Raw genomic sequence first — 102,771 nt, 5'->3', positions numbered from 1 at the left:
AAATTCTGAGTGACTTGTACAGCTGTGGGGTAGTGGAGACAGAGTGGGCCTAACCTTTGGCACTCTTTTCTGGGTTGAAGTACTACTTTGGTTCAAGAGTCTTTGATCCACCAGTCTCTTCCCATCTGTTCCACTTCTTCTGTTCCTATTTAATCCCTCCCATAATATCTGACAATTTGCAGTTCTGCCTTCAGCACTGGAGAATGCTTTTTGCATTTGGAATGCTCCCATGATGCTGCTTGAAGCTTTGCAGGAGCATGTGAAATCATTAAATATTATAGACATTGAGATATTAGTGATTCTGTATCGCATTTGGTGAAAGGTCAGGAGCTACAAGTGCAGTCAGAAAACTGCTCAATCCAGTGGGGTGGAACGCTTGTTCCAGGAATGGGCAAATTTAAACCTTAGCAATTATTGTGAAACCAAGATGACAAAGAGGGTGTAATAAAGCATGTATTATTTTATTGTAGATGACTGCCTTTGCCTCATTTATTTTCTGCATACTAAAATATGGTAATTCTAAAAATGAAATTGCAGCATATAAACAGAGGAAATATAGTAGTTCTCCATCTGTTGAGATGACAGAATTTGCTGGTCCGGTGTTCTGGTTTGTGTTTTCTCTAGTGAACGAGTTCTTTTTGATCTTAAGTAAGGCATCATGCTGCAGTTGTGCTTTGGCAATGGGTACACAGTAGAGCTGGTCAGGAATTTTTCAGCTAAATGGCAAAAAATACTCATTCATCAAAATTAAAACTTTTCACAGGAAAGGTTGATTTCTACAAACTTCCCATTTTGAAAAAATTGTGGAAAAAAAAGGTTCAACACTGTCAAAACGTCCCATTTGAACATTTTCTAAACATTTTGCTTCAAAAAAGTTTTTCATTTTGAAATTTAATTTAAATTTTAAAATCAGAAGTTTGAAATCAAAAGGAAATATTTAAATTGACCCAAACCTAATTCATTAACTGATTTATTGATTTGTTAAAATTTTTGAGATTGTGACTTTTGAGATTTATCCTGATTTGGTATAGGAATTTTTTTTTAAATAACTACATTTTCTCAGGACAGGATCCATTTCTTGCCTAGCTTTAGTATATAGTCTGACAAGGTTCACTTATTTCCATGCTCACACTGGCCTCTTCTGCCATATGAACTCTTCAGCCTTCTCATTTTCAGAGCACTCCATAACTCTGCTTTGCCCGCACCTCTGCCCCTATCTTCTCCCACACATCCAGCCACACCCTGAACTCCACCTAAGCTTCTCTCCCTTTGTCTCCTTCGCCTACTCATGGCTCTGTGCCTTCTTTCACAACACTGACTGCATGGAACAGCCTCCCATTAAAACCAAGTCCCTACCCTCTCTTTCTTCCAAAAAATTCAGTAACTTACCTCTTTCATAAAGGATCCCAGCTATAATTGCCACACAACACAGTGTCTGTAGTGCTGCCAACTAGACTGTATCTCATGTTTCCAGATTCTTTAAGGCAAAGTCCTATTATTTCTTCATCACTGTTTACTCCTTGTTGTACACTCCCAGCATTATATAAAGAATAATAATCTAGTGAGTTTTGCTCTCTAAAGTTTGGAAGCAGGAGTGTTGCCATGACCATGAGTTTCCCCTCATCTGGGCATATCTTTTCCTTTCCATTTCAGGTGGACTGCTGCAGTTAGTAATAAGTGGAGCATCCAACAAGCTATGTTGGGGTTGTTGTGCTGGCAACCATCTTTGGATAAAATTCATACATATGATGTGAATTGGTTTTGTCAACGATTTTCTTGTTGCAGAATGTATTTTACACCATCTCCTCTGCAGGGATTATTTATCCTGGAAAGGTAAAGAATTAGGGATAACTTGATTGCAGAATTCAAAGTTTTGAGGGATCAAGCTACCTCTTTACCCTGCTCCAGAACACAAGACCAAAGAGTGTCTTGGCTAAATAGGTTGAAAATGTAGAACCAATAAAAGGAACTTCGACTTCAAACAGCACACAATCAATCTGTTGATCATATAGCACATAATCAATCTGTTGATAATTAATCATAATCAATTCACTGCCACAGGAGTCAAATCCTGTTACTAGACTTATGAACGGGTTGGACAATTTAAAATAATAGTGTTAATTACTAGTTAATGTTTGGACATGGTTTGAAAATGTAAAGAGCTATTGTTATTATTATTAACATCAGAAGCCATACAAGGCAAGATGATGTAAGGGTGATAATTTATCTTGCTTCGGGGCACCAGTGATATCTTAGACAGGTCAGGAAGAAACACATACACCCTTATTGCGTTGCACAATTGACTAATTGTACTAATACTTGCTTATCCCAGGATGAAGTAAGGAATAAAATTTGGAAAGTGTTTGGAACTTGAAAAGGGTTAATAATTAGGAAGTATTATACTCCCTCTCTATTCTCTGCAAAGCTTTCACAGTCCTATCTCCGACTCCTCATCTTCTGCATCCACTTCTCCAACTCTTGTTCTCTTTTTCATTTTCAAACTAAAAAAATATGTGTCATGTATATTCATTATTGTCAGCTCTACAAGGAACTGGACATTGGTAATTCACTGAGATATTATAATTTGTTCTGTTGTACAGATGCTATCCTCCAGTAAAATGTTTACTAAATGAACAGTCAAAATGGTTGTGTGACAAATTGTGCCTTAATAGCTAGAATGTAGCCATTGTGCCTATGCTTCCTGGGAAAGGTATTCCTTTTTTCTATTTTCCTTTGCTTACAAAGCACAGAAGTCAGGATACAAACATGAGGCCTGATCCTCTACTCCAATACCCACATTTTATGCCAGTGTATGAATCTACACTGGCATAAAACTGGCATAATAGAGTGAAGAGTCAGGCCCATGTTCTCCAACAGCACCATCTATGAACTTATTTAGTTTCAAAGGCCAGTTTCTAGTGAATAATCAAAGTAATTTTGTAAAGTAGATCTGAATGCATGCTGTTATGTTAAATCCTTGGAAAGTACTTGTATTCAGAGAGAAATCAGCATGGAACACAGAGAGATGCAAACCCATGGAAAGTCTTTATTGAACTAACACTAAAACCAGCCAGGACTGGCTGAGCTATTCCCTAATAGTCTAACTCTATTGCTATGGCAACAAGCTAAGCTCTGTTGCTATGGCAACCTAGGCAATTAGGCAAGATTCACAAAATACACAACACATTCCTCCCCCTTAATGAAAATGTCCATTTAACAAGAACAATCACTAAACTAGGTAATGAGGTAAACTGCCTCCTTACCCAGCTAAAACCCGGGGATTATTCTGCCCCATAACATGGGTTTGCCCTAGCTAAAGATCCAGCCGTTGAGGAGGCCTTCTCTCTCTAGGTGGATTATGGCAGACTTCTGGTGTTCTTGCACCGGAAGGTGTTAATGGTGTGGTCTAACAATGGGCTCAGGACTCGTAGCTCAAACAGGTGAAGATGTTGTATCTGCTCAAACAAGGGAGGGGGCTGTATCTGCTGCAGAGGTGGATCGAGAAGGGGAGTCAGGAATGGGTGACTCTTGACTCGATGTTATTTCATCTGTAATGGTGAGGTCAGACAGTTCAACTGGAGATGTGTTCTTGGGACATGTATGACCTGGCAACAACTGAGCTACATGCCACCTCCAGGTGAGATCATCTGCTGTCTGGACAGTGTAGGAAACAGGTCCTGTTTGGGCAATGACTGTAGCAAGGACCCATTTAGCTCCAGAAGCATAGTTCTGAGCTAGGACAGGCTGTCCAGGACTAAAGGTTCGATCTTTTGCTCTGTGTGCACATCTAATGACTTGGTTTTGCTGTTGACGTTGCACAACTTCTCATGCTTTGAAGGATTTCAGTAGATCAAAGCAAGTGTGCAGCTGTCCTCCCATCATTAGAAAGGCCGGGGATGCTTTGATCGTAGTATGAAGTGTGTTTCTGTAGGATAGTAAGAAGGTGTGCAGATGTTTTTGAATGGATGAATGTCCCTTGCAGGTTTTAAAGCTTGTTTCATGGTCTGCACAAACCTTTCAGCTAATCCACTGGTGAATGGATGATACAGTACTGAAGAGATGTGATGTATCCCATTTGCTTTCATAAAATTTTCAAACTCCTGAGAGACGAACTGAGGTCCGTTGTCGCTCACAAGTTGTTCTGGTAGACTGAAACAACTAAAGATTTCACACAGTTTCTGTATAGTACTTTCAGCAGTAGTGGATGGCATTACAGAGACTTCTGGCTATTTAGAGTGGGCATCTACAACAACCAGGAACATGCTTCCTTCAAATGGGCCAGCAAAATCTACGTGAATACGCTGCTACGGGTTTTCAGGCCAGTCCCATGGGTGTAGGGGTACCAACTGAGGCACATTCCTCACATCTGACATGAAGTACAAGCTTTTGCCTTCTCTTCAATGGCACTGGCCAGGTCAGGCCACCAAAAGTAGCTTCATCCAATTTCTTTCATGTGCACTATTAAATAATGACCTGAATGTAGCTGTTCTAAACGTCTGTGATCTCAGTAGTGGTGGAATAATGACGCGCATCCTCCACAACAAACAACCAGAATTGATTGATAACTCCATCCTCCTGGACATATAGGGAAGAAGGTCGGGTGAGACCTGAGAGTCCCATAGAGATGTTCCACGCATCACTGGGTCCATAACTTGGGACAGTACTGGGTCAACACGAGTGGCATTTCACACCCACTTTGCATTTATTTTGCACAAATATTGACTTCACAAACTGCAATATGGTTCTCCTAACATGAGTTATACCATACTGATCCTTAGGTCTGAAACTCAGTTGTGAGATTAGGAAATGGTCTACAAAAAATAAAAGACATTTGGAGAGTAAAATCATATGATGCAAAGTTTATCTAATCTATCTAGTCCTTGAGTGTTCCTTTTCTTTTGCAAGAATATAAGGAGATGGCTAACTAGCTCTTCCTTTGGATATGTATGGTAACAGAAATTAAGAACGAAAGAATTTTTTTTTAAATTATCCTACACCTCCCTAAATTATAGTTTTTATTCTGATAGGTTTTACATGCACTTTTCCACAAGAGGGTGTTGTTTTGTAATACAAATTTGCATTTTAAATGGTCAATGCATAGATTAAACACCTGTACATATATATTTTATTTATAACAAAGAAATATTAGTTGTACCCAGTTTACAGTTTGGGTGATTTTTATGTGTTTTAGGTTTAGGATTAAAAGATGTGAATAGACATGGTTCCAAACAGCATCAGCTGTTTTATCTTGCCCTTACCACACAGAACAAAGAGCTTGCATTCCTTATGGTAATTTAGGCCACTGAAAGAATGTTTTGACCCTCTCTCTGTACACAAACACAGAATGTGACAAAAATTAAAAGAACAGTTCAAAGAACAGTTATATTAACTGTGGCCAAATAATCATGGCATTGAAGTCATAGGTCGAATCTGAAGCCTTGTCCATTTTGGGAAAACTGTCTTTCCAATGACCAAGTATTGAACAGTCTTCAATATCTATAATCTAGGAGGGGAAAGTTGAATATATGTACATTAGAGTGCATTTCTAATCTGAAAAGTGACTGCAGTGTGTGGTTCTATATTTTTCACATCTCGGTTATTTTCAAATCAGATTTGATTGTTTATAGAAAAAACTATTTTTTCAAACTGCCATCCCTGCAAACTAAGCCTGGGATCTGAGATTCAGTTTTGTTCTTTTTGACTCAGGAAACCTCAGCAGAATTATTCACTACGTTCCAACTGCTGATCCACACTTTTCCCTCATCTGTGTCAACCCATTGTCTTCAATTTATGTGGCGTTACATCCATACAACCTCATTCTCTTCAGTATGGATTCATGGGAATAACTTGGGGCAAAATTTGGCCTTGCAACGAGAACTTAGTTAACAATTATTCTGATGATGCATGAGACAGAATAGAACCCAGTTTTATATCTCAAAATATTAACTGCATTGCTAAAAGGAACAGAAATGGTTCAACTTTATTCTGTTGAAGCAAGCAGATATGACTTCGCCAGTGTAAATCAAGAGCTGATTCTTAAACAGAGTCAAGAGTTGGGCAAGGTATCTATTTATACAAAGACTGCGCTAAAATGGGAACATTTAGAGCAGAAATCAGAATTTGTTCTTCAGTTGGTTCTGTTCCCCACCTCTTCTGTCAAATATGGCTCAAATCTCTTATAATTAGTCACCAAAGTCCAAAGGTATTTCTAAAATCCTGACATGGTCCCCAAACCAGCTGGTTTTCTTGTCGCTAATGCTCAGAAAGGAAGCAAAAATTTTGAAGCTGTCGTGGAAAAGAATCACACTGCTATATTTTAGAGTTGGATCGGGTGCAGCTTTAATTGTGACACACACAATCACATAACCATAGCTATGGGGAATACTATAGCCATAGGGAAAACCCAGGTGGCTATAGGGAAGTCAAGCAGCATGTCTGGATGCTGGGCAAATGTACTTCACCTGGCTACCAGATACAAAAGACTTATATAGGGGTTGCTTAGGTTCGTTTACATGTTTATCGTATAGTGGAATTTGATTAACAATTTATACTTAACAGAAAAGACAATCACAATGCACAGTGGGGCACACCAGACACCCTCACAGGAATGCCCAATGAGTCACTTGAGTATACAATGTCGTTTTCAGGGACCCTGGTTAACTCCCGAAGATGGGTGTGACACAATACTTGTTCAAATGCTAATTTGTATGGAGTAAGTTTCTATGGGGCCAGTAAGACAAAGGGGGGGCAGGTACTGGTACTTATCAAAACGGGTGAAGTCTGTTCAGACTCCAATAAGGCTTAAGGCTCATAACAGAGACTTGCCTCTTGGGTGTGGTTCAGAGACCTCTTGTGTGACTTTAACATCTTTATCCTAATTTCAGTTTCAGGCTACAACTTCAGGCCAGGCCTTCTATGACCAGTTTCAGACCAGGCATTCTATTAATCATTTTTATGATTAATTCTTTGATTCCACAAAGCTAACAAGGTAATAAATAATTTTTTGAAGGCTAGATGAAAAAAATATACCACACAGTTAAATTTAATTTCTGTTACTGTGTCTAGAAGCAGTGGGACTCCTCCCTTTTGTTTTCAAGCAGAGGACCAGCTGCTGAATTAGTTCATACTCACTTTCTCAACAGGGCAAAAATGTTTTGCCTAAACTGCATACATAAATCACATATTTGCCAATGCAAAAGCATTTCTATCACCCACCTCTTCTTTTGAGGAGTCATTGGCTAGTGTCAGAACAAAAAAGTAGTCAGATCTAATTTTGCTGTATCTGAGCTTTCAACGATAGAGAATAACAATATAAACAGAAAAATATGAATAAAGTATATTTTTTTGCTTTCTACCCAAAGAAATTTAGAGGAAAGGGAAAATATATCTTATTTTTAATTCTTCACTATCGATTCACTATGAAAATATATTAAAATAATACATTCAAATTATAAATTGCAGAGAAAAGGTGGCTCACATACTTTGCAAAAATGGAGAAATTAATGATCAAATTATTTACCAATAGAAACATATTTTCAAGCCATCTTTACTGATCACAGATATGGAAAATATGTCTACAGTGGAGAAACAAACACTGAATTTTAAAACATGTACATTAAACTCTACACAATACCGGTGACATTTCTGCTATTTGAGTATAAAAGAAATTATACCTATACCAATCATGTTTTTAGAACCTGGAAGACTTATACAATTTTTAAAATAGTTAAGCACCACAATCTTGCAATCAATTTTCTTGCACTAGTGATATTTTTCCGGGTGTACCAATACTTGCTTTTTAATGTACCTTATTGAAAAAATGTTTTTTCAGCATTAATTTACTGGATTAACTTACTATGCTGAATTCCTTGGCTAAGTAAGTTTATGTAGATGCAAAATATGAATAACAACAGTGTCAGTGCTCTATGTGTGGATATAACACGTATCCAAAATCTAACTTCATCCAGTGAGACCTTAGGATCAAATTTTTCATTGGGTGTTTTGATATTATTGGCAGTTCCTATGGTTTTGTTTGTCCTTATTATAGTTCTTAGAAATGCTTGGTTATCTGGACCTTTGTGGAGGATAAAAATCTTGGACAAAGGAGTAATTATTTCTTTCTTAATTTGGCTATTTTGGATTTTGAAGTGGGTAATTTATATTATCATAATAAGCAATATATTATTTATAATATCAATGTTAAAGAGATCTTTGAGGCAAATAAAAAGGTTTATGTCACTAAGTTGCTTCTCAGTTTAACAAAGTTTACCAAGCATACAGTATACTTAGCAGACTAATGTGCAGGAAATTTTATACTGTACATGAGAGGGATATAAATTCTTAGGTGTGTGTCATTAATGATCTTTTTTATTAGAAAACAGCATGCAATATTTTTGTTGTAAAAAAAATTCAACAATTGTACGTATATATAGATATTAAAATCATCTCAGTTTAGAAGTTGTTCTGTGAAGCTAGTTTTGCTCATGAATTGAATCACACAGCTTTAAAATTAGGAATTTCATTTTTCACTGTGGATTGTCACACAGTAGAGATTAAATGGTAGACCTTGCAAATACTGCAGAGCACTTACCTCTGTTTTGGATTACACTAATTTTTAATCAAACCAGAGAATGACTATCTAATTTCAATACCTTAGTACATTATTAATAAACCCTATTTTAATTCTGACATTTCAAAATTGTGTTAAAAATGTCAATTTCTATAGCTCAGTTGTTTGTCTTAAACAGTGATATAAGTCTGGAAAGTACTACCAAGGAGTAGTGACAGTTATTTGATAGAAAATTAATAAAAATAAAAATATTTCAGATCTAGGGTGAATTTCTGTCTCCACTGAAATCAGTGGCAAAACTCCCACTGACTTCAACAAAGCAAGGAATTCACCCCTAGTATGTAGGAGCCCACTCACTGATTTCATGAGAACACAAGAACTTCTGTATAAATTCCAGTCTGAAATTTGTATTGATTGTATTTTTAATTGTTCTGTTCCCTGTTAGCACCATATGCAACCTGGACTATAATTGGATTCTGTATTTGATTTCTTTCCATAGAAGCATTCTGTATTCCTGTGTAGCTCTCTTATGCCCTCACAGACAAGTGGATATGTGGAAGAGGCCTCTACAAGCTTTGGCAAGTTGTAGCCCATCTTACGTGCACAGCTTCAGCATTTCACATTGTCCTCAACAGGTTTCTGTCAGTTACTAAAGCGATAAATATAATGTATATGCAGTGAGCTATTTATTCCTACTAATATAGGGAGAAATGATATTTCAGATTAAACTGAAGACAATACCATCCTAATTTTTCATGAGTTGGTTTTAAAATATAAACACTAAAAATAAAATAAAAATAGTGTGATGCATGGTACCTCAAAATAGCACCCTGTAAACCCCATATTCATCACTGGTATATAGTTATGATATTTCATACAAGGCATGCCTTGTAAGGTACCATATGAAAGGCCATGATCTGCTGACTCATTGTTCTGTCAAATTATGTAAATCGTTATTGTATGTGAAGTGATGAGATTTTGCTATATGGTTGAACTATGTTGTGAGTTCAGGAGACGCCCACTACAAGAACGCTGGGAAGATAAAGACTTTGAAATGAGGAGATTGGTCCCAAGCTAAGAAGGGAATTCAGCCTGTGTACTGTAACCTGCCTTCAACATCCAGTGGGATGAGAAAAACTGCTTGATTCAAATATTGCTTAGTCTAATAAGGTTTAGAATTTAGACTGCAATTTTACCTTTTATTTCTCATCCAACCAACTTTGACCTCTATGCCTAACACCTATAACTTAAAATCTATCTTTCTATAGCTAATTTACTTATTTGAATGATTTATCCATACGAGTGAATTTTTCTAAAGTGCTTGGGGAATCTGCTCAGATGACAAAGGCTGGTGCATGTCCACTATCCTTTGATGAAGTAGCAAACTAATGAATGAGCTTGCATTGTTCAAGAGATGGTACACTTCTGGGGCGCAAGGCTGGGGTCTGGAGGGATTTGCTGGTGTTCTCATGTGCAGTTCAGAAGTGGCTTAGAGAGCATTCATGCAATTTAGTTGGGTGTGTCTCTGTATGTTGGTGGCTGACTGATCGCAGCACCTGGAGGGGTTGGCTGCTTGTCACTAGCACAGCATTGTGAGAGACAACCCAGACTGGAGAATTTAAAAGGGCACAGCGGTCCCACAGTTCGAGATTGAACCCTGGGGGCCTTTAACAAAAAGACAGCCAAATTTTACCTTTACACCATGATTCAGCAAAGATTTAAACTTGTGCTGAATTTAGAGAACGTGAGTAGTCCTATTAACTAAAAAAGCTTTAACAGTATTTTTATATTCTGTTTATTTAATAATTAATTTTTGTTTTCATTTTGGTGATGGAAGCCAGATAGATAGCTAAATAATTATGGCTTGAATCTGCATCACTGAAATTAACCCTGGCACAGGCTAGTTCAGAAGATTTGAAGGAGTCTGTGTTTCTGTTGAGATGTTTGATTAACTTTCTGGACTTAGCCCAGGGCTAAGTTACCTCTGCAACCTAATGGTGCTGAGAGCCAAAAAACCAGCTGATGAGAAACTAAAGTGTGACATTGAGAGAAACCGAGGCAGCACATTGGCTGAAAGCCAGATCAGGTAAGTCCCTGCTACGAGTCCCCTGGATAGTCATATTGATTTTAAACGAGTAATCCTACTGAAGTCACTGAAACTGCTAATGTGCTTAAAGTTAAACAAGTGTTTCAGTACTTTACTGGATCAGGGCCTAATTCAGGATTGTGTTCTACAGCACTCTCTCTCCTTTTAATCACTTTTCACCATGCACTAATATGCACAATAGTCTGCACCAGCCCTATCAAGTTTTCATTGTGACTTATGCTCTTTTAATATTGTTTTTACATGGGTTATTGAATTCAATAGGCAAAGATTTCAAACACTATAGCTCTGATGGTAGCAATTTGGGTTTTTGCATTTATAATCCATGACACAACAATTATCATTTTGGAACACGTGGTTGGCTGCAGCACTGTACCAGATGGCAAATGCTACACTGAATGTTATCTCACCCCATCTTTTAATCTGTATACTTCAGTCCTTAGCACTTTTACACCAGAAATATCTGTGGCCTATTCCAACAGACCCATTGACCACAACATAAAAAAACTCAAAAGACGTCAACTGATTAGGACACCTGGTATTAGCAGACTTTCTGGCCATTAAGACTTTTTTTCTTCCTGGAAAAATGTACAACTGCACATAAGGAGCAAATACCTAATTCTTAAATAGAAATGGAGAATAGTCTCTATACTTCTTCAAGGGCACAGACATAGATGATGGATAACAACAGTTCATATATTTTCAGAGTCTATTCTATAATTCCTGAAAATAACTAAGTAGCCTTTGGAGTGAAGACCTAATCAAAATTGTCCAGGGACCAAAATATTGCAGTTGCTTGCCATAATTTTGTTTTTGCCATGTGTTGGGCACCATATTCACTACTTAAGATTATTTGTGCAACCTGCAATGGAACCTTTGCTATGGAATCTTGTTTAAAGTGTCATTTTGGCTTTTGGGGCTCCATTCCTCTGTACTCTGTGCCACATTAAGTTTGGAAAGGCATTCTTGACAATACAATGTCCCAAACCGTTTGCTGTAGTGCTATCCGGCTGATCAATCTTGTTTTAGAATCTAATGGAAAGACTTCTAACAGGAACATCCCATTTCCCTTTGATTAACTTTTGTTCACTTCTCACTTTTAATTAAATAGCAGTTTTATAGGTAGCGCTAGAAAAGTTGCAATAAACATGTGAATGTACAATTCACCACTAGTTTATGGATAATTTTCAGATATCTATTCCCATTTACTGGAGAGCAAAGTGTAACATTCTGTAGCTGTGTTTGCATTGTTTACTATTCTACTGATTTATGAAATTGCTTAACAAGTACAGAGCATGACTGTTTTCTTCTTTATATTGGTATTTATTTATAACTAGGACAACGCAAGGAACAACATACAATATTTTTAAAAAGTCTCTAAAACTGCACATGGGAGAGAGGCATCAGTCTACATTACACATACACAATGTAGTTGCAGAAGACTTGAAGAGAATAGGCGTATGAAATACTGAGGTAGGATCGTTCCAGAGGGGTAGCCGTGTTAGTCTGTATACGGCAAAGACAACGAGAGTTCTCTGGCACTTTAAAGACTAACAAATTTAATATTTGTAGGATCGCTATTTGACTTTCACTAAAGTCAAAGGGAGTTTTTTCCTCTACATCTTTTTGGATTTGGATCAAGTCCTCAGTGTGTATAATCATGTCTTTCTCTAGTGCATGACACCAGCAACAGCTTACTACTTGCAGCTGAAGAAGTTCTCCTTTAGCTCAAATAGGAATGGTCTTAAAGTTTAGAGCTGCAGATCTTTGGTTTGATCCCTGATGATCTGTATATAGCTGCAGGCATTATACATGCAGGCCCCAATTCAAGGGAACTTAAGCATGTGCCTTACCTCTAAGCATTTGAGGAGTCCCACTGAAATCAAAGCCAAAGTATGTGCTTTGAATGATTCCTGAATCATGACCACACACATTAATTAAACAGAAGTTTTACAGAAACATTTAGAAAAAGTTCTTCCTTCAAGGAACATTTTATTTGCAAAATGGCTATAGAAAACTGGATAAGGATTTTTTGCTAAGATTGAAGTACTAGTTTAATATTTGTAAAGTCTTCTACTGGAGGAATCTGTCCTGCCTTTTCAGGGAAATTGACTCAATTATCTGAGTCTTTTCTGTAGATAACTATAATATTCTCCGTTTAGGTCAAGTATATTTCTTACAAACACAGAACTCCCACTGAACTCAATGCAAATTCAGCAGTATATCTCCTACCTACACAGCCCCCAGACTTCAATACACATCCTGCCCATTCCTGGCCTCTAAGCATTTTCACCAAGGAGTCACCCTAATAATTCTTATCATTTTATGCTCCCCATTAAACGAAAAGGAACCTCAAGTCATATATTAGGCCTGTATAGTTAGCTGAGGAGCAAATCCTGAATGGTGACAGACACTCATAAGAAATTGTTCCACTCTTCCAAATGAAAAAAGAATTTATTTAGTTGTAAGGTATAAAAATTTTGCTTATTTTTTTAACTAAATATTACATTTTATTGACAACATCTCTGTTATTTTAAATATATCCTACCCAGGAATAGTTTTTAAAACACATATCCTCAAAAGGTATAATCTGTCCACGTCCTATTTTAGACCCAGCAAAAGGAACATGTTACTGAGTGATAGCTCTGTTTATGTTTGTATCCCACAATTACTGTCCCACTACATATTCTGAATGATACTCAGCCCAACTGCATCACCATAATGTTTGTCTGGATGAGAAAGCTGCCAAAAATTTCAAGGAAAAAGTCTGCACACACTGGAGATCACAATGATTATAATAGTTTAAAAAGGACTCTCTCAAGAGGTGGGTAGCTGTTCAGAGGAACCAGACTAACAGGTACCACCTAGAGCGTCTAAAGAAGCTAGGTCTGCCTAGGGCACTGTCAGAGGATGGTAAAATAGAAATGTGTGTAGACTGTTGCTTTGAAGTCCTTTTTCTCTCTCTAGGTCCCCATACCCAGGCTATGTCTAAATCTTGCCAATTCTTTCTGCATAACATCTCTAAAACAGCCTTTCTTATCCACGCTCAAAGTTAAAATTCTCATCCAAGTTCTCATCATCTTACATCTCAATTACTGCAACATCATTCTCTCTGGCCATGACAAATGCAATCTTGCCTTTCTCATATCCATTCAGAATATTCTGGCAAAGATCATTTTCTTAGCCCGTAACTTTAGCATGTCACTCCTCTCTTTGCATTCTTCCACTGGCTCCCTCTTCTCTATTGCATTAAACATGATCTGCTTGTCTTCATTTTCAAGGCCCTTCATGGTCAATCCTCACCTTACCTATCATCTCTCATTCACTATTGAAAAGTTGATGCTCACCTCCAATCAGCCCATGCCAGCCTCCAGTGCCCACTTGTTCAAATAAGCATGCTGCACCTCATCTTTGGGAGGTGTTCCCCATAAATATCCTCAAAGCTGTCTAATTATCCTCCTTCAAATCCCTTCTCAAAACTCTCCTCTCTGGTGCCAACAAGAAATTCGACATGTTAGGCTGCTGATGGACTGAGACCATTGCCTATCAGGCTCACTCCTTGTATTCCCTCATCGCTTTGTATCTATGTTATCTCTTGTGTTATATTTAGTTCGTAAGCTCTTTCGGGCAAAGATTGTCTTTTGTTTGTGCACAGTCAGGCATGAGGTCCTAGTCAATGACTGTGTCTCCTAAGTGCTACAGCAATATAATAATAAATGCTTTATTCCTACTGTTAAAATAAACAATAATTTTGTTTAAAAAGGCTGCCTGATCACTGCACACTGGTCATAGACTCCTGAAGGAAGAACATGTCCCAAAATCAGTGGGACTTGCTGCGTAAACATGGTTGATACATATGGTACTAGCGTGACCAACCATCCCACCAATCGTGGGACAGTTCCACAGTTGGATCCTTTGTCCCACATCCCACAAGGACTACACAGTGTCCTGCAAAATATGGAGTGTGCGTGTGACGGGGGTGCCTGGCCAGGCTGCTGTGCTTTGCGCGGCACTAGGAGTTGGGGGACCGGGGGCTCCATGTCAGATTTGGGGGTTTTGGTGGGGTTTGGCACTGACTAGTGGGCAAGCATGGGGTGGGGGCAAAGGGGCAGGGTAGGTGGGAAGGGGCCTCAGGTGGAAAGGGCGGGGGCTGGCCCCGGGCACAAGGTTTCTTGCGTTGCTAGCAAGCTAGCTATATCGATAGCTAGCAGCTAACCATATCGATAGCTAGCAGCTAACCACTGAATGCAGAATTTAGTAAAACGTGTTGTTTTAGCTGTCTACAACTTCCCGAAACAGGTTATTTTGCTATGGCGTGAAATTAGTGCTCTTGGTTACATGAAAGGGATTGATTTATTTTAACTTCACTGTGTCCCACAAAGTCCCGCAAATGAGATCATGCTGTCCTAAAAATGGACTCATGTTCGCTGGTCACACTAGATAGTACTGCGGCCCTACTAGTCTAGGAGTGGGAAAATTGCAGCATTCACCCCCAGAAGAGGTAATGGCACAAGGCCAGACACCGGAGGGAGTGCGCTCAGGGAGACCAGGAAGAGGACAGAGCTGCAGCTGGCTCTGTACTGGTGACACAAGTTCCCTGCATTCTGCTATGGCAGCCTCAGAGTTACGTGGCAGCTTGAATGAAACGCAAACCCTGGGAGTTTCGCCATCCTGTGTGACAGCCGCAGCAGGAGGCCAACACCAGGACTAGCCCCACGCGGGTGTCAGGTGCGCTACAAACACACCGCAAGGACGCACGCCTTGAAGGGCGAACACCTGACTGGAGAGAAGCAGTTGTAAGGCAGGGAGGGGAGCGGAGCAACGCAGCGCAGCGCAGGCTAGCCACGTAGTGGAGTGTGAGCTGGGTGCATTCAAAGCGAACAGCAGGAGACATACAGCAGATGAACAGCCACCTCCTCCTCCTCCTCCTCCACTGCCGCCTCCCCCAGCCCCCGCTATTCAAGGACCGCTGCGCTGGCTGCAGCGCGGAGCAGCTCCCCTAGGACAGACCAAGACAAGGAAGACCGCGCGCACATGTCCTAGCTCTGCCCACGCGCGCATGCGCCTTATCACCGCGCCTCTGTGTGCGTGTGCGCGTGTGTGTGTGTGGGGGGGGCGGAACGTCGCCCGTTGGCTGGGGCTGAAAGCCCGGTCATGGGATGTCGTCACGTGCCCCGCCCTCGGGGTCCAATGGCGGGTGCGGCGGGTGACCCGGAAACGGCCCAGAGACAAGTGAGTGTGACGAGGGAAGCGGCGGTTGCACGCACGCACACAAGGAGGGGGGGGCTTCCGAACTGTCCCCGCGGACTCCGTAGCCTGGCCGGGCTGTGCGCGGCGACCCCACGTGGGCGACCCAGCGCGGCGCCGCCTGGGGCTCAGCCCCCTCGCCAAACCAAACCAAACCGCCCCCACGCCCCTCCTCCCGCGGGCCCCGCCCCCACAGCCACCCTCCCTCCATCCCTCCTGTAGCCGCCACCTGCGAGCCCTGCTGCCCATCCATCGCCGCCCTCTTCCCCCTGCGCCCCACAGTGAGAGCAGGGACCTGGCCTGGGCAACCCCCAGCCCATTCACGTCGTTATGCGCATTGTTGTAATGCCTGACAGCTCTCTCCATGGGTGCAGGGGCCAAGCCCTTGGCTAGACTAATCAGGGTTGCACCCTTGCACTTTAGTTTTTACTGACCTGAAGCTGATTTTTTTGGTTTTGTTTTGGTTCTGACATGGTAAACTTTTTACTGCCATCACTAAAAATACCATAAACAATACAGTCCTGTCACAAAAGTGTGTACTCGCTTGCCATATTCTGTACACAGGGACTGGGAATCGTTTTAGCTGCAGTTAAATTGATCAGCCGGGTTCTTGGGGCATGTGCAATAATAGAAAACAGGAAATTGATAAAGTCACGGGCAGTGTAGTTTTAGGATACAAGAAGTGATTCTGAATGACGACAATCAATGTCAAAATACAATATTTTAATTCTACCCAATTTCACGGACATTTTCATTTATTTACGGGTTTACGGACAGTGTTAAAATTGTACCTTTTTTACTGACTGTCTGTACATTTACAGAGGGTTGTAAACCCGTTCTTAACCTTTCCAATGGCAGCTACCCTGATGCAGTTGCACCTTTCCAGGTCTGTGTGGTTAATGCTATGCTACTTAGAACTGCTGTATATTAAAACGCCAATGGTTGCAGAATCCTCATCTGTGCTGGGAATGATACATTTTGTTACCACGGTTGGGAAACTTACCAAACTCATCTAGTGTAGAGGGCACCACCTTTGGTTTTGTCTGTTTAAAAATATGTACAACCAGAGAAATTAAGTGCATAAAAAACTACATTAAAGCGAATTCCCTGTTGAGAGTTTAAAAGCAGAAAAGTCATTACATTAAAGCTGTTGAACTGTTACTATTTTCCAGATACCAACATCTAAATATTATGTCTGCTGTGTCATTTTCTGAGAGAATCATTTGTCCTGTCAATGTAACTGGTAAATTCAGAGGCGTGTGTTCACATAGGCCCCAATCTTTGCAATGAACTCTTTGCAGACAGATTCCAATGACTGCATAGAGCCAGCTCCATTGACTTCAGTTGGGCTCCAAGCAGGTGGGAAACCTGTAGTATGACATTTTCAGATGTGTTTTTTTAAGTTGATGGTGTCCGTTTAAAACATTTGATGTGTAACACTGGAAAGATGCAAAAATCATATCAGTACAGTAAGTTGTGTGTTTGATAACTTTCATTACATTTATAGATGGGGCACAATTCTGGTGAGTGGGAATTGAGGGTGCTTAGCACCTTAGAAGTTTGGGTTCTTTGTCTTTTAACATACTTTTCTTGTAGATTGATGAAATTGATGCTCTCTCATCTATATATGGGGATGACTGGTGTGTTGTTGATGAAGATGAAAGGATATTTTGCATTAAAATTAGTGACTGTTTGGAGCAGCCAAAATGGACTCTCTGTTTGCAGGTAAGGCATTGGTACGGAGTTGGCCCAGATTCTGCTATTGGAACCATGCAGGTGGATCTTTATATCTTGTTTAATGGGGCTCCATATTGACTCAAGGGTCTGCTTGTATGGCTCCAGTAGTAGGATTGAGGCTTTTCACAGTCTGTTCAGTTATTGTCTCCTGAAAATGTCACCATCTGATAATTTTTTCAGTAATTATTTTTGCTTATTCCACACCCTTAAATATTTGAATTCAAAGTGTCTTTCCGAGGCAGTCCTTTCACTATTTATCTATTTATATACTAATTTTGCGTAGAACAACTGGCTGAACTGGAAACCATTTTAGACTGCATTATAGTTCAGCCTGACCCGATTGAAAGATTTTCTATTAGGTGTTGCAATCTGTGTTTGTAATATGTTTGAGATACCTGTCCTATATCGCTTTGTAAAATATTATAAGCCCAAAGAACTCCAAGTAATAGTTTGTTGCAGCACTTTTTCATTTAGTATAGACAGGGCTGAATTGTCTATGTATACGTCTTAATAAATCAGATAGCCACCTAAACAGTTACACTTGAATTTCTTCTAACCTTTTTTCTTTATATTAAATTTATTTATTCATAGAGAATAGACCATACGACACATTATTTGTGGATATCACAGATGGGCAAAAGCCTGAATTATATCCTCAGGATAGAAATAAAGCCTTTGTACCATCACATAATAATGGAGCAACCTATTTCATCCCTTTTATAACACTGCTTACCACCCAGATACTCTGGTTGGTTCTATCATGGCCCATTTTTGACACACAGCCTGATGATTTTTACATTATAATTCTTTTTAGGTTATTCTGCCTCCTGAATATCCAGCTGCAGCCCCACCTATTTATCAACTGAAGTAAGTGTTGTCTTTTTGTCTACAGATTTTTCTTTGAAACATTTACTGCATTTTTTTTTTCAAATTCTTATTATTGCAGCTGCTTGTAGAAGTTTAAGGTAGATCTCTGGTTGAATTAAATATACATCTTGGGAATTAGAGATGTTAAACTTTTGTAAAGTTTACAATTTAATTTGGTATTGAAATGTTAGCACTACAGGAATAAAGGATCACTGTCAAGTGTATTAGGCCAGGATAGAGGAAGCTGCTTTGCCAAAAGGAACAGAGAGAACAATAAAGGCAGCATGCACAGCTTTGGGGGGAAGCAGTGCGGAGAGTCTGGGTTGTGCTCAAGACAACTGTGGACCCATGTTAATGGAAAGTGTGTCCAGCCCTCTTGCAATAGAGTGTTCCCAATGTAGGGCATTAGAGGGGAGCAGCAGAAGTTCTTGGAAGACTGCTTACCCTGAGGTGTTAAAAAACAAAATCTTTATCAGTAGGAACAATTGACAATATTTTGTCTTAAAGTTCTTACATTTGAGTATAATTTTTTAAAGCAATCATTTCTCGAGCAAAGCAGAGACACTGTAAGTCTGTTGGCACCAACTTCATTATATTTTTGTCATTCTAGTGCCCCTTGGCTTCGAGGACAGGATTATATGGAACTAGCAAACAGCCTGGAAGAAATCTATGTGTAAGTGACAGAAAATGGAATAGTCTAAAAATTACTTAATGTATTTTCAGTTGCACATCTCTCTAAACCTAGCATATTAACTAGATGCATGAATCAGAAGGATTGAGGTAATAGCTGCAACAGCTGAAATGAAGTAAGACTTCTGCATAAATAAAACAATCTAATCTAGTAGATACTTACTGTATGTTTTGTACATATCTTAAATTATGTTGAGAACAGGCATTATATAAAATTACAAGCATTAATCTTGATGGATAATTTCTATTATATATTCTTTAAACCCTTTGTACTATTGATAGAGAATTCTTTATTTTGACTTCTGCTATATGTTCGATTACATTTAGAGTTTGGTCCCAGGTAGTCAAATTCCTGACATCCAATCTATATCCATATATTAAACTTCAGGATCTGAAAATATGTACTCGTGCCTTTGAACACAAGAGGAAAACTAGTTTTTGTTAAAAGTAAATGTTTCAGCTAAAGAAAAAGTGGATTTTAAATAAAACTAGCTTTAGAAAATATTAGCAGCTAACAGAACTTCCCATAAATAGATAATTGAGAATAAATAGATAATATTTAGAAATGCTCAGACTGTGTGTTTTTGTGGGTTTTATTGGCGCTAGCATAGGATAACAGAAACAATAATTTTTTCCTCCTTCTTTTCCTTTATGCCACTTTTCCTGGTGAGGGTTGCAGCGGCAACATGGAGAGTAGGGAGGACTAGACTTCCATTTCTTCTGAAACATGTTTCAGCTCCTCCTGGGGGATTTCCCAGGTGTTCCCAGGCTAGCCTGGAGATATAATCCCTCCAGCGTGTCCTGGATCAGCCTTGGGGCCTCCTACCAGTGGGATGTGCCCAATATAGTTCAAAAGGAAGCCTACTGAGGGCATCCTTATCAGGTGCCCAAACCACCTCACCTGACTACTATTGATCCAGAGGAGTAGCGGCTCTACTCCAAGGCTCTCCTGAATATCAGAGACCTGCACCCTATCTTGGAGAGTCAGCCCAGCCACTCTGTGGAGAAATCTTATTTCTGCCGCTTGTAGTCACGATCTCGTCCATTTGGTCATTACCCAAAGTTCATGACTATAAGTAAGGATAAGATTTTGTCACGGTTATTTTTAATAAAAGTCAGAAAGAGATCACAAAAATTCATGGAAGCCATGACCTCTCCCTGACTTTTACTGAAAAGAACTAACTATGACAAAATGGGGCTGGGTGGGGGGAGTGAGATTAGAGGAGCAGTTCAGGGTGCTCCCCCTCTCTGCCTGCAGAGGCAGGGAGCTGGGGGCCAGGGCTGGGAGCTCTGAGTCTGTGGGGCCCTTCGTGGCTCAGAGCTGTTGGGGGCTCCTACAGCCCGTGGCAATGGATTGGAGCTCTGGCATCTGGGAGCTCTGAAGTCATATCCCCCGCAACTCCCCACACCCCTAGGGGCAGCCAACAGTAGCTGGGAGTCTCAGCTGCTCACAGTGGCAGGTAGCCTTGTCCCCTCCCCCCCTCCCACGGCTCACTGCAGTTCAGAGCTCCGGGTCCCTCCTCCCCCCACCCACCGGAGCAGGGAACTGCCGGGCCCCCTGCTGGCTGACAGCTCTTGCCCCACCCTTCCCCCCCAGCAGAAGCAGAAAATGTCGAAGGTAACAGGAAGTCACGGATTCTGTGACCTCCGTGACATAATCATATCCTTAATCATAGGTGAAGATGGGGATGTAGATTGACCTGTAAACCGAGAGCTTTGTCCAAAAACTTAGCTCCTGCCTCACCACCATGGATCAGTACAGTGACGGCATCACTACCGCTGCACTAATCCGCTGGTTAATCTGACGCTCCTGCTTACCATCAGTCGTGAACAAGACCCTTAGATACTTAAACTTTTCCACTAAGGGCAGCTGCTCCGACCTCACCTGGAGAGAACATTCCATTTTCTTCCAGGAAAGAACCTTGACCTCTGATTTGGAGGTGCTGATTCTAATCCTAATTGCTTCACACTCAGCAGCAAAGCATTTGAGTGCACATCGGAGATCACAGTCTGAAGAAACAAGAAGGACAACATCATCTGCGAACAGCGGAGATGCCATCTCCAATACCCGTACCAGATACACTCGCCAACTCACCTGCACTTTGATACCCAGTCCATGAAGATCACCAACAGGAGTGGGACAGGATGCACCCTTGGTGGAGTCCAATGCCCACCTTGAACGAACTTGACTTAATACCAAGAATGCAGACACAACTCTCACTTTGGGAATAGAGGGACCAGATAGCACGCAGCAGCGGCACCGGCACCTCATGCTCCCACAGGACATCTTGGGGAACATGGTCATAAGCCTTCTCCAGGTCTACAAAACAAAGGTAGATCAGGTTAGCAAACGTCCACAACCTCTCAAGTATCTGTTAGAGAGCAAAAAGCTGGTCTTTTGTTCCATGTCTGGGATGGAAACCGCATTGTTGCTCCTGTATCCAAGGTTCAACTACCGGGTATAGCCTCTTCTCCAATACCCTGGCCTAAGCTTTGCTGGGGAGGCTAAGAAATGTGATCCCCCTGTAGTTGGAATACACCTTCCGGTCTCCTTTCTTCAAGATCGGGACCACCACCTCGCTTTGCCAATCCTGAGGTACTGCACCCACCTTCCATGCAACTTTGAAGAGGCATGTTAACCACGACACCCTGACTTTGTCCAGTGATTTCAACATCTCCGGGCGAATCTCATCCACCCCGCTGCCTTACCACTGCGAAGGCACTTTACCGTCGCAGTGACTTCATCAACAGAAATAGATCTGATCCTACCGGGAGTTTCCGGCACTGCCTCCTGAAAGGAGAGCATGTCTACTGGGTTGAGGAGTTCCTCAAAGTGCTCCTTCCACCTCTCAATTTTCTGAGTTGTGGGCAGCGTTTCATCACCCTTGCGGAGAACAGCCTTGGCAACATCCTGCTGTCCCCTCCTAAAGTTACGAATGGTTTTCCAGAACACCTTTGAGGCCGTCCAGTAGTCATTGTCCATGGTCTTTTCAAACTCCTCCCAGGCTTTGGCATTCACTTCAACAACCCCCACAGCCGCAGCTCTTTTAGCCTGCCAGTACCTCTCAACTGTATCAGGAGTCCAATTCACGAGCATTTCTCGAAAGGCCGCCTCTTTTGCCTTGACAGCTTCCCACACCACTGGTGTCCACCAGCGGGTCCTAGGGTTGCCACCATGACAGGCACCAACCACTTTCAGGCCACAGCTTTTCGTGGCTGCCTCCAATGATTGAAGCCCTGAACATGGTCCACTCAGACTCAATGTCCACGATCTCACCCAGAATGCAGGAGAAGTTCTTCCAGAAGTGGGAATTGAAATCTTTCCTCACAGGGTCCTCCACCAGATGTTCCCAGGCAACCTGCACTGATTGTTTGGGCCTCCCATGTCTATCCGACTGGCATCCCATGCATTGGATCCAACTCACCATCAAACAGTAATCAGTTGATAGCTCTGCTCCTCTTTTCACCTGCGTGTCCAGAACATACAGTCTTAGGTCCGATGAAACAACTGTAAAGTTGATCATCGATCTTTGGCACAAGATGCTCTGGTACCGGGTACATTTATGAGCAACCTTGTGTTCGAACATGGTGTTCGTTACGGACAATCCATGACCAGCATAGAAGTCCATTAACAGCTCACCTTTTGGGTCCAGATCAGGGGGGCCGTTCCTCCCAATCATTCCCCTCCAGGATCTCCATTGTCCCCCATGTAGGTATTGAAGTCCCCCATTAGAACAACAGAGTTGGTAGGTGGCATTCCACTGAGCACCAATTCCACTGTCTCCAAAAAGGCTGAGTACTCTGAACTGCTGTTAGGTGCAAAAACACACAGCAGTAAAGGTTTTCCTCTCTGAGACCCTGGTGGGGACTATGGTAACTTTTAAATGGCATGAAACAATACAGTAGTTTGTTTGGACCAGGAAGCAAATACCTTATCTAACTAAGCCATGGAGAATCTAGGTAGGCAGAATGTAATCACCAAAGTTAAAGCTTGGACAGAGCATATAGGCTAACAGCTCTACTCATATAAAGAGTGCTACTGGGACCTTTAATGATCATAAATTCTCCAGCAGTGCAGATGGAACAGATTCCTCAGCCAGGGTGATGATTGGCATGGGAGAGTCTCCAGCATGTGTAGATACACGGTAGTTGGCTTCTGCACCTCTTGACCCATAGCATTTGGAACAGGAACCATATAAGAGTTTGGGGTGTAGTGGCCAGGGTGTGACATACTCTGACTATTCCTAGCTGGTGCATAGACCCTTGTGGGCTATAGTTAGCTGGTGAAAGTTAGAGCTGCCCGTGGGCTGGAAATGTGGGAAATATAACGGGATATTTGATGTCTCCGTCCCCCCTTTGTTTTGCTTATGAGAAACTGATTGCTGAATGAAATAGGAGGACAGATTTGTTGCTGCAGTCTGTATTAAAAACAGTGGTCTTCTAACATGCTGGGCCTGCCCTGGTTCAGTTTAAGTTGGTGGCAGGAATGCCCCCTACAGGATCGACCATCATAGTTCGTTCTGGCATTTATTTGTTTTTGGAGGTCTCTGACTTCTGACCTATCCAAACCTTGGATAATTTTCCATTAAACTAAATAATTAACATTATTATCAAATCTTTCACCAATTATTTTAAGTGATATATCTGACTTTTGGTCACTGCCAACCTGTGTCTGATTTAATCAGCAATCTAGAGGTGAAAGGCTCTGTATTTGGCTATGTCTACAGGTATGGCAGCATGTATAGTACAGGCACCACACAGGTAGCTACACGCTGAAGTGGAAGGCAAGCTGCATCCACACTTGTCATGGAGGTGTGTAGCTATGTGCAGCAATGAAAAGCTTCAGCATCTGGGAGGCAGCGTCAGGGAAAGGCTCTGGTGGGGAGGGGCAGTAGGAGACTACAGTGCTAAAAATATCTATGTAGAGGTAGGAGGCATTGCTTGGGCGTGTAAGAGCCTTCCTGGGGTGTCAGGCATGTGGAGCACTCTACTCACCTGAGCCATGCCTCGCTGTCTACACTGCTGTTTATTCCTGTGCAAGCTGGGGAGTAGTGTCTACTCTACACGCTGCCATAAGTGTACACGTACTTTTTCTTAAACTTGCCCCTGAGCTATCCTGCCCCCGAACATTGCAGCTTAGGTGCTTTATCCCATCTCATTAAGAAGTTTTAGTCATTGACAATACAGATATAACTTGAATAACGTTTGTTTTAGATTGCAGAATTACAAACCACAAACAGAACTCTGGGTCCCTTAAAATATTAAAATTTACACATTCAACAATTGTAGATAATTATTCCTTTCCCAGAGACTCTCAGGATCTTGGCTTCTGTTAAAGGAACAATTAAATTTAACATCTTTGGTATAAATGCTAAGAAAAACATAGCAGCCTTGGAACAGGAATAATCAGAGTGGGAGTAGCATAGATATAGGCAGGGTTTAAGGTGTGGGTAAAATTCCAGAAGAACTCAGGGAGTTGCCTGGATCCATCAGTTTCACTGCATGACAATTGTCTGACCTCACCTATTCCAAAACATTTCCTAATAAGTGTTCAGTAATATGAAATCTACTATGAACTGGGAAACATTAAATATAATTAATAGAACTGCTAAACAATATTATTTATAACTAATTAAAATTCTTGTTCTTCATTATACAGAATTTAATAAATTGCATGTATTAAAAAATGGTACTGGTATCAATACTTGTTAGAAAGGAGCATGAAATAGGGTACTTAATCCATTCTAGATGTATTCGAATTCTGAGGTCCCAGCTACAAGTCTGATTCTTTGTTTGAGTCTTTTCTTAATTATATTAGTGCCTAAATATCTGATTATGTTCAGTAGTAATATACAGATTTACTGAATGTTTATATTTTAAACCTGTTTTTCTGTCACAATATTGTATTTATGTATTATTCCAGAAGGCGGAATAACTTGAAACAAATTTATTGAAAGTGAAGCCTGAGCTTGTTACCGGCACTCTAGGGCACCCCACCTTTACCTGAAACTGTAGGGCTCAAGGCATAACCTGGTTAAGGCACCCTCACCCTTTCCCAATCCGTAGGGTTCTGGGGGAAAGTCACCTACCCTTACCCAGTTCACACTCTAGGGCTCAGGGTCACCCATTCCCAGGTCGTAGGGCTCTGGGTGTAACTTGATTAATTGAAGTATCCACCCTTTCCCAATTTGTAGGGTTTTTAGCATAATTCGCTGCAGGTTTACAGGATCTTTTACCAGTGAAGGAGCCTTACACAGTAATATCCTTATTCTCTATTTATTAACAAACAGAATACACACACTTAAGCATACAATACTCACCACTCCCAGTAACGCAGACAAACTTCTCCTGGTGGCCAATCAGGATTAGATCATCTGGGGATTCCAGCTTCTGCACAGTATGGTAGGCAGGGTGTTCAGGTTTGGCAACTCTGATTGGGCTGTGTGTCCTAGAGTTAGGTTCCAAAGAACTTCCTTTCGGAGCTCAGTTTATATAGTTAAAACTCGGGTCTTATACCTTAACCAATCATTTTAAACTAAATCACTACAAAACACCAATCCTAGCCCATTACGAAACAGTTCTTTAACCAATCATATCCTATCACCTTAATTGATTTAAATACTACACACTTAGTTATACAACAGACAGAAACAATCAAAGAACCAGACAGAAATCATTCAGACAAACAGTAGAGAAGTAGGTATCATAAAACAATAAGAAGTATAGATTTTACAATTACAACTGTTGATAAGTGATTCCTTTCCAGACAGAATGCTATCAAAGCAAGTTTTCTTTAAGCATCTTAAGATCTGTTTCTTTGTCTGGTGGTGGTAGGTATTATTAGGACGGAATCACCTTCTTAACAGCCTGATATTCCATTGTCTTGATGTAATTTCAGGAATGTGAAGATGTGACTACATGCTACTTAGCTTATGGCTGCTGTCTCTCTTAATTTGGCTGCCCAAGAACAAGGTCTAACCCTTGCCAAAAAAAATAAGGCCTCAAACTTTAAAAGTTTGCACCTTCGATGCATTTTGGTTTGGTGACTCTGGCAAGCATTTGAATCTTAAGCATCTTTTTAAAAAATCATAATTGGAAAAATTTTGGGCAATGTTCTAAATTTTCATTTTCCAGTACATGCAGTTTCTGCTTAAGATAGATTATGAATTCTATGCAAAGTATAAAAGTCTTCCTAATAAGTATTTTCCATTTGTGTACAAATTACAAGTATAATTTTGCATGTGATTAGTTTAACTACTTGGAGAAAAAATATGATTATGCGAAGGAGAAGCAAGAATATGTACAGGTAAAGGTAAACATGCAGTACCATGTCTGCAACACCCAGAGGCACTGAGGTACATTCATACATTTTTTCTAATTAATTATTTAACCTTAATTATTGGAAGTAAGTTTCACACTTATCAGTATGCTTTCTTGATCCATGTGTCTGTCTTTGTATAATTTTAATAAATTAGGACATCTTCATACATAATAAAAAGTATTTGAAGTGTAAATCCTTGAAATAACTCCACATTTAATCAAAACAATTATAAAAATAAATGTACACTATAGAATTATCGTTCACAAGAAAAACTGAGAGAAATTGAGAGCTTATTTCCCGTGTTAGATCTCCTGAATTGTTTGTGAGACAGATGGATCAACTATTACAAAATAATGAAAAACAAATAATTGATTTTACTTTTTATAATAATATCTATATTTGCCATAACACTCAATCGGCTTTATTTATACATCTGTCAAGCTCTCCTTTATTGCTTATGTAAGAAAAACTGTACTGTCAGCAAGTCTGTTCACCTGTAATTAAACTTTAGCAACATATGATTCATAACCAATAATTGGAATATTTCAAATGTATTGCCTCTGCAGATCTACATCATAGAAGTCTTGTGCCATATTTTGCGAGTAATGGAACCATTGATAGTTATAAAGTTCTTAGTAACTGTTTGTGTCTGTCTAAGATCTGAAAGTGCAAGGACCAGTAAATAATAAAAGCAGTCCTCGTAGCAGTTCTCAGTTCCTCTCTGCCTTCAACTATTCACCGAAGGCCTCCAAAAAAAGAGGACAGGAAGAATAGTCAGTGTGGATCTGCAGAAGCAAAGCTGGAATTCCTTTTACTAGTGAGTAACCTTTCTTTCTTCATCCTGAATTGCATCTGAAGATCCACACTATAGGAGATTATAGAAGTATCACAGTCCAGGAGCGGGGTTGAGGAGTGTTTAATTAAAAAAAAACCAGTCTTTCAATATCTATCTTCTGAAAGCAAGAATCTGATCTAGTTCTGGACTTGAGAGTAGTATTTCATTAAGGTAGGAATTGAACTCCAAGTCTCAAGTCTCGGACAGCCTTATTTCAAGACTGTAGAGATTTTTCATAGAAGTAGTAGCTGATTATTATAATAAATCTCCTAGAATGTAGTTTCAATCCATCTGGTAAAAGGTACATCGGCAATGATCCATTTTAGTAAAAGTTTAAGTTGGAAGGGCTTTTCCCTGGGATTTCTCCCCTTAATCTATAAAAAGTTGTGAAAGGTTTTTTCTTTCCATATAGTACTATTAAGTGCCGAATCTTGAAGACACTTATGCACAGACATAACTTTAAACACATGAATAATTCCATTTGAGTCAACTGGAACTACTCACTTGTTTAAAGTTAAGCATGTGCAAAGTGTTTTCAGGATTAGGGTCTGACTGTTCATTTAAACTGCTGTCAGTGGAACATTGCTTTACCTTGAAGATCATGAGGCTTAGGAAAAAGCACAGGAGTCAAAAATAGGACCATCACCTTTTAAGTAGGAGACAATAGAAGGAAGTAGGAAGTAGAAGTGGGTGGCAACCTAGGCAGCAGTGACCATGAGATGGTCGAGTTCAGGATCCTGACAAAAGGAAGAAAGGAGAACAGCAGGATACGGACCATGGACTTCAGAAAAGTGGACTTTGACTCCCTCAGGGAACTGATGGGCAGGATTTCCTGGGAGGCTAATATGAGGGGGAAAGGAATCCAAGAGAGCTGGCTGTATTTTAAAGAGACCTTATTGAGGGCACAGGAGCAAACCTGTGCAAAACAGGAGCAGAAAGAATAGCAAATATGGTAGGCGTCCAGCTTGGCTTAACAAAGAAGTCTTTGGCGAACTTAAACACAAAAAAGAAGCTTACAAGAAGTGGAAGCTTGGTCAGATGACTAGGAAGGATTATAAAAACACTGCTCGAACATACAGGAATGAAATCAGGAAGGCCAAAGCACAATTGGAGTTGCAGCTAGCAAAGGACGTGAAGGGGAACAAGAAGGGTTTCTACAGGTATGTTGCCAACAAGAGGAAGATTAGGGAAAGTGTGGGCCCCTTAGAGAATGAGGGAGGCAACCTAGTGACAGAGGATGTGGAGAAAGCTGAGGTACTCAATGCCTTTTTTGCCTCTGTCTTCACAAACAAGATCAGCTCCCAGACTACTGTACTGGGTGGCACAGAATGGGAAGGAGGCGAACATCCCACAGTGCTGAAGGAACAGATCAAAGACTATTTAGAAGGATTGGACATACACAAGTCCATGGGGCCGGATGCAATGTACCCGAGGGTGCTGAGGGAATTGGCTGAGGTGATTTCAGAGCCATTGGCTATTATCTTTGAAAGCTCGTGGCAACAGGGGGAGGTCCCTGAGAACTGGAAAAAAGCAAATATAGTGCCCATCTTCAAAAAAGGGAGGAAAGAGGATCCAGAAAACTACAGACTGGTCAGCCTCACTTCAATCCCTGGAAAAATCATGGAGCAGGTCCTTAAGAAATTCATTTTAAGGCACTTGGAAGAGAGGAAGGTGATCAGGAACAGTCAACACGGATTCACCAAGGGAAAGTCATGCCTGACCAACCTGATTGCTTTCTATGATGAGGTGACTGGCTCTGTGGATGTAGGGAAGGCTGTGGATTTGATATACCTTGACTTTAGCAAAGCTTTTGATACTGTCTCTCACAGTATTCTTATCAGCAAGTTAAAGAAGTAGGGGTTGGATGAATGGACTATAAAATGGATAGAGAACTGGCTAGAGCATAGGGCTCAACGAGTAGTGATCAATGGCTCCATGTCTAGCTGGCAACCGGTCACAAGCAGAGTGCCCCAGGGGTCAGTCCTGGGGCTGGTTTTGTTCAACATCTTCATTAATGATCTGGAGGATGGGGTAGATTGCACCCTCAGCAAGTTTGCAGATGACACTAAGCTGGGGGGAGTGGTAGATACCCTGGAAGGTAGGGATAGGATACAGAAGGACCTAAACAAACTGGAGGATTGGGCCAAAAGAAATCTAATGAGGTTCAACAAAGAAAAGTGCAGAGTCCTCCACGTAGGAAGGAAGAATCCCATGCACTGCTATAGACTGGGGACCGACGAGCTAGGCAGCAGTTCTGCAGAAAAGGACCTGGGGGTAACAGTGGATAAAAAGCTGGATATGAGTCAGCAGTGTGCCCTGGTTGTCAAGAAGGCTAATAGCATATTGGGCTTCATTAGGAGGGGCATTGCCAGCAGGACACGGGAAGTGATTATTCCCCTCCATTCGGCATTGGTGAGGCCACATTTAGAGTATTGTGTCCAGTTTTGGGCCCCCCACTACAAAAAGGATGTAGACAAGTTGGAGAGAGTACAGCGGAGGGCAACAAAAATGATTAGGGGGCTGGAGCACAGGACTTATGAGGAGAGGCTAAGGGAACTGGGCTTGTTTAATCTGCAAAAGAGAAGAATGAGGGAGGATTTGATAGCAGCCTTTAACTACCTGAAAGGGGGTTCCAGGGAGGATGGGGCTAGGCTGTTCTCGGTGGTGGCAGATGACAGAACAAGGAGCAACGGTCTCAAGTTGCAGTGGGGGCGGTCTAGGTTGGACATTAGGAAAAAGTTTTTCACTAGGAGGGTGGTGAAGCACTGGAATGGGTTACCTAGGGAGGTGGTGGAATCTCCATCTTTAGAGGTTTTTAAGCTGCGGCTTGACAAAGCCCTGGCTGGGATGATATAGCTGAGGTTAGTCCTGCTTTGAGCAGGGGGTTGGACTAGATGACCTCCTGAGGTCCCTTCCAACTCTAATATTCTATGATTCTATGATTCTAATATTCTAATGAGGTTTTGTACCATCGAATTGTATGATATTTTGAGTAGTTGAAAGAGGCTTCATGTAATATATGGCAATAGGAGTCATGAACATATATTAATCCCTAGGATGTTAAGGGAAATCTGAGTAGTACCCTTGGAGCTGAAGAAAGCCTAAATTGCAGCACCTTGTAAGGGAAGTGATCAAAAATTGCAAATTGTAAATCACCACTGAGAAAAGAATTCTACTCCCATATCCATGTCTAAGCCCTTCAGCATTTCAGTCTATAGTGTTTCTATAATGTACTTATAAAATGTGTTCATATTTATTGAATGTAAATAATTTCCCAAATGAAGCCTATGAAAAGGCCCTTTTACTTATTGTGAATTTTATACAATTTCCAGGAAGAATCTTGGTGAAAGCATCCTTTACCTCTGGGTGGAGAAGATACGAGAAGTTCTGATAGAAAAATCTCAGTCATCTGATCCAGGTAGTGTAGAAAATATGTGGTCTTTTCTGTGTGGTCTTTCTTTAATTCCAAAGTAAGATTTTACTGCGAATTAAGGTTTTGGACATAATTTTATTTTCAATTTAGATAAAATAAATTGACAGTCTTTTGTTCCAGTGTAATCTCAACATTTAAAATATTCTTAACATTTAAGCCCCTTTCAAAGAGGGGTCAATCTTTTAACTCAAATTTTGCCCTTTTTAAAGAGCAACAGAAAAAAAGATATGCAACAGAGCAATTACTGCATCCAGTGAATGTTGGAGGAACTCACTTGATGGCAAAGTTCAAACAGAAATGCACAAATACATCATGTATGCATCTTTCATACTGCATAGTGATCTTACAAGTACTAATTAATTTCTTACGCTGTGCGTGGTCTTGGAGAATTAGGAGAAGTCTGAACAAGAGATAAGAGCAGCCTGATTAAAATATGCAGATATTTGATCTGCTGATCCAGGCATCCATCCCAATGACAGTATATCATGTTGGTATAATAAAATAATACGGACTGTCTTATCATAATTGCAACAGTTCCCCGCACTATCTCACCTGTAGTTACTCTTGAGAGCATGCTGCCTCTCAGAAGTGACTGAGGTTTGTGCAAGTTCACATTCATAATCTTAAAAAGATGTACTAACAAATGTGTGAGTGGCATGCATGCACTTATGAAAACAGGGAACATAGAAGTAATTCTATATGTGATAGATGTTGAGCAAAAGGGATATATTTTGTTCCTTGGGGGATAAAAACCTAAAGGAAAAATCTAATAATTTCACACTTTCCTTCATTATAAAAGTTAATGTTAGTTTTCAATAACACAGTAAACTGAAAAGTGAATTTTTTTTTAATATTTGGGTGAAAGAACTAAAAAGACAACTGGATGTCTATGAGAATAAATAATGAGATATGAAGGCTTTAATGTCTAGATCACTGATTTGACTCCAAGAGTGTTGGCAACAACCTCTGGTCATTACTTACGCATGTGACAAATTTTTCTTGGCCTTTTTAAAAATGTCAGTTGGCTCAGTTGATTTTCTACTTAAAAGGTTATCATGTTATAAAACACACCATCATAAATGGCACTTATCTGCACAGAGACTGAACTAACTTACTCCTGGGAGTGATTCCATCCAGCTCTGTGTGGATAGACCTTGGAAGGGAAACTCCTGGGCATAGAAAGGTCCCAGAAGGCCTGGTGCAAGAATTGGTTGGGGCGCCCTTTCTGATCCTGATATCTAAGATTTTGCTTACCTTTACCATCTTGGAAAATCAGAACATATCCATTTTATCCATAAATGCACAAACACAATATATAGGCTATGTCCATACATTTTTGCAAGCTATTTACACACAGAAAAGTTCTGTTTACACATTTATGCAAAATGTTTACAAGCAGTGACGTAATGTTTATAGTGCAGGAATGAACTCAAGTTGATAATTCTGTCATGCATAAGACAGCCTCCAAAATCTGTTTTGTGTGTGATGTCATCATAAGATAATGTACCCACATTCAAAACCTAACTAATATTTTTCTGGTAAATTTTATCTAACTGAAAATCTGTTGCATCAGCAGTTATGAGACTTCACACATTAGTAATACATACACATATCGTATGAACATAAAACACACACAACTCAGATTTTATATGCCAAATGTTAAACTAAGATGCAAGGCACATTGAAAACACATATGTAGTTAGTCAGAAAGCCCAAGGGCTTGAATCACTATTGTACTAACACTGTTTCAAGTTGGTGCATCTGTATTAGAATTAAATGGATGGAGATACACTGCTATAAATGGGGAGTAATGCAGTGGGAATCTTTATATATGAATCCACAGTTTTGCCCGTGGAAAAACTTGCAGTTTGACTATGAACAGCATTTGCCTTGCATTCACCAATTCATGTGGCTGGGCACCAAATGCAAACAAATGTCACAAACGTACAGACCATCCTTGAAGTGCAGCCTCTGAATAACAGAAACCAAACAAGGATCCATACTGCCAGGCAATAAAACAAACAAACAAAAATAGCTATTAAACCAACCATATTCACAGCACTTTTCAAAGATCATGATACCTAGTCCATTTTCTATTACTGTCTAAGTCAGTCACTTACGGCATGTCTGCTTCTATATCATAGAAATGTTACTTGACCTAGATAAAACGTCAGCCCTCATCAACATCAGTAACACCTTCTAAGTACCTCCAAGGTACACACTCTATTCAGATAGGGTTTATTCCCTCCCCGTATGTGGCAAGGTTCAGTGGTATGTTCCAGCTACTCACTAAGCCCAATTTAGCTCTCTTATCAGATGAGGTTGACAATGGTTTTCTGTTGTCAAAATGTTGCATATGGAGCTAGAGTGCACCATTGGAAATAGCCTAGTTAGGAGAAACACATTCTAACAGAGTAAAGAGATTAATTTTGATCAGAGGCTGCTTCCCATCCGTGCCCCTGTAGTCACTTAGCTCAACCACAATGGGGCCTGGACACCCCCACCTGGCTCCCATCTCACATCCCCTTTTTGACTCCTGCCCACCCCTCTCCCCCAGCCTGGCCCCCTGCACTCTACATCTCCTCCCTCTGTACCAGAAGCCCATCCCAGCCAACACCCTCTGCCTGGCTCTCTGTACTTGCAGCATGCACCCCCACTTGGCTCCCCACTCTCTACTCCTACAGGTCATCCCAGCCTGAATCTTTCGCTGGTCCCCTGCACTTCTCACCACCAGCCCACATCCCCAGACCCTTCCAGCCTACACTCCCTACCTTACCCCAGCACCACCAGTCCTCCCTACACAACTTTCCAGATGAGCTTCTGGTGGAGCGGTGGCCATGGTACGAATCCAAGGCAGTAGCCAGGGCAGAGGCTGGGGACTACCAAGCAGCAGGGCCCATGGGATCTGGATGTGGTGGGGCATCATGTATGGTGGGCACCAATATGTAGCCCCGGCAGCACTCATGGTGTATCCAGTGGCAGCTTCGAACTGCTCAGTGCCTGAACCACAGCCATGATCTTACCTGTGCTAGGAGCAGGGAGTGGCTGTGGAGGGAGCAGGCATGCTTCCCTGGCAGTCTGCCTGGGTACTTCCTGGTTCTCAGAACTGCTGGAAAGTGGATGTGAGCATTTTTCTCTGAAGCCTGGCTAAGGGCTGCTTCATGCTCTTTGGAGCCCCAACTAATAGGCAGTTGCTTAGTTTGCATATAGGTAGACTGTGGTGAAAGTACAACGGTCCCTACGGTAGAGTGGCCTTCCTGGTTGGGCCCCCATGACCTCATGGGCCCTGATTTGACAGCACCATTCCCACCGTTGTAGCTATACCACTGAGGAAACTTGCACTGCCACCAATCACACTGTGACCCTTCCGTGCCTAGGGTAGCCACCTGAAAATGCCAAGGTCAGAGCAGGCTGCAAAAGGAGAGCAGATTCTCCCAGCACTGGTGGGTGGCACTGAAGCCAGACTTCCCAACCAGCCACAAACTGTGCTTTTGTTTTCCCACACTGGTTATCAAGAAGCCAGTATACAAATACACACAGCCCTCTTAATTGCATTCCAATCTCTGGCTCCCAATCAGCCACTAGGTCCAGTAAAGAGACCAGTTATTTAAACTCTATGCTCTTTACTAAAAAGATTCCTCCTGACCCCAAAGGGTCAGCCACAGTACCAGATCAATATAAGTTTGGGTCTTACCCAAAATACCACCCTACCAGCCAATCCTTTAGTAACTAAAACTAAAGGTTTATTATAAAAAGACAGGAACAAACAATAAGAGAAATGTTAAAGGATTAAAACAATCAGATACATACAAATGATTTGAAAGTCCATATACATCAGGTTTCTAGAAGAATTGTGGAATTTGCAGGCTTGTATAGTCCCTCTGGTATACATCCAGTACTTGGATGGGTTTCAGTCCTTTGTTTCACAGCTTCAGTTCAGTTGCAGATGAGCTGATCCAGAGGTGGGTTGGTAACTGAAGCTGAATCCTGACTGAAGAACAAAATGGATTCCCAAGCCTCTGCGCTATATATCCTCTGGCCTCTGCCATGCTGTTTGTGGAATTTTACAGGAACCAAAATGGAGTTTAGAGTCACATGAGCAAGTCCTGGTGAGTCATCAGGTATACCTCTGGCTTTTCCCCCTTGGCCCCTTGCATCTGTGGATGTCTCAATGGGCCATTAAGCAGGCTATTGTTCTGCCCCCACTCTGTCTAGGGTGTGTCTCAGACAGCACAATTTGAAATACAGATATATCAAATATATCCCTAACTTCCATTACATATATAACACATGAACATAAACATTATCATCTTACTTAGCACATTGTAGCCTTTCTAACAGTACCTGACATGGCATATCTCACATGAATTATTATGATTCTGAGATACTGATGTCAAACAATATACTAAATGCCCCCCCTGTCACCCCCCCCCCCATCCAGCCAGCGTGACACACTCTTCTCTACCTTTTCAATGAATAAAACACTTCAGTGTCCAACACTGTCAGTGAAGTGTGTTTCACCAACATTGAACTTAAACGTGACCAGAGAGGAATTGTGAATAGTAAAAACTTGAAAGATTTTTATTGCGTCCTACTAGTTAGAGTTGGGCATTAGGTTCAGATCTTTCCTACAATGCTCAACAAATGATCTGAACCCGAGCTGGAAAGAACAGTCATTAACTCGAAGGCTAAAAAGCTTAGTCCTTATACTTAAAAAATACTAAAAGTGTACTGTAGGGAATAATCCTATTTTGGGAGGGGATAGATTTGATAAACTAGCAAGTCATTTGCATCTCATTTTTTATTCTGAATGGTAGACAATGATTTTCTTCTGTTTTTTCAAACTGGTATTAAACAGAGAACATGCTTTGTAGTCTATTGCAAATGGCTACCATGCTGCCAGTATTGGAATAAAACTTTTTAGCAAGATTCAATCACAAATATTGGACTAAAAATGCCGATTGTAATTAATATTATTTTCAAATAGATTTAATAGTTTAATCATAGTCATAAAACTTATTCCTATTGGCAACTTTAGAGACTTTTGAGCAAAGTGATTGGCGATTTTACTTTGTGCCAGACATCCCTGATAAAATTTGTTACAAATTCTATTTCTCTACACCAGCAGGACCAGATGTTAAGAAAATTACTGAAGAGACTGATGAAGATTACGAATATGATTATTCCCTGGATTGTCAATCAATCCAAGAAGATACAGCTGAAAAACTGAATTTTGTTATATTTGAAAGCCAAGAAGGTAAAAGAATCACTGCTAATTTTGATTTAATAATTTAGAAGAGCAAACTTTTATATTTCTACTTTTTATCACCATCTTTTGTATTTTACCAAATAATAATGTGATATTTGGCTTTTAAAAAAAAGTATTTTGTTTCCCTAGCCTACAGTACTCTACAGTAACTATAAAACATCCTTTTTTCTAGTGGTGTGAGATATTGTCAGTCCAGCTTTTGTTGAGTTTTTCTTTAAAATTTAGAGTATATCTTATTTCCAAGCTAGCTAAATAAATTGTTAAGAATTTGTAGTCATGTTTTCCCCCAAAATAAATATATGAATAAAGAGGTTTTAATTTTAAATCTGTAGATGAAGAACTGCCACCAATTAATCATGGGAACCCAATCTCAGACAGAAGGAGCACTTTTCAGGCACATCTGGCTCCTGTAGTGAGCCCCAAACAGGTTAGTAAAGCTTGAAGGACAAATTTGTAGCCTACGATTTTGTGCCTGCTTAAATACCATTGAAGTACTTGGAACTATCTGAGTGCATCTCTATTTTGTGAAATGTATGCTAATACTGTTCTGATAAGAACCAGTCATTATCATTCACTATTAGCTGAATCAGTTCCCTGTGATACTTACCATTAAAGCAATTGTCCCACCTCACTGTTGAAGAAAGTAAGTAGTATTTTCTAGTGTGATTTGGTGGTCTGTAGCAGACACTAACTAGTACCCCATCTTGTGATTTATCTATTAAGACATTGATCCAAGTGCATTCAAGATAATTTTCTTCTGAGTTATCAGTGACTAGGAAACAGGTAATGCCATTTTTGACAAAGTGCCACTCTCCCTCCCCTTTTGCCCACTCAATCCCTCCTAAATAGGTTTCAACCATTAATTTTAACATTCCAGTTGTGCAGATCATCCCACCAGGTTTCAATAATATCAGCTAGATCAAATTTATGCTAATAAAACAGCAATTCCAATTCCTCTGATTTATTACCCAGACGCCTAGCATTAATGTGTAAGCAATTAAAGAATTTCTTCTTTTTATGTCCTTTGGTTCTTTGATTAATTTTATTTTCGACATCTTTACTTTGTGATAACTCAGAGTGCATATTTTCCTTCTTTTTACCTTCACCTTTTTGTTTACTATTTATCAAGTTATCTAAAACTCTACTAGGTGCCTGATGGAGATATAAAGAGTCATGTTCTCTGCTTTTAGTGATTCCAATTTTAAATATACAAAAAGATGCAACGAGTAGGATCAATGGGGAAAGGAAATAGAGAGAGGACATGGGTTTTAAAAAAAAACCCATGACTGCTTAGTTTTATGTGCATGTCTTGAAGATTCTTTAGAATGAACCTTTATTAAATGATTTTGGGAACCTAATAGACAATAAATAATAATGCACTATTATAGGTAAGTGGTCTCAAAACTGGTGATGCTTCTGTGCGTTATATAATTTAATTACATCCATTCAAACAGATCTCTGAAAGTGATATTAAGTGATATAAATAGTCCTTCAATATATTTTTTTAAAAAAAAGAATAAAATAATTAAGGGAAAATAGATTTTTGAAGCAGCGTTGTTTTCAGAGATGGAATAAATTGTTTCTTGAAGTGTTTTTTATCTATTTTTGCAGTGCACTAACTGATTTTACTGTGAAAAAATGGGAATAGCTCTGTACTGCAAAGATGAATATTGAAGATGGGTATTGATTACTCCAGAGAAACATTATTTTTCTTTTGAATTAAAAACAATTTGCTTGCCAGGCATGCTTTCCCAAGCTCTCACAACTTTAATAATGTTTTGCCTAAAGTAGTATTAATTATGCATTGTTTATTAAAAGCTCTTTTCTTTACTAGACCCAGTTGATAAGGGCAGAACGATTGCAAGTTTGTTTAATTAGATACAGAAGAGGAACTACTATTGATTTACTAAATGATGTTTTTAAAAGTGCTATTTGCTAAAAGCAGAGACTGCAGAAAAATAATCTATTAACAATTACTTAGTAAAACAAGAATGTTATAAAGTCATCAATACTATATATTAAAATAGCTCTATCCTTTTCAGCCCATCAATTTCTTACTATGCCAGCAGTGGAACAATAGTCAATAAGAGATGGCCTGGCTCCACTGTTCACATACTGTAGTATAGGTGTTAAATTAGAGAAATCTGTTTCCTCCACCTTTATAAAAGCAATTTTAAAATGCTTTCTACTCACAGAGTGATGCTCTACTGAATGCTCTATGAAGCTGTCCTGAATGAACTGGACATCACCTTTTAAAAAAACATTAGCATTGTTCCTCAGAGTGTCCCCAGAATACATCATAGAATTCTAATAATCTGCTGAGTTTGCAAAATTTATGCATGTGAAACTTGTGTAATGTGCAACTCTAGAGACCATCCCATATGTTATGTGAGTGTTTTGCACAAATAGCGTGAACAACAAATGCATTGCATACTGATGTAGGAGACAGATGCCAGCAAATTCATGCTTCCTTCCAGAAGTAAACACCTTTGATGTTATAGAAATTATTGTATCTTTTTTACGTCATGATCACCACAGCTGCTTTAGGTAGTTACACATGCATGTCAAGGGAGTATGCTGTAGACTATATAGCACTTAAGTTCTAGGATGATGGGGGCTCTAGAAGTGCTTATAGGCCCTGATTTTGCAAGTTACATAAACATCTGAATAGTCCCATTGAGTTCAATGGAGCTATTCTTATGCTTAATGTTAAGTATATACTGAAACACCTTCCTGAATCAGAGCGAACAAGAGGATGTAGAGATAGAAACGTCTGTTCTTCTATGTTGGATACTTTACTTATTTTTTATAAACACCAATTTCTTTTGATACATTAAAATCTGTATACAGCTCCCTAACAAATGATGCCTACACACCATGTTAAAAGAGAAATTTTTTTGTTGTATTTCAAGGTGAAAATGGTTCTTGCCAAATTGTATGAAAATAAGAAAATAGCGAGTGCTACCCACAACATATATGCATACAGGTGAGTGAAGAGTAGATAATTTTCAGCACACTTTTTTGCAAGCTGATGAAAGGTATAAGATTAAAGTAAAATACTCTTCAGAAGGAATCTCTCATACAAACTCTTTGCTAATGAAATCTACACTTTTGTATTTTTTCTCCTTTGAACCTAAGTAACTGTGACCCTAACTATACATTAAAAGTATTAAGTTTTGTTATGGACACATGTACACACAGAAACCATTAGATCACAGATGTAAAATAAAAATCAGTGTTATAGGGTTGTATAATCTTCTTACACTGCATTTGGATTTAAACAAAGCCTAAGAGTGGCCTACAACTGAAAGTCAAAAGTGTATACATTGGTTGCATATGGTCTGAAAGTTATTGATTGTTCTGAATCTACTCATACACCTTTGGAATGCTGTTGGGTGAAAACAGTTCTTTCAGCAGAGTCCACTAATTCATTCTGAAAATACAAAGAAATAAATTGTAAATATTTTGGGACAGGAACCTCTTTTTTGTTGTATGTATCTATATGGGACCCCATCCCTGACTTAAGCACCACGGCACTATTGCAATACAAATAATAAATAAGCATGGCACCAGGGGGAAAGAAGTAGAAAGAGAAATAAATATGCACACACATATGCATGCTCACACACACAATATACATGTGCACAAAGCATGGCGAAGAGGCACATAGCATACAATATATTTAAAAACTACTTAGGAAATTTCTAAAATGAGTTTGTGCGTAGATGATCCTCGGACAACAATGTTTCATCTCATCCATGTTTTCGTGGTCAAAATCCATTTGAGATGCATGTTTTAAAGATAATCTACAATTACTTTATTGTACATATAAATAAAATAAAAAATAACACTTCCATAAACTGTTTTCCTGGCATACATTTAAATGTCCTCACTTCCATTTATTTTATTTTGATGATAAAATATTGTGGGCTGAATATTTGCCTGCAAGGTTTTGACTGTGGAAGATTATTTTATTATTTCCAGTTTTCCAAAAACACACTTGAATGGATTTGTGTTTGTTTGTTAAACTGTGTATTTTGTGTGTGTTTGTGTGAGAAACATACGCACAAGCATACATTTTACATATTCCTTACTTACACAAAAATGACATTAAAAGAACCATATTTAAGGTTTCAGGTACTGAAAAGTTAGGAAATACCAGAATTAAGGTTGCCTGTCTTCATAGTAGGGTCTGAATAGTGTGCAATAAATAAAGCCCTAGGATCACATACTGAACAATGATGATGAAACAAAATATTGAATAGCTGGTTACTAAGTGAGTACCATCCATCCTGTCTACTGAATAAAATGGATCCTGTGGAAATGATAGTATGTGATCATTTAATTAAAATCTCATAATTCACATGCACCAGAGGGATGAATTAAGGTTGCACATTAAATTTCTGCTCATCCCTGGGCTGGAACATACTCAGTGAGAATGGAATCTTCAGAGATTTTAGGTATGCAGCTCTAAGACTGAACATATGCAAACTGTGATTTTTCAAAGGCTTGTATCTTGACCAAATTTGAGGATATTTTAATAAGGATAATAAAAAAAATCCCATCCTTGACGTAAAAATAAGTCCTCTGCCAAATTTCAAGGTCATTCACCAAAGCCTGTGGACACTAGAGCTTCTCAAAGAAAAGGTCACCATACTTTTTGAATATGGACAAAGTGTATTATTCCTTAGCTTCATTTTTGGAAGCAGATGAACTATTTTGGCTGAAATTTTCCAAAAAAAAATTCAGCCTGAGGCAGATGCCTGACATGGAAAACTTCAATCCAAATGGTAAAAATTTGGTGAAGTTATAAGTAACTGAAAATAGGGTCTTATAATGGGAAGTTTTGGGCAACCTTAATAATAGGTAGAGCTACCAGCAGCCCTACCTATAATAAACTCATTTCACATAGGCTTCATATACAGTAGAACTTCAGAGTTACAAACACCAGAGTTACAAACTGACCGGTCAACCACACACCAGTCCAGATCCACATCACAAAAGCCACCATCACTACAACTGACACTAACAGGAACCCTTGTTAGCAGTTTTAGCAGAGAAGCCAATGATCCAAAACAGCATGCATGGAAACTGATTTAGACAGTTATATCTAGTGGTGGTACTACCAAGGGCAAAATGGTAACAAGAGGAGACTTGAACCACTACAAATACCACCCATGCTATCTCTATCTGTGAACAGCGGATTTCAGTTTTTACTATTGCTAATATGATACCTCTCTCCATCACTAGCTACATGCACTTTAAACAAAACAAAAATATCTTATTCTTGCTTCATATTCTTCACCTGGTGTCATAATTCTCTTCTTGTATAATAACTGAGTTTGATGTTACAAACAAAGGTTATGAAATCAGTTAGGGTAACAAATGGCATGATACCAATTGTGTGGATAATTTTATGGAACAAGACTGAGGTCACAGTCCTTTCAATATAAATCACTTGTTCCAGGGTATACAGCTCCTTGTACTGCCTGATGTGCAAACCTCTCACTCTGATACAACCTGCCACAGCGCTGTTCCTGGCTCCACAGAGCCAAAAAGTGGCATAAGGAATCTGAGTTAAATCTCAATAGTACTTTCAGACTGGCAGTGAAATCATGACTCCACTGATGTAAGAATAGTTTTGCTAGTGTTCGGGAGGCTGTGTTCACTTAAAACGCTGCTGCAGCATCTGCACCATTGTAGTGCTTCCGTGTAGACACTCACTACAGCAACAGGAGAGGTTCTCCGATCACTGTAGTTAATCCACCTCTCTGAGAGCCAGTAGCTAGGTTGATGGAAGAAGTCTTCTGTCACCCTAACGCATTTTACACCAGGTACTAAGTTTGCCTACATGCATCTCTATGTGGATTTTTCACCCCCCCTAGGAGACGTAGCTGTGCCAATGTATGTTTCCAGTGTAGATCAGTCCTGAGACTCTTTCTGATCTATAACTTCTATCTGCACTCTGATGTAACTCAGTTCTGCTAAGCCCCGTTAGGCTTGGAACCTAAGGACTTGTTGACACTAGAGTTTTTAATCCCAGGTTAATAGGTTTCATGTTAACTCGAGGTGGTTAATGCTTTTGTAAAAACAAGTATAGGCACTCCCCAAATGTTTGTTCCATGGTACAAATAAATGTTTGTGATTTACTTTAAGGCTTAGACTAGGGTAAATGACAAATGTTTGTATTCTCAAAATAAAACTCTAGTGTAGACTATTCTGCAGGGGATCCCATGTTAGGGAAAAAGGTGAGGTAAACTCTCAGCATGGACAAGGTAGATGTAGTTCTCACATGTATTTGCAGGTTGAGATAAACACTATGGAGGAATGTAGGATTTATCTGCACCAGCTAATATGTGACAATTACAACTGCTTTGTGCACACTAGAATTTTACCACGTTATTTGCTATGTGTTAGCTAACACATGGTAAAAACCTCACCTTTTTCATAGTGAAGGCAAGATGTAAGTCTTAGGCACCTTCCACATGCTGCAAGTGGACATCTGAGAGCCAGGACAAGGAACACAGGAGAGATGAGAGCTACTTTGTATTATTTGATTTAGTGTTTAAAGTCTGTTGAGCTGCATAAAGAGACTGTGGCCACACATTCTATTAGTTTGTTTTATTTTAGTCACACTAAAAAACCTGTAAATAAATTGGGAACTCCGGTGAGCGTTTTCTTTGCTTAGCTTGGGACTTCTGATGAGTTTCTGTCCAGGGGTGAGAGTTCTAGTCCTGTCAGACAGAACAGTTATCAACTGCTAATAACTCCTTAGTGACCTGGATGATATGTGAGCCAGTGTCCAAGATGTGAAAAACTATGATTTCCGTTTCCAACCTCCTGAGACATTCAGTACTACAGGTGGGCTCTTAAGAAACAGGGATCCTGTTTTCATGCAGATGTCCTTGGTAAAGAAAGTTGTTGATTACACAGTGTTTATGAAAGTTTTTGGAAACATCAGTAAATCTGTACAAATATTAAGTGACTGATATTTGATTGATATTTTTGGATTAGGTTTTAATACTGTTACTTGTTTTCAGAATATACTGTGACGACAAACAGACATTCTTACAGGATTGTGAAGATGATGGGGAGACAGCAGCAGGTGGACGCCTCCTCCATCTTATGCAGGTTAAAGGAAACAAACTTTGTCTTTTAGAGAGTTTTAAATGTGTTTTTAAAATCAGAGATCATAAATAAGGCTCACAGCTTTAAGCACTCAAGCTGATTTTAATTCTTGCTCTGTATATAGCCCTGTATATAGATTTAGTATTCTGTATATTACCTGGTTTTAAAAAAAATAGTTCTATTAGGTAGTGATAGACACACACCAACTCCCAAATTCTTCGAGTGCTTGCTCATGTCCATTCCATGCTAGGTGCGTGCCTGCCATGTGTACAATTGCGAGATTTTTCCCTTAGTGGTATCTGTAAGACCGGCTCTAGCACCCTCTGGACCCCGTGCGTCAGAACCAGTATAAAGGGGAATGTCAGCTCTGAATCCTCTCAGTTCTTTCTTACTGCCAGTGATGGTTGCCTGGAATGATCCTTCTTACTTTTGCAAGGCTTCTTTCCCAGTAATTTGGACTGTTGTCATATATTGAATGGTTATTGTAGTTAGTATATATAGTTCTTAGTGTTAGGGTATATAGATGTGTAAATAGTTGTCCCTCTCGCCAAGGGACTTTCGCCCCAGGGACTGGGCATGCCCTGGTTCCTGGGCTTCAAGCCATATGCCTCCTGAGGCAAGCCGATGCCTGTAAGTGACCCGCACTCTAGCTCTCTAAAGTGCTTTCAAGGAAACTCACATTAACGGGAAGTGCCAGAGCTGCAGGGGCTTCAGTCTGCATACTCAGAAAGAGTGTGATATAGCGAGGGCAGTAGGAGCATGGTAGAAGGGAGGTATGTAAGTCCCAGAATGCTCAGGGCTCTGTTCTCTGCAGACTAGCCAGAGTTACTAGAGGGCAATTAGGAGCATCTGAGGCCAATTAAGGCCCAGCCAGATGCCTGATAAAACTCCGCTGCTCCAGACAGACGGGGCATGAGCTGGAGGTGGAAGAATGCAGTGTTGTGTGGAGGAGCAGAGAGGAGTTTGGAGAAAGGTACAGGGCCCAGGAGGGGGAAAGCTTCCTCAAGCAGGACTGAGTTACTCCCCAGGCACAGGGGCCTGAGTAAGGAAGCCTGGCTTAGGCAGCGAGGAGGCAGGGCACGAGGAGCTGAAAGAACAGAGGGGGGAAATGAGCCCAGGGTAAAATATTACAGCTGTGAATACGGCACCAGCAGCACATAGCTGCTATACATAGGGCCCCTGGGCTGGGACCTGGAAGAGCGGGTGGGACCGGGTCCGTACCCCCCACCCCTTCCCACGGGACCACGCCGTAGGAACTATCCCCCCAGGGAGACAGGGTAACCGGTGATGCCCTGGCCCACTATGAGAGGCAAAAGCACGAGGCTCACTAGTGCGAAGCTGGCCGTTTGCTGCAACAGACATTCGTCTGAAGGCTTTACACATGGAGCCAGCCGTCAGACCAGTCTCGGAGCTGAGCTGCTCTGAAATGATGCTGAACACTTCAGGTTCTGTGAAGTGCTCCATTGGCACCATGCTCTTCCCGGCACTGTTCTCCATCACTGGTGCTGAGGAAGAAGCATAAGAAACAATGCACTGACAGAGGGCGCTCTCCAGTGCCAAAGAGGGACAAGTGGGGAGTGGCCAGCATAGTGAGACCCATGCAGGGCCATTCATCCTCCCCAGAGCCACTGTCAGCTCTGGTGACTCCACCTAGAGTGCAGAGTCTGATCCGGGACCTGCCTCCTGGGAGCAGTCATGGGACCTTGTGTCTGCAGGCCCCTTCGACTCTGGAGGCTTTCCAGGTGGCAAAGGACCTGTTGTCCCTCCTGAGCCCACTGATTCCTCAAGGCTCCCTGCCAACTAAGGTGACTGGGGATAGATGGGATAAAGGGGTGGTGAGCCCCATCATGGTACCATCCAGGGAAAAACCCTCCATGGTCCCGATGCAGTGATCTCCAGACTATTGTCAGTCACTGGTTCCCTAGTATTGTCCAAAGATGGAAGCGGATATTGCACCACCATGGTATTGGAGGGAAAAATCCTCATCAGAGTCCAAAGGAGACTTCTTTGCTCCTTCGCAGACATACCAGTACCCAGACTATGCACTGGACTTTGGTTACCATTTCCCTGGCTGGCGCATGGCCACCAGGCCACTGGCCAATGCAGTGGCAGTATTGGAATCCGTGGAGGTTTCCTCCAGTACTGGGCCCCCCTTCCCACCGCTCATGCTCCGTGGTGTCCAAAAAGCGAGCCACCATTTCTTTCCGTTTGGCACCAGATCCTGACTCCGGTACCGACCCCGGTACTGGTGTCCCAGAAATGGCCCCAATGGATGTGGTGCAGGTAGAGGAAGAGGAGGCAGCTCTTCCTCGTCGTCCCTGGACAAGGCGGTTGCAGACCCTAGGAACCTGCTCCCATTGGACAGCTTCAGGGCCCATCAAGAACTCCTGAAAAGAGTCGCTGCAAACTTGGGGCTGGAAATTGAGGAGCGAAAGTAATCTGCACACAGCCTAGTTCACATCCTGGCTGCAGCAGCTCCCTCCAGAGTGGCCCTGCCCATTAATGAAGCAGTGTTGGGGCCTGTCAGTGCACTATAGCAGACTCCTTTTTCCTCTGCCCCCTACCTCAAAAAGGGGAAAAAAGTACTATGTTCCAGCCAATGGGTTTGAATACCTGTCCTTGCATTTCACCCCCCACACACACCTCCAGGGGTCCCTGGTAGTGTTGGCAGCAACTAAGCGGGACAGATAGGGGCAGTGAAGTGCTACTCTCAAAAATTAAGAGGCTAAAAGACTGGATTTGTTTGGACACAAGGTTTATTTGACAGTTTTGTATCTCTAACCAGGAGGCCCTACTGGGGAGTTACGATTTTAACCTGTGGGACTCATTAGCCAAATTTAAGGACTCTCTGCCATTGGAGTTGAGGCAGGAGTTCATGGCCATCCTGGAGGAGGGCAAGACGAGGGCCAGGATCTCCCTCCATGCGGCTCTGGATACGGCTGACTCAGCAGCCAGGATTATGGTGTCAGCGGTCACCATGAGGCGCTGTTCGTGGCTCCAATCATAGGGCCTCCCTCATGAAGTGCAGCAGTCCCTCCAGGACCTCTCCTTTGAGGTACCTCCCTAATCTCCAAACAGATGGGATTCCATGCTTCACAGCCTTAAAGTCTTGAAGGGCACACTTTGCTCCCTGGGCTAGACAGACCTTTTGAAAATACACCTGAGGCATGCCAGCCTCGACTCCAAATCCATCCCCCCTTTTGTTTTGGGACTGCCTGTCGCCCTTCAGCCCAGCGTAGTGATATGTAGCATCGGACCGTTTGGTACTCAACACTATAACAGTCGGTTGCACCCTCCAATTTTCATCCACCTCTCCCTCCCATCCACCACCCCTGTCCCTCTTCAGGGACCTTTCTCACGATCAGCTTCTTGTTCAGGAGATGCAAGCTCTCCTATGTGTGGGAGCCATAGAGGAGGTTCTTCGAGACTTGGAAGGTTGCCTTCCTGATGGCAAAAGCCTCATCCAGAAGGGTCTCTGAGATCAAAATCCTGATGTTAGAACCTCCTTATACGGTGTTCTTCAAGGGCAAGGTCCAGCTGCGCCCACATTGGCTTTCCTAGCAAATATGATATCGCAGTTCCACAACAACCAGGACATTCTTCCTGTCTTCTTTCCAAAACCTCACAAGGCCACTGAGGAATGTCAACTCCATACATTGGATGTTAGACAGACCCTTGCCTTCTATATTGAGAGGACTAACCCCTTCTGCAAGCCTACACATCTCTTTGTACCAGTAGTGGAAAGGGTGAGAGGGCTATCATTGTCATCCCAAAGAATTTTATCCTGGATAACTGCCTGTATCGGGGCTTGCTATGAGCAGGCGAAGGTTCTGCCTCCAGCCTTTGTGACCACTCATTTCATGAGAACCCAGTCTTCGTCAGCAGCGTTCTTTGCACAAGTACCAGTCCAGGATATCTACAGAGCTGCAACATGGTCGTCGGTTCATACCTTCGCATCCCACTACGTCATCACCCAGTAGGCCCGTGATGATGATGCCAGTTTTGGGAGAGCAGTGCTGCAGTCAGCATGTCCATGAACTCCAAGCCCACCTCTGGGTATACTGCTTGTGAGCCAACTAGCATGGACTGGACATGAGCAAGCAAACGAAGAAGAAAAAACGGTTACTAACCTTTCGTCCATTCCTTGACCTATCCTTCTACTCCTGTCAGAATTACTGGCAAGAAGGATCTGAGAGGGTGTGGAGCCGGTAGCGCCTTTTATTCCAGTGCATACGCATGTGTCTCCAGAGGGCAGTACAACAGGTCCTATGGATACCACTAAGGGGAAAAGTCTCTAGCAACTGTGCATGTGGCTTGCACACATCTAGCATGGAATGGGCATGAGTAACACATCTTGAAAAACAAGTTACGAAAGGTTAGTAACCGTCTTTTCTCAGAGCATTCCTTGCAGCGTCCAGCCCCTTATCCACTGAACAGTCATTGAATTGCCAGGTCTACTGTTCCCAAAGGAACAGTATACACCAGGTTGTAAGATTTTACTTAGGACCATCACTTTGCTTAACACCACAGGAAAGCACAGTTCCCACAGGAAAGAAAAGTGTATGCGCACTTGAGTAGTAGCAATTCATAAGCTTATCTGTAGCTCTTCAGTGAGATCTCTTGACTTCCTGCTTAAACACATTTATGGCTGATAATGTAAACTGGGACATTAACTGGGTTAACCAACTTCTGCTGTTGCTGTAGTTATAATCTTCATTTGACGGTTGCAGTTTTTGCAGATTAGTATATCATTTGTAATCTAACCAGTTTCTTTTTTACGGAAACTTGATGAGGCAGGAAGTTAAACCATAAACTGTATCTATCTTTTTTTAACTTTTCTATTTTCTTATATCCTGCTCTATAGGATACTCTACCCAAAGTTACAAGGTAGACTAAATTAACCTCTACCCCTAATAGAACTGAACAAAAGTATTACTGCATGGATCACTGTGGCTGGGAGGAGGACTGGACACTATGCAGTAACTATACACCTTCAATGAGTGGCTCTTTATGGAGAAGTTTACAGACTCATTGCCTCTCGACTCCTGGTGGAGTTTTCTGGACATGTTAAAGAGGGGAAGGCAGTTTCAAAAAATTCTGCTACAGGCAGCACTGGATAGTGCTGATGTGGCTGCTAGGACAGTGTTGTCTGGGGTGGTGATGAGATGGAATTCTTGGCTTCAGGCTTCTAGACTCCCTCAGGAGGTGCAAACCACCATACAGGACCTCCCATTCAAGGGTCCAAACCTGTTCTCCTCTTAGACTGAAGATTTGCTACATAGTCTGAAGGATTCTCAAGTTGCCCTGAAGTCCTTAGGGCTCCACATGCCAGCGCTGCAAAGGAGACCGTTTAGGCCACAACCCTTGCCCTGCTTCCATTAGGGCTTGTCCAGACAGGACTCAAACCGCTGTAGGGGCAGAAACAATAGCAGACAAAGGCCCCAGAACCCTTCGTCCAGCAGGAGCTTGGACCATATAAAACAGTTCTCTGGCAACAAGCAGACCTTTCGAGGATGTGCCTGAGGACAGCGTACCATTCAGTTCCCCGGATCCACCCCTGTTATTTTCACACCATTTATTCATTTTCACAGTGCATGGTCCCAAATTACCTCGGACCTTCTTTACACTGTGAAACTGGGATATTTTCTCCAATTTTTGTCATGTCCACCCTTCCACTCTCCCTCCCCTTCCCTGTCTCTCTTCAGGGACTCATCTCATGAGCAACTCCTTCACAGGGAGGTGCAGGCGCTCCTAGAGGTTGGGGCGGTGGAAGAGGTCCCTCGGGATCTCAGAGGGAAGGGATTTTACTCCCGGTATTTCCTAATCTCGAAAGCCAAGGGATGGCTCCGCTCTATCCTCGATCTCCGAAACCTCAACATGTACATGAAGAGGTTGAGATTTCATATGGTTACCCTGGCTTCGATCATCCCATCCCTGGATCCAGGTGATTGGTACACCACCCTTGACTTGAAGGACGTGTATTTCCATGTGGCCATCTTCCCGGGCCACAGGAAATTCTTTCGGTTTATAGTTGCTCAAGTGCACTACCAGTTCACAGTCCTACCCTTCGGCCTCTCAGCGGTTCCCCATGTTTTCACCAAGTGCATGGCGGTGGTAGCAGCTTTCTAGAGGAGGAGAGGAATACAGGTGTTTCCCTACTTCGATGACTGGTTAATCAAAGGGCGAACCAGGGCTCAGGTAAAGGAGGACATAAGGTTCATCAGGACCACGTTCAACAGATTGGGACTTATCCTCATATTCTAAAATTGACTTTCATCCCCACCCGGAGGATAGAGTTTATTGGAGCGGTGCTGGATGCAGATCTAGCCAGAGCCTCCCTCCCAGAGTTCCGTTTTCACATGCTGTGGATCCTCATAGAGGACCTGAGACTTTATCTGCACAGGACGGCCTGGAGCTGTTTGAGACTGTTAGGGCACATGGCAACAGTGGTGCGATATGCAAGACTACATCTTGGGCCCTTGCAAAGCTGGTTAGCGACAGTGTACCGACCAGCTTCTCACAGCTTGGAGAGTATAGTTTCCCCCCCGCCATCAGTGCTGGAATCTCTGACCTGGTGGTGCGACCCGAATAATGTATGCGCAGGAATTCCCTTTTCGGTACCTCAGTCATCAGTATGCCTTGTAACAGATGCCTCAGTGATGGGTTGGGGAGCACTTTGGAGGAGTTAAGAACGCAAGGTCTTTGGTCCCAGTCAGACCTCCTACTTCATATCAATGTCAGAGAGTTAAGGGCTGTTGGTCTGGCCTGCCAGGCCTTTCGAGATCATCTGGAAGACAAGGTGGTATCGGTCCTTACAGACAAAACGACAGTGATATTTTATATAAACATGGTGGAGTTCACTCCTCTCACCTGTGTCAGGAAGCCCTCAGACTTTGGGACTTCTGCATCACTCGATTGATACACCTGGAGGCTTCATACCTGCCAGGGGCCTAGAACTCGCTGGCGGACTGCCTCAGCAGGTCCTTCCTCATTTATTAATGGTCCATTCATCCAGATGTGTTGAACACCATTTTCCAGAGGTGGGGAAGTTCCCAGGTAGACCTGTTTGCCACAAGGTCCAACAGGAAGTGCCTTCAGTTTTGCGCTTTTCAGAAACACAGCCCAGGGTCGATAACAGATGCCTTCCTTATCCCATGGACTGGTTAACTATTCTACGCTTTTCCACTGACCCCGCTTGTTCTCAGAGTTCTGCGAAAGATCAAACAGGACAAGGCATCGGTGATTCTGATAGCCACAGCCTGGCCTCAGCAGCACTGGTACACCTTGCTGCTCGACATTTCCATGGACAGCCCAGTCACCCTCCCACTCTTACCTGACCTTATTACACAGGATCATGGGACACTTCTCCACCTCAACCTCAGATCCCTTCATCTCACGGCCTGGAAGCTCCATGGTTAAATCCTTTGGAGCTCACTTACTTGGAGTCAGTGAGGGAGATGCTCTTAGGTAGTAGGAAGTCCTCCACAAAGGCTACCAACCAGGCTAAGTGGAAAAGGTCTCTGAGAGAGGCATCCAAGCCCATTCAGCTCCAGTCCCCACAATCTTGGATTATTTGTTGCACCTAAAACTGCTGGGTCTAGCACAGTTGTCAATAAAGGTACACCTAGTGACGATTTCTGCCTTCCACTCCTTTTGCTAATGTGAGGGTATCGTGATTCCTGAAGGGCCTAGACAGGCTGTATCCTCCTACTCATGAACCGGTCCTTCCTTGGGATCTCAGTCTTGTTCTCTCACAATTGACGGGATCCCCATTTGAACCCCTGGCATCTTGCTCTTTGTTATACTTATCCTGGAAGGTGGCGTTCCTAGTAGCCATCGCTTTGGCCAGGAGGGTCTCTGAACTTGGGGCACTCACATGGGGGCCACTGTACACTGTGCTTTTAAGGACAAGGTTCAACTCCGTCCCCATCCAGCTTTCCTGCCGAAGGTGGTATTCCGCTTTCACTTAAACCAGGATATTTTCTACCGGTCTTCTGTCCGAAGCCCCGTGCTGACAGTTGGGAACGTAGACTGCACTCCCTGGACGTCAGAAGGGCTTTGGCCTTTTATATAGAGAGAACCAAACTATTCAGAAAGACCATCCAGCTTTTTGTGGTGCTGGCAGAAAGGATGAAAGGTCTTCCATTCTCTTCCCAGAGAATCTCTTTGTGGATTACCTCATGCATCAGGGCCTTCTAAGACTTGGCCAAAGTACCAGTTCCTAAGCTGACGGCCCATTTGACGAGAGCCCAGGCCTTGTCGGCAGCCTACCTGACTCAGGTCCCGATTCAAGACATCTGCAGAGCAGCCACGTGGTATACCATGCATATGTTCACTTCTCATTATGCAATCACTCAACAAGCCAGAGATGATGCAGTGTTCGGAAGAGCAGTGCTCCAATCTGTAGTTTGATAAGCGACCCCAACTCCTTGGTCTGGCTTGGGAGTTACCTACTTGAAATTGACATGAGCAAGCACTCGAAAAAGAAAAGACAACCCTGCCCACCCCTCTGTCTGAGGAGGCAGAGGGCCAGCAGACCCCTATATAGAGCGCCATAGCGGCGCAACTTCAGGGGGCACCAGAGCTGACCCTGTGGGTACTTCTGAGGGAAAACTTTCCGGTGGACTGTGCACGTGGCGCGCACACACCTACTTGGAATGAACATGAGCAACACATCTCGAAGAACACCAGTTACAGGTAAGTAACCGTCTTTTCTAGTAATATGATCAGTGGATGTGTGGTCTTTTCTTCTGTAGGACTCTTATCATGTCTAAGATAAAATAAAACCACTTCAATCAAGATAATACCTTCCTGTTAGAAGAAACAATATTTTAGACACACTTTTTAGACTTAAAACATAGAGTGCTCAAAAATTTCCTAATGCCATTTGGCATCTTGCTTACTATGTACAATTGATATCCATAGTTGCTTTGCTAGAGTTAATTAATTTGAGCTCAGAATTGATGTGTAAATATATTGTGAAACATGAACTCTATTGAAATTGTTCCAACCCTTCTTTTCTAAATATTCCCTTAATTCTTCTTTGTTCTGGAATTTTTATTTCATTTTTGTTTCCACATACAAAGACAGAACAATTTGACAATATTTTTACAATTACATAAATCAGGTTTCTCAGTACAAATTTCCATATATCTGTAAAACATATTTATCTGGGCTAGGTAGTGGTAGTTTAGCTGTTGCAGGTGAACTTGTGTTGGAACTCATGCGTCTCCGTATACATTTTCCTTTGGACAAATTTCAGTTTTATGCCTATGTTGGAATACTGTAACTACTGAAGTTCATGGAGTTACACCAAGGATGAATTGGGTTAATTATATTGATCATTATGTGCAATTTGGTCTTTGAATTTTTAAAGGAACTGTAAGGGCCACGGGTCTTGAAGTGGGTTCTACTGGTTCCCAAGCAGCCTGCACACACTGGCTGCCATAGGGCAGTTCACCTAGAACTATGGGAATTAAGGGGCTAGGAGGACTCCGACCCCCTCCCAAAGGAACTGCCCATAAGGATCCTGACTGGAGATGATGACTAACCTCACTGATTGGCCTGACCATAACTGTTTAAACCAGAAGGAGGCACAGGAAGTTATCCGAGCAACTGAGAGACTTCTTGATTGGCTGCTACACAGGACCTCACTCTTGCTTGATCCTTGGTTTCTGATTCTGGCTCGGACTCTTGGCTTGCACACTGGCTCCGACCACTAGCTCTGACTACTCCTGCTCCAATCACTAGGTCAGACTGCTCATATTCCAGTCCTGACAGCAACTCTGGCTTGAAATTCCAAAGGGGCCTAAGGGAGTTAGTTCCTCAGATCTCTGAAATTTAATGGAAATTAGGCACCTAAGTACCTTAGGCTCCTTTGAAAAACCTATCTTCAGTCTTTACAAAATTTTACTCTTTCTTATGAACAGTTGACATTTTAGCATCCAACATTTCACTTGAAACTTTGATATAAACATTTTGTTCTCATAGTTATTAAGATGAGCATATTTTAACTTAAAATCTAAAGCTATCAGGAAAATCATAGCAGGAAATATGCATTGCTACTCTGTAAAAATCAAGCTTTGTAAAGTTTAACCACACCTTACATTTCAATTCAGCCTGAACTGTAAAATTTTGTACTTGGAAACAAAGCCCTTTATGAAATCAAGCATTCTAAAGCAAGAAGTTGTACTCATCAAATAAAGTAATACCATAAACACTAGAGAGAAGAAAGACCAAATATGTTAGTCTTCTTCCTGGTTTTAAAAAACCTAAACACCCCACAAAGTCAGCTGTTACATGCAGTTCAGTTACTGGACCTAAATAAAAACTTTGCATAGAAGAACACTGGCATGTTTGCATTGTTGTGGAAGTAAAGTATATACCTGAGACCTTCTTTTCAGGTGTTTGTGAAATTCTTCCTTAGCCATGCCTAGCTGAGGAACAAGTGCATTTCTACAGGAGCAAGTGAAAATTGTATAACTTACTTTAGCTAGTAATACACATTGTGGCCTGGGTGTGGATGGTGGGCAGTGTTTCAATTAATGCATACCTATCAGCGTTTGAAAGTTCTTCTTTGAGTAGATGCACTGGGGAAAAAGTCTCAGAAGACTAATAGAGACCTCTCCATTTCTTATGGAGACTCTTCCCCCTCTTCCAGGAAAATCATGGACTGGCATGGTGCTAGCACTGGTGTGTGGGATAGTGTGGGGCATCTAACCACTCTTTGTTACCACGCAGGGAGGTCAGAGATCCTGTACTGGAGACTCCGGTTTCAGCTCTGGGGTGACCATTGAGTCCGGTGCCGACAAGGGTGCTTCCAGCACCGGCTGTTTCTATTCTGGCAGTGTACCAGGCGACAATTGACATCTTCTGCTTTTCCATCCTGATCTCTCTCTTGGTCCAGGACTTTTGTCAGGGCTATGTTGTTTTTAGCCAAGTTGGCTGGTCAGGCTGCTGAACCTTTGGGTCCATTGGCACTGTACCCTGATGTTGCCTTTCCACGGTCTGTGGAAGTGAAGCTGGCATCAGGCTCGGCCCAAGGGATCTCCTCAGCACCAGAAAACCCCTTGGCTCCATTGCATTTGGCTCTGCCAATGTTACCATGGTGGCTCTCACCACCCTCCTTTTCAGCACTATCAGCTGACTTCAGGGTTGACATTGTTCCTGGCACTGGGAACAATGGCAGCATATTCAGTTCTGGCAGTACCAATTCCACTGTTGGTGCCAATCCCTTCATTGTTTTGGGCCACAGATGAGTCACTCCAGTTATTTGTCCCCTCAGGGCTTTATCCTTGGAAACCCAAGGCTCCTTGGCACTGAGGTCAGGATCTTCCTCCCATTCTCCATCATCTGTCCCACACCAGGGGCCATTTATGGAACACAATGGGTACCAGGATTGGCCCTTCTCTTGTGGTCAGGATAGGAGTCCCTGGCTTAGTACTTACTGGCCACCAGTGCCATATTCTTATGCCCAGTGGTCTCAATGGCATGCTCCTTGGTCATGGTGGTCACACTCCTCAGCTCGCTCTAATGTGAGATCACTGGGCAGGTCGGTGGCGGGGTCCGTTGATCCACTTCAGGTTCAGGCACTAGTGAGCCTTCCCCCTGTGAGGCCTACAGAGTCGTCCCTTCCACTAGTCCAGGAGCAGGATCTGGCCTTGGCACAGTTAACCGCTTCTTCTTCATCCCTGGCTGATTTGGCAGTGCCTGATTCTTCCTTTCCTTCACTGCCTGAGGATTTCAAGGCACTTTGTGGTATGTGGGTGCTTCCCTGGACGTTCAGGTGGAGTTCCTGCATGAGAACATCCATAAGTTGTTGGATATCCTGCAGCCATCTGCTCCTGGAAGAGTGGCCCTTCCTATTAATAATGCGCTCCTACAGTCTGCAAAGGTTCTTTGGCACACACTGGTGTCGGTACTGCAAAGTGTATAGAGAAACACTACTTTTTCCAGTGCAGGAATTTGAGGGCTTTTAGTCCCATCCAGTCCCAAATTCTCTGGTCACAACTGTGGTCAATGATAGAACCTGGCAGGGCAGATTTAAGTCCACTCCTAAAGACAAAGACTCTAAAAGGATGGACTTAATGGGTAGGAAGATTTACACCTCCTCTTCCCTGCAAATGCAGATTGCAAACCAGCAGTCATTATCCAAATATGACTTAGTAAATTGGACAGCTATGTCTAGGTTTGCAGACCAGCTGCCTGAAACCTCCAGAGAGGAATTTCAGGCATTCATCATCAAAGTCTGCTTGATGGCCAAGACATTACTGCAGTCTGTGTTGAACGTTGTGGATACTTTGGCTAGAGTTATGGCCTCCACAGTGAGCATAAGAAGAGCATCCTGGGCTGCAGAATTTGGGCATTGCTCCCAATGTGCAGCAGGCTATAGAGGATTTGCCTTTCGGCAGCTGGGTGCTCTTTTTGAACAAGATGGACAAGACTCTGCACACCTTCAAGTATTCTACGGCCACCCTACGTTTCTTGCGGGTGTATATACTGACAGAACAAAACAATACCATCCACAGCACAGCGTTGGGCAGCCTTTTCCTCCCTCGAGACAGCTGCAGTGCACCCAGAAAGGGGTGTAGGTCCCAGAGGAGGAGGCATTCAGGTCTGGGGTTTGGCCAATCAACATGCCCTCCCCCGGCATCCCCAGCAGCCATTTTGATTCCTTTGTCTAGAGCAGTGGTCTCCGACCTTCCTGTGCTGTTAATTCAGCCTCCCATGTCCCTTCCTCTCCATCCCCAGCTCCTCATGCAGAATTCCAGTGCACCCTGCACCTTGCACCCTGTGGTCCGTTTCTTGCATCTCACTGCATGGCTGCTTCAGTTTTACTATTTATTTCATTGTTTGTAGTAGATATTCTCCATCATTTTAATAACTGTATATAGTATCTTTCATAAAATTCACAGAGCTTTGCATACCATAATGTTCCATGTGCCTTAATAGATATGTAAGTTTTGAAGGAATCCTTAAAACTAGTGCATAATTGAAATGTGGTTTAACTGAAAGAAATGAAGTGACTGAAAATAAAGAGGGAGCCAGGAACCTGCAGATCTTTCTCTTTCTGTCTGAGTGGAGAGATGTAAGTCAAGTCCTCCTCACCAGACATGCAGGGTTATTTTTTCATGGTGGGAAGAGAATCTAATTCAGACCTGAAGTCCTCCTTACCCTTCATGTCTTCTCCATGTGCTACTGTTGCTACTCTGCAAGAGACAACAGCCCTGGCCTGGAGCATTTCTGAGAAGCATTCACCTGGACTATCTCCACTTGCATGCTCTGAGGCTGCAGCCTACCAGGGTCTTCAGAGCACCAGCCCAAGATGGTTACCTACCCTAACCTCTCCCCCCCGAATATTTCAAGGTAAAGTTAAAAATGTAGAATGATGGTCTGCTCATAGGGCAAGGATTCAGACCTTTAGTAACTAAAAATACACAATATTTAAAAATAATATATGTGAGTCAATAAGTATCCCTTTAATAATATCTGCAAGTACCTTTGGGAAAGAAAAAGCTTTCATTGTACAAAAGAAACTAGTTTTACTGTTGACTTGTGTGTTTATCGATTGACAATAATTTGTTTTGTTTTTTTAAAAACAGATTTTGAATGTCCGTAATGTTTTGGTTGTGGTATCCCGCTGGTATGGAGGTATCCTGCTAGGACCAGATCGCTTTAAACACATCAACAATTGTGCCAGAAATATACTAGTGGAATACAATTACACAAATTCAGCTGTAAGTTATTACTGATAGATTGACAATGTCAATATCTAAACATATAGGGCCATGTACTCAATTTGTGTAACTTGTCATAGCTCAGCTGAAGTCAGTGGAACTGTGACAGTTTACACCAGCTGAGGATCTGCTCCATGACTACCTTTGAGCGCAAAACTAAACCTAGAAGGTTGATAAAAAAGATTCCTTAACAATTTTTTTCCTTATTAAGACACCATAAACTCCCCGTTTGTTTTCTTACTTTGGAATTTTCCCTTGTGTTACATAGTTTTGGTTTTATTACTTGTTACATGTAAAAGTAATAAAAGACAAAAATGTTAATTTGTAAATACCTGACTGTTTTACATGGCTAAAGTCTATGGCGTTAGAGGTCCCAAGTTCGGAATGTGCCCGATAACCGAATTCATGATAGGCACTGTCAGAGTCACAAGACATATCCTCAGATGACCCACACATTGAGTGAGGCCAAATTCTAGTCCCATTGAAGTCACTGGAAGCTTTGGCATTAACTTCAAAGAGGTCGGGATTTGGTCTGATATTCAGCGTTTTTTTTAAACCTCTTTTGTTTTGATACGCTGTGTGTATCTCAGGTTATTTAATTACAGTGAGGTGTTTCAGGAATGATACAGTTCACTCTGCACTGATTGTACAATTCAAAAATTTAGATGCTTTATTGAAGAGAAAGCGGCTCTCAAAAGAAATTACTTACATGTACAGAAAAACATGTAAACAAAACAATAAAACACCAAACTTTCCCCTTTTTAAAACTAGACTAGAAGAGGGGACATCAAGAACAAAGAAGAGACTAAGGCTATGTCTACACTGACAGCGACAAAGTTGCCGCCGTCAGATCGACTTACCTGGATCGACTGAGTGGTCAGTGAAGACCCGCTCAGTCGATTCAGAAGTCGACACTATTAATCCACCCCCGCAAGTGGCATAGCGCTGTGTCGACGGGAATGTGGTTCCTGTTGGCACAGTGCAGTGAAGACGGCATGCAGAACAGAAGCACAGCAGTCGACAGGAGTTACGCAAATTTTCTGCGTAGTTTGCATAACTCCCGTCGACTGCCACTGAATCACTGGGGTAAGTGTAGACCAAGCCTAAGGGTAAAATTTTCAAAAGCAGCTAAGTGGATTGACTGGGACTTAGGCTCCTAAATCACTTAGATGCTTTTGAAAACGTTCACCTTAAGGCACTATACAATGCTTATATAAACACTTTTACAGCTTGCTAACAAACCACCCTCGTGGTGTTGCTCTCAAGTCTATGGTGAAACTATTCCCTCTTCTATGTCTTCCCTTAATTGCCCATTCCTGCTTGGGATAGAATCCCAGCAATCAAACATGTGGTTTTAAGTAGCCTTCCAGAGTAATATTCCAATTTGGGCATTACTCCTAACAGAGCTGTGAGAAGAGAGTAAAGTTGGGCTTGTGGTTAAAGTATCTAATTTGAAGTCTGGTTGTCTGGTCCTAGCTCTGCCGCAGATTTCCTGTGTGGCCAGAGGAAAGTTTTTTAAACTTTCTGGGTTTTGTTTTCCAATCTGTAAAATTCAGATAATAATTCTTACTTATGTAATACATTGTGTAAGCAATAGCACTGCTCAAACAGGATGAATTAATATTTGCAAAGTACTGAAATAGAAGTTACGTATAAATACTAAATAATATTAAAATTATAGTCTCTAATTTTTCCAAACAAACCAGAGATGGAAACGTCAAGTTCCCTCCCTCTGACACCTCACCATTCATGCCTGCTTCTCCTGTCTCTTAATGCTTCTCTTCCCTTCCTCCTCTTCATGCTAGAAAATACAAATCATGTTTATATATATGCCTGTATGTATATAATATTTAATTGCCAACTCTAAGATGGTTCAGACACTTGGAACTAATTGTTTAAGGGATACTTTAAAAATCACATTTTTGCATGAAAATTTTCTCCTACTTTTGATACAGAGTACATCTAAGATGGTTATAACTGAAAGAGATAAACAGAAAAGGAGGGAAGAATATTCTTTTTTCCTTTGTGCATTTCACAGCACTTTGTGTATATTCAGTTTCACTGTTTCCCTATATAGTCAGTTATTTTCTCTTTTGTGTGTGTTGTGGATTGTTCACGCAGCAATGGGAGAGAAAAATGTTTTTAAAAATTAGAAAATGTGATTGTAAAACAAAAAAATCATCCTTAGGCAGTCAGGATTAGTATCAGAAATTACTTTTAACACATTTTTAAAAAAATAACTTCATTTCAGATTGACTTAGTTCCTTTTAAAGTGTGTGTAATTTGATCTATTTTGTAGACATTAACATCATTCAGTGAAATATTTGTCAAATGAATGCTAAATATATTAGTAGTGTAGATAGCAATTGTGTCTATGGTTCTTGCAAAAGTGTTCTTTTTTGCCAATTGTCTTCAGTGTAGCAATCAGGATGCAAACATACTCTGTAATGTGTTCCAACAATGGATTTACCTGTTTGATTTTAAAAGCTAGTTTCCAGTAAGGGATCAAAGACATTTTGTAAATAATACATGAAATGTGAGAATTGCATGCCAATAGGAAGGCAGCAGGTTTTTACAGCAGGTGCAGATGTGTTTGATATTTATGCCAGAAACTGGAGGCCCTGCAGTAAGCTTGTAAACACTGTGTTGATTTGGACAGGGCGACAGTTAGAGACAGACACCATAATGTGGTTAAATGTGGAGGCTGCATTTTTATTAACAACTAACAACAAACAACTAACAAACTAGGGTAAGCCAGCCCACAATACACCCCAATGTACTATAAAGCTAAGAGTGAGAGTGAAGGCCTGCCAGGGGACCCAGACTGAAAGCCAGAGTCCTGACCCCCCCCCTTTCCTCCATGCTGGAGGTAGGAGAGGTGAGTTGAGGGGAGCCACAAGCTCCATGAGACAGAAGCATACCCCCTCATTGCTCCCTGAAAGTTCTCAGGACCAATTCCTAAGCAGTCTGCTGGGTTTAGGGCCTTTAATTGGACCCTTCCTAATCCATCAGCCACACCAAAGTTGTAACTGTTGTAATTTAAATCTCCCATAAGGAGACCTCCAGGATGCCATGTGGAAGGTGAAAACACTCACACAGCAACTTGCAAATAATTTCACCATGTGGGGAAAAAAATCCCTTTCAGACCTGACAGTCAACTTACCTCTTGGCATCATAGGAGATTCAGCGTTAGTACCTTAAATGTGGGGCTGAAACAGAGAGCCTGCAATAGCTTCCTCGCTTGGGAAACAAACCTTGTCACTTCCTTCCTCCTTGCTGCACCAGATGGGAGCCAATCATCCAGCCCTGCACCCCCCTCCTCCATCCATCTACCAAATGGCAGCAAGAGAGAGTGGGTCATACCCCACACTTTGGACACAGATGCAACATGTGCAGCTTTTAGGAAGGGGTAGAGGAAAAAGGGAGAAGAGTTAAGCATCATCTTCAACCCACCAGAGGTGAAGTGGGAGAGGAAGTGAAAGCAAAGGAGCATGTGGAACGCTGCCTCAGCTGCTTCAAGCTTGAGCTATGTCTCTACTGCTCCCAACCCCACAAAAACCCTTGCTGGCTATCGGGCTGAGCACTTTATTTCTCTTAAAATAATAGCAGTGTTTTTGATCCTGAATGCAAGATAGAGAAGCACACGTTGGTCCTGATCCTGTTGTGTTACTCCTGATTAACACCAGTGTAATTTCAATGAAGTCACACCAGTGTGAAGTTATTTATTACATCTATCCCTATAGCTCTCCTCCTTAGTATTTGGTATGCCTGTTGGGGCCGTGCCCAGAGGCCCCAGTTAGATTCAGTGGTTCATTTGGTTAGTTGCTGTACAAACACAGAGGAAGATAGGTCACTGCTCTGAAGAGTTTAACTGTTGTTAGTGGAATATGAGAGGAATTATTGCCCTAGGAACATAAAGGTTTTAGAGTTGCTCAAGACAAAAATTTACTGAATAAGAAAGTTAGCTTGTTAAATATTATACAAGTCTGAATGATCACAAAATCTCTGAACTATGAGTATTTTAAACTGATCACACTATTAAATGGAGTGTAGTGAGTGACTTCAAAAGAATGTTAATGCACAGACGAGCAGGGTTATCTTTACTAGAAAGGAAGAGATTACTGAAATCATATTTGTGTGATTTTTTTTTCTTTCAGGAAGAATCATCTAAACAATTGGGAAAGAACAAAAGAGTAAAAAAGGACAAGAAGAGAACTGAACATTAATTCATTTAAAAATACCTTATAAAAAGTTTAGCTTGCACATATTTATATTAAATTAAACATGAATAATAAACTCTTTTGCAGAAAAGATCCTCAGAAATATATAATGATGTGTCTTAAAAAAGACTTTATTCAGCAGAAAATTCAACAAGGGCATATAAACCTTTTCCTTCATTTCTGTGGTTACCTCAGCTGTTTTGGAATGGAGAGCTTAAACAAATGAGTTTTCCATTCTGTCATACATGTAAACTGTGTCCTGTGCATATCCAGAACCATTTTTTTTGTCAACTATAGTTGATTCAGGCAGAACATGGATTAACTGTCCTCTATCCCATCAGGTCATAAGTCAAAGGCCTCTCTTGGACTGGGACACGGTCAGCAGAGCTCTTCACTATTGGAATGAGGGCATTAAAACTTTTGTAAAGGAGATGGTCTTTTAAAGCTTCTGTACCTGAGGGAAAAAAGCATATGGCATATTGCTAAATTGCCTTGGAGAGGTTCTCTTGTGTATTTAACCTTGAGCATCTAGTTCTGGAGAGTCTGCTTGATGACTCAAAAACCATCAGGAAGAAAAAAAGAAAAGGTGGCATTCCACAGAATATAAAGGAGTGACACTGTCAAACAATTGAAAATTTTGTTGCATGAGTGTCAGGCTGAAACCGCTTTAGGTGAGATGCCCTAAAATTGCAATAGCCAATGTTTTGGAAACAGGAAACAGCAGTTTTGAAATCATGCATTGCATCTAATAATGAATATTATTAAATATATCAGGTATCTATGCTGGTGGTTCTGTTTTGTTAGTTGTGTAGAATCTTTATTGCCAGTAACTTTTCCTCTCTCATATAACTTCCAGAATTCTCTCTACTAGCCTACAAGTTTAGGCCTTGATCCCTGCAAAGGGAATCAGTGGGATTCCTCTTTTGCATTAAGGACCTGCCTGGACCAGGATCTTAGGATTTTTTCTCTCTCTTTCACTTGTAGGGATGTACTCAATGATCTAAGGGTCTTTTTCATCATAACTTTTACAAGCTTTTAATTGCTAGGGTAGATACTTTCTATTGAATTCTAACAATAAAGCTATTTTCTTAAGCTTGATCCAGACTAGAAACTTATAGTGGTATAGTGATGGCAGATGTATGATTTTTTTTAAAATGGCATTTATATATCAGCAAAAACTTTACTGTAGATGTAGTTTTACCAGCCAAAAACGTGCTTGTGACAGTATAGTTTATTTTGTTCACCAAACAGGTATAAAATATACCAGAAAAAGCACTTTTTTGCTGATATAACTTGGATCTAGCCTTAGGAGTTGTTGGTATAGTTATACCTACAAATATTTTCTAGCGTGGACTTGGGCTGATTAAACTAGTTACTCCAGAATGTCACGCAGTAATGGAGAAATCTCATAATATGTTCAGTCACACTAAAGTTACAGACAAGTCATCTAATAGCCTGATTTTCAAAAGAACCTAATACCCCCGGATCCCTTTGTAGCTGTTTAGTTATCATACAGATGGATTAATTTAAAGCCAAAATATTGTCCTTTACTTCTGGTGAATTGTTGACAAATATTCCCAATATTCCAGTATTTTCATCAGAGGTAGTAATTGCCCCAATTATTTTAAGTAAAAACAGGTTGGGCTTCAGATATTCTACTACAAACACTATCGATTTTAGTCCTATAATTATATGTATTTGTTTCATTCACTCCTTCTAAAATGCACACTTGAGTCTATGTTTTCAAAAGTGACTAGTGATTTTGAGTGTCTTGAGTTTTTAGGTGCCCAACCTGAGATACCTTAAAAGGGTCCGATTTTCAGAAAATGCTGATCAGTTGCCCTATAAAAAGCAAATCCTTTTCTGCAATGTCAAGTCAAGCAGCCAAAAATTGAGGAACCCAATCCCATATCACTTCTAAAAACTTGGTCAATGTTTCTTCTAAAATAAACTATAACAGATCAACATTCAAGTTGAAGGAGATTGGGAAGCAGAATAGCAAAGCTAAGAGACTTGAGAACCCTTAGGAAAAGATGGACATGGAAGTCTCTAGTTTAGAGCTGTTCAACTACTAAAAATGATTTTGCAAATATTTTAGTGAATAAATGTGGAAACTTTGCTAAGTTGTTATTCATGGTATCATATGGTTTGTTGTTTGAATACCTTGACCAATGTTAGTTTATTTATGAAGATGTTAGAGAATCCCAAAAGTTTCATGAATTTTAGCCCAAATAATTATTCAGCTGAAAACTCAAATAAATGTTGTTTGCTATTTATTTTCCCATTACAAAAGTTTGTCAACCACTCAGTGAGCAAATATAATCCCATTTAAATCAGGTGGCTAATAACATATCACTAAGAGCAAATATTCAAAATGACAGTTTGCATAACCCATCTGTGCGTTGTGCTGCAAGACCCCTCTGTGCCAATTGACAGAGAATAGATGAGTTGTTACAGTAGCTAACTACTGATTTTTGCCTCTAGCTCAAGCTGAAGCAGCTCATGCTTTTAGCTCTAGATGCCCCCAGTTCAATCCCCGATGTGTCACCTCTCTGAGGGCGGCCATCACGTTTGTATTTGTTTCTTCTGCAAGAAAGTTAGCTGCTGGCTACCTACCTATTCTTCTGGACTGATTGGTTTGATAAATTACGTACTCTTCTTTTTATTTATATGTGTTTTTCTAATTTAAAACTTCCTTGATTCTGAAAACCTTTTGCTTGTTGCTTTCCACAAGACTAACAGAGGGTTATTTTGCAACAAAGCATTTGAGTAGCTTTTTGTTCCAAACAGTGAGAGAAATGCTCCAATGTACCTTACAGACAAAGAGCTGATGTTCCCTGTGATACTTTGGACTGTTGGCAGACCTTCAAGGGGGCTTTGCTCAATCATTTGGTTGCATACAACTGTCTTCATTGTCCTTTAAAGCATAGAAGGGCAGCATAGATTAGACATCAAAAATCTTAGGATTGATGTAGATATCAAGGCCACTGAGATATGTCTGAGGTGTTTTGTGACACCAAGTACATGAAACTTCATGCTCTGTTACGTGAAACACAGCAGATGTGTAATACATATCATGTGCCTCATCCCTTTATGCCTATTTGTGCCTTTATGGCTGCCTTTGGGACCTGGCTTATTAACATACCAAAGAAGCATCAAGAGGCCAAGGAATAGTTGCTATGGCTTTTTCAGGAACATGGCTACAAAATGATTTACTGCTGTAATTCAACTAGAAGATACAGGTGCTCTGGAATCTGATAGAGAGAACTATACAAAAAGTTGGGTAGCCACGCTTCCCCTGAAGTAGTCTGTCTTGCTGCAAATGGGCCAATGTACTCTGAGGCTACAAGCTACTCATCAGAAAAGCCACAAGGCCACATCCTACGTGTGGTCACAGTGTGTAAAATTACACTGCCTCAGCTGTTCTCTGTTGACCTCTTTCATGACGCATTCTAGCGTTGGAAGGAGTGGTATGTTCATTGAAATCTGACACTGAAGACGTGTATGGCTTTCAAGGATACTCTGCTGGATTACATCTTGTATAACTGAGAATGTGTTATTTAATTCAAATTTAATGTGCTAGTAAATTCTAGATTGGTGTGAGTTTGGATTAATAAATTATAGGGGACCTTTCTAGCTATGATCGTCTATTAGTTTTTATAGCTCTGATGTCATCCACCTTCTGGTGATTTTGAAATGTGGCTATAGGCAATAAAAGGCACAGTTGTGGTCTGTAGTATGCACCCATTCAGAGGAGTAAGACACCCTCTTCTGATGAGGAGAGAGCAGTCTCTGCAAGGCTGTTTTTCTCCCCATTCCATGGAGATGAACAGGGAGGGGATTTCACTCTGCTCCCTCCATGCCATCTTAGCTGTGCCAGCCAATATGTGGGGAAAACAATATCTCAGGGATAGGGTTGTCACAATTTGATCCCCCACCATGGACTAAGGAATGAAACAGGCAGTATGTTGGGACTGCATCAAAATATGGTTCCTGGTCTACCCCTTAAGTTCTCAAGGCTTTTGGCAAAGACACAATCTAGCCCAAAATAAACAGATGTTCCTATACTTCATGTTAGTAGTGAAACACATTTTATCTTAATTAGGTGAATTTCTGTATCAGAAAGTAATAGCCCAAAATATTGCAATAGTATTACTTACTACTGCAAGCTGTAGTGCTTTGGAACTTAGCTGCAAAATAATATAGTATTTTCATAAGCATTTGGATAGATGCATTTATGAATTAACAAAACAAAATTTAAATTTAAATACTGTGCACATGCTCCCCCTCCAAACCCAACAATGCTTCATTTACTAGAGGATCAGCTAGATTTAAACAAATGTCGGAGATAACTAGAAATAGGATCAAACAAGAAGAAATGTGCTTAAATCATTCTAATTCCTTTATAATAAAACCAATTATCCAAATATATTTTATACTCCTAATAAAGTATAATGGTGTTTTTAAACAGGCAAAGAAACTAATCTGCTGTTAAATATCCCCTACAATTCTAATTCAGATATCAAATGATGGTTTATATACATATTTATTCCGATGTGAAGGATTATCCTGTAGGCTGGAAAAATTGAGTGATCTGCTTATCAGAATAAAATTCAGAGAGAAATTAATATGGCATTAATCCCTACTCAAACATTATTAAACACAGTTTCCTCCTTCGTATAAATATGCCCATAAAAGGGTACAAACAGCAGTTGGCCAATGGGCAACAGGGGGAGGAGTCTTTAAAATGTTTTTATTTTGATTGCAATGATTTGCTGTATTCAAATCCGAGTGCACCTGAAACCCAGGTGACCATTCTTGGACCCTGAAGAGCCTAGAAATAGTATCTGCATTCCTTTTTCCTGGTAAATTGAAACAGTTGTAGTTCTGACAACAGCCCCTTTGATGTTTATAATCTAATCTCTGACAAGGATTTTAAAAAAACAAAATAAAAAACCACACATCGTTAGAAAAGTCACTTCTATCAAAGTTCTGGATTCTCCATGAGCCAAGGTAAGTTCAAAAGAAATGACAGAATACTGAGAGTTCCTACTGGTATTAAAACTGCAGGGTTCTGGGGCCAGATAGTTTGCAGGATGCACTTTGATTACCCTCATTAAGAAGTTATTTAGGTTGAAAAAAGATAGTATGAAACGTTTAATCCAATACTCCTACCATGTACTTGGAATTTTAAGTACATAAATCTAAAAGGATTAATTTGTTCTTAAAACATTTTTATTTTTTACAGGTGATAAAATTATTTTTTAATCCCAACATAACAATTTTAAAGTTTGAATTGCAGTAATAGTTTGGTCTTGAAGTGTCTTAGTACTTTGAAAAGGCTATGTATTGATTGTAATTCAGTGCAATTATGTTATCTATTACTGTACAATTTTATGTTTGCATTTCACTAAGAATGCCTGCAGGGAAAATATCTGCAAAACTGATGGGTCACTTGAGCATATTAGATTTTCACACTTACTATCTAGCACGTTGATTTGAATGAAAGTTGCTCTTTTTATAGACTTGTCACTAAACTTTTCACATAATACCCTGCCAGAGGCTGATGTCCAGCAATCTGTTAGGTACCAGTTATCTGCCTTAGAAATTCTCCTCGTTATGTACAATTTTATTCAATTGTCAGCTTTCAAGTATAGTTAGTAATTGTCTAGCTAATAATTTTCTCTCCCAGTTTAATCATAGTTAACAGTGGTGCAGCAAAACTTTGCTAATAACTAATGGAATTGATCTCTGGTTAAGCTTTGCCTACATTGAGAAATTTTTCAAAAATATTCCTAGTGTTGCTAGTGATCGTAGGGAGCCCTACTAGAGACAGCCTATTGGCTCCCAACACCTTTTTTGAGCACTCTGCTGATCCATCCCATGGCTGTTTAATGGCCTATGTCAAAGAAGTTTGTGAGCAAAAACCTCTATGAGTTGACAATCACTAGCTCCCTGCTAGTCATGGACTGGAGATACCGTACACATTAAACTACATTCTCCCTCCTAAACTGGTATTCAAGAACCTGCTTCATTTCTAAAAATACTGGAGATACTCAATAGGTTCAGATTCTCATCTGGTGTAAACTGGTTAACATGGTGTTCCGTTGATGGATCTTGTTGCAAGACTGGGGCATTTATACAATTTCCTTTCAACCTGCAGCAGACTGTTCTGTAAATGCATTGCTGGAAATAAGTTTTCTCTTGTTTTATATTTAGATTGTAAATCTTGGGGGCAGAGAACACCTTTAATTCTGTGTTTGTACTGTACCTAGCACAATGGAATGTTATGCCATGATTCACAGGCTCTGCAATAATATAAATATTTATGAAGCTAATGTTTGTGTTTTAAAGATTGAGTTTAAAAGGGAACAGTCAGAGCAGAAAGCAGAACTTGCTCTGTATTTGTTGCTTTTCTGTCTTATCAAGTATTGCTCAAGCTGGCAAACATCCAAACAAAAGGTGTTTCCAAAATACTGATAAGATTAAACTGGGTGTCCAGGCTAACGGATTTCCTTACTAATGTACGCAAAAGAGGAAGAAAAAATATTTTGGTGACTAGATCATTCTCAGTTTTCACATGGCTAAATGAAAGCTGTCATTTCTGTTACTATATAAGGAAATAATGGGATGCTGCTCCTTTTCATTTTCAGCCAGATAATCCTATGTTGAATTAGATCCAGCTAAACTTAGTTTAGATCAAAACTTAGTATTTGGTAGCAGCGGCAAGAAAAGTTAACAACTGCTAAGCAGTGCTTCAAAGAATCTGAGATACCAGGAAATGAGATAATGAGATAAGAGAAGTGAGTATTTTCTTATATATTTTAAATTCTGATATCACTTACATAGTGTGCAGATTTTTGTATGAATGTTTTGCATTTCTATAGTGCCTCAATAGGGATTTTCTGAAAGCATTTGGCAAGCAATAATGATTTTATCCTGACAACATCCTGTACGGTAAATATTTGTATTCCCATTTTGAAGATGAGTAACCAGAGTCAGAGGATGAGACCAGCATTTGCAAACTTGGATACTTAAAGTTAGACCCCTAAATAGATGTTTAGCCTTCTAAATAAAAGTAGCTTGATTTTCAGAGGTGCTGAATACCTCCAGCTCCCAATGAGTGGCTTAATCAAAGATTCAAATCTAACATTTGCGCACAACTGGCATTCCATTTCTATCACCAGCCTTGCGGTGACGTCATGGCCCCACAGAAGCCAATAGCAAAGCTCCAACTGACAAACCGGCCCAGGATTTCTCCCGTTTTTAGGAAGTTAGCTTCTGATCCCAGTCCGCTGAAGTCAGTGGGTGTCAGTGGGTGCAGGATTTAGACCCTTATTGGTTAACATCAATCCAAGAGACAATCAGATAAAGTTTTGCTGTATGTGAGCTTTGAACTATAGACACTGTATAAACAGGAAAATATAAAGAATTCTGATCTCCAAGTCATGGAGATATACCATTGTATGTGGTTTTACAACATCAAGTAAATGGGACCTCAATCTTACAGTAATAGAAATAATTTGTTGTCAGATAAATATTGAAGAAATTAAACCTATTTCTTCTTCCCCAGAATTAATTCCCTGCAAATACATGTAAATTGGAAACCATTTCCAGAGAAAATCTGGCACGCACAGTATGCTAAAATCAAAAGTTCTTGTCTGTAGTAAGAAAGTGAGTAAGAGAGCTATTTTTCAAGCCAGCTTTTCTGACATCTATCGATAAGAAACTGTCTGAAGGAGAGACAGACACTGCATTTTAAAATGAGCACTTGAAAACTCCATGTACTATTTATTGGTGATACTTCTGCAGATTCAATTTTTGGGACATTTCAGCTAAAAGGACCATGCTTTTACAAGAACAAGGAAGCCATACAAAAATCTAAGTTTACCAAGTGTTAAAACATTTATTGCAAGATTCTTACTTTATGCTCAATATTGGATGCTCAATATTTGCTTTTCAATATACAGTATCTTTCGAAGATTCACCTCCATTCACTTACTAGAAAGTTACTGTACTGTTTCTTCATAAAAGAGACCGAAGTGGATGTACGATATGTATAACAACAGTGCTGAAGATCTACCCGTGACTGAAACATGTAACAAAAGCATAACTTCATCCACATCAAACTTGGAACCACCATTTACCTTGGATGTTTTGGTATTACTGGCAGTTCTTATGGTTTTGTTAGCCCTTATTACTGTTCTTGGAAATGGCCTGGTCATCCTGGCTTTTTTGGTGAACAAAAATCTCAGGCATCGGAGTAATTATTTCTTTCTTAATCTTGCTATTTCAGACTTTTTAGTGGGTAAGTTACTATAATGAAACAAATGTAATATTCATTTTATAGGTTCTTTAAGGCAAAGAAAGGTCTATTTCATTATGTTGTTTCTTTTAACAAACATATTTCCCAGACACACCCCTAGGATTAGAATAACGGGGTGGAAACTTCTTTAAGTACTTTAGCAGGGTATTAGTTCTCAGAAATGTATTAGAAAGGGAAACTGATCTTTTAGCAGTATGAGAGATGTTTGCTCCAGAAAAGAGAGCAATTATTGTAAGCAGAACGGATGTGAAACCAATGCTGCTTAGGGGTTATGGTTTGCAATTGGTTATAGTTACCCTCCACTCATCTTTAAAACTTGGAATTTTGCTTTTCTCCATAGATTTTCAGATGGAGCACAGTATATGTTAACCAGTAGATCTTGTATATATTGTATATATCTTTTAGTTCTTGTGTATTGGGTTGAAATTAACTAGTAGCCAGAACTTTAAGAATTACTAGTTATTTTTTCAGGAGCACATAGGCTACCAACTGACTAGCTTTAGGCAGTATGCATAAGGATCTCTATCTCACTGCACACTTTTAAGGACATATGAAAAGAACAAACAATTATTAATCATTTCAGTAGATTGATACTATACACACAAATATATACATTAAAAAACTGTGCTTGAAATAAACAAATTAAAATTTATTGTTGGAATCCAAAATTATACCCCTACAGCATTTAAATAAATATGCAGAATATTTATTTTGGTAGAAGAGAAGTAATTAAATCATTGTAAACTCAGAATAATAGTTTAACAAGAGTTAATATTTCAAGAATGTTAAATATTTTTGCAAAACAAAGAATTTTCTGTAACATATTTACATCCCACTTATTTTACTTAAGCAATGACTGAAGCTCAGCAATGAAGTTATGGGTGATTATTGTATGCCTAGATGGTATTCAGAGGCACAAGGCTGAAGACCTAGGGCTACATCCACAAAAGGGACACAAGCTCCTCACTTTCTACAGTAGAAATATAGGCACCATGAAAATACCAGTAGAAATAAATGTAGGTGCCATGGGAACTTTACCAGGGGAAACTTAGATACCTACAGGGTTACGCACCTACAGTGGTAGTTAGGCACTGTAAAACCCTTTGTGGATCTAGACCCTAGTGCTCTAGTGTACTGTACCAGATACGTAAATGAGCCCTAGGAATGCACAGTGTCACAGTGCAGTAATAAAACGGAACTGATACATTTAAAAGGGAACTAGTCTTTGCTCCTCTGAGCAAAAGATTTGAAAACATGCTCAAAATATAACAGCATTAATGGGGATTATTTAAATGTTAGGTTTATGACATACACAATATATACTCCTATAACATGCACTGCTTGGGAAGGGGTGCATTGTCAGTGCTGGGAATTAGCTGCAGAACTCCCATTAATGCCTACGGGGTTCTGTTTCTTGTCACAGACTTCTGGCCCTGGAGCGCTGTAGACAACATGTACTCAGTTCACTGAAGAGAAGGGAACACTTCTCAGCTTTCAACATCAACCCCACTGGCCAAATAAGAAACACTGTTTAGGGACTCCAAAATGAATGGTGGCTGAGATGGGAGGATGAGAGAAAAATGGGTGCATGCTAAGAAATGCTCCAAGAGGAATATGGTGGTGCTCATAAGTATTTCCATGGGATTTAATGAGGCTTTATGCTGGTCTCTGCCACGAGTGAATTTCACCCCCCAAAGGATAAAATAGGAGCAATTCATGACATACGATTTGGCGATGCTAATATGTGAATTACGCATTACAAACAATATACAAATTATATACACTACATACAGTGTCAAAATGTGTTGCCAATATTATCCATGCACAGAATAGAGATTGATGCTAACAGATAGTCATTATTAACTTACATTAATCAAACAGTTCTGTACGCAAATTATAGAAGTTGACACTTAGCAGCTGGACATTTGTTAAGAGCAAATGTAATGACTTTATTGTGAGTTGTGTAGAACCCACCCTGTTTCCAGCAGTATTACCATGTTCTTGTATAGTAGCATGTGCTATTTCAAGGTAACTTATTTAATTTACCATGTGGTGTTAGCATCCTACCAAATATACTGCAGCAAATTAATATGAGTTTTATAGGAACCATATTAATAAAAGACTTTGCAAGGACTGAAGTATAGTTATAGGGCAGGAGGCAGAGTAAAAATCTGTTTCTTTTTGAATTAGAAAGAAGTAGGAACTAACTACATCCATACAGCCCCCTAAGTAACTGGCCTGGGTTTCAAAAGTGCTGAGCACCCTGCATCTCCTATTGAGGTCAAGGCTATTTTAGGTGATTAGTATATGCGTAGGGTGATCTCCGTGGGATTCACTTGGCCACTCCGCTCTTTTGAAACTCAGACCACTTATTAGGGTGCCTAAATATGATTTAGCAGCTTAGCTGTAGGCTCCTATTTTTTGAAACTTTTGTTTTAGGAGTTCAGTGAGGGCATCATATTTTGAGGTATCTTAAATGTCTGCATAGGGGTACCTTGATTTGCAGCTGGTTCACAAGATAGCACTTTCTGCAGACCAATGCTTTCCTTTTCCAGTGCAATGCAGAGTCATTAGTTCACTGAACCAGGAGAAGATGAATCTCCTACTGAGCCATCAACACCACTTTAAGCAGTGCCTGATGCATGTTCCTAATGTATAGCTCCTCTTTTCATCAGAGTATTTAAATCATTCCACTCTAGCCTTCAAAACCTTGGCATCAGTTCTGCATCCTTTTACTGAGGGGCTTCCATCTAATTCTGGGACTGGCATAGAGGATGAAACCAAGAGTGTCCATGTTGAATCATTTGATATCCAGGGCTTTGTGTTTCATGTTGCCCATTTGTCACATCTGCAGTTGCTGTTCCATAGCTCCGGCCTTCTTCATAGACGTGTTCACCGCAGTGTTTAACAGTTTTTTCAGAGATTTGTTTCTTGCTCTAAGCAGAGAGCTCCAAGTCCCCTCAGAGAGCTCCAAGTCCCCTCAGGCTGGCTTAATGTTTCCTACTCTCCATTTAAATTTCTTGTGAGCTTGAACTCTGAGTCAGTAAGAAGCATTAGAAACAGAAATCTGACATGTAGTGCATCCTGTTTACTAATTAAAGATGATAAATTGCAAGATAGGCCACCATTTTCAAACTTACATGTATAAAGATAGATTCTTAAACCCATATCTAGGCATCTAGATAAAAATAATCTGATTTTTCAGAGGTCCTGAGCATCATCTAATCCCTTTGAAGATGACAGAAAGTGCATGGCTGGAGGTGCTCATCCTCTCTGAAAAGCAGACTTAAGTGCTTACATGTGGATTTAGGAACCTAAATTTTGGCTAAGCATGTTGAGGTTGTTGAGATTGCTTCATGTATGTTCCAGTCTAATACCCTGTCAGCTCACTGCCAAAAAGGGGATTATGATCAGTGGAAAATGCTAGCCTGAGAATGTACAGGAAACTATAAAATCTTTATCTTTTGCTGATACAATTAAAAAGAATAGTCTGATTTGTTTAAACAAATTAGCAGTTGCAGTGCAGTTCTACAGTTATTTCTTCTGGAGCAGTATTTTCAGACCACTATCAGATCTTGTATCAAGATTTTGAGAGTGCATAAGTGTGGTAATAGGATTACATTTTTACAAACCAATTGGTAAATTACACTCGTCATAAAACAAATCCCAGAATGGCTCTCATTCTGCAAGTTAAATAAAGGTTGATATTTTAACAGTGTGGGTAAAAGCAACTTCCACAGTCTAGCTATTCTTTCCTTTAAGTTGTGATACAAGTCTGGAAAATACTAATAAGCACTATATTATACCAGTCAGAGAATTAACAATGCATAAAAAACATTGAGATCTAATGTAAGGAATCCATTAACTAATTTCATGAGAACACTAGAACTTCAGTCTGTAAATTCCAATCTGACATTTTTTTTTTAACTAATAAGATTGTTCTGGGTTCCTGTCAGCACCATCCACAGTCTTGACTATAACAACGGGACTGCATATTTATGATTTTTCTCTATAGGTGCATTCTGCATCCCTCTGTATATCCCTTACATCCTGACAGGCAAGTGGATATTTGGAAGATTCGTCTGCAAGCTCTGGCTAATTGTAGACTATCTGATGTGCACAGCTTCAGCATTTAATATTGTCCTTATCAGCTATGATCGGTTCCTGTCAGTTACTAAAGCTGTAAGTAGAACATTCATAGTTGCCTTTGCATGCCTCATGATGTTTATATGTAATGGTGTGTTTATATAATACTTAACACTTTTGTTACACCTCTCATCCATAGATTGGAAGGCACTTTACAAAAGTGGATAAGCTCTATCCAGCAAAGAATTTAAGTGACTTGCCCAGTCACACACTGAGTCAATGGCAGAACTGGAAATAGATTTCAGCCTCCTAGGCCAGTGACATGGGCTGATCTAAATTATACGTGGCGCAGGTAACAGTGCCTATAGTTAAGGTTGCCTGACATTATAAGATCCTATTTTCATTTACTTATAACTTTGCCAGACTTTTACCATCCAGGTGGAAGTTTTCTATGTTGGTTGTCTTCCTCAGGCTTTTTTTTTTTTTTTACGATAATGATAAAAAATTCTTGAGTGTTTCATTGAGAAGCTCTGGCACCTCCATTCTCTGGAACAGACTTGAAATTTGAAACGATGGGGCCTTGCTTTCAGGGATGTGCCTTTTGCTATTTCTGTAAAAAATGGCCCAAGTTACTAGCCTCTGAAAATCTGTTTGCACATGCTCAGTAGAGAGTTATCAGTTTGGCAACTAAATTCTCTGACGATTCCATCCACACTGAGCATCCTGCAGGGTGGAGGAGGTCTTTCCTTATGATTGCTGCACATAGGTGCTGGAGGCTGCTGTGGCACTGGAGCTGAGAACAGGGAGACCGTCTCTTCTGTGCTTTCAATGCCCCCTTCACCCTCCCCCTGCCTCCCCCCTCAAACCCTGCCTGCTAGTGTCCAGGCAGAAAGGAGAAGGAAACTGCTTGTCTAGCAGGCAGACTGGTGAAAGATCAGGCTTGGGGGGAGACTGGGACAAGGGACAGGAAGAGGGTGGAGATGGGGCTGTGGAGCGGAGCTGGGGGAAGAGGACTGGAGCTGGGAGGTGGATGAAGAGCTGAAAGAGAGTGATGATGGGGAGACAAGGCCTGAGGTGAGGAGATGAGTGGAGGCAAGGGGAAGCTGACAAGAAGCTGCATGGGTTGGGGGGGGGGATCAGGTGAGATTGGAATTGGGAAACGGAGCCAAGGAGGATGTCTAGGTGAGTGGGAGGTTTGGGTGAGGAACCAAGGGAGGGCAGCAGGTGATACTAGGACTGGACCAACCACAGACTGGAAGGGCCCAGGACAGAAGAGTCCGTAACCACCATAGCACACTCCCTTCAGAACCCAGAATAAAATCCGGGTTTCCTGAGTCGCAGCATTCCTCTGTGGCTTGCAGATGTGTGTGAAACCCAATGGCCGAGTATCTCTTACCAGCCTCTAGTGTCTGGCCCATATGAAGGACAGCCTAATACTGATACCACTTACTCTGTTGGCTCAAGCGGCTCTGTGCCTTGGAGCTGAAGATTCCAACCCTGCTGATAACCCATGTGGGTGTCTATATGATGCCACCTGATGGAATTTTTTCAGTTTGATTTTTTTTTTTAAATCCTAGGAAATGATCCACACACAAAACCCTACATTTAAGTAGTATAAAAGTTGCAAAATCTACCCCCCAAAGGTTAGGAAATATGTACGTGGCCATATGCATTATGATACAATATTTAGTTACATGATCACAGGCTATTTTTTCCTCCTGGATCTGTGCCTCATTCAATGCACAGGGTGGATGTTGCTCAGAGAATGGATCAAGCTGTGTTGTGAAGGACACTGTCGTCTGTAAGACCTCATTTGTAAGGCCTCATTTGTTGCAGAAGTTGGAAGGTGTGTACTATTTGCAGATCTGGGACAGGTGAGTCTAGGCCTGCCCAAAACTAATGGTCCTTCCCCCTTCACTAAAGTGGAGGATTGGAAGGTGACTGGGGTAGGGGATTACAAGAATAGAAAGGAGGGTCTCCTGGTTAAGGCAGCTGAATGTTGTCCTAGAAAACTGGATTCTATCCCTACCTCTGCCACAGGTATGATGCTAGGCAAGGCCTTTAAACCACACTTTTCACAGGTGGTCACTTAACTCAATTCCTTGCCATCTGCATCCCCACCTGAGGTACCTGGGATGTGATTTGCAAAATCCTGAGCACTCACAACTATAGCTGAAGTCAATGAGAGCTGTGCTCTGAACTAGCAGATAGAGGGAAGTGATTATTCCCCTCTATTCAGCATTGGTGAGGCCACATTTGGAGTATTGTGTCCAGTTTTGGGCCCCCCACTACAAAAAGGATGTGGAGAAGTTGGAGAAAGTCCAGCAGAGGGCAACAAAAATGATTAGGGGGCTGGAGCAAAAGACTTATGAGGAGAGGCTGAGGGAATTAGGCTTGTTTAGTCTGCAGAAGAGAAGAATGAGGGGGGATTTTCTAGCAGTCTTTAACTACCTGAAAGGGGGTTCCAGGGAGGATGGAGCTAGGCTGTTCTCAATGGTAGTAGATGACAGAACAAGGAGCAACGGTCTCAAGTTGCAGTGGGAGAGGTCTAGGTTGGATATTAGGAAAAACTTTTTCACTAGGAGGGTGGTGAAGCACTGGAATGGGTTACTTAGGGAGGTGGTGGAATCTCCATCTTTAGAGGTTTTTAAGCTGCAGTTTGACAAAGCTCTGGCTGGGATGATTTAGCTGAGGTTAATCCTGCTTTGTTTTCTCTTTAAAAAAATCAGTCCTTAGGTATCTTAGATTGGGCATCCAAAATTAGTGGATACTTTTGCCATTGTCTGTGCCTTAGCTCCCCATCTGTAAAATAGGAATAGCAATATCATTTCACTTCACAGGTGAAGCACTCAGATATTATAGTGATTAGCACCACAGACAAGCCCATGAGGATGTAACTAATTCTGTCTTTAGAGCATGGTTTGAATCGTGTGCAGTAAATAAGACCTGGGGTCAAACACTGAAAAAAATGAGGAAAAAACAAAATATTGAATAGCTGCTCATTCAGAAAGTACCATACAACCTGTAAAAACAACGAGAGTTCTGTAGCTCTTTAAAGACTAACACATTTAATTTCAGTAGGCATTAGCTTTCATGAGCCTCAGCTCACTTCTTCAGATGCAGTTGGTAGAAATGATACAGCAAACAGGAAACATATAAAAGGCAACATTTACATATCCAAGGGCATAGATAACAATGAGGTAGGTGGAGAGAAGCCGGGTACTTGAGGCTTAAGGACAACCATTGAGTAGGAGGTGAGAATGGGTAATCAGAGCAATTCTTGTAATGAGATAGCCATTCCAAATCCGTGTTTAAACCCAGTTTGAATGTGTCAAGTTTGCAGATAATTTCTAACTCAGCAGTTTCTCATTCAAGTCTGTTTTTGAAGTTTTTTTGGAGTAAAAAAACTGGGTTTAAACAGGGATTTGGAATGGCTATCTCATTACAAGAAGTAAATTGCTCTGATTATCCATTCTCACCTCCTACTCAATGGTTGTCCTTAAGCCTCAAGTACCCGGCTTCTGTCCACCTACCCCATTGTTATCTATACCCTTGGATATGTAAATGTTGCCTTCTGTATGCTTCCTGTTTGCTGTATCATTTCTACCAACTGCATCTGAAGAAGTGAGCTGAGGCTCACAAAAGCTAATGCCTGCTGAAATTAAATGTGTTAGTCTTTAAAGTGCTACAGAACTCGCGTTGTTTTTGCTGTATACAGAATAACACGGCTACCCCTCTGGAACTTTCATACAGCCTGTGCACTGAATGAGTCAGGAGTCCTGTGAAAAAAATAGTATGTGATCATGTAATTAAAGACTATCATAGTGCATACATACAAAGTGTCTGAATTAAGGTTGCACATGCAACCTTTTTTTTGCTGCTGGGTATTAAAAATACCTAAACTAAAGGAATCTAAGTGGCCATTTAAATGGTCAAGAAAACACCACAACACAACATCTAAATGATTGAATTTCCTTCATTTAGGAAATATAAGGGGATACGGGTGGGATACATTTTATTCTGTGGCAAAGAGAAAAATATTCAAGTTTAGACACTGTCTAGTGCTTGGAAGCAGTCATGGTTACTTTTCTATTACACTGAGAGTAAACCCCCATAACTCTTAGTTCACCTCTGAGACTCAATGTTTTCATGAATCAGAAGCTGACTCCTTGTTATTTCCTTATTGTAGTAATGATGACAAACCATTTCCTATTACTCATTCATTTCAGTGGGTGGTATATCCATCTCAACAGTTTTTCCCCAAAATCTCGAGGTTTTCAAGCATACAGTACACAGTCTTTGAGCCCAAGAGTAATACAGTTTTTTTCATGGCTTTATATAAACACAGATGTTCTGGACATCTGGAGACCTACAGAACAATTATTCTTCTTAACTTCCCAGAAGTTTACACAAAGTACTTACGTTAGTTATAAAGAACTCAGTGCGTCACTGACATGGGCTCTTTTAATTTTATTTTTAGGTGACATATAGGATTCAACATACTTCAAATACTATTATTAAGATGGTGTCAGTCTGGGTCTTTGCATTCTTACTCTATGGCCCTGCAATTATCATTTGGGAACATGTGGTCGGCTGCAGCATTGTACCCGATGGAGAATGCTATGTTGAATTCTACTTCAACTGGTACTATCTCCTGTGTGCTTCAACCTTTGAGTTCTTCATACCTTGTATCTCTGTGGCCTATTTCAACATGCAAATCTACCAGGATATACAAAAACGCAAGAGAAACAGGCACCATAGCACCGCCAGTATCTGCAAACAGGTGTCTGTACCTCCAAAGAGGAATGACCAGCCATCAAGAATTTGTTTCTTGTTGAAGGAAGAAATACCTTCTCTTGATTTAGAAACAGAGGACAGTCTTTCTATGTCTTCCAGAACACAGACGCAATCACGGGTGACTGACGGTCCACATCTGTCCATAACCCCTGACAACGATCAGTCAGCAGACTTCAGAGTGAAGACCAGGTCAAAATTAGACAGGGACAAAAAAATTGCACAGTCACTTGCCATAATTGTCAATGTCTTTGCCATTTGCTGGGCACCATATTCATTACTTATGATAATTCGTGCAGCCTGCCGTGGAGACTGCGTCTACAAATCCTGGTATGAAATAACATTTTGGCTTTTGTGGCTCAATTCCTCTGTGAATCCTTTCCTTTACCCTCTCTGCCATGTTAGGTTTCGGAAGGCTTTCATGAAAATATTATGCCCGAAAAGGTTTGAAGTATTGACACCTGCCCAGTCAATCTCTTCTTAGAGAGCCAAACTTAAAGACTTACAACAAAAGCTCCCCCAGTCTTATTTTAGTTAAGCTTGTTCTGATCTCATCTTCAGTAATATAATAGATGTTTGTTTCATAGATGGCATTAGTCAAGGATGCAATAAATGTGAATTTTGCCAATAGTTTGATCATTTTCAATGCATTAACTCCCTTTTCTTTTGATAGCATCATGTTAAATTCAACAGCAACTTTTTCCTAATTGTGCACTATTCTGTTAATTCATGACTTTTGTTCTCAAGGACAGAGCAGGATCATTTTCTTTTATTAATACTGTTTATTTAAAATTGGGACAACACAAGACATTTTTAAAGGCCACTAAAGAGAGAAAGAGACATGAGTCTGCACCACACATTTTGATGTGGTTGCTGAGCATTTAAAGAGAAGAGCATATTCATGCATCCATAACTATCATTTAAAGGAACAGGAGTACAGAAGCCAAGTTAAGACCTTCAGGACACTATATGCTGCCCATGTTAGAGGGTGTGTATGAATGTGTGTATGTGAGAGTGAGTGAGTGAGAGATTGAGTGACTAAACAGTCTAACAATCTATCACGCAGTTTCCTTTTCTAATTAAAATATACTCCACTTCGATCAAGTGTATTCTATGTGCATGCAAAATCTCATGGAATTCAATGCACCAGTACGCATAATTTAAAATACTTAGACGAATAAAGCAAAATGTCTCAAGTTATATCACTTCCCCCCCTCCCCCCTTTGTCTGTATACTATCTGTTTAGGTTATAAGCTCTTTGGGACAGGGACCTATTTTGACAGGTGTGCAAAGCACCTACACACTTTTGGGTGCAATATAACTAATAAGTTTTGATTGTACAAGGAATGAAGGATACAATCCATCACTGGGATATGCCTAATTAGCACCACTCCCAGAGAACCAATTTAGTCTAATGATATAGGATATTAATGACTGCTGTTTAACTAGGACAATGTGAGCCGAAGTTCCTCATAATGGACCAGTTTCTATAGTACTATTACTATAGAATCCTATAGTATACTATAATCCTATAGTATTAATGGAGTAAATTCTGAGATCTGGGGCCAACTTCACGACAGACCTAAGCAGATCTAGCTCTCTAGAATTCAACATACTTTCATCTCATTACACTGGTAGTAAGGCAGAAGTTGTCAAACTTTGTCATATGTAACTATCATTTAAATCAGCTTCTGTAGTGGATGACTGGACGATAGTTAACGTGATGCCAATATTTAAAAAAGGTTCCAGAGGTGATCCCGGCAATTACAGGCTGGTAAGTCTAACTTCAGTACCAGGCAAATTGGTTGAAACTATAGTAAAGAACAGAGTTATCAGACACATAGATTAATATGATTTGTTGGGGAAGAGTCAACATGTCTTTTGTAAAGGGAAATCATGCCTCATCAATCTATTAGAATTCTATGAGGGGGTCAAGAAGCATGTGGACAAGGGTGATCCAGTGGCATATAGTGTACTTTGATTTTCAGAAAGCCTTTGACAAAGTCCCTAGCCAAAGGCTCTTAAGCAAAATAAGTGGTCATGGGGTAAGAGAGAAGGTTCTCTCCCAGATCAGTAACTGGTTAAAAGATAGGAAACAAAGGGTAGGAATAAATGGTCAGTTTTCAGAATGGAGAGAAGTAAATAGTGGTGTCCCCCAGGGGTGTGTACTGGGCCCTGTACTATTCAACATATTCATCAATCATCTGGAAAAAGAGGTAAACAGTGAGGTGACAAAATTTGCAGATGATACAAAACTACTCAAGATAGTTAAGTCTAAAGCAGACTGTGAGGAGTTACAAATGGATCTCACAAAACTGGGAGACTGGGCAACAAAATGGCAGATGAAATTCAGTGTTGATAAATGCAAAGTAATGCACATTGGAAAATATAATCCCAACTATACATATAAAATGATGTGGGTCTACATTAGCTGTTACCACTCAAGAAAGAGATCTTGGAGTCATTGTGGACAGTTCTCTGAAAACATCCACTCAGTGTTCAGCAGCTGTCAAAAAAGTTAACAGAATGTTGGAAATCATTAAGAAAGGGATAGATAATAAGACAGAAAATGTCATATTACCTCTTTATAAATCCATGGTGTGCCCACATTTTGAATACTGAGTGCAGATCTGGTCACCCCATCTCAAAAAAGATATATTGGAATTGTAAAAAGTACAGAAAAGGGCAATTAAAATGATTAAGGGCATGGAAAAGCTTCCATATGAGGAGATATTAATAAGGCCAGGATTTTTCAGCTTGGAAAAGAGATGACTAAGGGGGGACATGATAGAGATCTATAAAATCTTGAAAAGTGTGGATAAAGTAAGTGTTAATTACTCCTTCTGATAAAACAAAAACTAGGGGTCACCAAACAAAATTAATAGGCAGCAGGTTTAAAACGAATAAAATTATTTCTTCACACAATGCACAGACAACCTGTGGAACTCCTTGCCTGAGGATGTTGTGAAGGCCAAGACTATAATGGGGTTCAAAAAACCAAACAAACCAGATAAGTTCCTGGAGGATAGTCCATCAATGGCTATTAGCCAGCATAGGGAGGGATTGCTCTTTGCCAGAGGCTGGGAACGGCCAATGGGATGGATCACTTGATGATTACCTGTCCTATTCATTCCCTCTGAAGCATTGGGCATTGGCCACCATTGGAAGACAGAATACAGGGCTAGATGGACCATTGGTCTGACCCAGTATGTCTGTTCTTAAATAAATATTAAGAAATATTAAGAAAAAATATTAAACAAATTATAGTGAATATCCATTTTATTATTTCATTGTTATTTAGAAGAGTATTCTGTCATTTGGCATCATTTCAAATTCCTTTGGTTAAGGATCTCCTTTTGACTAGAACTTCCATGTAATCATGGTTATTGACCATCCATTGATTTTGTCCCAATCACAGGATTCTACCACACTATGATCTAAACTATCATTCTTATACAATAATAAATACCAGATTTAAAAAGAAAGATATTCATTAATAGTTGCAGGAAATATCTAAAGCAATGCAGAAAATGAAATATAAGTGCCCATTGTAACCAGATGTCTGCTTTAAAGTGCCATCTTCATCCGTTCTGTTCTACACAGAGATTGGCTCTTATGAATTTCAAGACAATTTCTTAAATTCAGAAAGGGTGCAAGAGAATGCCTTTCCTGCACAAAGAAATAATTTTGCTTTGGCCTCAAGCACAAGCAGGTGGTGTTCACTCTGTAAGCAATGCTTTTGTGAAGGTCACAGTAAGGGACTTAATGAGCTCAATCTGTTTAGTTTGGCAAAAAGAAAATCAAAGAGGTGACTTGATCATGGTATATACATAACTTCACATGTATTAAAGGGCTCTTTAATTTAGTGCAGAAAGGCATAACAAGACCCAACGTTTATCTTGAAGTTAAAGCTAGACAAATTCAAATTGGAAACAAGGCACGGATTTTTTAACTGTGAGGATGATTAGTTATTGGAACAAACTATGAAAGGAAATGGTGGATTTCAAGACTGGCTGCCTTTCTGGAAGACATGCTTTAGTCAAACAATTTACTAGGCTCAGTACAGGGGAACTGGGTGAAATTCTATGGCTTGCGTTACACAGGAAGTCAGACAGATGAGTTAATGGTCCAGTCAGGCCATAAAAATCTATGGATCTTTGACATCAAGATTTTCACATGCCTAGGCTTAGTAACTATGTAATCATATTGTTCTGATGGTCATCCTTTCTCACTCTTCCCACTGTTTGTTATCTCCCACCTGTCTTGTTTTTCTAGAACTAGACTGTAATCTTACAGAACAAATAGAAAGATGTGGTCCCTGCCCTGTGAAGTGCTTATCATGTTAGGTGATGTAAAAATAATGATAGATTAGTTTTCTGAGGATTAAAAGGCTGTAAAATATGTACCACAGGGAGAGAACAGGAGAGACTGAGGTGACACTGGTCTATCCCATCCAGTGTCCCATCTGCCACTGCAGCCAGTCTCTGAAGTTTTAGAGGAAGGCAAACCCTTGCCGTACAACACATCTAGTCAACTGTCATTATCTTAATTCAGAGCGGCAAGTGCTGTGAGTATGTTGTAGGCAATGTAGGCAATCCTGTTCTCCCCATGGCCCATGAAGAAAGGGGGCAAACTGGGGGAACTCATATTTTCTGGGTTCTATTCCCAGTTTTCACCCTGAGTTGCTGTGTGATCTTTAACAAATTATTCTGATCACCCATTCTCACCTCCTACTCAATGGTTGTCATTAGGCCTCAAGTACCCGGCTTTTATCCACCTACCCCATTGTTATCTATGCCCTTGGATATGTGTATGTTGTCTCCTATATATGTTACCTATTTGCTGTATCATTTCTACCAACTGCATCTGGGGAAGTGAGCTGAAGCTCACGAAAGCTTATGCCTGCTGAAATGAAATTTGTTAGTCTTTAAAGTGCTACAGGATTTTTGTTGTTTTTGCTGTTTACAGACTAACACGGCTACCCCTCTTGTTATATCACAGATTTTCTATCCACATGTAACAGGGTGCTCCATTCACTGCTAGGATGGCACCTCTTCCTAGTCGTTCTGGGGAACAACTTGCAAGGTCGACAACCCTTCCCTCAGTTGTACGCCATCCTCTGCCTCTCTCTCAGCATCTGCAGCCCCTCTCGCTCCATGAGCTCCTACTGCCACCTCTTTGTGACTTGGCCCTCCAGCCATGTCACTCTATTTGTTTTCCCCTTCCTCGGTTAGAAAGTCTTTCCTCACCAACAGTCCTAGTCAGTCTTCCCCTTCACTGCCCCACCAGTGCCACCTCCCTGGTGGCTGCGTGGGGACCCTGGGCCCACCCTGCACTCTGGATTGCAGCTCGGGGACCCTCTAGTCAGCAGTCAAGGTTTGTGTCACCCGAGACCTTGTGAATTCCCTTAACCCTTTCCTAACCTCCTGGCTCACTCTCCCTTCCTTCTCTGAGTCTGCCAGTTCCACTACTCCCATCTCCTAGGAAGCAACTGCAACACATCCCTGTAGTCTCCAAACACTCCTCCCTCTTCCCAGAGTTGGCTATGTCTACACTGCAGCACTAATTCGAATTAGCTTAATTCGAATTACAGAAAGCGATTTATAGAAAATGCTGCAGACTGTCCACACTACAGTGTTTGTTCTGGTTTCTTGCATCCACACTGGCCAGCCTTAATTCGAATTAGAAAGCAGTGTAATGTGGGAAGCTATCCCACAGTGGAACTAACCATAGAGGCTGTTGTGACTAGTGTCATCATCCCAGGATGCAGCGCTGCTTCACCCAATCTCTTCCCCCACCCCCAAACAAACAGGAAAAGGATTTTCATGCTGTTTTTTTACTCCCCTGATTGCCATTGCTGCAGGCACATGGAGCCAGCTGAACTATGCTCTCATTTTGACCATGTCAAATACATCACAGCTTATCCTGGATTACTTTAGAACTGTATGCTGTTTGCCTTTTATGCTCCCCCCACCACCCCCTGTATATTGCTTGCCTTTGATTTTGAGTCTACAGGTGTCTGTAGAATGTAATGTAAATAACAACAGTCAGTTAGTATATTAATACAGTGATACTAAATGTTTCCATTTCACTGATGGAAAGCATGATATAATGTATCCACATGTAGCACTGTGAATAAACTCTTAAGAAAGTATCAATTTCAATGATTGACCACTGAAACAATGTAGCAAAGAATTTCCTCTCACTGCAGGCATTTAAAACGCATTCACCATGCAGGGAGGGGGGTGGGTGGTGAAATCTTTCAAAGGGACAAACTTTAAAGGGCTAAACTTTCAAAGGGACAAATCTTAAAGGGACAAACTGAAAAGGGCTTGCTGGGCAGTTAAAACGCATTAACCACATGGGGGGGGGGGCGTGTGTGTGAAATCTTTCAAACCCTTAAAGAGACAAACTGCAAAGGGCTTGTTGTGTGTGTGGGGGGGGGGGAGGGAATCACAGCTTGGATTTTAAACCCATTCACCGCAGGAAATTAAGATTTAAATCTTCCCGGGGCTGCTTTGGGGGAGGGTACTGAAATGGGGCATCATGGGATACAGTCTGGAGGCCAATTAATTCGAATTAAGTCCCATTGCATCCACACTCACACTAATGCGAATTAACTGATGCGCTTCAGGCGCTAATCCACATGCAGAGGTGGTTTTATTAATTCGATTTTAAAGGCTCCTTAATTCGAATTAACAATGCGCAAGTGTAGATGCAGGAGTAATTAATTCGAATTAAGGGACTTTAATTTGAATTAAGCCACCAGTGTAGACCAGGCCAAAGACTGCAGACAGACTTCCCCAACGCCCTCTTCCAATTCCAATTTCCTGTCTTTATAGTCCCATCCCAATTGTTGCTCCTCAGTTGGGCTTCCTCATTCAATCAGAGGATTGGTTAGCCACCTGACTCCCTTCAGCCTTAGCCTGTTGGGTTAATTCCACTCCCTCTCCTGCTAGTCTCCCTTAACCCTTTCAGGGCAAGTGTGGGGTGAACACCCCAGCACAACACTGCACTGCTATCCATCACCCTCCTTAGTATGGAAATAAAGTCTGTTTAATATACGTTAGCTGGTTGATATTCTACTGGCCTGATTTTTCTTTGGCCCTGGGAAAACATACATTTAGGCTAAAACATTTTGCCCCTTCTTCTTGGACCAGGATCTAGCCATGTTGATCTAGTCATGATTTTGTCACAGGTTAGTCTATTGTGATTCACTCTATCTGGGACTGATGGAGAAAGCAACACAAACACCTACTGAAGATGATGCTATTACTTTTCACAAACAAATCTTATAGAATAAAATTAGAGACCATGAAAGCAGCCTTGCTCAAACTGACTGCCTGAACTATGACACGTATTAAGAGACTCATGCTCACAAAAATTGGCTCACAAAATTGGGCAACAATGGTGCTGGAACAGGTTGTATAGTGGTGGTGGTGCTGGGAGCCATTGAACCAAACTGTAAATGCTGTAGATGATGGAAATCACTTCAAGTCAGGGGTGTGGCAGCACACCCAGCACCTCTAGTTCCAGCACCTTTGCTAGGCTATGTCAAGTACTGTGCCACAGTGCAGGCTATGGGTGTGTGAATTGCAGCATGCACCATCTCCATTCTCTTTGCCCCACAAAGCTGCTAGGGCAAGAGGAGTTACTGTGTCCTATGGCAAGTGTTAAATCCAGTTGTGACACACTGCAACCCAGGTACACCCTTATAGTGTAACTGTGTATTGTTTAATGCAAAGTATTTCATGTAAGGTGTTTTTGGAATGCTCATGACATACTGAACATTATTGTTATAGTATTTTGTTGCAATGTCATATGTATGGTTATGAAGCTCTGCTATGTAATATTCCCAGATATGTGTCTCATGATTGAGACAGATCTAGGCAAACACTAAAAGCAGGGAGGTAGTTCACGCCTCACTAAGGCATGCATAAAACAACCCAGCTCTTCCAGGAACAATGGACTAGCCTCAGCATTGATAAGGAGATGCACATTGACTCAAGTGGAGGAAGTCATGCTGGATGTTGTCTGTCACCTGACCCTAGAGGGGGATGAAGGAATATGTTAAAAGAAGAGATATTTTGCAATCTGGCGCTCTCTCTTCCACTTCCATCCACAAAAGAACATCAAGCAACTGAAGAACTGTCCACAGGGGGAGGGCCTGGCTGAAGGAGATCAGCCAGCCTATGGTGAGCATTATCTGACTTTGTAAGATTACTGAAAATGTTAAGCTTAATTTAGAATGTGATTTACTTTTATTTCATCCTGATCAAATTTGATTTATTTTCTTCTGACTTATAATCACTTAAAATCTTTCTGTACTTAATAAACTTATTTCTTTGTTTTATCTAAAGCAGTGCATGTGGTTTAGTGTGTGTTAGAGACTCCATTTAAAGTGACAGAGCTGGTGCATATCAATTTCTTTGGCAAATTGATGAACCAATCGTGCACTTGCATTGTTCAGTGGGCCGCACTGAACATTGCAAGATGGAAGTTCCTAGGGTTGCATCTGGGACTGGGGGTGTTTGCTGGGGTCATTATATTGCATAATCCCATGCGTGGCTGGCCAGAATCACTCATTCACTTAATTAAGGGCCACTTGCTTGCAGGAGGTTGTGCATGGGCTGACCCAGGAGAGGGGGTTCACACAGCAGAGCAAGTGCAAGATGGGCTCCAGGAGTGAGGCACTGGGATGTCACAGATATACACTAGTCCAGATTGCAGAGGGGAACATCATACCAGTCATGGCTGGAATACATCCAACGATGGTGTCTTGATGACTTTCCTTGTGTGATTAGGGTATTGCTCAGTTGATCTTGCAGTTAGGATTCTTTTTTCTCGGACTGTCTTTATTCCTAGCATAAAGCCATTAACCTTTGTCTTGTCCCCTTTGACCATGATGAATAATTCTTCCTTCTCCATAACTGTTCTTGGTTTAGATTTATTAATTGAAAGGAAATTTTCCAAGATGCTCCAGCCACTTGAGGAGCTGTGGTGAGCCTTTGGGCTTAGACAAACAGCCCACAAAAAGCAGGGCTGCATTTCAAACTGTCTCCTTGCTCACCGTCATTATCAGAGCTCTGTAGACAGTCAGGCCATTTAGCATCCAACTTAACTTTTCTAATAGTCGAAAACTTGCTGAGTGGCCAGGAAGTGATTTCAAAAGCAGTAACCAAGCCCAAGGGAAGAAGGGGAGAGATCTGAAGCAGGCTACATGAAATAAAGTCCATGATGCATTTTAGGTCCTCTGTGCATTAAGGAACTTTGCATCCCAGGCCTTCCAGTATTTTACTGCTGATTCGTTGTATGTAAAACTAAGGATTGGGAACATGTTTTGCCTAATTTACAATTCTCTTGAGCCTCACAAGTTCAAAGTTGAGTGGTGGACTCTGATTTTTTCCAGTATCACATCCATATTAGATTTATCAAAACTGGAGTTTACTTACTGGCTCAATACTCACATTTACTTCCTGGTTCACAACGTAAAGTAAGGCACTTCCTCCTCTTTCATGCTTTGGGAATAATGCTAGAACTGCTATCTCACAAGGTTTTTCAGGCTGTAAACTGTCCACTGGCTGGCTGGGAGCAACTGTGTTCAAGGAGTGTTAAGGGAGAGGAAAGACAGAAAAATAGAAAACTTATGTCCAAACATAGAGCCAGCTCCTTAGCTCTGTCCTACCACCTTTGCACTGCTGCAGTGACATAAAGCAGCCAGAAACCTGTCAGATTCTCCCAGGAATCTAAGGAATGTAGCCACAGGGGTATGAGTGGCTAGCTGCCTGACTACAATCCTGTCCGAGACCATAGATACATACTCAGGGTGACTAGCCCCTCCTGGTGCTCAAACCACTGTGACTGCATTTCTATTTTTAGCATGTTAGCTCCATTAGAGCTAACACAGGTACGTCTCTTTGAACTGGAATTTACTCCTTCCAGATCTAGTGCAGACATATCCACAGTGATTCCCTTGGGACTGTGGGTAGCATGCATAATTTAGAGCAGTCTTGAGGCTACTCTAAGTTATATTAGTGGCCTGGATGGCCCCAGGATAAGGAAGCTACAAAAGTCTCCTAAAGCCACCTTTGCCTTATCCCTGTCACAGCGATGCTGAGCGTAAGTTTAAGGAAACTTAAAGTGTTGTGGGATTCATTCCTTTAATATAAATATATCTACAGCCTCCTTTTATTAATCCTTTCGTATAGTGTAAGTTAATTTTAAGCAATGGAAGTGAGAGAACACCCAATATATATGGAATGTATGTAACTTTGGAACTAAAATCATTGACATCCCTCAAGTTTGCCATTCACGTGGAAGCTGACTGCATCCATGAAGTCAGCTCAGAGCCATCCACGCTCATAACAGTATTGCTATATCAGCGTCTTTTTAATAAAAATTCAGTTTTTACTTTTATTTACATATCTTGTTTTACTAAATATTTATTGGATTAGTGTTTGATAGAGGAACACTGGAAATTTCCTTTAAATTCCTTAATTCATTTTGAGGTCTTAGGTGAGCATAAGAATTTAAGGTACTTTAAGGATTTAAAGCAATAGAAGATCATGAACTGTCATAAACCCTTAATGCAATTTAGTAGCAGTCTTGCCAGCCACTATTAAGACATTTTAAAGATTTAAGGTATCTTTAAGCAATTTAGGTTGCCTCAAATCTAAAGCGGTTCAGAGCAGCTCCAGTGTTCTAAGTTGCTTTATCCTCTAAATGAACGAAGAAATGAGAAAGTGTGTAGTCCATGTTTAGGGATGCTTTAATCAATGTTTATCAAACTAGGACCAGATTCCAGAATCTCATCCATTCTAGCTGTCCCTGCCTGTGTTTTTATGGAGCCTTCTACCCTGATTTCAGTGGGACTCTGCATAGGTGCAAGAATCTGCCCAGAGGAATCAGAGTGCAGGATTGGGGTTCTGTCTTATGTTTTCTTTCTCAGTGAGGAAGCCAATATGGACGCCTGACTTCAGCAATGCTTGAGGGAGGTGACCACAAAAATTTCAGTCAGAACATACAGAAAAAGAGCAGTTCCCCCCTGCATATGCATAGCTCAAATACGAATGAAGGCATTTTGAGCGAATAGTCCTCAAAAATAAATCATCTTTGGGTTGGGATTAAGCATGGACAATATAAAGGAATTAGTTTGAGGAAGTTAAGAGCAACTGAAGTGGACACTTAGAGCGGAAGCTAGAATTCAACATACCACACTACTGTGATTGATGAAAGAAAACCATGTGAAGGGAATTTGGGGGCGAAGGGGGGGAAATATTGTCCAAATGGGGACCCAAATTGGAGATGGTCTATGTGCTCATGAGCAATGGGAAACTGACCACTATGCAGTTATAAGCATGAAAACTTGTCCCTGAAACATCAGATGATACTGTACGTTGTGTGTAAAATGGATGGGATAGATAGGCCCCAATTCTGCAAACACGCATGTGCTTAATTTTATACATGTGAATAGTCCCATTGAATTCAATGGGTCCTGTCACATGGATATGCTTAAGCCTGCGGGTCAGTGTTTGCAGGAATAAGATCCAAATTTGATGTAAAAAAATGTTCTCACACAAACGGAAAATGTCTTTCATCAGTAACAGACACTAATTCTAAGTTTTTACATTTGCAGTTGTATGTATATATATCCTTCATGTCATGTTTTGGGGCGGTAATCTTTGAAATGTCAGCTCTATAATTTCTAGGTAGGGGTCTTTCAGCAACTTCTAAAGTTGATTCAGATGTGAGTCAACTAGAGCGTTTAATTTTTAAGGTATCATAAATTATCAAAAGCCTGATGTGCATGTGTGTGTGCATGTGTGTGTGTATTCCGTGTTACATCCTCTCTTCTGTCTACTATAGTTCAATTAAAGCTGAGCCAATGAATTAATAGTAACTAAAGCAGAGCCTATTGCCACAACTCATTACTACTATCCTAACTATGAAGATTTACTTTGTTTGGCATTCTATTTGTCAATGACAGTGAGATGATTTAGGCAGTGGAATAGTATCCCTAAGGAAATGGTGAGAACCTCATCGCTTGTGACTTCAACAACTCAACTGGAAAAAATACTCAAAAATATATTAGTGGGACTGGATACTGTAATTGTCCTTTTCCATCTCTGCTTTCTTTGATTGAATGAATATAAGGTTTATCTGCTAAAAAATAAAGATAAATGCTAATTAAAGAAAAGATTCTTGTGATCTTATTTAAGCTCATTAAAACTACATCCTGTTTTTCCTGTTGGTCAGTTGTCAGTTCTGACATAATGCTAGTTACCTGGTAACTGGACATTAAAAGGGGGATTTATTTGTAGTAAAAAACAAAATAAATCACTACCTCTGGGTTTCCCTGTGTGTCCTGTTCTCTTCACTTCCATCCAGCAGATTGTAAGTACTTTAAGGCTGAGATTTCCTTCATTCAGTGTCGTATACAGTGCCAAGAACATCTATACAACCTGAGGAGTTTTCAGTAGCAGGAATCCCTGTAGTACCAAAGCATTAACAATGTCCATGTTTAATAAATAATAATAATAGTGGACTAGTCCTAATGATCCTGTAACTACAAAGAAAAAAACACCTACACTTCCACTCAGTTAAACCAATGAAGATTAAATTATCCCTTTTCCCCAAATCCCAGCAATATGGATATTCTTTTCCTCCAAGCAGAAAATAATCCCAGCATTTTACATTATTGCTTCAACATCCAGTTTTGTTATTGAGTCTATTTATGTATAATAATTAATAATCGTTCTTTGCACCTTTCATCCCAGGAATCCAAAGAACTTTACAAACATCAATTAATATAGTCAAACAACACCCTATGATATAGGTAAGTGTTGTTATCCTCATTTGACAGGTGGGGAAACTGAGGCAAGGAGAGATTAAGGCTGACTCCTACTATCATTGCTTTAGATGACAACTGAATCAGACTCTATGTAACTTGTCCCAATCACATAGGAAGTCTGTGGCAAATCCAGGAAAGCCAGCCAAGCATCTCAAATCCTACTCCTGTATCTTTGCCAGTAGGCTATTTTTCCTTTCACAATATTGTTCATTTAGCCACATTACAATTATTTTCTTGATAATATTTGTTGACATCAAAATCTAAGACTCTTTGAATATGAATGATGTAATTATTGAAACTACCCATGTTGTAGCAGAATTACACTGGTTTGTGGGAAACCTTGTTTGTTAATGCTACTTCATAAAATTAATGGTGATGCTAATTTTGTGTTGGATCTGGGGTTTTTTATTTACTATTTGAATAATTCAATTGGAAATGAACTCAGGGGATGTATTTTGTGTAAAACCATAGCAAGCATCTTCTGCAAGAAGCACCATTTGGTGATGGAGATGTTAGAGCTTCCTGCAGAATTCAGCTGCACCTTCTAAACTTCAAGGGGAAAATCAGTTGTCTGAGGGAAATAGAGGATAATTACATTCAAGCACAAGAAAAGACTTTATCGGCTCCCTGTGTGTTTTAGAAAGATTAGTGAAGCTAAAAATACGGTATGATAGTCTAAGAAAGTATTTTCAGTTCTCAGAGCTGGTTTAATTTTTCACTTAGTCAGTTTAGGGACATGGGGAGAACTTTGGAGAGAAATGATGAGTCCATAAGGAGTGGCCAGGGGAGCACAATTTTCTTAACAGAAAGAACCACCAGTCAGACTATTTTATAAGCAAATGCACCAAATGGAAGTAGCCTAGAGAACTATACCTGGACATCACCTGGATATAATTAAAGTTGCAGAATGGAGAAGCTGTTGAAATACATGCCAGAAAAGTGAGCACTGTATCTTCTTTATCTAAATGGTAGAAAGAAATGGCAGTCCTATTGGGCTAGATTGTACCTATGTGGGGCAATGCAGTGTTGCATTAGTAAACTCAGGGAAGCATAATCCCTCCCTGAATTTACTGGTACTCACACGTGGGTACATTAGACATGCCTCTTCCCCATCCCTCCACCCACACTAAAACTTATGTAGGGAGTGGCTCCCATGCACCCCTGAGCAGAAGCTCTGTAATTGTAACTAACCACATACATGGACTGAAGATGATGGGGGAGTCTCTTTGAATCCTGCCCCTGTTCCTGTGCGTGGGCCATTCACAGTCTGGCCCATCCTGTAGATCAGTGGTCCTCACCCTTTTTATAGGATGTAACACTTCCTAAGACAGAGACCGTGATCTGATTCCATTCAGTGGCTGGTCTTATTTATTCAACCCTCTTTTCAATTTGGTTCCCGATTTATCATTTGGAATTAAACTACAAAAACATATATATGCTAGACACTGTTTTATGTTTCACTGGTAGAGAAGTCATCAAAAAGCTCCATCAAGCTTAAATTTGGCCTATTAAGGGAGTGATTTGGTTGAAGTAAAATGTAATGTTTAGCTTCAAAAAGAAACTGGAGGGGGAAAAATTAGATTTAGCTACATGGAGTTTAACAATCAGTTTGGTAAATGCTAACATGGCTCCTTCATCAAATGTTAAAGCTCTCTGTTGAAACAGTATTAGCACAGTTGGAATTGTGACAAGCTGGGGTAAATAATGACTCAGAGCAAATAGGCCACAGCAGGAACAAGGGCTGTTTCACCTTACTGTGTTCACTAACTTCCCTTACATATGTACAGAATTAAACCTCACGTCATTATCATTATTTCTCATCTTTCCAACACTTCTTGTGGCAAGAGTGAGTGGAAAAAAGTGGTCTGAGTCATGCTCTGCAATATATTATGTTTGATTGATATTGCAGTAGTGCTCAGACATCCCAGTCAGGATCTGGGTCCGTTGTGCTAGGAAATGTACTAACACATAAGAAGACACGGTCCCTGCCTGAAGGCACTGACAATCTAAGAAGATAAGCAACAAATGGAGGATGAGGTGAGGGGAAATCAAATATTATTATTTATTATTTGTATTGCAGTAAGCCTAGGAGCCCCCGTCATGGTCCAGGACCCTATAGTGCTAGGCACTGTACAAACACAGAGCAAAAGAGTTTACAACACTGACGTTTTTAATACTGACATTGCATACTTTGTGAAAATAATGAATAAAAATAAACATCTCAGTTTTTCCTGATTCGCCTTCAACCTATCCCATCTTGTAGGCATCATGGAAGAGCTGTTTTTTGTGGCAAGATTAGAAATAGGAGAGGGTAGTGTAGCTCAGATCTATGTTATGTATCTATTCTAAGGTTTTATAGTGCAACCGTTCCCCATAGTACCTGAAACCTATTCCATGTAAAATCAATAGCAAAGTCCCTAACAGATTCTGGGAATCTCTGGAACTTCTTTTTGGGGTCAAAACTTGGCTTGGGATATGTTTTTGTTTTTAATTTTTAATGGGATGAGTGGTTGGGGTTTAGAGATAGAAAAGGGGTGTCAGTTTTGTGAGTGTTGCTCTTTGACATGAGGAAGAGTGTGTTCTGTGTGTTAGTGTGGAAGAACTTGTGAAGATGATTGAAGGAGAAGTGGACTAATGGGTGGTCGGGTCACAGCTAGCATCTGTGGTAGTGTAGGAGCAGTGACATACTCAGAAGCAAGAGTGGGTAAATGTGGAGAGGCAGAGATGTGAAATGCCTTGAAGTGAAGACAAGAAGCTTGAACTTGATTCAGTGAAAAGTGGAAGCCAGAAGATGGATGATGTTATGTTTCATAGCATGCAAACAGAAAAATTAGATAAAATACCTCTGCTGAAAGGTTGCACAGAAGGACTCCAAAACAGAGAGAAACAAAACAGGCTGCTCCTTAAAACAGCGAGGCTCAACTCACCCCACCTTACACTAGCTTTTGGTTTGCAAACTGAATGTTAGCAGTAGGCCCAGACCATACACTTCCCTATAAAGCCCCCTAGCTTGCCAGCAGGATCGGAATTTAAAGTGATAGCTTGTAACTGTTATAGTTTTCAGTAAACCACTTATTCAAAGATGGGGAGGGGAAGTAGGGGCATCATGATCAGAATGACAGACAAGAAAACTGACCTTATCAGCTTCATTTTGAATTGACTGGAGTGGGGCAATGTTGGTGCCAGAGAGCCCATAAAACAGAGAGGTTGCAGTGTTCAAGACAGCAGATGATGAAGGATTTGGTTGTGTGGCTAGAAGGAAAAGTTTGGTTTTTAAAATGTTATGGAGGAAGAAGTGACAAGCTTTGGACAAAACTTGATGCGTGGGGTCGTGAGAAGGGAGCTGTGGTTTGCACTATGTGATAACTATCGAGAGCTCCAAATACAGTAGTGATGGAGAAGCCAATCCCCATATTTCATATGTAAGCATCCAGCAAACCTTTACCTTTGTTTTACAAAGAAGATGAGAACAATAGAGTATTGAACCGATTGGAGAAACAGGACCAGATAAAATAAGTCTTGAAAGCTATATATTTGGGCAGACTGTTAACATTTAAAATATATTAATTAATGTGCCCCATGAGAGCCAAGGAAACATTCTGCCATCTCTTCTCATCTGAGGTAGTATGCTGAATAAGTGAATAACTGAGTGAGAAAAATTTCCGCACCGAATTTGCCACCTAGACTCCAAACCCTTAGCATGAAACCAAGACCCACTGAAAAGGGTAATTCAACCACACTCACTTTAGTAACTACTGGACTGGGGGTGGGGGTGGAGGGGCAAAGTCAGATTTTCTCCAGTTAACACAAAATCTGAGGGTCTGTCTATACTGACGGTGGCAAAATCACCGCTGCCAGATTGATCTGTCTGGATTGATTGAGCGGTCAGTGTAGACCTGCTCAATCGATCAGGAAGTCGACTGTGTAAATCCACCCCCTCACGTAGTGTAGAACGGCGTTCCCGTCAGCGCAGTGCAGTGAAGACAACGCAGTCGACGTGAGTTACGCAAGCTACTCTGCATAGTTTGTGTAACTCCCGTTGACTGCTGCCGAATCTCCAGGTAAGTGTAGACCAGGGCTGATTATATCTCAAATCCCACCACTCTGTCTGCAGCACACATGGTAATAAAGATGTTTGATTTGGCGCATAAATTAGCACAATATCTCCACAGAGAGAGCCTAAACGATGATGGTTCACTATCTGGGAAGGTGCAAATTCAGTGTGAAATGGATCAATTTTCCAGGTAAACAACAGGGGCCTTGCCAATGTAAGCAAGGTCTGAGTGTCTGAGTGGCACTCTCCCTGCTCAGCAGCTGAAAGGGGGGCACGTTATTTGCATGGGCTTTGTATCTGCATGAGTACAATTAAGTATTTAGCATAATTTAGCTAGGTGCTGAGCATAATGGGAAATGGTTAGCAGGGCTGGGTTTGGGCTACAAACCACTTTTGTGTTAACTGTTGGGGTAATGAAATGTCCTTCAATTGTATGAACAGATGTCAGCAAAACTGTGCTTAGTCTGTTATGATAAAATCTTCACCCTAAACTAAACAGAGCTCCATAAGGGTGGCGGACAGATGTTTCAGCCTTGTAAATGGGGGGGAAGGTGTGAGAAGTTGCCTGTTGGGATTGCACTAGCCCTGGTAAAGGGCTGCCTCCAGACATGGAGTGACTATCTCCTCCCATTGTTAAAAGGTAGAATTAGTGACTCCTCTTGGAGTCTTTTGTTTCCTGAAAGCAGGGGGATTGCTTGTGTGTCAGCAGAAGGTTTACCTAAGAGCTGAAATCCAGTAAGAGCTAAACCAGTAGAGGATCTGGGAAACCTTGCCTGACAATTAACAGAGCTGAGTGAGCAACAGGCAACTCTGGTGGGAGGCTGGCACAGTTGGTGCCAGCCCAGTGTGGTCGGCAAAGAGACCGGCACAGTCGGTGCCAGCCCGGTGCAGTCGGCAGAGAGGCCAGCACAGTCGGTGCCAGTGTGGTCAGTGGGAAACAGGCATGACCGGTGCCAGCCCGGTGCGGTCGGAGGGAGCCAGGCATGGTTGCTGCCGGCGATCGAGGACTCAGCGAGGCCTGAAGGCGGTAGGAGACAGCAGCAGAGGGGGGCTGGTCAAGCCTGTGTCGGACAGGAGCCTGCATAGGGGGCGCAGCCACACCCGAGAGGTGGACATTGCAACTACAATGGTCAGTACAGGGGAAAGCAAGAAGGGAGAGGCGAAGGAAACGCCCCATACTCTCGGATGGGTTTGGCTCATTAAGTTCATGAACTCTGTTTGCACTGTTTCCCAAACCAGTGCTGTGTTACCTCTCTTTTGCTATTAAAAGGTTTCTTTCTACTCTCAGACTCTGTGCTTGCGAGAGGGGAAGTATTGCCCTTTGGGGCGCCCAGAGGATAGTGTGAGATTTCCCAGGTGACTGGGTGGGGGCTCGAGCGAGTGTGGTGTTGTATCATTGACAGGGCCCCCTAGATATAGAGCCTGTCCCTTGCTGCTGCCTACTCGGTCTGGCAGAAGGGTTACACCTATATGAAACAAAACTGGCCAAAATCTAAGGTGTAGCATAGATCCGTACCCAAGGCTACAGAGTAGAAGCAGTAAGCAGGCGATAGAAGCCGATGGAGGAGATCAAAGTTTGCACTTGTAGAGTAAACTGATGAGAGAAAACATTGGTATATGAGGAAGTAAGAATAAGAAGTGTTTGGAAATTGACAGGCTGTGGGAGTTCAAAAGGGTTATTTATGAGAAACAGCTATGGGAATTTAGGACTCCATCTAGAAGACTAGTGGCCATGACAGAAGATCATGAGCTAACTGAAAAAGAAATAAAAGAAGATGACTATGAGCAGATTTTTGAGAATGTAAGAAAAAAAGACAGCACCTTTATATTTTGATCACAGTCCATATTTAGACTTACTCCGACTAGTGTGAATCTGGATAACCTGGGCTTCAAAATCACAAGCTATCCTGTTAGCACAATATTCTGCGTTTCTCACACAACTCCCCAAAGGTGAGTGGGGCATGGCGGGTCTATGAGGAATTACAGGACTGTCAATGTGATGAGTGGGGGGAATTATCGGATTGTGGGCATGACGGCGGATTTGGAGATGAAGCTTCAGTAGAATTCCATCACATTCTCTCTCCTCTCTCTCCCCACTTTGATCCCTGAGAATAATCAGCAGCGTCAGTATGGAGCCAAAACCAGGGAAAAGAGCAGTAACGAGTACAGTAAGAATTTGCCACACCAATATCACTCGTCCCTCCTTCCCCCCCTGCTCCTCTTTGCTGTTTCATCATTTCCCTTATTTCCTCAGATCAGGTTTCCTTTCTTCTTCCTGCCTTTTCCCACCTCCCATCTTCTTTGTTCTCACCACCCGTTTTTTTTCTTTTAGCAGAAGAACTTGTTTCCTTTAAAGCTTACACACTCCACACTACTCTACTGCTAGCCTGTTGTGCTGTTCCTCCATTACACAGCATCTGCACTGTCCCAGTAGGATTTATTGTCAGCAATTGACAGGAGATGCTGCTTCTGATGGTGCACATGAAAGGACAAGCAAAGCTGGAGAGAGGTTGTTAGAAAACTGCAGTTCCTTTCTCCTGTTGAGAGGACATTTCTCCTTAGTGCCTATGTGACATTGTGCTGTCACTTATAGCATGTACTTCAACATTAAAACCACAGTGGTTTCCCCCTGCTCTGCAGTCTTTGGCTCTTCTTCTGTCCATAGCTGTCCTTCTGGGATGATGATGCTTTGGCATAACTTTGGCACACACCTGTCATGCTGACAGCTGCACAACTGCTGCAGGACCATTGCTAGATTAGAATCACAACTGCTCAGGGATCTAATTGTAGGTGTTGTGCACTTATCAGTAGCTGCTTCTTCACGGCTTTCATCCTGTCAAGCATGGAAAGGAAGTCAGTACCTACCAACACAGTCAAACTTATTACTCAGGAGAGAATCCCATTGCTGTACAGGCCAAACTGATACTGTTGTGAGGCATATTCTACCCTGCTTCTGAATGACTCATGGAATAGCTGACATCTTCCTCCTTCTCCTCTCCTTTCAGGCACAGGCCATTCACAAACACACCTCAGAAGCAGGATTTTGCTGATTAAGGAACAGGATGTATATTTCTCCATATATCAGCTGGGGGAGACAGCAACTGCAATTACAAAAGCAGCATCAGTAAAAAGCAATTTTAGTCCTCTCTTCATGGGATTAATGGAAAGTATTGCATTGAATTTTCTATGCATTCATCTTTAAAAATTTCCACTTGAAATGTTAAAAAAAATGCCACATGTACAGAAACTCCTGAGTTATCAGTAGCCCACCAAGAGCTTTCCACAGTCAATGCAACCCTTATTTCTTACGCTTTAATAGGGTTTCTGATATTCCTATATCCCACTTACTATTAGCAACTGAAGAACACTGACTATAAGGAGTCTGTTTCCAGGATTTCTGAACGAGAGAAATCTAGGAAGGAATGAGATTCTCGTAGTATTAGGTTTTCTCCTCCACTGTAGGAGGTCAAGCCAAGTGGCCTTTGACACTTGTAATGCTTGCTTCTCAATTAGTTATTGATTTTCTTCCATCCAGTGGATACCTCTGAATGTCCCTGTGGCCACTGGAAAAGCAAGGACGAGGGCTACTAGTGACCCCAATAAACTTGCTAATTTCCTTTCCTGTCAGGGGTTAAGACATCACCTCTTGACACGTGTTTGTTATGGATTCCCCTTGTGCCCATTTAACATTTTTTTTTATTAATATTAGCACTATGACATCCATAGCAAAGCCCAGAAAGTTTAAACTGATAAAATGGATTATTATATATTTACCACAAGACTCAAGATCTTTAACAAATGTACCGTGGCTCAGATATGTATACTTGGGTACCCTGCAGATTCTGCTGCAGTGAAATTGTTCTTTACATAGATAAGCATTTTTATGCTCAGATTTTAGGAAAAGAACGACTGATCTAACAACCATGGCAAGAAGCCTTTGGCCAAAGCAGAGGCCAAGGACCATAGCCTTCCCTTGGTACAATACTCCCTTTTTCAGGGAATCTTAGGAATTTTTGGTAGTTTGAACATGTGGGAATGGTAAGGTAAGGCTGGTTTAAGCCTAGTCTGCAACAGAAAAGCTTTGCTGCTATAGCAATATGTGCAAACCCTCCTAGTGCAGATACAGTTTTAAAAGAATGTTTTTGCCGGTATACCTTATACCAGCTCCCTGAATAAAATCAGCATTTTTATGCTGGTGTAACTGCATCTACACTAAGGCTTTCGCTGGTAAAATATATAATTAAAAAAAGCCCCATCCCTCTAATTGACATTGCTACACTGGCATAAGTTTCTAATGTACACCAGGCCTCAGATCTGTTTTTGCCAGGAACCCCTCTTTTTTACAGTCATGTTAATGTCTTTTAATCTGTGCACATGGAAAGACTAGTCCATCAGGGAAAAAAATATAGACGTTTCTGTGTTGCTGACTTGCATGACTTTTTTGTGATTCTCACAATATTTTGCATAAAGCCCAGCTCCTGGAATTACCTGATAATATGACAATCTTGGCTTTCATTTTTTTTAAGGAAGTAATTTTATAGCTCTTGTGACAGTGGAGAAAAGCTTGAAAATGTGACCTGAGTGGAATCTTAAGGCTCAAAAAACAAAAGTCAAAGAAAAAAATCAATATTTTAAATATTTTTTAAAAAGCTCATGATTTTAAAGCCAAAATCATTTTTTGGGGGAAGGGGCTGACATGATTTTGGAGTACTCGAGGTTAGCAGTAACGAGGTTTGGGGTTTACGATGAGCCCGCATCTCTCCAAAGGATGTGGCTTATCCAGCCCGGTGAAATATTTTCGCTTTGTACCACTTCCAAAGCTTCTGATTCTTGACCTTACTAGATTACTGAATTTCTCTTGTATAAACTTAGTTTACTTTATTGTATAAAGGCTTTCCAATTAAAATGAGAGGCCCAACTTTGCAGAAATGACCTAGCGATTTTGATGTCTCACATATTTGTTAGTATTTTGACTGTTGTCTTTATAGAAGAAAGGTAAAGTAGGAGATGCACTTTCCCCTGGAAAACTCCAGTTATATAAAATGCACCTTTTGACTTGGCCTAACTGGCCACTGGGTGTCACTGTTGTTCCACAGAAATATAGCTGCAAATTAGACAATCAGGGTTTTATTATGGCAACCCATGGCCTATGTGCAGTGTAACATACATTTTAGCATCCTTTACAGGATGCTGCTGCATTTAATAGGTCTGAAAAGTCAAGTATATTTAAATCTCCATGCGGATGCTGTGAGTGTCATATTTTACAAGCGTGGGTGAGGTAACATCTTTTATTGGACCAATTTCTGTGGGTGAGAGAGACAAGCTTTTGAGTCACACAGAGCTCTTCTTCAGACCTGGGAAAGGAACTCTCACCTTGCATTTTGCTGTGATGCTGGAACATTTTGTTTAGCATAAGTAGTTAGTACATATTGTAAAGGACCATTCAAGGTACAGTGGCCTGTTTACATGGCTGCAGTCATAGGACACACAGAGGGGGTTAGTGGGTTACAGATTGTTGTAATAAGCAATATAACCGGTGTCTCTCCTCAGTCCATGATCTTTGGCATCTAGCAGAGTAATGAATTTAAGCTCCCAGGCTCATCTTTTGAAAGTGTTGTGCAGGTTTCCTTTGAGGATGAGGACTGATAGGTCAGACATAGAGTGAGCACTTTGCTAAAAGTGTTCACCCATAGGTGATGTGATGTTTCTGTCTTTTATCATTTTTCCTGTGTGAGTTCATCCGAGAGCGTAGTAACTCACATAGTTTTTTACTGGGGCATTTAGTGCGCTGGATGAGGTATACTACGTGTTGTGAACTTGTGATAAGCATGTGTAGGATCCATAGACAGTGGCATACTGTGGGTCTCAGGAGCCCAGAGGCCAATACTTTGCGCCCCCCTGTTGGCAGCAGCGGCGGCAGTGCCCCACAGGGTGTGTGTCTGTGGGCCCGTTTCCTGCTCTCCCCCACTCTCCCCCGCTGAGGGGGCAGCAGGGAGCTGGAGTGGGGGAGAGTGGGAAACAGGCCCACAGGACCGCCCCCTCCCGCAGGGCTCTGCCAGCCTGCCACTGTTGCTGCCAACGGGGGGGACGGGGGAGATGTCAAATGTAAGTATAAGGGGGCCGCCCGGTGGCAGGGGGGACATGACAGGCTCTGCCCCGAGCCCCGCTTTTGGCTGCCCGGACCCTGCATGGCTGGGATCCCCAAGGCTCCTTCCTTACACCCAGTGTGGGGTGGAGGGGCTGGGAGGACGGGAGGCAGAGAGGCCGCACCGGGAATGTCATCAGGGGCCGGCTCCTCCAAACAGGGCCCAGCCGGAGCCCTCCTCCTCAGTACGCCACTGTCCCTGGATCTTGAAAGGTGTGTTGTTGGGGGTGTTGATCATCGTAGCAGTGCAGATATGTCTGCAGATTTTGCATCTGTTGTTCTGGAAGGGTCTGGGGCTGCTTTGAGTTGGTGCATCCTGGTTTGTGGAGAGCTTGCTTCTGATGATGAGTTTGGAGAGAGTGGGGGGTTCTTTGAAGGCCAGAAGTGGGGGTTCAGGAAAGATTTCTTTCAGGATGGGGTCCCCACTGAGTATGGGTTATAGTTGTTTGATGATACCCTACATGGTTCCAGTGTGGAGTGGTAGGTGACAAGGAGTGGTGTGCAGTCAGAGGGAGTTTTATGTCTGTTTTGTGGCCCATTCCATGATGTGATGTACTTCTCTGGGGGAATGTCCTTGTCTGGGGAAGGCAGTTTTAAGTGTGGTAAGGTGTGTATCCCAGACTCTCTCCTCAAAGCATATTCTGTGGTATCTGAGTGTTATCTGATAACAGATTTATTGGTGTGTTTGGGGGTGGGTACTGGATATACAAAGGTAGGTGTGGTGATCTCCAGGTTTCTGAAGAAGAGCTCTGTGTGGCTTGAAAACTTGTCTCTCTCACCAACAGAAGTTGGTCCAATAAAAGATATTACCTCACTCACCTTGTCTCTCTAATATCCTGGGAGCGAGACAACGACAACTACACTGCATATTTTACAAGTGACAGACATCTTTTGATATTGTGCGCACCGTGCTGTAATATTGAGGGCACAGCTGTTTCTTTCTTTTCTGAGAACTTCTGTCAAGAATTTTGCAGTTTTTTTAAAAACACAGAATCATAGATATGTAGAGCTGGAAGGGACCTTGAGAAATCATCAAGTTCAGCCCCATACACTACTATACTTAGCCTCGAGCATCTCTGACAAGTATTTGTCCAACCTGTTCTTAAAAACCTCCAATGACGGGGATTCCACAACCTCCATTGGAAGTCTATTCCAAAACTTAACCATGTCCTTAACAACATTGAAAACAAATGATAACATCAGGTGGGTTACAGCAGGGAAAGGAAAACAAAGTTTTGCCTATGTATGGGAAGGTAAGTGTGTGCTGGGAATTGGCTCGGCTGATCTATACAGCTATTTGGCATACAACCTGCACATATTAAACAGACAAAAGTAGTTCATAAACTGGGGACCAGATCTT

General features: G+C 41.1%; 2 protein-coding genes across 3 annotated transcripts; both read left to right on the top strand.

The window, feature by feature from the left end:
- The first annotated feature begins 15,796 nt into the window (after window positions 1-15,796).
- On the top strand, window positions 15,797-62,332 carry IMPACT (impact RWD domain protein). 2 transcript variants are annotated; one of them, XM_067545806.1, is made up of 11 exons: window positions 15,797-15,905; window positions 17,517-17,645; window positions 18,472-18,524; window positions 19,135-19,197; window positions 30,703-30,788; window positions 35,932-36,060; window positions 36,405-36,499; window positions 38,985-39,058; window positions 43,113-43,203; window positions 56,802-56,936; window positions 61,094-62,332. In XM_067545806.1, exons 1-11 carry the CDS (start codon window positions 15,828-15,830, stop codon window positions 61,160-61,162), a joined length of 1,002 nt encoding a protein of 333 aa, XP_067401907.1. In that variant the 5' UTR covers window positions 15,797-15,827; the 3' UTR covers window positions 61,163-62,332. The 2 variants fall into 2 exon arrangements, with proteins under 2 accessions (XP_067401907.1, XP_067401899.1); XM_067545798.1 differs by having other exon boundaries at window positions 35,929-36,060.
- A 6,879-nt stretch (window positions 62,333-69,211) lies between these two features.
- On the top strand, window positions 69,212-78,975 carry HRH4 (histamine receptor H4). The gene is made up of 3 exons (XM_067546033.1): window positions 69,212-69,464; window positions 73,498-73,664; window positions 78,049-78,975. The coding sequence occupies exons 1-3, from the start codon at window positions 69,212-69,214 to the stop codon at window positions 78,844-78,846; spliced, it is 1,218 nt and encodes a 405-aa protein (XP_067402134.1). The 3' UTR covers window positions 78,847-78,975.
- The last annotated feature ends 23,796 nt before the right edge of the window (window positions 78,976-102,771 follow it).

This window comes from Emydura macquarii, unplaced genomic scaffold (assembly GCF_026122565.2).
Source record: "Emydura macquarii macquarii isolate MOO-44397 ecotype Brisbane River unplaced genomic scaffold, CSIRO-AGI_Emac_v2 contig_212, whole genome shotgun sequence".
Taxonomy (NCBI): Eukaryota; Metazoa; Chordata; order Testudines; family Chelidae; genus Emydura; species Emydura macquarii.
This window is presented reverse-complemented; position numbering and strand designations above follow the sequence as displayed.

Coding starts and splice junctions, on each gene's coding strand:
- IMPACT (XM_067545798.1), top strand. CDS start 15,828: ATGGGATGTCGTCACGTGCCCCGCCCTCGGGGTCCAATGGCGGGTGCG. Junction 30,789..35,928: donor ATCTCAGTCATCTGATCCAG/GTAGTGTAGAAA, acceptor TCTCTACACCAG/CAGGACCAGATGTTAAGAAA. Junction 36,061..36,404: donor TATATTTGAAAGCCAAGAAG/GTAAAAGAATCA, acceptor TTAAATCTGTAG/ATGAAGAACTGCCACCAATT.
- HRH4 (XM_067546033.1), top strand. CDS start 69,212: ATGTATAACAACAGTGCTGAAGATCTACCCGTGACTGAAACATGTAAC. Junction 69,465..73,497: donor TATTTCAGACTTTTTAGTGG/GTAAGTTACTAT, acceptor TTTTCTCTATAG/GTGCATTCTGCATCCCTCTG. Junction 73,665..78,048: donor TCCTGTCAGTTACTAAAGCT/GTAAGTAGAACA, acceptor TTTTATTTTTAG/GTGACATATAGGATTCAACA.